The sequence below is a fragment of the Lycium ferocissimum genome, chromosome 8 (assembly GCF_029784015.1).
Source record: "Lycium ferocissimum isolate CSIRO_LF1 chromosome 8, AGI_CSIRO_Lferr_CH_V1, whole genome shotgun sequence".
In the NCBI taxonomy this organism is placed as follows: Eukaryota; Viridiplantae; Streptophyta; class Magnoliopsida; order Solanales; family Solanaceae; genus Lycium; species Lycium ferocissimum.
In genome coordinates, this window is record NC_081349.1 from 22832340 (window position 1) to 22952456 (window position 120117).

At 35.3% G+C, this 120117-nt stretch overlaps 8 protein-coding genes, 2 long non-coding RNA genes and 1 pseudogene across 11 annotated transcripts; 5 read left to right on the plus strand and 6 right to left on the minus strand.

The window, feature by feature from the left end:
- The first annotated feature begins 13758 nt into the window (after positions 1–13758).
- Positions 13759–20903, plus strand: LOC132066141 (meiotic recombination protein DMC1 homolog; annotated as a pseudogene).
- An 11536-nt stretch (positions 20904–32439) lies between these two features.
- LOC132066725 (uncharacterized) lies at positions 32440–33211 on the minus strand. Its single transcript, XM_059459956.1, has one exon. It carries the CDS (start codon positions 33057–33059, stop codon positions 32598–32600), a length of 462 nt encoding a protein of 153 aa, XP_059315939.1. The 5' UTR covers positions 33060–33211; the 3' UTR covers positions 32440–32597.
- A 6603-nt stretch (positions 33212–39814) lies between these two features.
- LOC132067575 (uncharacterized) lies at positions 39815–49301 on the plus strand. Its single transcript, XM_059460846.1, has 13 exons — positions 39815–40080; positions 40945–41054; positions 41148–41258; positions 41374–41431; positions 43612–43701; positions 44195–44289; positions 44486–44539; positions 45760–45897; positions 47082–47139; positions 47235–47349; positions 47478–47547; positions 48358–48429; positions 48963–49301. The coding sequence occupies exons 1-13, from the start codon at positions 39903–39905 to the stop codon at positions 49077–49079; spliced, it is 1266 nt and encodes a 421-aa protein (XP_059316829.1). The 5' UTR covers positions 39815–39902; the 3' UTR covers positions 49080–49301.
- On the plus strand, positions 44546–45012 carry LOC132067576 (uncharacterized). Its single transcript, XR_009417176.1, has 2 exons — positions 44546–44735; positions 44822–45012. It is a non-coding gene; the product is annotated as an uncharacterized LOC132067576 (long non-coding RNA).
- Positions 49302–50205: 904 nt separating the features above from the next.
- Positions 50206–61938, minus strand: LOC132067577 (vacuolar-sorting protein BRO1). The gene is made up of 9 exons (XM_059460847.1): positions 61416–61938; positions 58701–59008; positions 57446–58399; positions 56823–56912; positions 55661–55729; positions 54660–54800; positions 53713–53761; positions 52031–52134; positions 50206–51052 (listed from the first exon to the last, which is right to left on the minus strand). The coding sequence occupies exons 1-9, from the start codon at positions 61780–61782 to the stop codon at positions 50492–50494; spliced, it is 2643 nt and encodes an 880-aa protein (XP_059316830.1). The 5' UTR covers positions 61783–61938; the 3' UTR covers positions 50206–50491.
- A 3065-nt stretch (positions 61939–65003) lies between these two features.
- LOC132067578 (uncharacterized) lies at positions 65004–68412 on the plus strand. Of its 2 annotated transcripts, none has more exons than XM_059460849.1 (3): positions 65004–65106; positions 65992–66072; positions 67020–68412. In XM_059460849.1, exon 3 carries the CDS (start codon positions 67045–67047, stop codon positions 68044–68046), a length of 1002 nt encoding a protein of 333 aa, XP_059316832.1. In that variant the 5' UTR covers positions 65004–65106; positions 65992–66072; positions 67020–67044; the 3' UTR covers positions 68047–68412. The 2 variants fall into 2 exon arrangements, with proteins under 2 accessions (XP_059316832.1, XP_059316831.1); XM_059460848.1 differs by having other exon boundaries at positions 65005–65106; positions 66986–68412.
- Positions 68413–69278: 866 nt separating this feature from the next.
- Positions 69279–76868, minus strand: LOC132067580 (fruit protein pKIWI502). The gene is made up of 5 exons (XM_059460851.1): positions 76241–76868; positions 74522–74621; positions 74277–74372; positions 73474–73554; positions 69279–69715 (listed from the first exon to the last, which is right to left on the minus strand). Exons 1-5 carry the CDS (start codon positions 76786–76788, stop codon positions 69653–69655), a joined length of 888 nt encoding a protein of 295 aa, XP_059316834.1. The 5' UTR covers positions 76789–76868; the 3' UTR covers positions 69279–69652.
- Positions 74653–76228, minus strand: LOC132067581 (uncharacterized). The gene is made up of 2 exons (XR_009417177.1): positions 75683–76228; positions 74653–75035 (listed from the first exon to the last, which is right to left on the minus strand). It is a non-coding gene; the product is annotated as an uncharacterized LOC132067581 (long non-coding RNA).
- A 716-nt stretch (positions 76869–77584) lies between the features above and the next one.
- On the minus strand, positions 77585–82421 carry LOC132067579 (ATP synthase subunit beta, mitochondrial). The gene is made up of 10 exons (XM_059460850.1): positions 81979–82421; positions 81316–81482; positions 79954–80029; positions 79777–79865; positions 79520–79637; positions 79322–79425; positions 79066–79224; positions 78757–78981; positions 78365–78676; positions 77585–78006 (listed from the first exon to the last, which is right to left on the minus strand). Exons 1-10 carry the CDS (start codon positions 82292–82294, stop codon positions 77893–77895), a joined length of 1680 nt encoding a protein of 559 aa, XP_059316833.1. The 5' UTR covers positions 82295–82421; the 3' UTR covers positions 77585–77892.
- A 14863-nt stretch (positions 82422–97284) lies between these two features.
- LOC132067582 (histone chaperone ASF1B-like) lies at positions 97285–100185 on the plus strand. Its single transcript, XM_059460852.1, has 3 exons — positions 97285–97599; positions 99335–99450; positions 99536–100185. Exons 1-3 carry the CDS (start codon positions 97491–97493, stop codon positions 99890–99892), a joined length of 582 nt encoding a protein of 193 aa, XP_059316835.1. The 5' UTR covers positions 97285–97490; the 3' UTR covers positions 99893–100185.
- A 1179-nt stretch (positions 100186–101364) lies between these two features.
- Positions 101365–105980, minus strand: LOC132066142 (uncharacterized). The gene is made up of 4 exons (XM_059459517.1): positions 105891–105980; positions 105082–105186; positions 104062–104139; positions 101365–103894 (listed from the first exon to the last, which is right to left on the minus strand). Exons 1-4 carry the CDS (start codon positions 105978–105980, stop codon positions 101459–101461), a joined length of 2709 nt encoding a protein of 902 aa, XP_059315500.1. The 3' UTR covers positions 101365–101458.
- Positions 105981–120117: the final 14137 nt, after the last annotated feature.

Consider the following 120117-nt stretch of genomic DNA (forward strand, 5'->3'; position numbering starts at 1 on the left):
CACGGTACGAAAAATATAAATCCACATCCACTTCCACGTTACAGAAATATAAATCCACATCCACTTCCACTGTACAAAAATATAAATTCACATCCACTTCCACGGTACAAAAATGTAAATCCACATCCACTTCCACGGTATAAAAATATAAATCCACATCCACTTACACTGTACAAAAAATATAAATCCACATCTACTTCCACAAATTTAAAGAGCGAAGAGATACATCTACATCCACGTCCACAATGTTCATAATGTAAAAAGATAAATCCACTTCCACGTCCACAATATCCACAATGTAGAAAATAAATCCACGTCCACACAATCCACAGTATTAAAATATAAATCCACGTCCTCTCTCACAAGTTGTAATGTGGAAATGTATATCCACATTTATGTCCACATCCACAAAACCATTCGTGAAGAGATATAATTTCACCTCCTAATCCATGTCCCGCTATGACGGAAGTTAAATCCACAATTGTCCCCACGATTTGACACATGATGCAAGATTTCGATCCTGTCATCTCATTAAATACCACATTCTAAAAAGAACTTGTTAGCGACTTAAAATAAATAAATATGTACAAAGTGATGACAAAATTGAGAAATTTAAACCAATAACAGGTGATCATATCCGTATCTACTTTGAAGAAGATTAAATTCGCGATTATGTGCCCTTAATCCATCAAGGAATACCACAAGCTAAAACAATTGTTAGTGGTAAGAATATGAAAATAGCTGGGTTTGAAAGAATTTATGCTCACAGTCCTTGGCTGAGAAGATAGATTCGTGTCCACTGTTGTGATCAAAATTCCATGAAGAGTAGAACAACATCCACCGTTTAGCGCAAGCCAAATTTACATCCACATTGAAGAATATTTGCCTTTTGTAGAAAGCTAACTCTTTGTCCACGTCCATAATTAAAATTTGAAGGGAATTCAAATATGCCCCACATTCATGTTAATTGAAACTCGTCTCATCAAAGAAAAATTGTGAGTTTTAAAAAGAAAATTGGTTGACTTGTGCATATCGGGGAACTTGGTCCTTGAATTGATTCTTGTCTCGATCGCGTCCACTTTCTTCGAGGCCCCACCAGATATTTTGCTTGGCCAAGGAGTTTCAGTAATAAGTAATAAAGGATATTAAGAGTAATGAGCTTTGGAAGATTTCGAAAGGGGATACTTAGTGGCTTTAATAGACAAAATGATTATGAAGACTGAAATTCAAACTAAGCGACATTTTAAAAAAGACATGGACAAAACTTTATTTAAAATTTCTGAACATTTAAGACCACTTTTGTGCTACTTCTAAAAATTGTCCCAGTTTCTAGTCCTGGAGGCGCTTGGTTCTAAACAATCGAAAAGTGAGAAGTTATAACGAAAAATTTTGAAAGCGATTTGATCGATTTCGAAAATTTGTCCCAGTTTCAAGATACTACGACACATAAATTTAAACAATGGGAAGACCAAAACTTTACACAAAATCCTCATGTATCTCATAGGGACGAAAATTGTCGGATAAAACCAAGACTTTTAAATTTTAAAATAGAAGGGCCGAACCCGCCTTGGGTTGCCTACGTATCCCAAAGGAATCAGGCCAGACGTAGTTCGTGAGTAAAATAAGAACTTTTGAGATTTTTAATAAAAGGAGGGCCGAACCCGATGTGGGTTGCCTACGTATCCACAAGGAAATCGTGCCACACGTAGTTCAAACCTACAAAACAAAGACGCGAAAATTTCGAAAAGAGTGACCGAACCCGATACGGTGCCTACGTATCCAAAAGGAAGTCGTGTCAAACGTAGTTCATTACAACAAATGACAAAATCTTAATTTAGAAAGGCACGTTACAAAACATAGAGGCGACGCGACAAAAACAAAAAGGTTCCAAATTATGCCTCCGGCCTATTACAAAAGAAAATTTAAACTTAAACTACCGAAACTCCTGACCGAACCGGGCCGAGATGCAAATCCAATTCTTGACTCAGTCCGGTTCGGCGGCCCGTAAGGTCGGTGTTTCAAAGAATGTCTTTAATTACCACGGTATGATCATCTTCATCTTCCACAAACAAATTCTTGATCCCTTCCACAATATCATCATAGGCAACTTCAATGACCAAATCTGAAGTTTTGGAGATGGCAAGTTTTGAGAAAGTTTGATCAATATCAGGAATGGGTTTCGACAAGAAAATCTCCTTGCCCTTATTCTTTCGTGCTTTTTTCACCTCTTCCTCAGTTGGTTCATATCCCAAACCAAATGTAACCGTTGTGCAGGGAGGACTACGGGGCTCAACCCGCCCATTTAATGTCTTCCCTAACCCAAATCCAGGTTGGTACCCATTTTTCAGCATTTCCTTTGCAACCATGATTGCGGCGCATGACATTTTCGATTCTTGAATTTGACTCCCGTCACCCACTCTAGTAACATTCACAACTTCCCAAGCATGGTAAGTTGTTCCATCAAACCCTCTGTTGCCTCAATGAATGGGATAGATTGCTCGATAGATGGACGTGTCACATTCTCCTTGTATGCATATTTGTTGTTGATTCCACTCAAATTTGACAGTCTGATGCAAAGTAGATGGCACAGCTCCAGCCAAATGGATCCACGGTCTTCCTAGCAACATGTTGTATGTCGTGGAGATATCAAGTACTTGAAAATCCATAATGAACTCAACAGGTCCAATCAGCACGTTTAACTCTATTTCTCCAATAGGATGCCTTTGAGCCCCATCAAATGCTCGAATATTCATATCACTTGTCTTAAGCTCGCTAGTATTATATCCGATCTTCTTCAGACTCGCTAGCGGGCAAATGTTAAGTCCAGAGCCTCCATCAATCAACACTTTAGACACAAACATGTTACGACACTTAACAGTTATATGGAGTGCTTTGTTGTGACTACATCCCTCTGGTGGCAGTTCTTCATTATCGAAGCTGATTCGATGGCGCATCGTCAAGCACGCGCTTGATCATTCCAGCTAATGTCTCACTAGTTGTTTCAGTCGGAACGCATGCTTCACTCAAAATCTTCAAGAGTGCATTTCTGTGTACATCCGAACTCAAAAGCAAAGAAAGGATAGGAATGCGGGCATTGGTCTTTTTCAACCGATCCACAACCGAGTATTCACCGGCCTTAATCTTCCTCAAAAATTCTTCGACCTCGGCTTCGTCACGACCCTTTTTGGAGGCACCTCACTTTCTTTGGTTTGCCTCAACCTAGCTAGCTCTTCCGGGTATAACACCTTCCGGACCTTGTCATTCCCGACGTCTTAATCTTGTACGTGATCGTTTCTTTCCCTCGACATTCCATCACGCCTTGTTGATAATTCCATGGTACGGCTTTGTTATCGAGCATCGGCAGCGCGATTTGGCGCTTGAGCTATCTCCACAGGTGTTGATGAAGCTCCTAATATCTCGACAGGCGCAAAACCTCTTATCACTATAGCCGGAGAAGCAACGGCTATAAGACCATGATCTTCCACGCTATTCACAGGCACTATAAATTTGGCCGGATCATCATCATTTTCACCTATACCAATCATATTTATCGAGGCCTCATCATGTGTCGGGAGTGGGTTGTTATCCACGTTTGGTGTCGGCTGTTTGACCATGATCTGTTTTGCTTCTATAAGATCTTCAACCTTATGTTTCAATGCGTAATAACGATCGGTAGCATGGCCTTTTACCCCGAATGATATGCACACGTTTTAGTAGGATCAAAACTTGGGTAACGGATGCGGAATTCTACCTTCCACGGGATATAATAAGCCTGAAGCTTGCAGTCTTTCAAAAACAACGCTTAACGGCTCTCCTAGCGGTGTAAAATTACGAAAAGGTCTATTTGGGCGAGGTGCGGATGCATTGTTTGGATGATGAGATTGTGATGGTGGAGCTTGGTATGTTGGTGGTCGTGGAGGTCGGTATGTTGGTTGTGTGTGGTAGACGGGGTAGGAAATTTGTGGTGATTGAGGTTGGTAAGATGACAAAACTTGGTTGTATGGATGCGATGAATATTGAAAATATTGTGGGTGGGGAGCGTTAGATCGTGGTATCGTGGAGGTTGTTGATGGTGGTATGAGGTGTTTCCCAGAGCCATTACCGCTGTCGCTTCTTTTTCTTTTTTCTTTCCATTTCCGAGAGCGCCAGTTTGTATGGCCTTACTAGTAGACTGCAATGCCGCTAGACTTGTTATTCTCCCTGTCTTAATGCCATCTTCGATCATGTCCCCAGCTTTGATCACTTCTGCAAAAGTTTTTCCACCCATTGTCACCAAACGTTCATAATACTCTGGCTCTAGCGCCTGAATGAAGAAAGTGACCATTTCTGCTTCCTCCATCGGAGGTGTACCTGGATGCTTCTTCCCTCCACCGTATAGCGTATTCTCGGAATGATTCAACCGACTTCTTCTTTAATTTTGTAATTGAAATTACGTCGGGAGCGATCTCGACATGAAACTTGTAATGATCCACAAAAGCATTTGCCAAGTCATCCCAAGTACGCCATTTGGTTGTATCTTGCTTGGAATACCATTCCAAAGCTTTCCCACTTAAACTTTGATTAAATAGTTTGACTCTTATCCCTTCATTTTTCCCTACGCCAATCAACTTTTCGCAATAAACTTTCAAATGGAAGAAAGGATTTCCCGACCCATCAAACTTCTCAAATTTTGGAATCTTGTAACCTGGTGGCAATTCCACCTCAGGAAATGCACACAATTCTTCATATCTCACGCTTTGGTTACTACCGAGTCCACGCAAACTTCTCATAGCCTCCTCCAAACTTTTGAGCTTTCTATTTATCATTTCATCATTAAGCTTGCCCTTGTCTCCTTTTCGACTTCGACATAATGATCAACATCTGCGTGACATAGCCCTTGGGTTTGTGTCAATGGCGGGGCCGTGGCATAAGTATATACCGGCGGAACTTGATGAGGTGCGGCGGTATATCTTGAGTCTTTGAAGAAGTAGGCGTAAACACAAAGAGGAGCATTTTGAGTGACTAGGTGGGTGAGAGGTTCGAAGTAATGGTTGAGAAGTGGTAAAATAGTTCGCTTGGTTAAGTTCGTCTAAGTTTGGGAATGGAGGTGGCATGGGCAAAGTCTGACGAACCCCCTGAGATGGAGTCATATGTGGCGGAGTTTGAGAAAATGACCGGTTTTGTAATACCATGTGACTTAGTTCAGCCACTCGTTGCTCCAGACGAGCAATGGTCTCCAAATGTGTTTCTGGTTCATTAGATGATGTGGGATCACTCGTGATCGGTAAACTAAGAGATGGCTCAGATGAAGTGGTTGCATTGATCAAACTTTGCTCCATTTTAGAACGAGTCTTTTTAGTTAACCAGGTGATTAGTGATGAGCCAGAATCTGATTTCTTCGCTTTAGACCGTGTGAAATATGGATGCTCCGCCAGTTCCCCTTTAGCACAAGTCAACCTTCTTGTTTTGAAAATAAGTTTAAAAGAAAAAGATAAAAATAAGAAAAGAAAAAGAAAACGAGTCAGTAAACGGTAAGGACCTATTATTGCACATAAACACATTATTGCACATAATACATCGCGTTCTATAATGCAAGGGACCTCTTTATGCCAGAGGTAGGCCTAACGAATATTTGAAGGACAAATATGTCTTTATGTATCATTCCATAACTCTTCCTAAAACTAATTTACAAGAATAATAAAAAATATTACATGCCGATTTAATAATACAATTCGAGTTAATCTAAGATATCTAATACTTCGTCTCCATTAATTTGCTTTGGTTGTCTTCAAACCTCGGCGTTAATTGGGTGCTCCACGACAACCTGCAGCAAATGTTAGTTTTCCTAAAATATTTATCTATAGAGTAATAAGTCCACATGTTCGACACATTTGTCCTTCAAATAATGCACATAAATCGTGAATAGTGTCACTTAGAGTCATAGACTCATTTGGACATTCGGTAAGGTTGACTAATGAACTCAATACACCAAGGGTATTAAGCTTCCTAGGCTTAAAGTGATGCATGACCTTACAAGGTTTTGGTTTTTCGCTCTACCCTAGGTAGACTAAGAGTTGGTTCACTAGACACAAGGTTCCCGAGCGGACTACTCGAGTGAGAAAGCTACGCGGTCACCGTTATTCGGACACCCCGCGCATACGCCAACTCTCCTAAAATTTTGGATTTTTTGAAGAAATTTGCGGGTGCGCAAAACACACCTCGCGTGTACGTGTGATTGTGTGAATTTTCCAGAAATGGAGGAAACATGAACGGAATGCCAATTTAAGTAAAGCAATAGCATATAGAAAATTTCACATAAGGAATGAAAATATAAATAAACACTTAAAGGCACATAAGGGCAAAAGCAATAATAAAGAAACAAGCAAAACATCCAACAAATTATTTATTAACCTAAGTCTGTTATGGTTAGAACCTAATATCCCCAGCGGAGTCGCCAAGCTGTTACACCCCATTTTAACCGGAGTCAGAATTAGAGTATAACATATTGGTGATTCCTATTGATTGATTTTAAGGAGTCGCCACCTAATTAATTTTAAGGTGAATTAGGGCACCTAATTATTAACTTAAGGTAAAACCAACCTCCGTTAATAGTCTGCTTAACCAGTGATTCTAGGTAAGGGTTCTATATTATCCTAAAGGGAAGGGGTTAGGCATCCTTTAGGATCCGTTAACTTACGGTTATCCGGCCAAACTTAGGTTAATTGGTTAAAGTTAAAGACGCAAATATAATATTTAAAATTTAAGAAAATGATTTGTAAATATTGATAAGATTTTGAAGGAAAATGTAATAATATTGTTTAAAACAGGACTTAAAGAAAATAATAGTTCGCATAAAAATGTCTTTAAATACTATTTAAGATAAGATCTATGAAGATAGTTAAGACTTTAAGTGAGAATATATAATAAGGCTATATAAAATGAAATTCGCGGAAATATAATAATTTGTATATAAACAGAAGAAAAATGTGAGTTTAAGCAATATTTTGATAAATATTTAAAACAACTCAAATGATGAGATATTAATTGATTTTTGCAATTTTGGCGTATAAATAAAATACTAAAATAGCTAATGAGTTTTGTTTATCTCTTTTATTAGCTATACTTTGAAATATGCATAATTGACTCAAAACTTGAAAAAGTTATTCATAAGATATGCTTGAATTTATATTTGCATGTTAGTGATATTTTGAGATGTGTATAACAATAAGGATAAAATATGATTCTCTTTTCTTAACATATAAAGTTATACCATTTTGGCAAATCAATTTATTCTTAAAACAAATATTAGACAATTTTAGCATGAAAACAAGAGAGTAAAAATTTATGGAATTAATGTTAGTGTTTCTTAAACTATCTACCCATTACTAAAACTAAACTTACTAATTCATTAGGATCCATCTAAGTTAAGGGAATAAAATAAGAATAAGGTTAATCATACGAAGCACATCAAAATATACAACAATAAAAAAGGGTAAAGGGAAGAGAATTGAATGGATCGGCCCATTGTCTAGGCCCGAGCTAACTGCGGATTGATCATGCTATTGGGATTTGGCCCAAAACTCATTTTTTCTTTTGAAAAAGGCCGCGGATGGAACCGGACAGAGAGAGAATTTCGTTGGGCTTTTAGCCCAACACCGGATGTGGGAGACGAACGAGTCCCTCGGACTCGTATGCGGCGGTCATGCAAAATAAAAGGAAAAGGATTAGTATTCACTCAATGAATAAGGTAAATATAAACTCAAAATAGATCAGTAAATGATACATACTATGTATATTTTAAGTATACTTCATATATACACAGGTATATATGACTTCACTGCTTCAACAACATTAGAAACGTTTATATCGTAATAATGCACGCAATTTGCCCAGCAATGCAGTGGGCATCGCAAGAACAACTATATAATACACCAAGGCAAATAGCATACACAGCAATAGCAATTAACTTCACAAAACTACCTAACACAACATACGCTAACGTAAAGAAATCTGCCCAGCAGTGGCAGTGAACAAAAAAAAGGCATGCTTGGACAGATGAGATAGCGTCTAATATTCAGTATACCTGGTATACTTGAAAGGTATACAAGAATATACGACCCTTTACATATTCAGAAGGATGATGGCAACCAATAAGGGACACGACAAGTCAAGATCAGCTTCTTCTTTCAACTAATACAGATTATAACAAAAGCAAATTCCCTTATCTTTTAGCATACTCCTTACTTTTACTGATTCAAATATAAGAAGATGGGGACATCTATTCATATCTTGAATAGTTTAGAGAAAAGGACAGAACCAAAGGGGTTTGAAGACACCGAATAGACACGAGAACCATTTAGCACCAAACTATCAACTAAACTAATCCGGCATGATAAGTTACGAAGTAACGTGCGTTGCCTAAAGCAAATAATGACTGGAATGCTAGACTAAACAGCGACAAGCGAGGTATTGGGCAAGTAAATCAAGTTGAATTAAGTTAATCAAAATGAAAACCTCATGAGATATTGTGTGAGAACTAGCTTTAAATGATCCTACGAACATTTGAATCACCGTTATGGTTTAGTCTCGGCCGTGCAAAGAAGAACAATGAGTATTTGATTTTTACGACATTCAAATGAACAAACCAATGAACGACTAAAATGATGACGGGGAACTTTGAAGCATCGAAAATCAACAAAATGTATGCGAGTAACGATATCCTCGCGATATACATGGAACGAAACGTATTTGGGCGACCACCTAATAATCACATTGCGACACTATGTAACTCGAAATGAACTCATCGCGACACATTATTCTTTAAAGGGAACAGGACAGGGGTTACCAATACGTCGATACATGATTTTTTATTTTTTATTTTTTTTAAAAAAACAATGAAATAAATCCAAACGACACGGGTATCGTCAAGAGGGGTGTTCGATGTCTATACTCATGACACATCGATATAATAGATGTTAAAAATATCAGCCCAAGCATCAAATATACGACATTAACCTATTCTGAAAGTATGGCTTTACACTAGAGGACTCTAATTCATGTTTTCAATCCAAACGAGCAGGTTCATTACATGCTACAAGTGAAAGAAAACGGGAAAAGATTAAAGTTTAGGATTCACCGACCTTTTGTGGGTGCGGTGAACGAGGGGATGAGGTCTCGAATCTAGGCTCGAACCCGACGAACCGAAACTCGAAAAGTCTTTCGAAATCGAAAATTCCGACGTCGTGAAACGGTATCCCTTTTTAAAAGAAGTTTTGTTTGCTTTTCCGAATAATTTCGAAACACAAATAATGACTAAACTCGAAACCGGACGGAATTTGGACGAATCCAAGATTGAAGTAGTAGTAGAAAAATAAAAGTATTGAATGTGGTCAAAATCCCTTAAAAAAATCCCCCCCTCGGCTCAAGACTTAAGAGCTGTATATATAGTGGAAGAAACTAGGGTTTTCACTCCTTTTGGGCGGGATGTTGAGACCTCAAATTTGAAATTGAGTCAAAACCCTGCTGACCCGAACGTTGAAGCCATTCACGTGTTGATTCAGGCCTGTTGTCCGAATTGGACCGATTCTTTCTGTTTTCTTTTGAATCTATTGTGTTTGGAACGAGAAAATGGAGCGCCTTTCCTGTCAACAACAGAAGGCTCAGGCGTCGCGACAATTTTGGTGTGAAAATGGCATAGACAAAGACTGCCATGGCTGAAAGGGAGGTGGGGTTTTGGTTGAAAGAGGAAAGAAATGAGGGTAGAGAGAGAGAGAGAAGGAAAGGGAAAGAGGAAGGGGTGCGGCTGGCATGGCTGAAGGGTTTTGGGGATTTAATTGTAGTGGGCCGGACGGGTCGGGTAAATGTTGGGCTGGTCGGTTTTGGATAGTAAAGTGATTGTTGGGCTGGATCGTTAGTCCGAAAGTGTGAGGGCTGGTGGGGATCCGAAAATATTTGTTTGATTGGGCTTGGGATTTGGCTGAATTTCATGGATCCTTCCTCCTTTACTTAAATTATCCCCGGGCTTCTAATTTAATGACTAGTAACTAGTACGATATATTATGCGAAGATAAATATTAATTAGTGTATATAAAGTAAAAATTAATTTAACGAGTGCGAAATCCTAAACTAAAGCGATGGCGAACTGTTTAAAATTCGCGATAAAGTAATACTAGTAGAAAATATTGAAAACGAAGGTAACGGTATTAATAGTAGTAAAAAATAAAAAAAATAAAAAAAAATAATAGTGAAAATAAGATATTTAGCTCGTTAATAAATTTAAAAGCCCAATAAAATAAATTGGAATAAAGGAGGGACGAAATTGGGTGTCAACAACCATCATGACTTTGTATTCTATAAGGGCCCCATACATCAACATGCAACATTTCAAATGGAGTATTACATCTAGTAGTACTACTGGGAAATGGTACTTTTGTTTGTCTAGCCAAAGGACAAACAATACAATCTTTTATTCTATCATGTTCTCTTCTAAACTTCATGTTTGAAATCAACTGCAGAACTTTATTAGGAGCATGTCCAAGCCTCTTGTGCCATACTTCAAGGTCTTCCAACTGGTTAGCTAAATGAATTGAGGTTGCAGAAACAACTTTATTTCTATCTATTGTGTTTATAGGTAGCTGAATATGGCTTAAGCCCTGAATTTCCTTACCAATCCCCTTCACCATTCCACTGTGAAGGTCCTGCATAATAGAGAGATCAGGGAAGAAAGTGACAACAGACTTCAAATCTCTGGTTAGTTTTGAGACAAATAACAAATTATATGTAAATCCTGGTACACATAGGACATTATTAATACTGCCATTATTGTTCAACTTACACCTCCCAACACAAGCAATCTCTAAAGCATGTCCATCAGGTAAATGCACTCTTCTGATACTTTCCTTAGTGATCTGTCTAATGATATCAAGTAATTCTTTACTGCAAACCATGTGGTTGGTTGCTCCAGAATAAATTATCCATTTCTTAAAAGCCTCACTTTTTGTAGCCAAGAAAATCTGGGGCATACCTGGTACTTCTTTGGCATACCTTGTCCTTCTTTGTCTTAGTCCTGTGGAATCTCCTTGTCGATCATCATGGGGATTTGATCATATCGTTCTAGGGTAAACATCATGTCTGCTCCTTGCACTGGTCCATAATACTGCTGAGGAGCTAGCTTAGTCATTTGCTGGTGATTCACATTCTGCTCCATCTACTTATGCTCATCTAGAACCATATTAGCACCAGCTTATTGATGGTTATGTGCTAGTTTCTTGAACTTGTTATCCACATGATTTCCAACTTAATTTCCAGCTTGATTCCCATGTAACCTGCAACATTTTTCTCTAGTATGTCCTCTCCAATGGCAAAAATCATAGTACAAATGACTATTCTTCCCTTTGTAAAAATTCCTCTCAGAACTGTAATTAATCCTCATATTTTGGCCACCCTTGTTGCTGAATAGAGCAACTCCATCTACTCCTTCTCTTAAGTACTTGACTGACCAACTTTGTTTAAACCTCTTTGGCTTTCTTCTGGAATTATCATGGCATAGGCTTTGTTTATGTTTGGAACTGGAACCATCAATATGATTTGACTCCTTTGATTTGAGTATGTTTCATTTAGTCCTGTTAGAAATTGGAACAATATTTGTTTCTCAAAGTGTTCTCCATATCTTTTTTATTTTGGACAAGCACAACTAGGACATGACATGAGTGAATCAAATTTCACCCACATTTCTTTCAACTTAGTGAAATAACTAGAAACTGAACTAGTTCCTTGTGTTAGGGTTGCAATTTCTCTATGAAGATGGAAAACTCTAGAACAATTTTCCTTATCAAATCTTTCCTTCAAATCTGCTCAGATCTTACTAGCATCATATGCATATGCAACACAACTAATCAAAATCCTTAGTAACTACACTCATAATCCATGAAAGGACTATGGCATTCACTTTCCCCCAAAGTTCATGTAAAGATGGATCAAATTTGCCTTTGGCGTGCCTACCATCAACAAATCCCATTTAACACTTTCCTACTAGTGCAATTCTCATTGATCTACTCCACAATGCATAGTTCTCAGTTCTAGTTAGCTGCAAAGAAATTAAGGAGCTACCTGGTGTATCACACGATTGTAATTACAAAGGATGATGGAGATCGATTGTTGTTGTTGTTGTTGTTGTGTTTGCATTATTCATTGCACTAGTTTCATTCGTGATTCAAATTTCACTGCTTTCTTCTTCGTTCGCCATTGAAGCAAAATGAAGAAACCGAAACCCTAGAAATTTATAACGAACTCTCAATTGAGCAATTCAAAGCAGTGATGAATCGCAAAAGATCGAAAAACACTGCTCCAGGATGTCACAAACTCTCCCGCTCTGATACCATGATGAAATTGCTTTAGCTAATCTACTATAATGGAGATTAAGCTATGAAGGAAGCAATGAAAGCAGTATATTGCAGAGCTCACATTTGTAGAACTGAAAATGATATATTCGGATATGTCTATTACAACTATATGAAGTGTATTTATACAAGTTCAATGATAGGCTGTCAACAGCTGTAATTAAATAACTAACTTTCTCCACTAACTACCTCTTGATCCTAATCACTAACCGACTAACTAACTAAGTCCTTCTAATTACAGAAATGCCACTACAGCTAATAACTAATTGTCGCTCATGCTTTATCTCTCAACAGTTAGTTTACCGTAGATATCGCATGCAGTGATACATTATGTTTTTCTTCAAATTTCAACTGTAGCATTAGCTAAATTCAAAAACTCAGCATCCTTTAATGCGTGATTTATATTTGTTAGTTCATAAAACTTTATTGCGCTTCGAAATTCAATAGCAACTTTGTTTAGCTTCGAAATTCATGTTAGTTTACCGTAGATCTTGCTGATTTTGTTTGTATACAGTGATACATTATGTTTTTCTTCAAATTTCAACTGTAGCATTGTTTAAATTCAAAATTTCGGTATTCTTTACTACGTGATTTATATTTGTTAGTTCATGAAACTTTGTTGAGCTTCGAAATTCATGTTAGTTCACCGTAGATCTTGCCGATTTTGTTCGTATGCAATGATACATTATGTTTTTCTTCAAATTTCAACTGTAGCATTGTTTAAATTCAAAATTTCAGTATCCTTTTACTATGTGATTTATATTTGTTAGTTCATGAAACTTTGTTGAGCTTCGAAATTCAACAGCAACTTTGTTTTGCTTTGTAATTCATATTAGTTTACTGTAGATCTGGCTAATTTTGTTCGCTTGCAGTGATACATTATGTTTTTCTTCAAAATTCAACCATACCATTGTTTAAATTCAAATTTTCATTATCCTTTACTGTGTGATTTGTATTTATTAGTTTAGGAAAGCTATGGCTCTGAATTAGTTATTAGTGCTCCTAAAATTCAACAGCAACTTTGTTTAGCTTTGAAATTCATGTTAGTTTACTGTAGATCTGGCTCTGATTTTGTTCGTTGCGAAATACATTATGTTTTTTCTCTGAAGTAGTTTGGTACAGATCGTTGATATATATAGCTGTTGTTTGTTCCTGTATCTACTTTTAAGGTATTTTCATGGAGCAGTCTTTACTAGATGGCTATCTCTTCAAACTTATACAATTGAATGTTTAATAATACAAAGCAGATCTTAAGCTGGAAAGATGAAGACATTAAGCTATACTCTTATGTTTTAATTTCAAATATAAATTCATGTAAACTTCTGACGAACTTCCTCTAAGGATTACAAGTTGAATCAGCGAAGTTTTTTTAACATGATGGGTCATTGATGCAGTGATGTCTCATGGAATCAATGTTGGGGATGTAAAGAAGCTACAAGACGTGGGTATCTACACCTGTAATGGCTTGATGATGTGAAGGAAAAAAAAAAGATACTCGTGTTATTAGCCACAAAGTGCTACTTATACTTCCGTTCTTCACTTTTCTTCTTATAAGTATTAAAATTGTCTTGTTTCCAGAAATTGACTCGGATCAAAGGCTTATCTGAGGCAAAAGTTAACAAGATATGTGAAGCAGCTGACAAGATAGTGGTTAGAGATTTATATTCTGATAGTCATATTCCTGTCGATGATACCATCATCTGTTTTTGCTACTACTCACTTTCTCTTTTCGTAATCATTGCAGAACTTCGGCTATATTACTGGGATTGATGTTCTCCTCAAAGTATAAATTTTCTTTTCTCTTACCATTTTATGCATGAACTTACTGATGTTTGTTGGACTGGTTTTATTATACATTACTAATCTATTGAAGTCACCTCAATAATCAAATAGGATCAGGCTCGCATGAAATAGAATCATTGTTTTTGTTTTCCTTGCCACCCACTATCATTCTTCTTCTGCTTGTGTGGCATTTTAGAAAGTGTAGAGTTTCTATTTGTGCCTTATTTAATAAGATACCTAAATAGCGAATACTACATGTTTGTTACAGAGGAAGCAAGTAGTTTGTATCATAACTGGAAATACTGGATGAGCTCTTAGGAGGTAAACTTTTTGGTCCTATATGATTGAATCCTAAATGCTTTTTTTTTTTAATACAGAAACTGCTCATGATTCTTTTTTTAGGTAACTAACTTTCTTTCATTAATCACCATTGAACTTTACAAAACAAGCTAACAACCACTGCTAGCTGACTCCATCAAACCTAAAACCTACGCCCCAAAAAACCTATATAAACACACATCCTATACATATCTAACTACCATGGGACTATTACATCATCCAAGACTGTATTAAATTTCGAACCCCAGGAGGTGCTCTCACATTGCATGCAAAAGCAATGTTTCTTGCAATCCTATAAATGTCCCTAATATTCTGTTCAAACACTCGCGCATTCATTTCCTTCCATATGGCATGGATTGTTTCAGCATATATCATTCTGAATATCTAGGCTCTTTGTATCTCCCCTTTTTCCTGTTTGATAACCCACTAGAAATGCATAGTCCAAGTTGCTCCTATGTCTGTTTGAGTCTGCATCTAAGTCAACACTTTAACCTATAATTGCTTAGTAAACTGACGAGTAAATACTCAAAATACCCCCAACGTTTGACCAAAATCCCAACTACACACCTAACCATAGTTGGTTATTACCCCCCCCCCCCCGGGATAATTTTTTTTTAGTATTAAAATGCCCCTTTTTTTTGCGATGTGGACAAGAGCGTGACTACACCGCTCGGTGACGCGTTATATTTTTTTTTAAAAAATAAAGATCTCGACGTGTTTTAAAATGCCAACTGCACTACCACATAGATAAATTTAAATTCCCTCAATTTTTACACCCAACTTCTCATTTTTTTTCTCAATCACAGCCAAACAAGCCCTAAACACAAAACCCATTTTCCCTACTCTTCCTTTCACACCACCACCAGAACAGGACCACAATAATCATGTGGTTTCTTACTAATTGCAGAGGGAATTTTAGGGGCTAGAGTTTTGAGACATTGTTTATATCTATGAATAGAACAATATCTTATGTTCCATCATTTAATCTATTCAAATTAGAGTTTTTTTTGTTGGTAACACAATGATGAAAGGTTCTATCTGGTTCTTGGTTCGAGAACTCCATCCGAGGTCATCGGCGAAAGCTCCCCTTGAAGGCTCCATGTCGATTTACAATTGCGGCTTAAGTTTTTTTTTTTTTTTTTTTTTTACCTGAATTAGTATCTTTTTGTTATTATTCACTGTATATTGAGATGGAGAAGGTGTTTTGGGGTGATTTTGATTATTTCTAAGAGAGGGTGGATAAGTGGTTGGACAGTGGCGATGATGAATCTCTCTGGCATTGGCTATGGAGTTTGGATAGTTGGTGGTGTGAAAGTGGTCAGCCATGGCTGTGGAGAAGGTCACCAGTGACAAGTGATCTTCTCGTTTAGTAGAGGAAGATAGAGGACAAAAATTTATTTTCTCTTGGGGTGAGAGTCAGTGGTGGACTGTAGAGAAGAAACAGAAAGTAAAAAAAAAAAAAAAATAAGGATGTAGGGGGAAAATGGGGGGAAATTAAAGATGTGGCACGTGGGCCAGGCGCGTGTGGACAAGTTACGTTAATAATTGGGGGTTGGCGATATTAGATCGCTACATCAAGAAAAAAGGGACATTTTAATACTGAAAAAAAATTGTCCAGGGGGGTAATAGGACCAACGCAAAGGTTAGGTGTGTAGTTGGGATTTTGGTCAAACGTTGGGGGGTATTTTGAGTATTTTCTCGTAAACTGACATTGCATAAACATATGATCTCTACTTTCATCCTCTATCTGGCACAATACACATTTACGGTCTACATTGATTCCCCATTTCAGCAGCCTGTTTTTAGCCAGCAACTTAGCTTGTACCTGCAACCACATGATAAAAACAACCTTTGGTCTAGAAGCATTACTAAACATTAGACATTTGCAAGTAGAGGCGGACCAGGATTTTGACGCAGAGGGGGCACCAATGATCACTGCCTTAATATAAATATGTCACTTATTATGTGAAAGTTTAGCGTGCAACTCTTTAAAAACTTAATAATTATGCTAAATTATTGGTAAAGTAATAGTATAAAGTATAAACTTCAAAATTGGGAGAAACGAAATTAGGTTTAGAATGGAAACAAAACAAACTCAACAAAAATAGAAATAAAGGTGCTGCAAGCTAGACTCTAACCTAGTTGTCATATTAGGACCTAAGGGGCACAACAACCAAATGCACCAAAGCAATGGATATCTCTCAGGAGTCCTTTTAAATGCATATACATTCTTTAAGGCTTATACACCATAGATCTTGCTAGGGTATTCCCGAGGTTGGGAGGGACACGTGACCCCCCTCGTAATAGGGTGGGTCCGCCCCTGTTTCCAAGGCACCCGAGGTTCATCCCCAAGCATTCTCAAATAAATTTGCTTAATCATCATCTGTTGCTTCATCATTATTTGCTGATTCTGATTCCAAAATTCCCTGGCTTCCAAAATTTTTCTAGTCATCCAACATGCTTGTTTAGGTATGAGCATAAGTTGGATAGGTTGGTTCTTTATATAGAAAGAGTGGATCCATTAGACCCACATTTTGTCTTTTTTATGAGTAAGATCCCAAAAGGTTTTGGCAATAGCAGCATGATTCCAAATGAGCACATTAGTAACATTTAGCCCCCCAGCTGATTTAGGTGTACAGACCCTTTCCCAAGCAACCAGAGCCCTTTTAGTGTTAGTGTTTGTACCAGACCATACATAACTTCTGCAATAAGCTTTAATTACCTTCACCACCTTGCTTGGCAATAGGAACATCTGAGACCAATAGGACAGTTTGAACAAGTTGAATCCTCCCTGTATAGGATAACTTTTTTGCAGTCCAGGAAGAGATCCTTTTAATGATTTTATCTAGCAAAGGTCACCACTGTGCTAGCGTAAGCTTCTTAGTTGACAATATTACCCCTAAATACTTGAAAGGTAGATCTCCAGTGACATAACGCAAGTGTTGTAAAATAGAATCCTTATATGTTTATGTAACATCACCAAAGTAAGCACAACTCTTATCTAAGTTAGCCATAAGCCCAGAAGCATGTGAAAACTGATTGAAACAGTCATTACGAGCTTATATGGATTCCATGTCTCCTCTAGCAAACAATAACAAATCATCCGCAAAGCTAAGATGTGTGATATTCAGCTTTGCATAGTTAGGATGAAACTTGAAACTTCTATTCTTTCTCAGTCCATTCAAACACCTGCTAAGACATTCCATAGCCATAGCAAAGAGGAAGGGGGATATGGGGTCCCCTTGCAGCATCAAAAGGGTCAGTATGCTCACCATTAATCACTATGGAATAATTAACAATTTGAACACATTCCATTACCCAGCCAATGAATTTAGTAGGAAACCCTAACTCTTCCATGACTTGCCTTAGATATACCCATTCAACACTATCATAATTATGTTTGAAGATCTATTTTGAGCATGCACCTGGGGCAATGTTTTTCCTGTTATAAGCTTGTACAAGCTCATGTGCAAGTATTATGTTGCCAGCTATCCTCCTACCAGGAATGAAACCTGTCTGGGCTTCACTAATAATACTTGCTATGACTTTCTGAATTCTTGATGCTGGTACTTTAGCTATAAGTTTGTAAAGGATGGAACTGGTCTATATTCCTTTACAGTAACAGGATGAGCAATTTTGGGTACTAGACTAATGGCAGTACAGTTAATTGGCCTGAATATTTTCCCTGTGGCAAAGAATTCCTTCACAGCAGCAATAACATCACTCTGTATGATGGTCCAAGTTGCTTGGAAGAAAGTTGCATTGTAACTATCCACACCCGGGGCCTTGTCAGGCCCTATTGATTGTAAGCCCTCAATAATTTCCCCATCTGAAATTGGTTCACATAATGTAACTTTTTGCTCATGTGTCAACTTTGGCCCATTGTGCATAATTTGTTTGTTAACTGCTGGTAAATATGTGCAGCAGTTCCCATCAGCCCTATATAAAAATGAATGATTTCAGCCTTAATTGCTTCTGGATCCACCAGTTTCACCCTAATCAGTGATGTAAGTTCTAGTATTTGCTTCCTCTGAGTTTTCTCATTTAGTAGAGCAGTAAAATATTTAGTGTTAGCATCCCCAGTTTAATCCAATCAACTCTAGACTTTTGTTTCATGATACTTTCCTCTATAAAGGTCCATCTTTCCAAATCAAGTAAGATGTTTTTCTCCTTTAGCAATAGAGTGTCAGTGTACTGTACTCTCAGTTGTTCCTGCACTGCTTTTAGTTCCCCCCTATGCATATCAATCTTTTGAGTAATATGTTGAAACTCTTTTCTGTTCAGCTTCCTAAACTCTGTTTTTAGTCCTTTTAGGTTGCACCATATGTGCTTCATTCTATCACCTGCTATCCTGCTATTCCAGCCATTAGTCACTATGGATATAAATTTGCTATGAACAGCCCAAATATTGACCCGCTCCTGATTCTGATTGTTATCTTTTTCTATGTGAAACTTTTGAAGGAGGGATAGAAATTTAAGCAATCGCTGAAACTTTTGGTGAATTCAGGTAAGAATAAACTGACTATTGTTTTAGCTTTACGATAGAAGCATTAATAGAATTTTAAAATGCAACTCTCTGCTGAATGAACAATTTATAATTTATTCAGATCTGGAAAGATACAACTTGCTCATACTCGATGTGTCTCTACTCATGTTCACCTCTGTTCTTAATCAGAAGCAATTAAATATCTCTTAACCATCTAAATTACTCCTTATCCTTTATACTTCACGCTTAATAATTGTATCATCCTGAATTTGACAAAATCCTCAATCCATTTGTCTGATTCGTTGCAGCTTCCTACTAGTATGAAGGTTGGGAATGGAAAGGTGGTTTACATTGACACTGAGGGAACATTGTATTCTTGCCAATTTCCTTACTCATATAGCTTGAGAATTCAAACAAGCACCTATTAGTCTCTTCATGGTGTAGCAGCTGTAGAAACTCAAGAGAATGCTTCCCTTCCGTTCTGTCTTTTTTCCTCAACTAAGTGTATTGTAGTCGGCCAGATCATGTTGTGCCCATTGCTGAAAGATTTGGAATGGACGCAGGAGCATTTCTTGACAACGTAAAGCATCATTTGTACCCTCATTTAATGATCTACCGCTCTTTGTTTAGCTTGCTCATTGCTCAGCTGATTTTCTTATCATTCCTGCTTATTTCTCTTATCATGTGACTTCATCAGATCATTTATGCTCGTGCATGCTCATATGAACATCAACACAACCTGCTTCTTGGTCTGGCAGCAAAAATGGCTGAAGAGCCTTTCAGACTTCTGGTGAAAGCCACAACTTTGGTTTATCTGGAATAAGACCACTACTGATGGTAGTTGTCTCATATACTGAAATTTTACTTGCAGATTGTTGACTCTGTGATCGCTTTATTTCGAGTGGATTTCACTGGAAGAGGAGAGCTTGCAGATCAACCGGTATAACTAAATACCAGCATGATGTTTGATTTACTTAGTTCCTTCTGTTAAAAAGGAGCCTGCGATCACCTGTTCTGATCCACTTTCTTTTGAATGCTTATACCTTCTTGCCATTTACAGCAAAAGTTGGCTCAGATGCTGTCCCGACTGATAAAGATAGCTGAGGAATTTAATGTCGCTGTTTACATGACCAATCAAGGTAGGGAACCCAACCTTGTGCAAATCTTCAAAATGTTGATATGTTTTAGAGTTAAAGCAGAAGTCATAAGTGCATAGACACAGTGTTACTTCCTAAGTGTTCATGTAAATGGATTCGACTCCAAAACTTCCTATTTAATACTCTTTGCTGGCACTTTCCAAACAGATAAACAAACTTTGTTTAATTTTTATGTTACTGTATATTGATTGCCTTTCACTACGTTGAAACTCTACGCTTGCTAACACAAGTACTTGGATTGGTGAGTGCAGTTATAGCTGATCCAGGCAGTGGTGTGTTCATATCAGATCCAGAGAAACTAGCAGGAGGTCATGTCCTTGCTCACATACCTACCATACGACTAATGTTCAGGAACGGTGAAGGAGAACAATGAGTCTGCAAGGTGTACGATGCACCAAATCTTCCAACATAGAGGATCAGGTGAAGTATTAGGGCTAAAACTGCATGCTAACCGAAACTGCCACCATAAGCATGTCTATTTTGCTATTGCATGTCAACACTTTGTGAATCGTCTGCGAATAATACAAGACAACTAAGACTCTTCAGATTGTCCCATCTTCTAAGAGCAAGAAAGTAAGCGGAACAGTTATAACACAGCACGCAACCACGATAAATGCAAGAAAACATTGGCTTACGAACTTATTTATGCTAAACTGATATATTTATTGCTAACATTAAAAGGTAAACATCAAAATATAAAAGTGGACAGTAAGCATGAGCAGCTCGATCTCTGCAAGTCCTAGCTGATCTTCAGTCCTTAGCATCCTCCTGGTGTTATTTGGAAAATGTGTTTTCGTCAAGAAAATTAGAATAACTGAACTATCTAGTTTAACACTGCACCAATCTGGACTCGGTGGAAAGAAGAGGCACACCAATATCAGATATATAGAATTTATCTCTGTAAAATATAACCACGCTAAGATGGGATGGAAAAAACTACATAATATAGACATTGCTTACGGACCTCTATCCATCAAAGTCCTGTAAGCCTCAATAACAATGATCACTTCGTTTGTTGTCTTTTACTAATGAGAAATGGGTTGGTTTTTTCATAACAAGTTGTTATTTACAACCAGAAATAACAATGATCACTTCGTTTGTATGACAAATTGAGAAAGAAAGGAAGGCATGATCCACTGACAGTAGTTGCTTATGCATTAGAGATATTGCAAGTTATAAGGTTAAATGAGAAGTCAGCCTACAATTCAAGTGTTACATGTCACCTTTTAGCACAATTTACCAGCATTTCTGTTTCTATGTGTTTCATTCAACTTTCCATCTTTTTTCAGTTTATTATTTTGTAATTTCTTTTTCCATAAATGCAATCATTAAGTTTTCATCTTCTATGTGCAATTACTAAGCTGGAAACGAGGAAAAGAGGAAATGAGGCACTCTTCCAGGGCATTAATGTGATTTTAACCTTTCTATGCATCTTATGCCAAGATAATGGAGGACCTTCCCTAGTGTTGTTTCCTCTGTTTGTTCTTGGGAGAGTCCGGACTATTAGAATTTCTTTTAGCAAAAAATGTCAAAAATAGTACTCCCTAGGTCCCAATTTATACGACGCCCTTGTCTTTTTAGTCAGTCTCAAAAAGAAATGCAACATTTCTATATTTAGTAAAAATTCAACTTTATGAAACGATTTCTAGCCACACAAATTTCTGTGGTTTGTTTTAGATCACAAATTTCAGAAGTCTTACTTTATTTCTTAAATTTCGTGTCAAGTCAAATGCCTTTGTATAAAATGGGATGGAGGGAGTACCGAGATAATGGAGGAGAGTGATGTTGGATGAAAGGTGGTTCAGGGTGGAGAGGGGTGGGGGTGATGGTTGGTTTAAATATGAGGAACAAGAGAGAAATGAGATTTGGGTGTTATTTCATATGGGTTAAATTAGTTTAATGGGTCGGATCGGTTTAAAATAAGAAAATTAGGTAATTTTAAGTGAAATTGGGGAATTGAGGTTGATTTGAGGGAATCTGTAAAATTGAGAGGTACTTTTGTTAACTTTTATAATGGCAGAGGTATAAATAGCCCCAACATGTAAATTAGCTAATAAATGAAAGTAGAGGGGTATTTTTGACCCTTTTCCCTATAAAATATGAACATGCATTCGTTATATATGCAAGCAATACAGATCCCCAACAATTTCTTTCCAACAAATTACCAAATTTTTTACATAATGATGGCTGAAAATATTAAATAAACAAAAATGTGCTCTTTTTAATTGATAGATTAGATGTATGATCACATTCAATACGATACGTATTAGATAGATGAGATATATAATCACAACTAGTCAATACTCTCGCGCTTCGCGCGGTCATAAAAATATATTAGTGAGCTTGTTTAGGTGATCATGCTACATAAATTAATCCATATAGAAAACGCAAGAACATGAAAAATACTCGACATGACTATCATCTACAAAAAACATGTTTAAACTCTAAACTATGTTAAGTAAAATTTGAAGGTATTATACATTAATTACATCAACTAAAAGAACTTCCAAAATTATAGTAAATCACAACGAAATACACTTTTCTATTGTTGCTCACTCGTCAAATTTGTCTCAGAAATAACCTAATAAATAAAAAGATGCAAGAAACCTGAATTGCAAATCTACCAGCATAAACATAATCTTCTTTCCTTTCATGAGAGTGGAAAGTATCTTCAGTATATAAATGTCAAATCTTCTCTATAACATTTATGTCTTCTTTTGACACCATTGTCTTTGCACTGCCATTGATGCACCAAATCTGGAAAATATTATATATTATTAATAAAAGAAAAAATCAGCATGCACATGAAAAATATATTAAAATAGTTGTGCTGCTACGACTTCTTAAATCTCTATCCACTTCAAGCAAAGAGGGATTTCTATGAAAGATGTCGCCATGGAAAAAATAAAAGCTCTAACCAGAAACGACTCAAAATACATCAATTATCGCAAAATAAAATACCTGCTACATTTTCACTTCCTACTTCAAAGACTAATGCAGATCCTAATGTCTAAGAGTCGGGGTTTGTCCTGAATGAATAGATCCCATAACTTGAATGGATTGCATAAACATATGCATCCTTGGGTCCATTTTGGTGACAGAAATAATTATTCAGAGCACAATTAATAGTAAGAACTCTCAACTTGAAAACATACCAATAAATAAATAAATAAATAAATAAATAGAACAACTACAAATCAAACAGATGAAGAAGAATTCACCTTAGCTTGTTCCCATTTTGTGCTGATTGTAATAGTGACAGTAAAGGAGTTTACAACCTGATGATATGACCCTACACCTATAGACAAAATGATGCAAAAACTATTAAAATGAATATCCAATTCTTTCACATCATATAACAAAAGGGGCTTTCGATCTTGATAATCAACTCACAATAGAAGAATGGATAAAAAATTGCATTTCATGTATAATTAAATCTGCATGCTCGGGATAGTTGATGTGCAAGACAAACTTAATGATCTTATATGTCTAGAAATAAACTGCAATAATATGAGATCAAACATCGACTTCATAAAATGTGCTCATGGAAACACAGAAGATGGTAAACCTTCCCATCAAATAGCATATCTAAGCCACAAGTAAAGTAGTTGTAGAAGTAATCACCATAAAGAGTTGTCCTCGGAAGCCGATCTGAAGCAGAATAAATCACCATTCAATCAACCTGTATAGCTGACGGAGTCAATCTCCACAAAAATCTAACATGTAGAGGCATGTCAGAAACACACAAGAAGTTGAGTATGTCTATTGACTTTTGATTTCCTTCCGTATTGGAACATATGCATTTTTTCGTTCGTTACTCACGATGCAGCCTATCTTTTAAATATTTTGCTTTTCAAGTTTCCTGCCATTTGTTTTCTCCACGGATCTTGAATGGACTATGGATGCACTTCTTTTTTCCTTTTCATTCAAATGTTGACTCAATTAACTTACAGTAGAAAGAAAATTGTGAAGGGTGGGGGGAGTGAGACTTCATCTAAATTGTGAAATATGTTACATTATGAAATATCACAGCATGTTATAACTATTTATAAAAGTGTTTCCATGATATACTTAAACGCGTCTACAAAATACAAGGATCAATAAAATACTTATTATTTGCTTGTGAAGAATGAGAACATAGGTAACCTGATTAGCAAAGCAAATTCATGGACATTTCAATGACAATAACTCATATTCATATACCAGTATGAATTTTTCCTAATATCATTATGTCAGTTTTGAAAATGTTGCATTCTTGGAGATATGTACAAACAATTGGTTTACTGAAAGTGTTTATGAGTTCATTAGAAGAAGAGCATATACCAGTTAAATGAAGCTAAGATAAGAAACTGCATAATCCCAATAAGAGTACCGCTAAAAATCGCGGCACATATTCTTCATGTAAGATATTCAAATACACAGATTTCACTTTTTTAAAAAGACGGAGTAGTAAAGTTTGCTAGAAAGGAGGAAAATTTGTACTCAAACTGTTGGCACTTGAGAAAAAACCTACCAGATCTTGCCGGTACGGTAAGAATGATTTCCTTTCGTTTCACTCATTTATCTATTGCCTTTGCCGCTTGGTTCCGTAAATAAACGGGGGCGGACAAGATGCCTTGTGGCTGCTGCTACTACTGCCTTTTGCCTTTAATTTTACGGAAGCCTTCGACCTCCGCTGAATCCTTTGTTTTGTCATTTTTCATTGTTTTTTCCGGCATCATAAATACAATACATAGCAAAAGTACAGAGCAAAAGAATTACAGCAAACCCATAAACAATACATATGGTTCAAGAATCCATTATTTTGTTTTGAGTTGCAAATATCTGTTCATGGGAGGAAGCCTATTTAAGAGAAGTGAGAATGGGTGCAAAGAAAAGGAGCGACTGTTCGATGGGTGAAGTAAATCAATAAATAAATGAATTAAAAGAAGATAAAAATGTCAGAAAAGATAAATAGCATTCCTGCTCAATAAGGCATGCCACCTCACCGAGCTTATGTCCTGCAATTAAATATATATATATATATATATATATATATATATATATATATATATATATATATATATATAGATTTCCTCGTTACCCAATAAAGCAAAATGCAAAATAACTAAAATAAAAAACAGAGACTATATGCGTAAAGTTTAAATGTACAATGGAGCTTCAAGAGTGACCGTTACAGACCCTTGGCCACATCTCTGTAGGCCCTCTCAAATCAAGCTTTATGAAACGACAACAAATTCATGGCACATGTTAGTAATATATCTACTATTTAAATTTTCCCTAATCGCCCAAAACCCAACTATACGCCAACAAAAACAAATTCTAATAGAAGAATATAGTACCTCAAGTATAATATTTCAGGAGTACCTTCTAGGCCCTCATTCTTCCCGCCTCCACATCTCTTCTACAAAGCTATGAATAATTAGAATACAAAACAGAATAGCGAATTATTCAACACGATAATAACAAATAAGTGAAACATTTCACCAAAATAATTTAACAAATCTAAAAAGATCCTATGAAATCAGAAAGCACAAATTTGTGAGATAAGTTTTGCTCATCGTTGAGTAGAGACCTGAGACTTGATCGTAAAGAGCAATTGTTAAGACTTGGAAGAGGATTTTTATGAGAAAATTAGCCAATAAATGATTCTATTAAACAGACAAATTCGAACAAAATAATTGCAATCAGAGAGAATATTGAGTTACCTGTGGGAAAAACATTGTCAATGTCCCCTTTTGACATTGCCCCGGAATATGCGATCACTGACATGTTAAATGAAAGAAGCGATGTGTACAATTTTGGAATTCTTATTATGGAGATCATTACTGGATGGAATACAGTGGGTTGAAATAATGGCTTGAAACCAGAATGCCGAGGGATTCCAAGTTGCCATAGAAACTCCTTCCTCAAGAGCCTAGAAACGTGTAGCATTACGACGTGTCGAGCCCAATGCTCAAAAGAGCACTCCTCCAAATCTCTGGTACAAATATATAATTAGAACACAAAAGGTGATAACGAATTATTCAGCGCGATAACAACAAATAAGTGAAATGTTTCACCAAAAAAAATTAACAATATGTAAGAACTAAGAAGATCAGTTGAAAGCAGAAAGCACAAATATATGAGATTAGCTCACAATTGTTCAGGAGAGAACCGAGATTTGATCGTAGAGATCTATTTTTAAGCCTGGGAAGAGGAGGTGACGAAAATAAAGCAATAAGTGATTGGATTAAGCAAATTACCAACAATCACAGTAAAACAATGAACTTGGAAATAAAGAAATGGCCAAAGCAAAAGCTTACAGAGGAAGCCCAATCACAATCGGAATATGAAAACAGAGAAAAGACAATTAGATGGATCTATCTAATGGAAACGGTAAACGGGAGAAGGTCAAAAAGAAGCCGTACGTTTTGGGGAGGGGACGCTTCACGTGCAGTTAAGGGAAATTTATGAAGGAAGCGACTATTGGAATCTGTAATAAAACAAACAGCCGGATTATTTATTTGTTTATTAGAGGTTTTTTTTGAGGGAAAAATGGCAAAAAAAAAGGAGAAAATAGATAAATACAAATGAAGGCTTTGGCGACGCCACATCACGGACGCCTTTATTTTATATATATATATATATATATATATATATATATATATATGATTTAATATGATACGTATTAGAGACGGCAGATGCTATTGGTTCACAATCATCCCATTTTTTAAAAGAATCTATCAAGTGAATGTGTACCTAAAAAATAGAAATGTGTACAATTCCCTTTAACAAAGTGATCATAAATAATAATAATAATAATAATACTCCCTCCGTTCACTTTTACTTGTCCACTTTTGACTTTTCACGCTATTTAAGAAATAATAAATGAAGTGTGTATTTTACCATGATGCCCATATTAATTGGTATATAATAGTATTGGTTTTAGAAAATGATTTGGAATGAGTAATTAATGTTAAGTGTAAAATAGAAAAAAAATTGTCTTATCTTGATATGTGAAAATGACAAGTAAAAAATGAAAATCTATTTTAGGAATAGTGAACAAGTAAAAGTGAACAGAGGGAGTAATAATAATAATAATAATAATAATAATAATAATAATAAAGAGACGATTATAGTCCATCTAAAGAACTTGATATATAAATTACGCCCTTCGAAAAATAATAAGATGCTCATCTAAAAACTTTTCAGGAATCGCGTTGTTCTACATTGACAGAATATTATTAAACTTAATTATTACCATGTGTTCATCCCGAGCGAGAACCTCACGACCCAACATAGGCTCTTGGTTATGGACCTGGAGATAAAAAGGAAGAGGAGAAAAAGGGTTGTATCAGGTCAGCCGAAGATTAGGTGGGACGCTTTGAACAAGGACAACGCACAGGAGTTGGGGGAGCGGTTGAAGCGATGGGAGCTGGAGGAGTAACGGGGATGCGAGTAAGTATGTGGACTACGACGGCGCTAACATCGAGGGAAGTGGCAGAGAGAGGTGCTAGGGGTGCGAAAGGGTTCTCACGGCAAAGGACCTGGGGGCGGGTGGTGGAACGGAGAGGTACAAGGTAAAGTGGAAGCTAAGAAAACAGCGTATCTAAAGCTAGTAGAGAGCATAGACGAGGAAAAGAAGAAGACTAACAGGGAGCTGTATAAGAAAGCGAGGAAGGAGGCGAAGTTAGCGGTTACGGTGGCTAAGACGGCTGCTTTTGGACGCTTGTATGAAGATTTGGGGGAAAAGGGGGGGAGGGGGGGAACAAGAAGTTGTACAGGCTAGCCAGAGTGAGGGAGAGGAAGGCTCGGGACCTAGATCAAGTGAAGTGTATCAAAGACGAGGGAGGAAAAGTTTTGGTAGAGGATGCCCTTATTAGACGAAGATGGCGGTCCCTACTTTCATAAACTCCGAACGAAGAGGGGACCGGAACATAGTTTTAAGCGAATTGGAGCTCTGCGAGAGCGCCCCGCGATTTTGGATCTTGCGGGCGGGTCAAGGTTGAAGAGGTCGAGGGGGTTATACGGAAGATGAGGGGGGGGGGGGGGGGAGGGCGGCGGGGCCGGATGAAATACCGGCGAATTTTTTGGAAGAATGCGGGTAGGGGAGGCTTGGAGTAGCTTACGCGGTTGTTGAATGTTATTTTTAGGACGGCGGAGATGCCTAAAGAGTGGAGATGGAGCACTATGATCCCGTTGTATAAAAACAAGGGGGATATACTATAGGGGTATCAAGCTGTTGAGCCATACGATGAAAGTTTGGGAGAGAGTGGTGGAAGCGAGGATGAGGAAGTTAGTTTCTATTTTGGAGAACCAGTTCGGATTCATGCCGGGGCGTTCGACTACAGAAGCCATTCACCTGGTGAGGAGGTTGGTGGAGCAGTATAGGGATAAGAAGACTGACTTGCACATGGTGTTTGTCGATCTTGAGAAGGCTTACGACAAAGTCCCAAGAGAGGTGCTGTGGAGATGTCTGGAAGCTAGAGGTGTTCCTGTAGCATACATTAAAGCGATTAAGGACATGTATGATGGAGCCAAAACCCGAGTAAGGACGGTTGGAGGTGACTCGGAACAATTTCCAGTCACGATGGGCCTGCACCAGGGGTCCGCGCTTAGCCCGTTTCTGTTTGTTGTGGCTATGGACGCTCTAACAAGCCACATTCAAGGAGAGGTACCGTGGTGCATGTTGTTTGCAGATGACATTGTGCTTATTGACGAGTCGCGGAGTGGTATTGACGAGTCGCGAAGTGGTGTTAACGCGAGACTGGAGGTTTGGCGACAGACTCTGGAGTCGAAGGGTTTCAAGTTGAGCAGGACTAAGACAGAGTACTTAGAGTGCAAGTTTAGTAATGAGAGTCAAGTAGAGGACGAGGACGTGTAGATGGATACTCGGAGTCATCCCGAAGAAAAGAAAGTTTCAAGTACACAGGGTCGATCATCCAAGGGACTGGCGAGATTGATGACGATGTCACACATCGTATTGGAGCGGGATGGATGAAATGGAAGCTTGCATCGGGGGTGTTGTGTGATAAGAAGGTGCCGCCTATTCTAAAGGGAAAGTTCTACAAAGCGGTGGTTAGACCGTCTATGTTGTATGGGAGGGAATGCTGGCCAATTAAGAAAGCGCATGTCCAGAAGATGAAGGTAGCTGAGATGCGGATGCTGAGATGGATGTGCGGGCATACAAGGAGAGATAGGATTCGGAATGAAGTGATTCGGGATAAGGTGGGTGTGGCCCCTGTGGTGGATAAGATGCGGGAAGGGAGGTTGAGGTGGTTCGGCCACGTGCAGCGGAGATGCGCTGATGCGCCAGTGAGGAGGTGTGAGAGGATGGGCGTGGTGGGCACCGAAGAGAGGGAGGGTAGGCCAAAAAAGGGGCGGGGAGAGGTGATTCGGCGGGACATGGCATTACTCCCCGACTACCGAGGACATGACCAGGTGATAGGAGGGGGTGGAGGTCGAGTATCAGGGTAGAGGGCTAGTGGGGGGCTGCGAGGTTTCCTTTCTCGTATTAGGAGTATTTTTATCCTGCTTCTATGTGTTGGTCTTGTCTATCTTTGTTATTTTATCATGACTTCGTTGCTCTTGCTATTTTTCTCATTTTCACATGGTTTTGATTTGCTTGTCCGTATCTGACTCTTTTCCATTGTTTCCCTTGTTTTCCTTGTTTTCTTTTGAGCCGAGGGTCTTTCGGAAACAGCCTCCCCTACCTTCAAGAGTGGGGGGTAAGGTCACAGACACTTTACCCTCCCCAGACCTCACGTTGTGGGATCCAACTGGGTATGTTGTTGTTGTTGTTGTAATTATTACCATGTGATTGTGTCACTCCGTACCGTGTATGTGTGTGTCGCGCGCGCTTGTGTGACTGTACATCTATAAAGTATAAACGGAAAAGGGTCATATATGCCATCGAACTATCGTAATTGACCCATTTATGTCACTCATCAATAGTTTGGCTCATTTATGCCATCAAACTATCGGAAATGGCTCATTTATGCTACTCATCAATAGTTGGGCTCATTTATGTTATCGCCGTTATCAAAATAACTCATCCATGCCATTTTCATTGATGCCGATTTTATAATGGTAGATATGACACGTGGCCTCCAATTAGAGGTCTACGTGATTTAATTAAATCAGCCCAATTTTAAATTTCAAATTAATAAAAAAATCCGACCCATACACCCGACCTACTCACAACCATCTAGTTGGAGGTAACGTATCATATCTGGTATTGTAAAATCGATGTTAATGAAAAATGGCATAGATGAGTTATTTTGGTAACGGCGAGGGCATAAATGAGCCAAACTATTGATGAGTGGCATAAATGAGTCATCTCCGATGGTTCGATGACATAAATAAGCCAAATTATTAACGAGTGGCATAATTGAGCCATTTCCGATAGTTTGATAACATATTTGAGCCTTTTCCGTAATATAAACAGATACACATACGTTGTGTCTTTGCTTGAGTATGAATTTTTATGGCCAAATGCATGGGCAGCCCCCTAAAATTGTCAGAAAATTTCATTTTAACACCTCAACTATGACTTATTCCTATTAGACACTCCAACATCCGTTAAATGTGTCAATTGGACACAAAAGATGACATGATAGAAAAAGTGAGTGTCACTCATTTTGAGTGCGTGAATGCAAAAAAAAATGCTGAAATGCCTAAAGAAAATACCGAACATCTTTTCTTTCTACACACCTATCTTCTTCCTCCTTTAATCCCCTCTTAGTTCCACCATTATTGCCCAACTTTTCTTTTATTTTCAAATTTAAAAACAGAGTTAACCATCATTTTTTATTCACAACTCACGTTTGAAAGCCCTTCACAACTTATTCACTTCAAAAATTAACACCAGGACCTCCCTTTCCAGTTTTCATCATTAAAGCATTGTTACAGTCGAGTACCATGTAAAAACAAAGACACACAAAAATCAGTATCCTCGCCGGAAATTAATTCTCCTCACCGCGAAACACCATCTACTATTTTATGTAGGTGTCTTACGTTGTTAGACGACGAACTTGGGGGTGGGGCAGGATGGAGAAGACAGTGGAAGGGTTGGGGAAATTATACGAAAACTGATTCTATTACTTTAGGTATTAGCTTTCTTTTTCTTCTTACGTGTACAATTTTTTTTTTTTTTGGTTGACATGTAAAATTTTTATTGGTCTTGTTTTGAGCTTCAGAGTAGCATCCACGCACCAAGACTAGTTTAAAAGTATGAAATACTCCCTCTATTTCAATTTGTTTGAACCTATTTCTTTTTTAATCTGTGAGAAAATGAATGACATCTTTCCTAATTTGAAAACAAATTCACTTTATGAATGATTTATAACCACACAAATTTTTTGGGGAAATAATTAAAGACCACCCCAAAGAAGGACAATCCGCGCAAATAAATGTATAACAATTAGATCCAAACAGAAAGAAAAGCCCATTATTTTCTTTTTTATCTTTTTTTTTCTGTTGTTGTAAATTTATGGGGAAAAAAAACGTAACTGCACAAATTATTAAAATATTTACATTTTCTTAGCAAAGTTACTTTATTTACATTTCTATCTTAAGAATTGATGTACTTTAAGAATTGTATTAATTATGTTTATAAATCTATAAGCCTGACCCACGGTGTAAATTCTCAAAATTCTATTAGGAAGCGTTTCTCTTTAAATGAGTCTTACGCAATCCGAGTCCAAAGTAATCAAAGTTACAATACGTGAATCGAGTCCTGATTAATCAGGGTCAGAATACGAGAAAACACTAAATGACAAATCAAAAGAAAAAAAATCTGAAAATAGTAAGTGCACGTAGTGCTTGTAGTCATCATCTTTTGGATAATGGATAATTGTGTTATATTATCAATTATTCCATGAAAGTTGCCACGATGCTGATACCTTGCCAAATTCTTACTAGAAGCAAGGAGTCGCTTTCAACTATAAATTACTCTTTTAAATCCATTTGAGTGTAACTACTTTTCCAAACTGCAATTCTGCATGGTTATGTACTAATAATGTAAATTATATTTATACAATTGAATTATTTTAAAAATAATTGCAATTAACTGGACGTAATAAACATTGTTAACCTAAAATAAAGAATAAAAAACATGCTAGAACTTCTTACATATCATCATTCAACTCCTCCTTCAATACAAATTAATGAGGTGCATGCATATATGAAACTAAAATACTAATTACTTTTTCCTTCTACCATCTAACAACAAATAAAAACAAAACATCTTTTTTCTTTTAAAAAAGAGAGTATGAGCCAATTTAAAGATGAATAAGATCTATGATTAATACCCCACTAACAGATAGGGATTTGGAATTAAAGCTTTGAAAATAAAGAAATTCTTAGTAGAGAAAATTTCCTCCTCGCATGAAGCAAATCTGAATTAATTGAGTCAGTACGTTCCGAACCCGAGACGATCATAAGAAAATAAAAGACAACTATAATAAAATTCCTCTACCTTGAACAAACTTGTTCTTCCATAATTGTTTCCAACAAAGGCTTCCTTGATTTGCATGACACCTTCACCCTATACCTAAACTCTTGTCCCACTGGAAACCCTAACGGTCCAACCCTGTTATTCTCCGTCGAGTTATTGACCATTTTTTCACTTTCCGGTGCCGGTTTTCCGACGGAAATAATATCTTTTGCAGTGATCATAGAATTCACTTTCTTCATAGGAAACATTATGTAAATATTTCCAAACTCCAGCTCTTCGTCGGCCGATAGTGCAGAAAATCTCCGGCCGACGAGCAACGAGCTGGAGTTCACTAAAAAGGAGTTGGGAGATTCTAACATAAGCTCTGCTGCTTTTATTGGCTCATTAAACTTTCGAATTTCTCCGGTTTGAAAAATAACCCTTGTTGCTCTTGAACTCATTACCCTTGGAGAAGTACTGCATGCAATTAAATTCCCCATGAGGAAAAAAAAAAGAATAAGAAGAATTATAAAAGGTGGGAATAGTTTTAAATTATGAAATCTTAGTTTGGGACGTTTGTCATAATATGAAGAGTTAAGAATTTAGGAAGGATGTATAATATGCAGAGAACCACAACCTATTTATAGCTCATAATTTTACTCTCTCTATTTCAATTTATAATGAGGGTCAACACTTAAAGTTTGACTATGAATTCTTGATATTGATTCTTTAATTTAATTTTTCTTTGACATATTTTAAAACTGCATGAAAAGTAGTATAAGTCAGCATCAGTGGCGGAGCGTGATTTTCGTCCAAGGGGTTCAAAAATTTCAAAAGGTAAATATACGAAGAAGACAGGGGGTTCAACATCTGCTATATGTACATAATAAAATAATTTTAACTTTGAAAATACACTGTAATTTTTCACCGAGGGGGTGAACCCCCTCGACATAAGCTGGCTCCGCCCCTAGTCAGCATAGCTAATGATCCAAAAAAATTTAAAAAAATATTTGAAAAATTATAGTCATAAAAAAATCATTTGACTCCTCAAACATTAACACATAAAACTTCACATAAAATGAGATGGAGGGAGTACTATTTTAGGAAAACATTTCGCATTTCAAAAGAAATAATTTTGAAGAATAGCAGTCTATATTTGATTAATAAATTTTAAAGGTTATATTTGTGCTAGGTCAATATTTCAAAATAATACTTCAGGTAGAAGTTATCTCTTTTAGCTACTAATAAAAAAATAACTTCATGAAAAAGGAAGTTAAGGACGTTTCTTTTATCTTGTTATTTTTCTGTTCTTCGAATTTGTCATTCCCTTCACCTGTGTTTGATTGAATGCGAGAATTTAAGAAAAGAAAGAGTTTTCTAAAACTTATAGTCATTGATATACATGGTTGTAAATCATTTCAGGAAGAATAAAATGAATATTTAAAATAACTTTTTTTTTTAAAAATAATATACTATCACTTTTTGTGCAACCGATTGAAAGAAATAATATGACACACAAATTGAGGCAAAAAGAATATAAATTAAGCATAACATTTACAATGTAAGACGCATTAATGTACGTGGGGAATGACCTGTCAAGTCCATGGGAATGTTTTGGCGAAAATTGAGGTGGGAATATTGGTCAAGTAGTGTGGAAGGTTTATAACTTCCCCACTTTTTTTTCATTTTTTCAACGCTTTGTTTCATTTTCATGGTGGGGTTGGGGAAAAATCTTGGTCAAATGTGTTTTATTAACAATTTGTCTAGTGTTTGTGAAGTGATATAGATAAAGAATGTACAAAAACAATTATATTCCAATTATAAATTTGTTGGGTCAGTTTGGGAGCAGAGCTCGCATGGAAAGTAAAATTCTATAGAATTACATAATTTTGGTCTAACATATGTATATTAATTTATTGAGAATTTACTGAATATGTACATAAAATAAACTTTAGCCTCCATAAACTTAAAATCTTTAATTTACTTTTGGATAAGTTATATGAATCCTCACTATCTTGTTTTGTTTGGGTTCATAATATTTCAATACTCTATACTATGTAAACTAGGGTTCTCTAATGTATTCTAATAGTTATATCTTTAATATATCAAGATTCTTTTAGCAAACACCAACTTTCTAGATGGCTGTATCACCTATACCAATTTTCAGCATCCATTATGTTTTATCTTTTGATACTTCTGCTTATACTTATGTATTTTATTGTTCGGCAAAAAATATAACAACTTGATTGGATCAAATAAAGTAAATGTCTTTTGTGACAAAATTAGAATGATACAGATAAAATTAGCATACACAAGTCTATCTGGCCTTTTAGCTATTGTTCTTGAAAAATGACCCGGTTTGACCCATTCCTTGAAAGAAGTCGAGATTGCTCCAAATATTAAAAAATCAAAGAAATTGAAGGTTTCTTATGGGTAGCATTGTTGTTAGTTGATATAGACTTGAGGTTTACACTTTTTAATTGTGCAATTGATATTTAGCCACCTAGTAGGCTACTCAACACTTCACTGATCAATCAAGTCTAGAGAATGACCTTAATCTATACACGCAATACTTCTTCTGAATAATTTCGTGACATTTTGCAATATTTAATTGGAGAAATTAAATGATGATGACAAATTGATAAGATTATATAGTTTCATGGGATAATAGTTTTGTGTTGAAATGAAAACAGTACAAACCTAATTGATTAGACTCTTAGCCACTCCAATTGGTTAGATTGGACTTTAAAGATTAGTGATCAAATTCCAGCCAAAACAAAAAGTAAGTGATTTCTTCTGATCTATTTGAGCTTGGGCAGTGTATCGGTAGGAGATAACAAATACTCGATAAAAAAGTTAAGATACACGCAAACTAATTCAAGCGCTATTATTATCAAAATAAAATTAAAAAAGACAAAAGAAAACCAACGGTATGGAACAACTCATTGAAAAATGTTTGTGAAAAATTCGTTTGGCTACGTTTTTCTTCTTCTTTTTTCCCTTTTTCTCAAAAAGTTTTTTGAGAGTTTTTTCAATAAAGAATTGCACTGAAACTTTTTCATTGAAAATTTGATCTTTTACTCACAAACGCACAAAATATTTTAAAATCCTAGAAATACCTAAACACTTTATTATTTTATACAAACTTTTTGAGGGTCTGAAATTTAAGAGTTCAATTTACAGAACTTGTGATTTACAATTTAAAGACAGATACATGATTTGAAATTTATGAGTTTTTAAAGTGACCTCAAATTTACAAAAATGATTTGGTTTACAGTTGAATTTTTACATACATGTACAAGTCTAGGCAAAACTTACTAAGCATGTGAACTCATAAATTACGAACACTATGGATCTGCCTCTGATCCAAAATTACAATCAAAAGGAAATAGCAACACTAATTGTGCATTCACTTCGCCATGAACCCTATTGATTAGGGGTGCCTCTAGAGCCTAGAAGGTTACCTATGGGTTTTGGTCGGATTCAATAGTTTTTCCAAATCTTAGCTTTATATCAAAAAAATTACTAAAAATATATTAATGATAATTAGAATCCAATTATTGACACCTTATTATCACTATTCTGAAATTTAGAATTCATAAAATTTAAATCATAACTCCGCTATGATGAAGTCTAGGAATGAAGAAGGGGGTGGGGAAAGACCGGAAAGGCACGTGACGGCTATGCACCTTTAACATAATATCAAATTAAAATTAAGTTAACAAAGTTAGTGCATTAACCATCACTCAAATAATTTAAAAAAAAAGTCAACTAAAATGAGGGGATAAACAGAACATACAGAGACTTCAGATAAACAAACATAGAACTATAGACCACAAAATAGCATATCCAACCTACAACTATGGACCACAAACTCTAAATAAATAGCAAATCCATCATAACATTTTAATCCCACAACTCACAACAGTGGCATTTATCTCTGCTTTAATCTTAGATTTTTGTTATGTTTGATTAAAAAAAATAGTGCATTTACTATAGTTTACTTCAATTTTATAGGTTTATATGATTGAGAAGTAATCATGAAGAAATCAAGTGAAAAACAAGTCAAAAAGAGGTCAAAGTGGCCAAAAACACAGATCTGGAAATCTGAAATTTGAAGGTTATTTTCATCACTTTTTATTGGGAAAAATTAGGAAGCTACAAAAGCAAGACATAGGGCAAATATCTCTCATTTTTGGCCATTTTCAAGCTTGGAGAACTAGGGTTTCATCACCAGCACTTTGAAAGATAGATTGGAACACTTTAATGAGAAAATTCTTAACCCTTTCTTCAATTCCATGTTATGTATTGAATATCTAAGTGTGTAGTAATCCATTCCATTACTTGAATCTTGTTTATGAAATATTCATTGTCCATGTTTTGGATTAAAACTCTTGTTATGCTTATGTATTGAATGAGTTTTATTTCTAATTAAGTGGGTCTCTGTTTCTTTAATTAATCTTATTTTTTTATTGTTTCTTAAGGGCTTAGCTAACCCTAGGACTCGCCCATTTACTTCGATTTGAGCTCGGAAGAGGAAAATTGAGGTTGGAAAAGATTAATTAACAAGGAATTGGGGATTTAAACCCCATCTAATAACTTGAGCCAGGAATAGGATAGTTAACTTGAGGTTAAATTGATTATGCCTGATACCACACTCTAAGGCTTGGAAAAGCTTAGAGTGAAATTCATTAATTTGGTTGGAAGACTTTCAATAAGATTTTAGAAATCATTATCTTTTAATATAGACTCGCTCTTAGTTATAAAATTGTAAAATACATTGGATCGTACTGTAATTGCCCCAATTTTTTTATGCCTAACGTTGCACTCACAGAACTTTGGTATTGCATACAAGAAACGCAGCTATGTAGCAACACGAATACTCACAACATTCTTGTATACCTTCAGTGAATTTTTAAGCTTATTGATGTCATATTGTCCATTCTCAGAAAAATGAGCAAATAAGGCATGCTCTCACGACATTTACAAAGAGAATGCAGAGCTCATTGGATAATTAGATTTTGGATTTATCATGATGTTAACATATATAAGGGCCAGAGAAGTACACTTAGAATGTCCATCCTTGACATCTACATTAACAGCTTCATGCGCTTTTTGGATGCTTTCATCAATAAGCTCCGTTTTTTCATGATCTGGTAGATGAAAAAAATAGAACAGAATAACAAGAAGAATCAGAATATGTGAAAATGATAGAACTAAAAAGTTTCTAAAGTTTGATATAGTGAATTTACTTAGAGCAAAATGAAGTAAAATGTTTGATCGTTAACAAAGAGCCTGCTTGTAAATTTGCTTGTCATCCCAGAAATGGAAGATTAGAATAGAAGTTAAGAGATGTAAATACATTAAATTTTAGATATAAAAGCTTAATAATAACCTTTGCCTCTGTGTGGAGGAGAGTATTGGTGCATTTTTCGGCACTATCTAAATCTCTTCTAGTCATAAGGCATTTTGCCTCAAATTATTTATCGTTTTTTTGTATTACACACCTTTAAGAAATATTAATTAGGAGAGGGATTTGATCTACTTTACCCTTATTTATGTCTAAGTTATAATCCCTCTCCATTAAATGTTTACTCTATTTATGTGTCATTCTCGTTAATGAGAAAATTCTACTAAGGGTAAAATGGAGAAAAAATCATTAATTATGCCTTGAACTTCTAAAACGACAAATAATTTGAGACAACTATTTTTCGTAACCACGACAGATAATTTGAGATGGAGGGAGTATAATTAAGTCTTTTTAATTTAAATAAATAAGGCACTTATTCTTACATTAATTAAGTTATGTCTTAAATGCTTTTCCCTTTTAATTCAGCAATAAATATGGAGAATTGTGGACTTATTAATAGAATGATTTTAATTTTTAGCAAACATTTTGAGGAAAATATAAGAGAAAAGGATCAAAATTTTAACAAAAAAGATAAATACAAGATAATAGGTGCATATTTAATAAGCATGAATGTCCTAAAATTTGATGATTTTATTCGGATATGTCCCTAAAAGATTTAAAATTAGTAATTGTTATTTTATTAAAGTAGTAGTATTTATTTTGATTATTATATCATCATGGGAGTATTATTTTAAATTATCGGATTAAAATGATTTACATAAATTATTATAAGTCTAATTAAGTGTAAAACTATATGAGTTAAATCTATTTCGGAAATTTGTCCCCGAAAATAATATGCTTAGGCATCTAGCTTATAGGAGTACAACATCCAGTATTTTCCCTCTTAAACACTCATATGTTGCACGTTGAAGTGGCAATTTTCTCTTAGAAAATACATCATTATTTATTTAAAGGGATGATAGCATTTTTGGCCCCTAAATTATAGTTATATTTTAATTTTGATCTGTGTGATATTTAACGCAACGTTATTTAACCTTCAATTAATTGAAATGTGCCCTTTTGATCCTTTTTGTTAAGAATTATACTCATGTATTTGAACTACTTTTAGAACTATATTGTCAAATATAGAGTTATAATACAAGCTTAACATAACACATGAATAATTAAGTAATGGAACAGCTGATAATTATAGTAAATTTGTGAATATTCACAAGCATAATGATTAAGCACGCACATTTTAATTAATTGGAGGTTAAGCATACTTGGTCAAATATCATAAGGATCAAAATTAAAATTTACCAATACAACTGTAGTATATATCATCATAGGAGTATTGTTTTAGATTATCGGATTAAAATAATATGCATTAACTATTTATTAGTATACCTCTAATTTGGTGCTCCTTCCATCCAGTTTTACTTGTTTTATATAGTAAAAATAGATCTCCACTTTTATTTATTCAGTTTAAAAAAATCAAAAAATAATTTATCATTTCATATCTATTTTACTCTTATTATTAATTATTAAATTGACAAATTCAAAAAATTCTTAGTGACTGCATAATATATTTTATTAATTTCAATCATTATGTTACTTAATAATAATTTGGAATGATACAGTAAAATTATCATTATATTACTCCCTCTGTTTCAATTTGTTTGAACGTATTTCCCTTTTAATCCGTACCAAAATGAATGACCTCTTTCCTAATTTGGAAACAAATTCACTTTATGAATGATTTACGGCCACACAAATTTTCAAGGCTTATTTTGAATCATAAGTTTTAAAAGTCTTCCCTTTTTCTTAAATATCGTGCCCAGTCAAATGGGTTCATATAAATTGAAACGGACGGAGTAGTAATTAACCATAAAACTAATACGGTTTCGGATATTTGTCCCCAAAAATAATAATAATAATACTCCGTATAGTACAATCTTGGCTTGGTTTTCTTGGAGCAAAAATCTGGCCGGAGATGAGCATTCCGACTGGAGAACTCGCCGGAGATGATTTGTTTGGACCGGCAACTATTGCCGCCGGTGAACTTTACAGTTTTCGCGATAACTATTTCCCTATAAGTACAGAGGAAAGAGTTTCCAAATTGCAAAGCCAATCTGATCTGGCTCTTCAAATCCTCGATACAATCCCTATAGGTAACTAACGCGATGTACTAATTTTTACTATTTTTAGGAAATGCGGTGTGTTTGGATGTGATTTGTGGTAAATTTGTGCAGAAAAGAGGAAATTGTTACTTCAACGTGCAATGTATTTAAGAGGAAAAGTACTTGATGTAGTTCATGTGTATAAGCATTGAAGGATATTACATCTATTTAATTTGAAGTTAGTTAATTTTAATTATGCTAAAAAAATATTCATATTTGATTAGCATGAATGTCCTAAAATTTGACAAAGTTATTCAGAAAACATAGCTAAAAACTTTTAAAATTAGTAATTTCTCTGCTCAATTTTTGAAGGCAGCGTGTTTAGATTGTGATTTGTGATAAATTTGTGCAGAAAAGAGGAAATTGTCACTTCAACGTGCAACGTATGAGTATTTTAAGAGGAAAAATACCTGATGTAGTTCATGTATATAAGCATTGAGAGTGATATTATATCTATTTAATTTGAAGTTAGCTAATTTTAATTATGCTACATTTTTCAATACGACAATCGCTATAGGTAACTCTCTATATTATTCGAGCTAATTTCTGCTGAATTATTAGGAAATGCGTTCAAGGAAAATATTTTAATCATAAACTCTATGAATCTCTGAATGTTCTCTACAATTTCCATACTATATGAAAATAACTAGAAGCAGTCCTATTTATAATAGTATGAAACCTACTTTGACTATAAACTGAAAAGCTTATATTCCTATACAAATTTGACTATAAATCCTAACTAGACATGAATTAAAATAACAAAACCCTAACCAGTTTGGTTTTCTACAACTTTGAATCATTATTTCCAACAAAATGTGTTGAGTTCGGATTGTGGTTTGTGGTATATTTGTGCAGAAAAGAGGAAATTACCGCTTCAACGTGCAACGTATGAGTATTTAAGAGGGAAAATACTGGATGTAGTTCCTGTATATAAGAAGGAAGCAGAGGATCATCTGTCCAAAGCTGTGAGTGAAGGAGAAACACTGAATGCTCTAATATGCTTTGCCATATAGTCAGTGTCATTCTTATTTGAAGTGTTGTTATTTGTTTGCTTTTAGGTTAAGTTGAATCCATCTCTTGTGGATGCTTGGCTATGTCTAGGTAACTGCATTTGGAAGAAAGGAGATTTAAATGCAGCTAAAAACTGCTTTACGTTTGCCCTTAGCAAGGTGGTTCGTGTCGCTGTTTCTTTGCTTATGAGATTTCAATAGTGAAGTGTTTTATTAAAGGTCTACACATGTAATGTTTCTGTTTGTTGATAGATTCATTTTTGATGTTTTTCAGGGTCCAAATAAGAATATTCTATGTCAGCTATCAATGCTTGAAAGGAAACTGGCTCAAGGTGAATATTGCTGTTTCTATGAGTTTCTTTTGTTTCTAACGAGCATCACAAGTACATATGTACTAGTTTCAAAACAAACAAAAAAACAGTACATGTATACTAGTAACTTTTTTTTTTTTTTTTTTTTTTTGAGAAGGTACATATGTATACTAGTACTGAATTGATAAGGATATATGTACAATTCAATACCTAATGAAGTTGGGGTACAACCACAAAGAACTTCAAACTGAATTATCTACAGTGTTTTATTTAGCCTAAAATAAATGGTAGACTAGAATCTCCCTTGGAGGGTTTACTTGATTGTCTGATCTTTTGGTTTGTTTGTTGAGTCCTGTATGATCCTGTACCATCTCGGTACTTTATCAATAAGATTTCGACTTTATCTAAAAAGAAAGACTAGACTTTCCCCTTTTTAAAGATGGAGACATGATACCATTTAAGGAGCTTTAAATTCTAAATAGAAATTCAAGCCAATGTGGTCAGACTTGTGCGATTTGCCAGGAACCCAAAAGTATCACCAATGCGATGACTAGAGAACTTGAGGCATACATAATGATGATATCTTCCAAGCGCTAATTTTAAGGGCTGTGTTTGCACTTTATGGGGTTGTTTTGAGGAGGCCAATTTAACCTTATGAAATCAGTTCATTCACGAAATCAAATTGAATGTAGGTGTCGTAAAAATATCAAATTGTGGCTTGATAAGAACACCAAAACAAAAATATCCAGATTTATTCAAATCTAGTGGTCAGCAAAGATATTACTTTGCATAATGCTATAATGGAGCTGTTTGATATGTATAATCTAGAAGAAACTTTAATGATTCGGAGATTGTCAAAGTTAAATTACGACTGAGTCACTAGTAGAGCTGACACCGGATGAAAACCAAAAGGATTCAATATTGTGGGGAACAAAAGAGGACGTAATTATATGTTACCTTCTCAAAAAAAAAAAAAAAAAAAAAAGAGGACGTAATTATTCTATATAGTTGTGCTATGAGAGCCCTACTGAGGAATGAAGTCAGTGATAATGTTCAAGGACCATTGAAAATGCTAGAGATAGCAAAATACCCAATTAAAGTGGTTTTTCTTTTTGATGGTTAGATTTACTAGAGGCATGTTTAACACATGACAACGTGCAAAGAAGATTATTCAATCTCTGTAGTGGGTGTTGCTTTTGTGAAGACTATCGAATCTGTGAGACATCCTACTACATAGAAGGTGTAGTTGGCGAATACTTATCTGAAAAAAGTATACTTGGCAAATCTGGTGTATGTTCGGGAACCTTTATGGGATTCAGTGGGTGTGGCTAGCAGTTGAATCAAACAATGACCAGTTGGCAGGGGACGAAGTTGGCAGGGGACGAAACTAAGGAAAGATCAGAGTCAGATAAACAACAACAACACACTTAGTGAAATCCCAAAAAGTGGGTCTGGGGAGGGTAGAGTGTATGCAGACCTTACCCCTACCTTGGGAGGTAGAGAGGCTGTTTCCGGTAGACCCTCGGCACAAGGACAAGGAAACGAGAGTCAGCTACGATGAACAATTCCTTTATGTCAATCATGGACATTTTTTTTTTTTTTTTTTTTTTTGAAACTTGTCAATCATGGACATTTTGACGAGAAAGAAACCAGAGTTTTGCAGGGAAAACAGAATATATTGCTCTTGTCTTGCTGAAGAAGATCAATCTTGAAAGCCTTTTCACCTGCTTTGTAACATTAAAAAAGTGTGCTGCTGCAATGTGGCAATACCTTGAAAGCCGTTTAGCTTTCATCCTTTGAGTTTTTTCCTACCGATTCTTCCTTAGAAGATCTCTTAACTTCAGTTTGATCATAGAATTTCATATTCCATCAATAAAAGAACTTGAAATGTCATTTACATAGAGGTTAATGTAATTTCTGCCTGAGATTTCTATTCTACTTGTTGTTCTTTTGAGTTCTGAGACAGAATGGACACCACTTCTACCCCTCCATTCTACTCTCCAAACTGATCGACCACTATACTTCGGGATTTCTACCTTTTAGAGTATTAAATTTTTCTTGAAGTATTAAAGTAAATAATGTATATTTAAGTATCCCTGTCTGTATTTTGCTTATGGTGAAAAGTTAACATCGTTGTTGACATTTCTTTTCCTAAGAGGCTGGCCCTAATTTGCTCATCTGATTTTATGTTTACTTTGTAGATGCTGAAAATCCAGAAGAAACTGTTGATGAAAGCATCAAACATGCCAGGGAAGCGATCACTTTGGATGTCAAGGATGGATATTCTTGGTGTAAGACTGCAGATTGAATCTAGTTTAGAGACATTCCTTAATTACTGGGCTGTAACATCACTTAGATATGTTGTTATTAACATTCTTTGTTTAGCCACTATCTGCTTCTTTATTCACCTTTGACCTAGTGCTTGTCAATGATATTAAGTCCATGTTAGCCTTGCTTTAAAACATGTTATAGTTTAGAAGTAAAATATAGTTTCTGTATACACTCAGTGATTAGGGCATAGTAACTAAATAGATTTAGTACTTATACATTTAGAGCGCATGCTACGCTTCACTTTTCGCCTTAGGTTACTTCAGTATGATGCACTGCTAGAGTTCTGCTAGACTCAAGTTCTGCTAGACTCATACTCTTTAACTGATTTCAAATGGATTTCTCCAGATATATGAACCATGATCCATATTTAACGCATCCAAATTCTAGTTTCTTCAATGAGCTTATATCTTCCTCTTTTTAATTGACTAGTATTGCTTCCATCATTTTTGACAGATAACCTAGGAAATGGATTTCTCACTTCTTTTTTTGTGACTGGAGCATGGGACCACAGTAAGCTTCTACAGTCATTAAAAGCGTACCAGAATGCTGTAAGTATGCATTTGCCAATTGGAATTCTAAATAAAGCTTATGTTAAACATGTGTCTCTTAGAGTCTGCACCTGCCGTCTTATCTTCTTTCTCATGAACTTGAGATTTATCAGCAGTATGTTGAGCCTTCTAAGCCTGTAATGCTCTTTGTTCTTTAGAAACTTGGAACCTCTTCTAATTCTGGGATCCTTTTCAGGAGAGAGATGAAAAAATGAAGTCAAATCCTGATCTGTACTACAATTGTGCCACTGTAAGGACTATTTCTCTATTCTGATTTATTCTATCATATAATAACTTAGTATGAGATTCTTTGAGAACATCTCAGACACATTATAGCAAAAAAGGCCTTGCTCGACTTATTTGCTATCCATTAGAAGTTAGGTTGTGGTTGCCACTTATTACCTCGGTTTTATAATTATATTTTTGTTATATTATTGCTATAACTGGTTAACCAACAACAATAACAGCTACTCCTCAGTTTCAAACAAGTTGGGGTCGGCTATATGAAGACAGAAAAAAAATGAACAATAAGAAAATTAGATGGGGTAAGTGTCCCTTAATGAGAGTCTACAAGTTGGAAAACTAGATTATTTTGTAGGTTTGCTTTCTGTCTATCAGAAGTACCCCCTTCGTTCATTTTAATTGTGGCATCAATGCCTCTCTTTGCATTTGAGAAATATGAGTAGAATGCCAATTGAACTGATCCAGAGAAAAAAAGAAAAAGGAAAGGGTGTATATTGATCTCTCGAAATCCAAGGAATGAATTGTCGATTTGGGAGAAGTGTACCTGAAACGTTATAATAAAGGCAAAAGTTGGTTGAGGCAGGGAACTTCATTAGCAAAGAGACCTGTCAATTCAGGGAACATGATGGAACTTCGGGATGAGGAAAACAGAATATGATTTAATCATGTCAGCCTCTTAAGGAGAGAACATTTCTTCAAAGAACCCCCTTCAAATGATATTTCAATAGATGCAGATTCAATGGGGGTGATAGTTGATGTAGTTTCAAGATAATCCATCAAAAAGCCTATATCTGCACTTCAAATGCTTACGTTGGAACTAAAAAAAACGTTTTGTCAATCATTAGCTAGTCAACTTCATTTTCCTCACTAAATTGGTGGCTCTTCATGAGTGGGTTTCATAATTGATTTCTTTTCAATATATACAGATATTAACGCTTTCTTCATCTTTTTTTTCTCTTCTCGTTAATGTTATGATTAGAAACGGATTTATTAAGAGCTACCATCTATACAAAGTTTTTCCTGTGCCTATTATGATCCTACTTTTTTAGTGGCTTGAGCATTATATGCGTAGTTAAACAAGATTAGGAGCCTATCTAAAGAATCTACTTTTTGTTCCTTTTTAAATCTAATGTCTGCATGCACATTGATGTCTAAAATGTTGTCTTCACTTTCATCACCAAGTCGTTTACAATAAATTCGTGGGTGAATCTGATTTGATTCTGAAAGGTGAACAAATATCTGGAGAATTATGAGAGGGCCCTTACTGGATTTGAAGCTGCTGCGTTAATGGATCCTGGTCTTAATGCTATGGAGGATGCACGAATGATGGTTCTGCTTCTTGAGAAATTAGACTATTTGCTTCGGGTGAGCTTATTTTTGTTGTGGCTAGATTACATAAGTAGTTGCGTTGATCCTTCATTTTATTTTGGCAAGCATTTAGGAAATCATGGCTGACAGCATTAGTCATAAGGAAATATCTGGAGATTTATGGGACAGCCCTTACTGTTCATCTGATTTTTGTCGTCTGACTTGTAAAGTGTGTGAGTTGGAACCATCCAAATAGTCCTTTCCAGAACAAAAAGAGGAATTTGATAAAATTTCAATGCATTTAAATGCAGTCTGTCCCCGATATGGAACACAAGGGTGATATTTTTGCAGCTTATGACATCCAACTTGCCTATTTTAAAAGATGCCTCTTTTTTTGATGCAATAAAGTGTTAGATATGGCCATCTTTTAGATGCTTCTGACTATCACTCAATGTCTAATAAACATTATCTGGTTCGTGGTAGTGAGAATTTGTCATGTTAAATTTGTATGACAAGACAGTTCCAAAATATTGCCCTTCTTCTCAAACATTATTGTGGATCCATTAAATGCTTGGGAGAACTGAGAAACTAGTTGATGCTAGCACACTATTTATACTTTATAGGTAGATGAGGTTATGCAGAAGCAAGAGTTGTTTTGAGTCCGCAGTGGGCATCTTAATCTGGTGTCAATGTTGGTCTCATTATGCTACAGAGGTCAAGTTAGAAACCTTAATATGGTTGCACCAAATTCAATGAAAAAATTTTCCAATTTGAATGTCTGAGCTAGATGATTAGGTGAAATCAGTTCAGGAAAAAAGGGAAACTTACTAACAAAATAATCAATTAGTTAGAGAAGGCATAAAGCTTGATGATATACCAGTGCCAGAGAAGGGATTTTAGCATTCAGGATACGACAAGTCTTTAAGACAAATCAATCCGGAATTGACCTTTTCTTACATTTGACCTGCTGATCAGTCTAGTTTATCCACTTAATGGGTCGAGTGAATCTCCGAATTCATGTACTGGTTGTACAGGCAGGTATTCTTCCAAAATTAGTTTGTTTCTTCTTTATCTCTTCCATGTTTTCAAGCAATGTAGAAGAGTTAGGGTATTACTTACAAAAGGAAAAAAGAATTGTATAGTTCTGAATTTGTTCGTGTCAATCACTTCTGTTGGGTGTATAGAACATCTGTTGTGCATGACATTTGAAGAATGTTGAATGATTTGGTCGTATCTCTCAGGGTCAGATTAAGGCTAAGCGGCTTTCTTCCCTATCATCATCTCTTGCGACAGTTGATTGTAAGGATTTATATTCATCTACTTGGTTAAGAAAAGAGTTCGATATTTGATCAACCTCATTATGTATGAAGGTCTTAACAAGAAACTTCATGCAGTAAGCCATTCATACAAAAGAGCAACCATGGATCTCTTATCTGAAGGTCTTAATAAAGGAATTGCAATCGCAGGAAAAGTTTTGTTCTTTGCTAAGAATGAGAGTTTAGCTCCATTGTAAGTTACCCGGATTTCTATGAACCTAAAGCAGTTCATCGTTTTATCACTTTGCTCATTCTTTTATTCCCTTTGTAAATGAAATGGCAGTATAAACTAATTTTCAAACTTCAACTTGTGTTCTGCAGATACTATGTGCTATCTGATTCCAATCACACATCTTATGTAATTACGGTGTATGGTATTCGGAATGATGCTGTAAGTCGGCCTTCTAGAGCTGTTTAATGTCTCTTAGCGCTGTTCTTTGTTCATGTTACTCAATTCATGAGAAAAGGAGATCTAGTTACGAAATTGAAGAAGCTGATTAGGCAACCAACACTTTTTTGTGCTTAACAGCAGCAGTAGCAATATCCTTGATAATTATTAGGAAATTTTTTCTCATTTCATTTTCCTTTTTGGAAGAAGAATTGGGTAGGTACCATACTCAAAAATACCATAGCCTCTCGTAACATAGAAGAAAATTATGTTACATCGTCGGATTAACCATGGGCACAAATAGTCTCTGTCAATGACTGCCTCCAGTAGTAGTATCATTAATATTAGAGTGCCCCCTTTTAAGCTTTTCATTTTCTGCATCACACATCCTCAATAAGAAATATTTCTTTTACTAATAAGGCTTGTTCTTCGCATTGATGTGAAATAGTGTACGTATCATTCACGATCTGATTTTGGCCCACATTTCAATCTGAACCCAGATTTGATACAGTGAATACATTAGCTAGTTCATTGGAAGTGTTTCTTACTTCGAGATTGTGAACACACCACCTCCTCTGTCCTACATTAACAAAGATCAAACAGATGAGACTAATCTGAATTGAACTTTATCTTGAGAGCTATAATGTATTAATTTTTGAGAGTGAGAGTTGGTGAATGTAGAACTATCTATGACTATTCTGTTTTACCTGAACTTATCGAAGTAACTGGCCTTTTTTGGGTTGCTTTGATCCTTTTGGCCAAGCTCCAATTAAACTATCACCTCATTCAAGTGCAATTTACTCCTATTGACAGATTAAAGAAGGAGATCAAGTCACCTTATTGGAGCCTTTCTACCGTTTTGTTGATTTTACTTGGAAAGGAAAGGTAATCTTCTATTATTATGTGATTTATGTTTATGCCTAGTTGCGACTTACTCCATTTACTTTGGGATATTTCAAAAGTTCTTTTCTATCAATTCCCTGGGCTTTGTCTGTTAACAGCTTAATGTTTCAATCTGGCTCAATTCATAATCACATCTGCAAGCCTCGTGAGTTTAGCGGACATTTCTCAATCTTCACCTGCCCACTGAAATGAGTGAAGAAAGTCCCTTTAAGAAAAGCTATCTTTGCAGCCAAAAAAAAAAAAAAGAGTTCAGAGGTTTAGAGTAATTTGGCTAGGCTCAATCCTCTTATGAGAAAGCTAGCATCATGGGATTGGCATTTTATCAAGCACTTCTTGGACTGTAACGACAATGAACTAGTTTTTGTTGCATCGCGGAATGAAGATTGCCACTTTAGCATGCTAGTGGTATTGCATGAGATGGTTAAGGCTGGATTAATTTTATGTAGTCTGTCCTTACAATTTGTCTTTTGCATGTTCAAACTTCATCCTCATGAAGTTACTTGTTAATTTGACAGCATTACCAGTTCAAATCAGTGCGAGTGGATTTTGTGGAACAAGTTCTTGTAAATGGAAAATGTTTGTCTCCTCATCAGGCAGCTCGTACGTCAATCTATGCGCAACTCAAGGCATGAGGAGTATATAATCTCCTCTTGTAAATGTAAGCTACCAAGAAAAATTGGCAATTTCTTCTTTGTGAATTGATTATCTTGTAAATACTGATCTGTGCTAAAGAACTGATCAGAATCCTTGAGTGATTGTTAAACTGCCTACCCGAGCATATATACTTTTTTTTTTTTTTTTTTGGTCTGCCATATTCTGTCTTCGTTATCTCAAGACTTCCATACTTTCTTGGATGCTTGTCTAATGGCTCTATCTCATGAAGAAGACATTACTTTTTATTATCTTCTCGTTTTTGAAATTGATGGTCGTAGAAGCTCTTCTGCTTTCTCATTTATCTGTATTGTCACTAATCATTGTGTTTTCTTCAGCAGGATTTTGGATGACATGGTTTTTTCACGGAGAAGGGACTTCGCGCGTGTGATAACTTCACTTTCAAACACTAACTTTTGAAGAAGAAAAAGGCCAAAAAAAAAAAAAAAGCTACTTTTTATAGCTAACCAGGTGTGAGGTCTAGTGATCTAGTTGCACATATTCCAAATGGAGGAAGTAACTAATGGCACTTGAAGAAAGAAGAACACTATATTGGTATGTAGCAAGCCGTATAGGCTATCAATTAGTTTTGGGATCTCATATGGCAAGTCAATTTTAACAAGGTGGAGAGTTGATTAGATTCATTTTCTTATCCCTCACATTTTGTCTTATTAGTTGTTTGTATTACTCGTTAAAGAATGTACACTATTTTGAACCTTTATTCGGGCAGCCATTGAGTAGAAAAAAAAACCTCTTATCTTGATACATTTGTTCATTTCTTCTTGCTTGATATACAAGGGCTTCTATTCACCGGCACAGGAGGTACTACGGAAGAAAATAACTCTTCTACAAAAAGCAATACAAACGTGGTACGATAAAAATATAATTCATGAAGTAGCTTACTGCATTTCAAGTAACTGCTCAACTTGAAACAAGAATAAAGTATTCTTAAATTTATACAGCTAATCCGTTGGTAAAAGCATGCCATATTTCCATTTGTGGACCTGGAAATAAGGTCTACGCGTTAGGTGGACTGGATTTGTGGTAAGATTCACCAGTATAGTTGTCCTTGTAGTCAATTGTATATGCCCATGTTCTTGCTACCTCTTAAACAATGGAAAGGAGGTGCAATATACACCTAAATACCATTTTAGTAAAATCCAAAATGCATTTAAGTATCGCACGGAATAAAAAAAATCATACAAAGAGACCCAACTCTATACATACAGGTAAACCTAGATGTGGTTCATTAACTTGCATAATGCATACAAATTCATAATGTGACCCAATAGAGAGCTACTAATAACAGAGAAGACTAGCGGATCGAAACCCCTTTCGAGAATGACTCAAAATATACTGCAGAAAAAAATGTCAAAGACAAATAGGAAAACTATCATTGCTGGTAATAGCCACCCTGATGGGGAGGAGGATGATATGGAGAACGGACGGTATAAGGAGGTCGAGGCATAGAACCTTGTTGCTGCAGAGGTGCAGGTTGCTGCGGAGGTGCATTGTAGTAGGGACCCCGCCACCCCGGATATGCAGGTTGGCCGTACTCGTGGCTCGGTGGGGGCTGTTGTTGATGTTGAGGTGGTGGATATGGTGGACCTGAAGCTTGCAAATTGTAAGGCGGTGGAGGCTGCTGAGGAGCACCATAAGGTGGTGGATTTTGAGTATAACCAGGCATTGCGGGTTGCTGAGGGGGTTGGTAAGTAGGAGTCGGGGGTCGAACAGCATTGGGAATATTCGTGGGGTCTGCTGGCGGTTGGGGATTAGATCTTGGAACCTGATGGGATTGAGCAGCAGAAGGATAATTATAGCCATTTGAACCTTTATTCTCCTGGAAACTGAGACCTGAAATTTGTCTTTGCACGTCATCCATCATTTCTCGGCACTGCATGTTTCTTGTCATCACAAAATCACTGCCCTGTTGCTTTACATTTGTGATAGCGTCCTGTTTAATCCATGAAAAAGAGAATGTCAGTTCTTCATTCTTCAGTTAAAGGGAAAATCGATATATCATATATGAACTTTGGGATCAGCTCAGGGACAATTGGGAAAATAAGATATTGAGCAAGACTCGTCTGAGTACGCAGTCATAGTGAGTATCCAAAGCAATTATAAACGATTATGTAAAATAAATTCTAAGCAAACGCACATTCTCCTTTCGTCCTCATTACTAAATAACTTACTTCTTGCGTTTGATGTTTGTGTTTTAGCTTTCAAAACTCAGTATTATTATCCTTACCCTTTATCAGTTGGTTCTTAGCATGTAATACCCCTATTTATTTGGAAAGTAGTTTTTTTTCCTAACAATTTTGATTTGCTGCCTATGTTCCTTACAGACGTGCTAGCGTAAATATTAGTGTTTTTATAGAGAGAAGCAACTACCGCTCAGTCCCAAACAAGTTGAGGTCAGCTATATAAATCATCACTTCCAGTTTCTATAGAGAGAGCGATGAAATTATTCAGGAAGAATAAAAGACCTAGACTTCGTACAATAAAAAATCAATCACAAAAACTTATACAATCAAAAAAGACGTTCATAGATGAACCATGGCACATTGTAAATTAGTATTTGGTTATTAAATTTGAATTCTTAAAACGCAAGAAAGTTTTTAACTGAAAGATTACGATAAAATAAGCACTTCTATTTTCATTAAAAAATCTTATGTAAACCAATAAAAAGTTGCAATTGAACTTGATGCTCTATTGTATCGCAGATGACATGAATCTTTGACCATTTAAACGAGGTTATCCATTGAAAGGCCTTTAGCAGTACTGGAATACCATCAAGGATTTGAACACAGAGGAATGTGAAGGCCAAGGGTTTAACCATGAATAAAATCCATCGAAGTAGGCTAGCCAATACCTAATCCACACCCCCCCCCCAACCCCCGCAAACTTCTCAAACAGATGAAAAATTCCATACCTGAAGTGTAACATAGAACTTCAGTCCCTCGTTGATATTCTCCTTTATTTCTTGATATTTCGAAATGGCAGCTTCGATTTGCTTATAGGTTCGCTCACGGGATGCTGCAACATTGAGAAGTACACATTGAGCCAATAAAAATTTACTACTACTGCAGGAATTAGATATCACCAGTGGACAAACATTAATAGCAATAACATTTCAGAGTAAACAAATGAGATATCTACAATTATGTTTGGGTTGAACATGGTCATTGTTCATTTGGTGTTGGTGGCTGCAAATGGAAGTAGCAAGCTTCTACACTGCTCAACTAATTGACAATATTATTCATGCCTTTTGTCTTTAATTCCACAGCCTCCTTATGGCGTCCCTGTCTTCTGAAATGTGTAGGGTGCACAAGGAATTCCTCATCCACACAACATCCCTTTGGTTCATTACATTTCTGCACTTCTCATCTTGCTAAATAAGAATACTAAACTGGTCCTTTTGCTAATTGACATTTTATTGGCCAGTAGTGGAAAATATCGCTTGTTAGTATCTTTCAATGTTGTATAAGAATACTAAATTAGTCTTTCAGTTGTCCTTCATAATCCTTTTGCACAAACGTTTTCTCTAAGTTGAAGTCACCTTGTTTGAAAACCATCCACATTGATGATTGATCACAGTCATGCTCACACTGATCACCCTCCTCCATATTGCATTATCTTCACACGTAAATCTTCATAGCCATTTAATCAAACCTCCCACCTTGATTGTGGTTGTTGAATTTTATGAGTCGTCTAATTTAAGAGAGTCAAATGTTAGAGATAGGACACTTCTATTTATTTAATTAGGTCGAAACGCGACCTCTCAACATGTAGACTTAATCCCTTTTCAAGGGGCGAGCATGTGATTATACTTTTTTGATAACTGCGATAGTGAGACTTAAATTTAGTACCTATACGGCTATACCTAGTCTAGAAAATAAGATAGAATTTCTTCACCAAAAAAAAAAAGATAGGAACTTGTTCTGAATTGGTTGTAGACAATATAAGATAGATCTCCTTGTATAAGAGTTTATGCTACTAGGAATAAGGTAAGCTTAGAATACATGAAAGGAAGGAAAGTTATTAAACAGGAAAAGATTACATAAATACTGAGATTCCTAATTATGACAGAATTAGGAGAAACATCTACCATTAACCAATAAACATCCAATGGATCTAGAACATTCTAACATACAATTAAATTAATTATTAATTCTCTTGATATTCTTTTTTTTTTTTTAATGAATAAAAACTGAAGTTAATTCTCTCGATTCAACACTCCAAATATTTTTTTTTCTTCATCTCGCAATGACCAACACATCTCCTGAGCTGAAACTTTTAAAGTGGTAAAGATTCACTCGCAAATGAAAAAACAGACACCCTAGTGCACCAACCCTGAGCCTTGCACATACTGTCCAGCAAATGCGATCACAAAACATGGAAACATATCTTTATATGAGTGAGACACCAGTTCACCATGTTCCTCAAGGAACAAGACTTGCAAAAACAAGAGACTGCAACCTACTTCTATTATCTTTTCCAGTTAGGTAAAGCATAACATAGAAACATTAAAATGTGCCACAAGGCACCATAAAAATCAAAGCTTCAACATGCTTCAGAAAATATCCCTGAAAGATAGAGCACATTAAAATGTACCTTTATAATCCTCAAGATTGAAGATAGAAGCGAAGTCCTCATTTTGAGCCTGCAAATGAAAAGTATTGTTAGAGAGCATTCAAAGATATACATTGAAATCTGCACCAAGGGTGTGGCCTAGAGGTCAATGAAGAGGGTTGAGCACCATGAGGTCTCAGGTTCAAATCCCAGCAGAGACAAAACACTAGGTGATTTCTTCCTATCAGTTCTAGCCTTGGTGGACAGAGTTACATAGTACATGTTGCTAGTGGGAGGTGACAGGTATCCCGTGTAATTAGTCGAGGTGCACGGCTGCGTGCAAGCTGGCCCGTACACCACGGTTATCAGAAGAAAAAAAAGATATACATTGAAATAATAAAATCATTGCAATAACAGGCAATGGCAAAAGGTACTACAACATAGAAGCAAACATGTCCTGCTTCCCACTTAGTTTCAACTAAATATTATCCCACTCATACAACTAAATATTATCCCACTTATCAATATAAGAAGAAGAAAATATAAAAGATGAAAAGGAAAATCCTAACTTCATTTTACCTAGATACTGCTCCAAGTATCAATCCAGATACATAAAATATATAGACATGGAAAAGGAAGAGATGCAAAAGGTGCATTGACTAGAATGTGCGATCATAAATTTACCAGATTAATAATCCTTTACCTTATCAAAAAAAAATAAAAATTACCAGATTAATATCTCCCTATAATATTCATGATATTTAAAGCCAAGGCAGATGCTTCAGCATCAGAAAGAAAGGAGCAGTAAAAAGGGAAATCCCAGAATCGCTTTGTTGTTTGTAGCCATGGGTGATTGATTAACTTAAAAGGCATTATTCTATTTTTTCACTCCTTACAATTTTTTATAAGGAGTTCTTCACTCCTTACAGCTTATTCTTGTGTATTAAGAAGTTGAACTGTTGAACTGTATTTTTTACATTATATCAGACCTGAATCTGCAGCAACAATTGTTCTTGCACCTCAAGGTTCTTGGAAATTTCTTCACAAATATGATCATATTTTGCAATCTCCTTTCTGAAAAGATCCTCGTGGGAACCAGTGGATGTCATCAGCTTAGGAAGTATATCATCCTGTGCAATACCCCACAATATAAATGGTAAAGCTGGATCCCGCAAATCCTGAATCAGTGAGCAAAGAAGCAGAACAAATACCAAGAAACAAGCACCTTTCCTATGAAACAAAAATGTTTGAATAAGACAAAGTGCAATTCATTTCACGTGACCAGTTGCCGATGGATGATGGTTGAAGAGCAACCACTAAACCCAGTTGGGAAGTAGTGTTAACCTTATGTGTTTGCTTTTTTCTAAACCTAATGCTATTTTTAATGTGCTACGGAGAATCTGTTTGACTTTCTATGCTCCAAAAGAGCTGAAACCATATCTGGTAGACTTAACAAGAAGTAGTTAAAATACATTACTAAAGTACGGTCATGATACACTATGATTACCCAGAAGGACCATGCACATAAGAATTTTAACGGCATAAGGAGCAATTTTACTAATAGACAATGAATAGGCAATCACTGCCAGGACAACCAAATGCAACGTTTTGCTTTTTCTTTTTTCTTTTTTTTTTTTTTTTTTTTGGGGGGGGGGTGAGGGGGGGAATGTAATGATTAATTTACCAGTCATAATACTTTAAGCAAACATATTATTTTGGTGCAAGCTTATGTGACTTGTACCATAAGTATTGTCAACTAGCAGACAAAATAAGACCTCTTAACATGTGAACTAGCAAATGACCTTTCTTTCTGCTTCTTTCGAGGAATTCGAAAGATCATACTGTTCAACAATCCTATGAGCAAACGCAGTACATACTTGATGACTATATACATAAGCTAAAAGTTCCAGACTTAAAAATATGTCCACCTCTTTAAAATTAGAAGTCAAAAGTTACACTGCATAAGGTACAAGTAGCTATGTTATCATACCTTCCTCTTCATCTCTTTCAGCATATCTTCAAGCCCTGCCCGCTGAGCACCAAGACCTTCTAATTGTCTCTGCAAATATAAGCATCAATAACTTAAAAATTCTGTGGGGGCAGTTATTTCTTTATTTCTTGAGAAATAAGGCTGTGAAAACAATTATTATGGCTGCAACTCAAAGATTGTTCATCCAGTAAACAGAATATCCCCCAAATGGATCCAACAGAAGTGACGAACTTTGTCTTCCACAGTCCATAAATTCAACCTTTTTTTACTTTTTTTATCGGTAAAGGATAAGTATATTGATTACCAGCATCAAGTGAGTGCTGGAAGTGCTCAAAAATTCTACCATGGCTTTTACCAAAAGAGTGTGTAAAGACACATTTGTTCACTATACTAACAGTTCTTTCTGCTCTCAAAATGTCTTGCATTCCTTTCCTTCCAGGTGGACCACCAAATAAATTCAACCTTTTTCTATAACAGAGATATCTGGGCCAGCTTGTGCGAACCTCGACTATAAATCCGGGTTGTTGCTATCTCCCACCTGTACAAGTACTGGATAACGCTGCCCACCAAGGCTTTGGCGATCGGAAAGAAATTCAACTATTTCTGGATCTATCAGTATTTTCTAAATTACTTTTGCAACATGTAAAGCTTACACTTACTACACCCCAAACTTGTCCACTGATTTGTTGGCCATGGAAGGATTTTAAACTAGATCATCAGGCTACAGTTGCTTAAAATTATTAAACCTAGGCATTAATCAGGCTAGTTAATAAGCTTTCTTTTCTACTGTTGGTACTTATGGTGAATCTTCATGTTTCATTTTTGTGTATTCACTAATAGAGTATTCTTTTAATACACCAAACTTGCAACATATATTTTTACACGGTGTCTCTGAAGAAAAAAATTACTTGATTCTGTCTTATAAGTAATTAGACAATTTTCAAAGTGAAGTAGCTACGCCTTCGAAACAAAACATGTGGGTGCTGTATAATTTCTTTTAAATAAATAGGTTACATTAACCAGTAACATTTTTTAGTAAACATCACTAGTGATTTCGAGAGAATTTTCTATAGCTACTCTACAAACACGGTTGCAACATAACCCATGATAAAGGATACAGCAAGAAGAGCAATACACATGTAGCATTGTTAACCCATCTTACCAAGCTCTGCTTCAGAGCTCCCGCAATGGCGTCTTCATTGGCATCCAACGACATGATTGGTCTTGCTAAGGTCGGAAGAGCAGATTCAATCTATCACAGAGAGGAGTGCCAGGTTAGGTTATGCTTCTGCTAGCTACTTGGGGAGATATAAAAGTAATACTATCACATTGTAAGCAATGACTTTAACTTTGAACTTCTTCTCCAACTGTACCATGGTCTATACATACAACAAACTAAAGAGCGAGCACTTCAAAGTTGTGTAGCTGAATATCTAAGAATCCAAATCTAGTCATTGTAACCTTTTAATATAAGAATAAAAGCATATATTTTTTTGAAAATGAGAGAACGGTGCCATTTATTAAATACATATCAAACTAATCACCATGCTCTACCAACGACATAAGTTGTCGGAGAGATTTTATCTCTGATAGCTCATTAACTCAATTTCCACAATGTGACAACTATCCTAAGAATACCCACTAATACTAATATGTAGAACATCAGAATTCTTTTCTACATGTTCTGATGAGTGAAGTTTCGTGACATAGCTAAATACGCATCACATGACTAGTTATCTAAAATAAGGTTTCAGAAAGAATCTAACTCTCAATAAATACACATACTGGACGGCGGTCAAGGATTGACATGAGTGCTGCATGATCCCTCACTGATCGTTCAATCCTTGCATCACTCTCCGCAGCTTGCTTCAAGTTAGCTGCAAACCTGTTTAACCTGTCCTGTAGGTTCTTTGTTAGAGTACTAGATTGAGGCCTTGTCCATCGTGTTCCAAATTGACTTCTAAATTGAGCATCTTCTGCTGCTTCTTTTTGCAGAAGCTCCTCAGTTTGGACCAGTAATTCCTGGTTCACCCTCTTCAGATCATTGAGCTGCTGTAGCTCAGCTTCTAAACCAGCTGGACCACCACAAATTTGAACTGCCTCTACATCTTCTTTTAAGGCCATGGGTAGAGTTAAGTTTCCCTCCAGAGCAAGAATAGAATCAGGCAAGTCCATTTCCCTTAGCTTAACTCGAGCTAGCTCACTTCCCTGTTGCAATCTCTCAGCTTGAGTCCTAATGACATCATCAACCATTTCGGTGTACCTGGATAAAGCTTTAGCGCTGTTATCAGGAACAAGACTGGCAAACATCTTCTCCTTGCTTGCGTCCAGAACATCATTCATTGGCATAGGCTTGACCATTGAAAATGCTGGAAGAGGAGGCAGAGAACTGGCTTGTGGAACTCTCATGAGGTACACTCTATCATTCTCCTTCACAGCTCTCGCCAAGTTTTGATTTAAATTAGCCTCTAGCTTATTAATTGCATCCAAGAGCTGCTGCGCTGCTCCCTTTGGTGATGTTTTTTTGGCCTCAGACAACGCACTAATCCCACTTTTCAACCTTGCAATTTCCTCTGCAATTTCTTCTTTCTCGTGGAGCTCCATACCATACCTATAGCAAGCCTCAGCATAAAACAACGCAGCTTTGAGTTGAACATGAGCCACCCAGCCCTTGTCAAAGTGGTAGTTCAGAGGTGCAACATTTAATGCTGCCAAAGCTTCCTCGTAATAAATCCCAACCTGTAATCATACGTGAAAACTTATTTAAAAACTAATTGTTGCATTTATTAGTGCAAAGAGAAATTTCATCATCTTACATCACAATAGCAGACCAACCAGAAAATGTCATTGCCAACATAATATATCCAAAATGGCCTTCTAATATATTACCAAATATCAATAATGCATTTGTTGCATCCTATGCAAGTGGGGTGTTTGTTATCTTCCATACAGTAGAATAAAAAGTTAAACTTGACTAGACTACAGAAAGTATGAAGTGGCAAAGGCTGAAACAAAAAAGGTACTATAACCAATAGAAAACCTGTCTTGAAATCTTTGCACAGACTCCAGGAGTGCTTCCCTTGGCAATAGTATTCTCGAAAACACACTCCTGAGCCTGCGCTAGCATGAGTCTTTCCAACATCCCAGCACATTCCACTGACATGTCAACCGTGGTGGAGTTACCCATTGATGCCTTCATCGCCACATTGTCTCTTAGGAAGGCGAATGCCCCAGCTGCAGCAATAAAGGAATGTGATGCCTGCCTTCGCCCCTCCACTGCTGATCGATCCAAACTCAATCCCATCTGACTGTGCACTGCCCCCAGATTGAACAAAACTGCAGCTTTCTCTGCGGGGGAAAAAAAAAAGATGCTAAATAACTCATGTAACGGGATGACAATAACTAAGTTCAAATTTGACTTCCGAAAATTCATAAGTTCGCCATATTATATAGAGAAGGTACAAGTTAGAACTTAGTGACCATTTAGATATTGGCACAAAACTAATCTTTAAATACCTTTGCATGTTTGGGTTTTTTGGATTTTCTACTTATTTAATCATATTTTCTATTAAACAAGATTTTATAATCAAATTCAATGGTTAGTTACTCCTCGAAAAGATAAACTTTAGCAATTAACCAAACAGGACCAGCATCCAAATGATGCATGTCTTTCTTATCTATTACCTTCTGCATCAGGCAATTAAAATTTTAATCTTGTTAAAGTTTTTAAATCTCTGGAGCAAATTCGGATGTTATCCCAAAATCCTAATTCCAGGATACTTGATGCATTTGGAAAGGAAAATAAGACCAATGTATGTTAGCAGCTCAAAATCAAGTGCAAAGCAATTTTGAGTTATACTTCATGCATTATAAGTTATACGATAAACAAGAAGCAAAGGAGAGGCGATTTAAAGGAAAAATATGATCAATGTAGAAGCTCAAAGAAGCAATTCTAAACTGTACTTCACGCATCACCTATTGCGCATCAAAATTTCAAGTCCAATCAATGTAAAAGCTAAAAGAAGCAATTCTAAATTGAACTTCATGTATCACCTATTGTACGTATAATTTCAAGTCCAACCAAATAATAGTTAATTCAATACTTATATGAGCTCAAAATCAAGTGCAAAGCAATTTTAAGTTATACTTCATGCATTATAAGTTGTACAATAAAGGAGCAGGGAAGAAAATGAAAAACATGATTAATGTAGAAGCTCAAAGAAGCTGTACTTCACGCATCATCTATTGTACGCATAATTTCAAGTACAATCAAATAAAAGTTAATTCAATACCTAGATTAATGTAGAAGCTTAAAGAAGCAATTTGTACTTCACGCATCACCTATAGTACACATGATTTGAAGTCCAATCAAATAAAAGTTAATTCAATACTAGATGAATGTCGAAACACGCATAATTTCAAGTACAATTAATAAAAGTTAAATTCAATACCTAGATGAATCAATTCTAAACTGTACTTCAGGCATGACCTATTGTACATCATAATTTCAAGCCCAATCAAATAAATGTTACTAATTCAATACCTAGATGAATGTAGAAGCTCAAAGAAGCAATTCTACAATTGTACTTCACGCATCAGCTATTGTACGCATAATTTCACTTCAATACCTAGATGAATGTAGAAGCTCAAAGAAGCAATTCTAGAATTGTACTTAACGCATCACCTATTGTACGCATAATTTCACTTCAATACCTAGATGAATGTAGAAGCTCAAAGAGGCAATTCTAGAATTGTACTTAACGCATCACCTATTGTACGCATAATTTCACTTCAATACCTAGATGAATGTAGATGCTCAAAGAAGCAATTCTAGAATTGTACTTAACGCATCACCTATTGTACGCATAATTTCACTTCAATACCTAGATGAATGTAGATGCTCAAAGAAGCAATTCTAGAATTGTACTTAACGCATCACCTATTGTACGCATAATTTCAAGTACAATCAAATAAAGTTAATTCAATATGGTCAATGTAGAAGCTCAAAGAAGCAATTCTACAATTGTACTTCACGCATCATCTATAGTACATCATAATTTCAAGTCCACTCAAGTAAATGTTAGTACTAATTCAATACCTAGATGAATGCTATACCTCGTGCATCATAAGTTGTACGATAAACGAATAGGGAAGAAAATCAAAAACATGATCAATGTAGAAGCTCAAAGAAGCTGTACTTCATGCATAATCTATTGTACATTATAATTTCAAGTCCAATCAAGTAAATGTTAGTACTAATTCAATACCTAGATGAATGTTATACCTCGTGCATTATAAGTTGTACGATAAAGAAGCATGGAAGAAAATGAAAAACATGATCCATATAGAAGCTCATAGAAACTGTACTTCATGCATAATCTATTGTACATCATATTTTCAACTCAAAACAAATCAAATTTAATTCAAATACCTAGATGAACGTTATACCTCGTGCATTATAAGTTGTGCGATAAAGAAGAATGGAAGAAAATTAAAAAAAAAAAAATCAATGTAGAAGCTCAAAGGAGCTGTACTTCATGCATAATGTATTGTACATCATAATTTCAACTCAAAACAAATCAAATTTAATTCAAATACCTAGATGAATGTTATACCTCGTGCATTATAAGTTGTACGATAAAGAAGCATGGAAGAAAATGAAAAAAAAATCAATGTAGAAGCTCAAAGAAGCTGTACTTCATGCATAATGTATTGTACATCATAATTTCAACTCAAAACAAATCAAATTCAATACCTAGATGAATATTCTGCTGGACAGCTTTCTGTTTATTTTTGAAAGTATCATACCAAGTAAAAAAAACAGAATTAATATGATCCTTATCATTTGATATAGGAAATCTCGATTCAACAGCACAAAGGGCTTTATAGTAATTTTGCAGTACATCACGACGAGCAGGTAACGAATCTGCTGGTACACGTTCAATTTCGATACGGTATTGTTTAATTGTTTGGAGATCATCTTCCAGATTTTGAGCTTCACGTTCAGAGTAATTGAAAACGATGTAGTTTCGTAATGGACGGTAGAGATCGAACGATACGGTTTTTTTCTCGAAGATTGCTAACATCACGTTTGTCGCCGCCGTTGATGACGGTGACGTCATGGTTAACGGTGACCTTTACAGTGATGATGATGATTCAATAGATACAAAATGTTTTTTTTTTTCAATTTATTTGTAAGAAGGAAGAAGAAAATGAGAGGTTAGGCGAAGAATTCAAGGGTGTAATTTGGTGCTACTACTATTATTTTTCCAAGTTTTCCTTCTTTTTTCTTCCTTGTAGTCCACGCTGATTTATTTTTGTGTCTTTAAATATTATAAATTGTTATTTATAGTAATTTCTAAATGTGTTGATTATATTTTAAAAAACATAAAAATTATATGTTCGAATTTACGATGAAATTAATTTCTTGAAATCTGTATTGTATCACATTTATTGGGACGAACTGAGTAGTAAATGTTGACATCGATATTAATGTTGTTTGCTTAGCATAAAAGGAAGACATTTTCTTTCTTTTTTTTATAGGAAAATGAAGAGATAAACACCAAAGAAAAATATAAAGTTTTTTATATTGTCATTATTATTGGCTACTGTTACGTAAAATTGAAATCTCTAATTAGCGACAAAGGTATTATATTCATTTTAATAATTACCGCAATGAGTACCAATGCAAAACCAAGACTAATGAGTTGTTAGGAGCTGTTATAGATGAATGAGGAGATAAACTTTGTATAAAAATAAAAGTTCTAATATTCATTTTAATAATTACAGCAACAAGTGCCAATGCAAAACTAAGACTAATGAGCTGTTAGAAACTTTGTATAAAAATAAAAGTTCTAATAGTCATTAGCAATATATTTTAAATTTCTCTTTCGAGAGTTCTCATATTATTAAATTTTATTATTCAAATACGCTATGTCTGAAAAAACTCAGCTCATTATTTTGTTGCTTGAAAAACTCAGCTCAAATAACGTAACTCATTATGTTTTAGATGAACTTTATTTAAACATAAACTTCATAAAGATTGACTATTTGATCATCGAGTTAACTATATTAATGATATTATGTCGTGAAATATAATCACATTACTTTAGCGAACAAGTATGCGAAGAAAAATTAAAATTAGAAATCTCGCTTGAACTGACCCACTTATGTTGAGGCATAGCTCCAGACCAAATCAAAAGTCAACTAGACTCTACTTAAATTCTTACCAAGTCTTGCGACTAGTTGTCTAGTATAAATAAAATGAAAAATATTGCAAATCAGGTGTTAGAACTATGAATTAAGTGAAAGAATAAGATGGGGAGATAATTATTTACTATTTATATTGGTGTGAGATAATAAATACTATCAAATAAGTAGAGTAGAAGACATGAATTCATTTGAATCAAGCATCTCGATATACATGGCAAAATACAGCTTGACACGTGTCGAAACAGTATCGAGAAACGTGACGGAGGAAGATGAAACGTTTCCAATTACGGCATTTAATACAAGTAAACCCCTGGTTGTATCCAGAGTCAAATTACAAGGTAAAGCCACACAGGGTAATTAATAGCAGAATAAAGTTACAAGACTGGACCGGATCTGAAGCAGACAGTACAATTTAGAATTAAAGGCAATATTCATTGCTCATTATTAGTCATTATTAGAATTTAATTACTGGTTAAAAGGTCCATGTATTTGTACAATAAAAGCAGCTTAACAACCCAAAAGAAAGATCATAGAATAACACCGATTGCACACTATTCTTACAAGCTTTACTGTTCACATTTATTCTTTTAAATTGCTCTTTTGCTCCGAATTTGTATGCTTGTTCTTAGAAAGCTTGAGGGCTTTACAGTTCCACCGGTGCAAACCTATCAAAGGATTTGCTTTCAGAATCATTTAAGCCCAGGCTCAATTGCTTTATATTTAATTTCTTTTAGTCAATTAATTCATCTATTATCATTTTAATTAGCTTATTTTCACTGCTTATAACAAAATCAAATCACGTATCCTTTAAACCACTAAACAAATTTAACTGTTCTCTTTTTAGGGTAAACAATCTTAGCTCAAACTCATCTATTAGAAAATTTATTAAACAAGTACAAATAATAACTCAAACCCAATAAATCAAATAAGTTATATTAAAAGCTTGAATCTAAATTATAAATCTTATTTCGAGTATTCTATATAATAAAATAATCAAGGTACGTCCAAAAATTATTCTGAGACACTACTAGGGGTGGACGGTCCGTATTCGGTTCGGTATTTATAAATTTCGGGTTTGGTAATTCGGTAATCGATTATTCAAAGTAGATATCAAATACCAAACCAAAATAGTTTGGTTCGGTAATCGGTAAATCAAACTTTTGTTTGGTATAATATTCGGTAATACCATATTAAAGTTGGACAACATAACTTGTAAACACAAATCCCAAATCTTTCGATCAATATATAATCTTAAAAAAGAATAGACAAATTCGTCCCGGTTTGAGTAAGAAAATGCACATCACCAAATTCTTAACCCAAACAATTTGTTTTTGTATACGCTTGAATTGTTTGTGTGGGAATTGTTGATCTTCATGATGTGCAAAATAGATGATTCATCAAATTATAGTTATTTTTAAGCTGGCCGGACATCAAAAACAACTTACGTACAATTATTGTAATGATACATGGGCCGTAATTAGGGTTAAGGGGTAGGCCTTCAAATAATTAAAACCACCGAATACCAAACAATATTAATATTTAGTACTAAATCCGAACTCAAATCTCGCAATTTTGAAATTTTACTACCGAACATCGTACCGAATTACCAACTCCTACTAATTACCAAAATTACTAATTCGGTTTGATAATTCGGGTTTCCCTTATTTATGCTTAGCCCTAGCTAGACACTAGTGGTCGTTTGGTAGTTAGTCAAAATTATCCCGGGATTATAATCCCGGGACTAATTTATCTACTTCTTGAAATTATTTTATCCCATCTGGAAGATGAGATAAAATAATTCCAACCTTAGTGGGATAAGGTGGGATATCCCACCTGTAGGACTAGGCTTCATTTTATACAATGTTTGATACCTACCAAACACGATACAAAATATTAGTCTTTGGGACAGCCAATACCATGCACCAAACGGCCCCGTCCCATCATTGAACCAATTTCTTAGCAAGCCGCTTTGCTCATCTACCTATTAAACAAAGGATAAAAACACCGCGTTGGAGCACGCAACACGGATCATCCCAATCTACTTTCGAATTCATCCATTTGAGCCCTTATATTGTTTTTCCTTTTTCTATAAATACCCCCCAATTTCTCAACTTTTCGAACTCTCTAGGACAATTTGGGCAACTTTTCTTTCTATCAACAACGAGTCAAAGCCCCTTCTTCTTTTTCTTCAAATCTTCCCAATTCTTCTCTTTTCCGTTTCATCAGGTTTTAAGGTATGTTGATCTAATAACTCAGTTACTTCATAATTTCTTGCCATTTTATTTGGTGATGTTACTAACATTCTAGGGTTTTATTCTGTTGCTTCAATTTACGTTGCAAAGGTTGTTACTTTTAGTCTAAAAAGTTTGTTTATCGTCAAATCGAGTTAAATCTCCAGCTACTTCAAAATTCCTTGCCTTTTTTGTTTTTTTTTAATATATCCTGTAAACTTCAAAGCTGATTGTTATCTAAAGATTGTTTGGGTTTTTGAACTGGGTTTTGTGTTTGAAATTGCTTGGTCCTTGTTCCGCCTGTTTAGTATTCTAAAAAAATTGAATCTTTAGTTTCTACTCCCTCCGTCCCATAATAAGTGTCACCTTAACAAAAAACACGCATATTAAGAAATTAATAATGCAATGTGAAGTTTACTAAATCACTCCTATATAATAAAACTAGATTACTTTTACCTTTTGATTAGAGCATGCACAAGAAATAAACCTTTTGACATTGGGAATCCAACAATACTAAGTTATTATGTGGCTTTTCCAATCTAGACGTTACTTTATTGTCTAAGGGTAGAATTGGAAAGAACTAGTCAATTTATGTCTTGGTTTTCTAAGGTGACACTTATTATGGGACAAAAAAAATTGGCTAAGGTGACACTTATTATGGAACGGAGGGAGTAATTCTTTTTCATTCGGCCTATTATTGTTACATTTATGAGTTTCTGTATTTGTTGTTCAGAAAATTAACTTGAAATCTGATTGTTATCTAAAGATTGTCTGGGTTGATATGTATTCTCTATTGAATATAGGAAGCTGTTTTGATTTAGAGATGAGAATTATTTAGCTGTGAAAAGTTGTATAACCTCTTTTTTGTTTTTTGTTTTTGGAATGCAGATTCTTCCGGGAAGTTGGTGGAAGGGGTGATTTGAGCTTGAGATAGGAGATTTGGCTAGCTATTTGGTTGTTATATATAAGGTAAGAAACCTGTTCCAGTTTGCAATTCTATTTCTTTTTCAGTTGGTGTCATTGCACCCGTCAATTGTAACTTCATTTGAACAGTCTTGAAGAGTTTGTTAAATACAATTTTCCAGCTGACAAAGAACTGAAAACTTGTTTATACTGTACTGATAATTGCTTGATCTTTGTTATCTTAGTATAAGATTCATGGTCCAATGAAGTTTCTTTTTCTCTTTCTCGAAAGCAGTGTTATTTGAGCTTTTCACCTATCTGTTTCACTTACGGCCTCTGTCTCTAAGTCAGTTTATCATAGGATTTGTTGTGCTTGTTGGTTCTAGATAGAGATGCCAATAAGTGTAAACCAATGATAGTGGTGAATGTTGAAATATTTGTTGTGATGCGTTGTTATTAGTGCTTGGTTTGGTGATTGGTATCGTTTGCAATTGCTTGCCATATCAGTGAGGCCCAACACTGAATCTGGTTTATAGCAGTTTATTCAGCGTATATAACAGATCTAGGCTCAAATTATATGTTACTCAGAGGATATAACTAGTCTAATTGCTACTAAATATGTGATCTATCTAGTTTGACAAAATATCACAGTAAATTATGCTTCCCGTATCATTAATGAATGTGGATTTATGGTTTGATACTATATTGCAATTATGTTTTATTTACAACCTGAATTCTGAAGTCTCTCTTTGTGCATTTCCTAAATCGTCCTCTTTCCTTACTGTTCTCTAGGTAGGTTTCTTTGGTTAATGCGTCATATTATGCATACTTCCACTCCCTGTATGGGCTTTTCCCTTTAAATTGGTTGTCTTTTGTTCAGTCTGAAGCAAATTTTACTTTTTTATATGAAATAAGCTCTACTTCAATGATGGATATTATGGGCAGAAGAACTAACATTGTTTCCTTTCTCTTCTTTGAGATGCACTTCTGGTCTTCATCATTCCAAAATGCAGAAATTTGTTTGTCTTTTACATCTGAATGGATGCCAAGAAGTTCATGCAGTTGGTCGAGGAGAAAAAGAAGAGAGCTCTTGAGAAGAAAGAAGCCCGCTTGAAATGGGAGCAAAAACTTGAAGCTGCAGCAGAAGCAAAGTCTGATGCTGAAGCTAGAGAGAAAGCCAAGGTAGCTAAGCATAAAAGGAAATTAAACTCGGGGTCTGATATTGCCAGTGACAATGACAGTGGATATGAAGGGAAAAAGGCCACCAAAAAGCACCACAAGAAGCATAGGAAGCACCATAGCTCTGAGTCGGGTGATTCGGATAGGAAGGATAAGAAATCCAAGCGAAGGCCTAAGAGAAGATCCTCTCATTCCAGTGACGATAGCAGTGAGGAATATGATGGTGATTCAGAAGAAGAGAGAAGAAGAAAGAAGCGGAGCCACAAGAAGCGTAGGCAACATGATAGACACTCAGATAATAGTTCCTCAGACTCTTCAGATGTAAGAAGAAGACGCCATTCAAAGCATCACAAACGTCATCGACGATCACACTCAGATGGTTCAGAGTCTTCCAGTGATGATGACCATGCTGCAGCTAGGAAACGAAGCCACACGAAGCATCATAAACGGCACGGAAGGTTGGACTCAGATGCTTCTGTCTCTTCTAGTGATGAAGCAAAACTGAACAGCAGTAATCACGGAAAACATAGGAAGCGTCATCATAGATCCCATAGTCATGATTCAAGTTCTTCGGATTCTGAAGATTTTAGGCGTGATAGAAGTAGATCCCTAGGTAGATCTTCTGTTGAGAATGAGGAATTAGATAGAAAAGAAAAGCACAGGAAGAATCATCATCGACATGGTCATCACCGTCCTCACCATTCCAACCATAAGCATCGCTGCTCTGATGAAGTGTCAAAGGACAATCATCATCAACCTCATGAAGAAAAAGAAAGAAATGGTGAGCCAGTGGAACACGCTTCTGAGGTGCGCAAGGAAAGTGATACCAATGGTGATGCTCATGGGATTCAAAATGCTTAGAATGTTAGGACTGTCCCAATTCATGTTTTTGTTTTAACTTTGGCATTCTGTGGAACCATTAACTGCCATTGCTCATTACTGTTGTGCTGTAATTTGTTTTGGTTGGAGGTCTAAAACCCTAACTTTCTTAATACCGTTCAATCTTTCTTCAGGCTAGCACATAATGATTCTGTGGTTAGTTAACAGAGTGACATTGTGTGGCGAAATATTTTCGTTACGTTCGGTGGCACTTGCACGGAATTATCAGTTTTGCTGTGATTATGCTGTGTTGATTAGTGATGTTTTGAACAGTACGCTAAATTTTATACATGTTATGAAGTGTTATAACTAAAGTAATTGCTATCCTAAAAGCAGCTTGTTAGTATATTTATTAGTGCATCTCTTTGGTCTATCATAAGTTATTGAGAGAAGCAGGTTTCTGTCTGTTTATTTAATATGCAAATTTGCTCAGTTGCCGAAAGGTTCTGTTAAAAGAGATGTCCATGGGACTCGTGCAAGCCGTTAAGTTTGTGTGTACCCATGCTAATCTTTAAATCCGTTCATCAGGTTTGTGTGCACATATGCTAATCTCAGGAGCTATTTGTTGTCATTCTTCGCTTCTTTCTAACGCCTTCAAGGAGGAGCGGAATTTGAGTTGTCCTTCCTCTTCACTTTGCCCTTAGGTTTGTTAATCCAACCGGCATATTTATATGATTTTTGTCATTCTTCATTTCGTTTGAGAGTCAATTGCACATGAATAGGCTCTTCCTTACGCCTTCAAGGAGGAAGCGGTTTTCAATTGTCCTTCCTCTTTGCTTTGCCCTTGGGTTTGTTAATCCAACCGGCATATTCAGATAAGAGGTCTCGACAATGTGATTGTAGTAATCTGCTGATGGGAAATCTTTTAAAACTCGCCCATAATTATGGAACTATTCCTTTGCGCACCATAGCTTGCTATTGTTTAGGGATGTCAAGTTGGGCTCGACCAATTGACCTTACTTTCTACCGATGACTTCCTCTTGTACTGTTTTATTCCCTTTCTAACCACACGCACAGGCACAGTAAACCACGTATCTTTTTCTTCTCGCTTTCATTATATATGATTCCTCTTTTGTGATAGATATATAGTGATAATCCATCAGGAAAACAATTTACCATTCAACCAAATCCATTAAAAATAAATACAATTTCAATATGTTTTATATGTGATTGCATCCTTTCGGTTGGTCATTCACAGTTTTACCATATTGCCATAGAAACGATCAGAACAATTATTTTTCACAGTATCAATAACTCAATACAGTAAACTTGATGCCTTGTGTATTTGTATATGAAAAAAAGGGGGACTGATTACAGCCTTACAGGTCTAGAGTGGCGCTAATTACTGGCCAATTCAAATAAACAGCAACTATAGAAAGAGCATTACAGTTTTTGCCTTCTTCATTGCCGTCAATGAATTTTAATACATTAAGATGCTTCACATTGGACTTTGTATAGCCTGATGGCTAAGATTGTTACATTATGCTATTTTCCATGCTGGATTTCCTTGTAGCCAGCAGGTGAAATTCAATGAATTGGTTTTATACTAGACGCTAATACAACACGATGAACCAAAATTGGTTTTTGTTTAGAAGTTCTTCAATATCTTCTCGGTTGAGACTCCATCTGCTACAAGAAGAGATGTCACCTCCTGCGAGAAGAGTCAGGGAATAGAAATTGTAAATTTGGGAAAATGATCCATAAGTAGTTAATTGACCATCAATAAAGCAGTTAACCATAAGTAGGCTAGGAGTTATAACAATCACCGGCTTATCGATTCTCTCACTCTGATTTTACAAGTTTAGACATCCCATTAAACAGTGGAAGATGCAAAAATTCTACTCCAACCTAAATGTTGTTTTGATACTTACGGTCTCGTGGACTGATGTCTAGAAACTTCATCAACTTTCAGTTAGAGGAAAGCGAGTCGCTAAGTTATACTCCTACCACCTCAGCAAACATTTTCAGATATCAAATAACAGTTTTGAGTATTAGTAAGAATATCACTAGGACATGTTGATTTAATTCATCAAAATTACTTCTGTTCGCAAAGGAGAAGAGAATAACAAATTTTCCTAGTTTCCTGCTGCACATTTGGGAAAAAATAAGCAAGTTTTCCCCTGCATAAGCCAGTATCACCTAATTTTCTCCTCCTCCAAAAGTATAATTTTTTTTTTAGGGAAAACCAAAAGGAGGAGTGCAATTCTGTAGATCTATCTACCAGGGCATGCTAATCCAAAGCTGTATACACACCTAACGAAATGCAGTTGCTAACGCCAGTTACCAAGTAGACCTTTCTAATGAAATTTAAAATCCTATGGGCCTAATCCCATACAAACACCAATGTTCCAAACATAATCGCCTTAATCAATGGACAAATGGAAAGAGATCTGTCTGTTGGGGATCAGTACCCAACAACTTTTAATTAGGCAGTCCTTGGTTTCTGAGTGCCACCTTGACGGTAATCACCTGGCAGGCAAACTCAGTTCCCTCCCATTCAGCTCCCACTCAACTACATCGGGGAACTACTCAGTCTTTAAGTAGGCACCAAATCACCTGGCAGTTCACTCCCGTTCAACTGCATCAGGGAACTACTCAGTCTCTAGTAGGCACCAAATCACCTGGCAGGTATAATCAGTTCCTTCCCATTCAGTTCCCACCTCAACTGCATTGGGGAACTTCTGTCCTTTTTTTTTTTTGGGTTGAAACTGGAACTTCTCAATCTTTTACTAGGCACCAAATCACCTGTTGAGCATACTCAGTTCCTTCCCGTTCAGCTCCCACCTCAACTGCATCGCGGAACTTCTCAGTCTTTTAGTAGGCACTAAATCATCTTTTTACTCAGTAGTTTCTTTGCTTTAACATAAAATGCCCAAGTCAATATCAGAAAACGATATTGGCAACCAAATTCTTTTTTTTCCCCGATCAAATGACACCCCCAAAATACGAAAGGAATCAGATTCAGGCGACCAGTATCAGTATATAACCAAGTCTTGACGAAACAATTACAGCTGTTCACGCACTAATTGATCCATCTCATAATAGCAACATGCATAAGAGAGTGTAACCAACCCAAGGAAGCACTCAAGGTGATTAAAAGAAACTATACGCTTACAGAAGCATTAATTTGCCCAACATGGAAAACAGGGACAACGAAGTACTTCAGTCTCGTTTATACAAAAAATCCCTAAATGGAAATCGAGGAAATATGGTCACACTTCAATGATTTCAGACTAAAATATTCTAATTACCTTCTGTTGAATTGTGGGTACTACTAAAAATTTAAACTGTTAAGAGGTTGGACGCCTTTGTTTATAAATTATGTGCTTAACATGCTCCAAAAGTACGGTTGAATCCTTTTTTTCATCTTTTGCTGGACAAACACATTGAAATTCTTTGATGATGGCTGAAGGTGAGACTTAAGACTACAACCAGTAGGTTTTGTATGTACCATGTTGCATTGTGGGTACCTCTTCTCAATACAGTCGCAGGCCCTACAAATTAAGATTTGCAGCACCTATTCAAGAGCTGGGGAATCGACTTCACAAGCCCTTTCTCACTCTTTATAATGTCTAAGGCAAAGGCAGGGCAGGTGAAAGCCTAATAGAACCCTATATTTTTAATCGCTCAACATAGCTCATGACCCGGCACGACAAAATCTCCTAGATGAGTGGATGCAAATCTTGATCTATCAATAGAGTAATTTCATTCCAATCGCAGTCTCAATCCCATATTCAATGAAAGTTGTAGTCGCGTTTGACCCCTTCTATTTTCTTTCAATAGTGAGTCAGGCGGCAAAGACCTCATCTAAGAGTTAAAACTTTCGAAGAGGAGATACTTGTAGTTATTAACTTATCCTTCCCTAGGTTATATCGAGTGCTTTGAAAGGGAATATGGGTTGTTAGAAAGCAAGAAAGAGTTCCTATCTTCTCAAAGCTTGCTGAAACTCAATAGTCTTACATTCCTAGTACACCAACCACACGAGTTCATCTCCTCATATTACCCTAGACATAAAATAGTATGGACTACCCATCATGAATTCCAGTGCTATCCACCAAATCAATTGCTAAATGACCACTCGTCTCCGAAACAAAATGTATATTTTTATCACAAGACGAAGTACATCCAAACAAGTTTGTAATCAAGTGAGTCCTAAACACCAAGTTCTACATTCCTATTTTACAGAAACATATCCAAGCAAGCCTCTTGTCTCATGAAAAAAAGATATTTCTTATCAAATTTTATTATCCTAAAAATCTTACAACTCATAAATTTTTTATAGCCGCATCCAATTCATATTAGAGTTCTTATTCAATCAAAATTAAAGTTCTTTTCTACTTTTTCTTCTTAAGTTTTTTACTACTACTCGTTTCATTAATCATCCGAATATGAGGTAAAATACAATGAGAATCACAAAACAAAGAACACTAAATTAAGGAAGGCAATAGAATACGAGAAAAGCAGTAGCGTTTACAGAAACTATCAAAAAGCATCTCATGGATTGTAAACCCACAGTGTTTATGGGAGTTAACAGTTAAATGAAAAATAGACCACCGCGTATTGGTGTCATTACTTCCTTGCAAGAGACAACATTGGCAGTACACCAAATAGGATTTATGACTAGCTAATGTTTTTTTTTAAAAAAACTGGTAAATTGTATTCCTCAGCATTAAGGATATGCTGGAGACCTTCGAAAGTGTTAAGTCTAAAAACAGAAAGAGAAAAGAGATACTTACAGGGATTTTAATAAGTTTACAAAATGATCTATATCCCCTAATCCTATTTCTTTACACCAAAAGTAGAAAGATACTATACAATTCCATTTTACATTCTGAATGGAATTGGATCTATCTTTAAAACACCTCCCATTACTTTCTTAATGACTAGCCAATGTTATAAGTCAAGAATGCATATCATCTGGCAAAGCCATCGTTAAATATCAAGTACCTCTACCACACAAAATTGTCACATTCAACTGATGCGAATCACTTCTTTTGCTTCTTCTTAATCATCTTTTAATGCAACATGTAATTTACCCATCCATTTGGATATAAGTTATAAGACTAATGTCATTACAGTTGTGAATCCTAGGTCAAAGTTACTGTTGGGCACAACTTTTTAGCAATAGTAGAATACATTAATGCACCATAAATGTCAAAATTATCAGTTTTCCTAATGCTTGTCTACTGTTGACCGGCTTAAAGCAAACATTTGTTCTTGTTCTAGAATTCTTGGGATTGAATCTCAGCTCTCTTGCTTCTTAGATGAATAGTAAACGGTGAGGGGTCAAGTAGCATGAGACAAAAACAAAGTGCAAAACAAGAAGACTAATTGGCATCTCCAGAATGCAGAAAGAGCAAGGACAAAACATAGGAACAACAAATCTTTTAAAGTAAACAAACTACAAACCTCAGCCATTTGCTTTTGACCAGAGAGGACTGCTCCAGTGGATTGAGGACTAAAAATGTTTTTAGCTCGCGCAAATGCAGCCTGCAAAAGCAGATAGTAAAACAAATATTACTGTTAACAGATAAAACTAGGGGTGTCAAATTTGGCCCAAAAGGTGATGACCCGCCCAAACTTTTATGGGTTGGGCTCAAGATAATTTTATATTGGGCTGATTTCAGCCCAACCCAACATAGCCCATTTTAAAGTGATCTCCAACTTAGCCCAATACTAGCCCAATTCTAGCCCATTTTTAAGATTTACTTAAATTTGGGTTTATTGCTTGAGATTTAGTTTATTTGTTTAATATATGCACTTTTCTTGTATCATGTATCTTATAAGTTTGTGGTGTGTTCAATATGAAGGGAAATATTTTTCACTTAAAAATGTTTTTCTCGAAAAATATTTACCACAAAAATTGTTTTCTTAAAAAATATTTTCCACGAAAAATCCGTAAAAATAATTTTCAGGAAAATATTTTTCGCGAAAAATGTATTTCTAGAAAATATTTTCCAAAAAAATATTTTTCTAGAAAATAGACCCTTCAAAAAAACTGGGTCAAGTTGGGCGGGTCATGACCCAGCCCATTTTTAGTCCATTTCAGCCCAACCCAATTCAGCCCAAATAACTTTTGGGCCAATGTTAGCCCAACCCATTTATTACCTCAGCCCATTTTTATTGGGTCAATTTCAGCCCAACCCGCCCAGTTGACACCCCTAGATAAAACCAAAAGATGATCAGAATACAAATGTAAACATAATCATTACCTGAACATAGCCATGTTCGCCTGTCCAACCATCATCAGGCTGAGACAACACTGGAACAACCTTAACCCCAGAGGATGCCCAGTTCTTAAACCTATCCTATAAAAGTTAAAGGACAATGAAATCAGACAACAGATACAAAGTTTATCTTGTATTTCTGTCACAATGAAGACAGAAATTGTTTACATTTTTTTTTTTTTTTTTTGAAACTAGAAATTGTCTACATTTTGCAAGCACACAAACAAAACCTGGTATGCCATTCTCTTCAAATTCCGTGCGCCATAATATAGCCGAACATCAGATCTCTTGTCTGCACCAAATCCTGCCTCAATCAGGGACCTAATAGGGCTGCCAAAACCAAGTTCGAGATAAAGGAGTGAGTTAGAGCCTGATTGGATTGGCTTATTTTAGGTGCTTTTAAGCATTTTTGTAGTGTATGGGTAAAATAAAAAAGTGCTTTTAAGCACTTGTTTTTAAGCCAAAATGACAAAAATAAGCCACAAGCTAGCATTTCTAACTTATGGCTTTTGGCTTATAAGTCGAAAGTCATAAGCCCATCCAAACAGGCTCTTACAAGGGAAAGAGAAAAAAAAAACAAAGCGAAACATATTTTTCATCCTTCCATCACAAAAATATTGAATGGTAGCCCAGGTATTATAAGTGGGATTTGAAACTGCATGATACAAACTTCAACCGCTTTACATTAGGAGAAGTAGGCTTGCAGCTATGCATCAGATCACCTCTAGCACTCAACACTTCCATCTATTAAAGATCGCGACTTTTAGTCTTGGTGAACTTCAACTTTATATAATCAACTAAGTACTCACAAGATCAGTTCCAAATGACGATAATCATCTGTTGCTAAAAGATTAAAGAACCCATCTAACCAGCTTACTGAAGCTTAACTACAAAAAGAACTTTGGAAAAAAACTACACAAGAACACCCAAAGCCGATCTCAAGTCAACAGGCATCTCACACCTCTAAACTCAAACATAACGCAAAATCATCTAACAACTACAGTACAAGTTGAGTTTGCAAAACATATAAACCATAAGCTTAGCTAGTAGATTTTTGACGGGATTCTCCAACAACACAAGCTCTTTTACTGCTTACTGAATCAGCAATTAACTTAAAAAAACTTAACCATATATCTCAACAAACCATACAAAAACAGAAGGTTCTTCAGAAATAAACTATTGGATAAATCATTCCTCTCAATTTTAACTCACTCTGGAATATATTAGCTTTATCCCTGAATTAAATCTATCAAACAATCTCATAGACTGAACACTAAGCTAAAACACTCCTCCTTTACACTCTAGCACAAACGGGACTACAGAATAGCACATTAAATGGGAAAAAATGCAGAATAAAGCTTAAATATTAAAGATAATGGTCAAAAACACACCTCAACTATCACTTTTTTGCAAGTTTCACAGCCCAACTATAAGTTGTTCCCTTTTCCTTCCTGAACTATCACCATTGTCCCTTCTCCTATCTGAATTATCACCATCTTTGTATTAAAACGCACCTAGTTGATTAGATGGTGATAGTCCAGTAGGAAAACGGAACTAACTGATAGTTGGCCTAGTCAGCTTCAAAGTGTGTTTAATTACATAGACGGTGATGGTTCAGGTAAAAAAAGGGAACAACTAATAATTGGCATAATTCAGGTGATTTTGACCATTAACTCTACATATTACGTTTTTTGGGAAACTTACACTCTCTGTCTACTGGGAGAAATATTTACACTACGTAGTCATACTTTGAGTTTGTTACCCGATTATGCTCATAATTGTGTATAAGCACCTTTTATACACTTTATACAAGGTTGTTACGTTATGTATAATGCTTTCTCCCCAGTTATAATGGACTACCTCGCGTAATAATTTTCAAAAGCTGTATAGAATAAGCTAAATTATTGGTTTGCAAGTTATTATCAACAAAATTCAAGGCGGAAGCATACCTAATTCCAGATCCGGTAGCGAAAATCAGGACCGTCTGATACTTGTCAACCGGTGAGATTTGTTCCAAATCAAATCCTTTCCCCATAACCTGACTCAACTCCACTACATCTCCTTTCTTCAGCTCACACAACATCTCCGCCGTAGATCCTGATATACTCTTCACTAAAAACTCAAACACACCTTTCGATGCAGCAACCGACGGCGGCGATGCGATCGCGAGAAACGAGGGTTTCTCAACGTCAGGGATACGGAGTTGGAGATACTGACCTGGTTTTGTGTGTGACGTGGCTAGGTCAGGATAATCGGACACGTCGATAGTGACGTGGAACAGAGATTCAGTAGCGGCAGGTGAGACTGTGAGGAGAGGTGCGGTTGTCCAGAGGTTTGTGTCTTGACGGACGGCGGCGGCGGTGACGGCGAGACGGCGGCGGAGATGGTGGTGGAGAGGTTTAAGGAAGGTCATGGATGATTGGATGTGGAAGGGTGCATGGGAACTAAGATGGGGAAGAGTGGGATTAGGAAATGGAGAAAGGGAAAGGATTGACATTTTCAATTTTTCTTTTTTTTTTATGTTGAGAAGAAATGTAGAAAGCGCCGCCGAGAAGGGTGGAGAAGTAATAAGAATACGGCGGTGTGCGTGGATTTTTAGCCATTAAATTGTTGTTTTCCACGTGTTACTTCATGATAGGTTTTGGGACCCCACTGTATGTTCTATGATCCTCGATTTCCATTTTTAAGTAGAGGAAAATATCCAGAAAGGTGTCTTCATTGTTTGGTGTAGCAAAACTTTTGGAAATTACTTCAAACATACTTTGTCACCTTTTTTGTTCATTCATGCATCCCATATCCAGAATTAAGGAGTTCAAATGTTTAAATTTTCGCCACATAAGATTCTCCAAATTATATGAATAACAATGTAAGAGTCTTGTTCATTCTATCACATAATTTGGGGCTACAAACTATACTAATTCAAGTTCATGTAGCATAGGGCTGATACGATAAAAGGAGAAAAGATGTCATTCATTTTAACACACTGGTGGACTTTCAACAAAGCTCACAATCCAATTATATGGTCCTCAATACGAAGGCATCTTGAGCACCGTCAAAATTAAGCACTAGAAAAATGAAATACCATAAGAGGGACCGCATGTGTACAGAACAAAACACTTCAATAGCTCCCAAGAGTCCAACAACGGTGCATTTTGCGACCAAACTCTTTACTGTTCGACAAGTTGCAGATGCTGGTGCGTGTATATCAGACCATGACAATTAAAATTAGAGAAAAGAAAATAATTAAGACACGCAAGACTGGAAACCAAAAGGCATTCAAAAAGAAAGTGATGTAAAGACAACCCCTCGTAATTTGGGCAACCACCATTCTCAAGATGAATTCAAAGTGAAATATACAAGTTTGCCGTTTTACCCCCTTTATTATGAGACATAACAGAGCGTCAAGGGTGGGTGTTTGGCAAGTAAAGCCTTAGCTCCATGTCTTCCCTATCACAATTCCGGATTGCATATAAAAAACAAAAACCAGAAAATCCTGGACCCCTTGGTCCTCCCAGAAAAAAATCCAAAGTGTCACAGAAACTTAAATTATTTCTGTAGTTATCGACGAAGATAATGAAAGAAAGTCACAGGAGTTCATAATCTAAGCTGCAGATTCCTTGGCAATCTTCTCTGCCTTGGCAATGACTTCATCGATTCCACCAACCATATAGAATGACTGTTCTGAAAGGTCATCGTATTTTCCATCCAAGACTCCCTGGAAAAATCAATTACAAAAAGAAATAATCAGCAAATTGAATCACTCGCTGAATATGCACAAGATAGCAGAAGTTATCATCTCAGATAAACTTCACCAAACGTGGGGGGAGAATTAGTAGGGAGGAAGAGACTTAATTGATAAAGCATCACCTCTTAAACTTGCTGACGAGGTGGACGAAGCAATAGGAGGAATAACGTGTAACAAAAGGTTTAGCAAAAGAAAAATTCTTTGCATGGTAGACTACCCCAGGTATAGGAAGGCTTTAAGATCAAAATGACAATTTCTTTTTTGATGATTTCTAACTTCTAACCAACCATAATATCTTACAACAAGATTCTAAATTGAGATTCATTACCTGGAAACTGTTGATGCTCTCCTTCAAGTCAACATATTTTCCAGGAGCACCCGTGAAGACTTCGGCAACATGGAAAGGCTGACTAAGGAATCTTTGGATCTTACGTGCACGGGCAACAGTCATCTTATCATCTTCACTAAGCTCATCCATACCCAAAATGGCAATAATATCTTGAAGATTCTTGTAGTTCTGAAGAACTTTCTGTACCCCACGAGCAGTATTGTAATGATCTTCTCCCAAAATGTGAGGTGACAGCATACGGGATGTAGAATCAAGTGGATCGACAGCAGGATAAATACCAAGCTCAGAAATCTGGTATCCAAAATATATGAAGTCAGAAAATTTAGCATAACTTTACAAGGGATGAAAAATAGAATTGGATGGCATCATACTTGACGGGACAAGACAGTTGTGGCATCCAAGTGAGCAAAGGTAGTTGCAGGGGCGGGATCTGTCAAATCATCAGCAGGCACATAGATAGCCTGGACAGAAGTAATAGAACCTTTCTTGGTTGTAGTGATACGCTCTTGAAGACCTCCAAGATCGGTAGCTAAAGTTGGTTGATAACCGACAGCAGATGGGATACGACCAAGCAAAGCAGAGACCTCTGAGTTAGCCTGTTTTGATACAAAAACATCTAGTTTAGCAAGGGTAGAATTGTATAAAAATAAGAAAACTTCAGCAATCATAGGCAAGCCAACCTGGGTAAATCTGAAAATGTTGTCAATAAAGAGAAGCACATCCTGCCCCTCAGCATCTCTAAAGTGCTCAGCCACAGTCAATCCTGTCAGACCAACACGGGCACGAGCACCAGGGGGCTCATTCATTTGACCATATACAAGAGCGCACTTGCTTTCACTCTAATCAAGCCAATAAGACAAAATGTCAATAACAATGGGATAACGCTGTGGACAAAAGGGGTTATATCAACTAATTCTGATTAAATAGGACACTTACTTGCTTTTCGCCTAGCTTAATAACACCACTTTCCATCATTTCCCTGTACAAATCGTTACCCTCACGAGTGCGTTCACCCACACCAGCAAAGACAGAGAAACCACCTGAAAAAGAGTTGAACACATTCAGACATTCAGATAAGTTTCACTCTGATTTATATTTGAACTAATAGTAAGGAATCTCAGAGGCAGCACTAACCATGTGCTTTTGCAACATTGTTAATCAATTCCATAATAAGCACAGTCTTCCCCACACCAGCACCACCAAAAAGCCCAATCTTTCCTCCCCTTTGGTAAGGGGCAAGAAGATCAACAACCTGGTCATACGTCAAGCAGCCATAATGCAATTGGTATTGTCATAACGCCCAATAAAAGTTGCACTTCAGGAACCAATATATGCTCAGAAAATGAAGATACAAACGAGAACACTGAATAAAATTCTCTTGATTAGCATACCTTGATGCCAGTAACAAGAATTTGTTGTTCAGTTGCCTGCTCAACAAAGGCAGGAGCTTCACGATGAATTGGCAAAAAGTGATCGGTTTCTGCAGCAATTTTTAGAGATAGAGATGCCACTTTGAGAACTGTTCACAGAGAGCAAATAAAACAAGGGATAAAGCATTTAGGACTTACTAATTTCGCCTCTCTCATCAATAGGCTCTCCAATGACATTCATAATACGGCCAAGGGTGGACCTACCAACAGGTACCTGCCATGACAAGGAAACCATCATTCCAGCGCAAAATAGTAGTAAGTGAATGGCAAATCGATATACAACCAACATCCCACTGAAAGCAGAACAACAACTGAGACGAAAGAACTACTATTGCACTTCAACCTAAATTAGTTGGGTCGGCTATAAAAAATTTCAAATATCCATTCCTCTCCCTTTTGACTTGTTTCAGTCCCACTACTCAATAATTTTTCATTTAGAGGAGCAAACAGAAGAAAGACAACAAAAATGTTAAAACTGAACTCACTCATAAAAGGCAATGACAAATAAGTAAGAAAAGACTATGATCCCTGGAGGAGGAGGACAAACAAAACATTTTTAGAGAACATCCATGTTGGGAGGAAAAACGAATTGTAGAGCAGGAGTTCTTTTATAATTCGAATTGGAGAAAATAAGTGGAATAATTTTATTTTTCACATCTTCAAAGTGAATTTCTTTCCGTAATACAGTGGCAAATTCGTGCATCAATTGAAGCAATGAACAGCATCCCATTTGATTGCGAATAAACACGAGTAACTCCATAAAACGATAGAGGTCCATTTAGTGCAGGTTACTCCTTACAATATACAGTTTTTACAAGGAAACCAGTATCTTTCCACAAATTAGGATCCAATCAAACACATACTACTACATTCCGGAGCAAACAAATGTCCTTGACAGTTGCATAATCCTAAGAAAACCTATATGCCATAGACCCTGCTCCATTTACAGATTTACAGCTTCCAAAGACTCCAATTTATATGGAAATAATAGCGCTATGATTAATCAACCAAACCACATATCTAGATCAATAACATATTTCAACCAATTTCATTAAAACATCATAATAAAACCACAGATCTTTTAGAATCATCAAATAAAATCGCTTTCTAGCCACTACAGAAAATAGATCACTCTCACATTGCCAAACTCCTGAATTCCAAAATGAGACTTTTCGTCGTTACATAAGGATGTATTTTAAGGATACGATACAATAAAATTTAAGAAACAATCTACTAACAACACAATACAATACAAAAATCCAAAACAAGCTGTAAAACAAAGATCTTTTCAGATTTACTCACAGTGATAGGAGTGATCGCATAGTTACCTTATTTTTCCTCATTTTGTGTTTACTTATTATCTAATAAATCGTATTTTATCCGTTAGCCTACATTTTTCTAGTAGATCTACGACGTACCATTATATGACGACTGGAATATGTAATAACCATCCAAACAGAGTGTAATTGAGTGAAAGGAAACAAGTTGAAGATTACTCACAGTGATAGGAGATCCAGTGTTAAGTACGCGTTGACCACGTACAAGACCTTCAGTACCATCCATAGCAATAGTCCTAACCATATTCTCACCCAAATGTTGAGCAACCTCAAGCACAAGCCGGATCTGGTTATCCAGTACCTCAAGAGCCGTAAGGATCGGAGGTAAACCTTCATCAAATTCAAATATACAGTAACATAACACATTAGTAGTTGCGCGATGAAATGGTTAATAATTACGGTAAATTTGAAATATTCACAAGCAAAAGGATCAAAAGCAGTAAGGATTGGAGGTAAACCTGAGTAACATCACAAACTTAGCATACATGTTAGTAATTAAGCGATGAAATGGTTAATAATTACAGTAAATTTTTGAATATTCACAGCAAAAGGATCAAAAGCTGTAAGGATCTGAGGTAAACCTTCATCAAATATAGCGTACCATCATATATTAGTAATTAAGCGATGAAATGGTTAATAATTACGGTAAATTTTTCAATATTCACAGCAAAAGGATCAAAATCAGTAAGGATCTGAGGTAAACCTTCATCCAATATAGTGTACCATCATAGATTAGTAATTAAGCGATGAAATGGTTAATAATTACGGTAAATTTTTTAACATTCACAAACAAAAGGATCAAAAGCAGTAAGGATCGGAGTTAAACCTTCATCAAATCTCACATCAACAACAGCACCAATAACTTGACACACTTTTCCGATCGAACCAGCACCAGTGAACTCATCGGTGATCTTTCCGGTAGGTTCATTACCGGATGTTTTAGGAGGAGTCGCCGACTTATCGGATGGAGCAGCGGCGTTGGTAGCGTATTTAGCCACACGGTTTAAGAGGAAACCTTTAGGGGAGGCGCGTGAGGTGGCGCGTGGGATGGAATTTGCTAATGGAGATCTGGAAATGGCGGCGCCGCCGTTGCGACGGGCGGTTGATCGGAGAAGAGAGGCTAGAAGCCTCCGAGAAGACATGGTTGTGGTTAGGGTTTGTTTGGTCTGTAGAGAGAGAAAGGTGAGTGTAGAGAGAGAAAGAGAGAGTGCTAGGGTTAGTGAAAATGAATAGAGAGACTTTTATCTGTAGAGTGATAGGCTGTAGTGTGAGAGTGAATCTGACCTCTTCTTTGCGTTTTGATTTTTTACTGTGTTGGGAAAACAAACGAGGGGCCTTTGAATTTTCCTTTTTTCACTTACTTTTTAAAAAGTAATGCTTACTATTTGGAGTTGAAAAGAAAAATTCCCCAACTTTTGGGCCAATCGGATGGTATACTGTTCACTTGTTTGGTTAGGATTAAATTAGGGAGAAGTATTAAAACTTCTCCTACTTTCCCAAAATTCTTATAACACTCCAACTGCGCGGGAGTCCATGACCCCCTGGACTATTTTTTTGTGTATTATTGAGGGTATTATTGGGTGCGTGGACAAAAAGTGAGTCCTCAATATTGGGTATTATTGAGTCCACGTCACCAATAATACCCTCAATAATACACAAAAAAATAGTCGAGGGGGGTAGGACTCATGAAAGTTGGAGTGTGTTATAGCAATTTCGGCCAAAGTTAGAGTGTGTTTTGAACACTTTTTCCATTAAATTAAATGAGATTTAATTTATTCTCTGTTAAAAAAATTAAAAAAAAAAAACAAAGATTTATCATACTTTTTGGTTAAGCTTAGTGTGTTAGTTTAAGCAGTTATTTAATCTGAATATGTTTTAAGATATTGAACAAAGTGTTAATATCATTAAAAAGTATTTTTTGTGTAGATAATTTTTATTGGTACTCTACCCACAATCACCAGCCGCCGTCGCTAACCAGATTTGCCCTCACAACCATTACCATCATTGTCAACCACCGCTGCCATCGCAAATCACTAGCCATCACCACTAACCATCTCTGCCATCACAACCACGATTGGTAGTCGCTATCACACCTGCCACTTCTATCATTATAATTATATCCACTGCACTACCATCGTTGTCACCGTCATCGCCACCTCCGCTACAACTATCGGTCACTATGACTACAACGATCAACTCCTACTCCCAACCACCTCCATCATCACAATTAGCATTGTCGCCAACTGCTGCAAACATCATTGTCAGCCACCACACATTCTTCAACCACCACCACCAACATTGCCAGCTACTTACATCAACCAACTCCACCATCACAATCACCATCACGACTACCAACCACTACAATCGCACCAGTCACGACAATACCAACCACCTCCACCATCACAACTATTACCTCCAGCACCACTGCAAACCATCTACATTATCACTATCGAACATAAATGCTTCATTTTTTTAATCAAATTATATTATTAAATTTATATTTTTCTAATGTTTAATATATTTTTTTATTTAAATCTTATACTATTATGTTTAAAATAAATAAATAATGCACATTCAAATATTTAAAACATAAACAATCTTAATCATTCAATACATATCTAGAGATAACATCTTAATCATTCAGATTTAGATGTCTTAATCTTAATGCAAACAAATAAGGCACGTATTCAGATGTCTTAATGCAAACAAATAAGGCACTTGATTCAGATATCTTAATCTTAATGCAAACAAATAAGGCCTAAGATTGTATATATAATGTAAATTTGTTGATCACTTCTTTATTTAACTAACCATCTGGACTCATTTTACATTTATCTCAAGAAAAAGTAAGCAAGCAAGGCCAAATTGTTTAAAAATAGGAGGGGCTTTGTTTGAATTTTAAAGTCCTAAGGGGAGTTAAGTTAATTAAAGGAAAAACAAAGAAAAAGAGAATGTCAAAAAAAGAGAAAAAGAATTAAATAAACAAAAAAATTCCCGGGAAGCGGTTAATAGAGCAAAGAGGAAACCATTTTTAACAATATACAAACAATCTGTCAAAATTTTGTAGAAGAATTTTTCAATTTGTGTATAATCATGGAGAATAAGGTGTTTTTTTTCTCCTTTTAAATTTGACGCCAAAATTCCATTTTTTAAAACAACTTGGAAATAGAAAATGAACTGAAAAAATTAGGTGGGGTTTGGGTGTGTTCGGCATGGAGGAAAATGTTTTCCTAGAAAATAAGTAAATTTCCACTTATTTTCTCATGTTCGTTTGGATAATGGAAAATAAGGAAATTTTTTATTTATTTTCTCATGTTCATTTGGTTGATAGAAAATATTTTTCGGAAAATACTCATCCAAGCCTCACCAACTCCAACCCAACTTCATACCCCCACCCACACCCCACTCCCACCCACCCACCTACGCTCCACCCCCCTCCAAAATAAAAAATCTTTTGATTTTTTTTTTTTTTGTGTGTTTTTGCACACCCAACCCCAACCCTCACCAACTCCAACCCAACCCCATACCCCAACCCCCACGCCACTCCCACCCACCCCTACGCCCCCAGCCCCCTTCATTTTTTTTATTTTTTTTTGCACCCCAACCCCAACCACTCCCGTAACCCATACATCACCCCTCCCTCCCACCCTACACCCCCCCCCCCCCCCCCCCTCCCAACAACATTTTTTTTTGAAGTTTTTTAATTTTTTTCTGAATTTTCTACACGACCACATCCCCCATCACCCCGCTCCCCTCTTGCGTGGAACCCATACCACACCAACAACCCCCATCCCCCCTAACCCCAATATTTTTTTTTTGAAGTTTTTTATTGTCTTTTGCAGGTTTCTATACCCCTAGAAACCCCCTACCACAAAAAAAAAAAAAAAAAAAAAAAAAAAACTTTTCACCACCCACCCCCACCCCCCACCCCCAATACCTCATCACCCCCTCCAAAAGTTTTAATTTTTAACCATGCAAACATTCAATTTTTATAATTGTCAACCTTTTTTTCAATTTTTTTTTAGGGGGGGTGGGGTGGGGTGCAAAAAACCAAAGCAAATGTCAAAACTTTTTTTTCAAAAAAAATATTTTTTTTGGGGGAGGGGGTAGGGTGCGGGGGGGTGGGGGTTGGGGTGCAAAAAACCAAAAAGAATGTCAAAATTTTTTTTCCAAAAATATTACAGTAATTTTTTTTGCCAGGGGGGTAGGGGTGCAAAAAAAAAAAAGTTAAAACTTTTTTCTTCAAAAAAAATAATTTTTTTTGTGAGGGGGGGGGGGGGAGGGTACGGTAAGGGGTGGGTGGGGTTGGAGGTGCAAAAAATCAAAAATAATGTCAAAACTTTTTTTTCGAAAAATTTTTATTTTTGAGGGGGGGGGATGGGGTGGTGCGTGGGGGTGGGTGGGAGTGGGGCTGGTGGGGTGGGTGAGGGGTTGGGAGTGGTTGGGGTTGGGTTGAGTGGTGGTAGGGTGGTTGGTGGAATGAACTTGTGAATTTGTTTTCGCTACTTTTATTAGGGAAGTCATTTTCCCCAATTTTGTGGAAAATGTTGTCCAAAAGAAAATATTTTCTAAATTTTTTGACCAAACGAACATGAGAAAATTGGAAAATATTTTCCTTCATACCGAACACACCCTTTGTTCAAACATGATGAAGTTACATTCTGTCGAGTTTCCAATTTTCTAAAACGTGTTTTATTGGGTATTTGTTGTCGAAATTCAGAATAGAATGCCTCCGATTTTTTTTTTCTTTTTTTTCTTCTCTTGCTCTTTTTTCTCCCAACAATTCCTTTTTGCTAGGCTATTTTTTATTTTTGTTTTGTATGGTGTTGGCCTGAGATGAATTTAAGCGGCGGAATATGGTTGTTGAGCATATGTATATAACCGAACCCAACTTATTTGAGACTGAGACATAGCAATTGTTGTTATTGATGGGTTAAGAGCCCGTTTGAATTGTCTTATTTTAAGTGTTTTTAAGCCATTTTATAGTGTTTGAATAAAGTAAAAAAAGTGTTATTAAGTACTTATTTTTAAGCTAAAGTGACAAAAATAAGCCAGAAGTCAAAAGCTAAAATTTCTAACTTATGGCTTATGCTTAAAAGTCACTTAAAATAAGCTCATCCAAACGGACTCTGAGGCTATTTTTATTTTTGTTTTGTATAGTGTTGGGCTAGAATTTAAGTGGAGAAATATGGTCCGTGAGCATATGCGTGTAACCGACCTCAACTTGTTTAAGAATGAGATATAGCAATTGTTGTTGATAATGATTTCAAGAAAGGGTCGATGGGTAAAAATATATGTTGGATAGGAAATTCGTCGTTGGGAAAATATTCTAATTTGGCACCTAAAAATATGAATACAAGGGCGTTTTGTATCTGTAGCACTATGTTCAACCACGAGTCTTACAACATTGCGTGTAGCATCCCCTTTGGGAGGATACCACTTATGAAACAAAAGCTAATTTCACACTTACAATGTTTAGAAGAAATTTATGCCAAAAGATATTCACAAAAATATTTAATAGCGGAAGTAGGCCCATGCGAAAAAGGGTTGAAAGTGCGACATTTTTTTTCCCATTATACCCTCCGAAAAATTTCTTAGATGAAATATAGTGTCAGAGTATCAATTTAAAATGGTAATGCCCTTCTCAAATAGTCAATACATTTAAAAAACTTTATTTTGAAATTATATTTTCAAATCAACACCACTACAGGTCCATAAGATACACGAAACCTAAACTTGCGATTATCACAGAGAACTAGTATCTTCCTTTGTACATAATTACAAGGCAAAATGTAAACCAAGACATCGGCATGACTGGGTTGAAAGCACACCCTAAAATAGCAAAATAAGTCACCAAGTTCAAGCTACAAGCATATGGTCTTGTGTCTAACAAGCGTCCAAAATTTCATACATAAGTGTTACATATGGATCATGTACAAGTCCCTAAAATTTTGTAAGACCCAGATGCATATGCAAATTTGATCTTCACTAAGGCTCCCAAAAAGTCTACTCCAAATGGTCATCTTTAAATCTCTTCCCGTACAATACCTACGATAGAAAACAACTATCGCTAAGCATAAAGCTTAGTAGTGTATAAACTTTGGGCTTTGAGCCATTAGATTCTCCAATTCCCTTATCCGTCGTAGGTAGCTCAATGAGATAAAAATAAATCAAGTAACCAAGTATATCGAAAGTATCAAATACCAAAACTTGAAGAGTTTCAAAATATCGATATCAATATTCGAAGGCTCAAGTGTCAAGAAAGCTTATAATTCAATTCAAGAGAGTTTGTCAAATAACCAATTTCGCCCAATATGTACGTCATGCCATCACACCAAGCACGATCAATATCAAGATGGACCGAAGCCCCAAATCAAGAAGGGTCGTCACCCAATAATCAAGAGCCATGTTGAAAATGGCTTTCCACTAGTACTCGAAATTGACGAAATCCATCATCAAGACGAAAGGTAAATCCAAAGCCAAGATGGGCAAGATCCGAATCAAGAGGCATGCCGATATCGGTGACAAAGTCACCGTAACAAAAAGGACAAAGTCCCAACAAGAATGCAAAATGATCAAGCAATTCCTACAAGTGGGCGATTTAATGAATGTTTTGCAATACTCGAGATAATAACCATACAATGATATAAGATGAAGAGTAAGGAAACAACCCGTCAAGATACTTCAAAACTTCCCGAAAATAAAGATATTCCAAGTTCAAGTTTATACACAAACTTTGGTGTTTTACCACACAACAAGTTCTACACAACTAGAGGAGTTCAAATCGTCTACGCCATAGACCAACCAAAGTCCACTTCGTCAAACAGTTCTTCTTCGCTTGTACAAGAGCACATATACCTTAAATACACAATCAAATATCTACTTAAGTTCAATGGTTTCACCACGTCGAAACTAAACATGAAATCAGTGAAAATCACCCTAAACTATCAAAATAGAATTCGGAGACAGTGATCTTCTTACCGTCTTGTATTGGCTCGATTTCAAAGGGATAAAAAGGCAAAAATAGACTTTGAGCGTTTGGATGGGCTTATGCTATAAGTTGTTTGCGGCTTATAAGCTAAAAAAAAAATAAGTTGGGGTAGTCTAACTTATTTTTTTTGGCTTATAATTCGTTTTCATCTTATAAGTCGCTTTAGATAAGCTAAGTTAAATGGGCCCAATTATTTTTTTGAGCTTATTTTAAACACAAAATGAATTTAATTTAGCCGACCAAACACTAAAAAAAAAACGGCTTATAAGCAACTTATAAGCCAATCATCCAGACTCTTTGTGACCTTAATGAAAGTTGTAGATATATGTCTTGGGGTTTCAGAGAAATTTAAATCACTCCTATAGCAGTTTTGTACAAAAGATATGCTCAAAATACTAATAGTAGTACATGTAGGGTTTGCAAAACATAAATCTGGGCAGCACCTACCTTGTACTTCATCACCCCCTTTCGAGTAAATACAAGCAAAACTAGGTTTTGGAGCCTGAACAAAAGTTGTAGGGCTAAATAGCTTTCTAGAACATCTTGAATCACTTAAAACTAAACTTTATATAAGGAATTATCTTTGAAAACACTTACAGCAGTCCATTTCAAAAACGGATTTGTAACTTACCTCAATCGTGTGGAGTTGTTTGGGGCTCAACTAAAGCAAGTCTTGATGATTAATTTAGAGGATGAATATTATGAGAGGAGAGAAGTTTTGGTGTTTTATTTCCTTGGAGAAAAACGAAATTGGGGGGTGGAGAGGATAAGAGCCCCAAAAAGATATTATATACTCCCTAGGATAAGGATGTAAGGAAAATTAATAAAATAAAATTAAAAGGTGGCTGCCCACTTTTATAAATATCTAGCCCATTTAATAATTTACTAAGATAATCATAGTAGGAGTAGTTTATATAACTACACCATAACACTTCAAACAAGTTTCAAATATCGTCAAGTTCACATTCAGGAAGTGCGAAGTAAAATATACCCTTACTATCAAGATATGGTCAATCAAAAATTCAAGAGTTAGCTCAAAAAAAATCGGGGTGTTACATTGCGTGTCTACCAATTTTATTACAGTACTATACTTAAGTATCAGAAATAGAAAGAATGGAATCAAGTTGATCCAGCCCTATATGATACAAGAAGTCTCAGCATAGGCAATTCTATAATTTTATTGGGTTCTTGATAAATTATTTATACATATTAATGGGATTGTTAAACACAAATACAAGATTTGACCCAAAACTATTGGGTCTGCCGAACCCATAGGCAAAACTCTAGCTCTGACCCCGTGTCTCAACATGTTTGCAATTGGGAATTTGGGATGCTACTGTTTTATATAGAAATACACTTTGAAAAGAACGGTACCAGTTAATTTTAAGGTGGAAAAGACTGGATTTTGATGCTATTACTTCACACTTTTGGAGCCGCAGTCAGTTATCATTATACCCATCACAAAGTAGGGGTAAGGTGTGCGTACACTCTACCATCCCCAGATCCCACCTGATGGGATTATACTGGGTACGTTGTTTGTAATCAGTTATCATTATATGGTTTTCAAACATGCAAGCTATTATGTTTTGATATAAGTTAATCTTTTAGCTCTCGAAGTTGAGTTTTTGTGGTCTTTCGGTCTTTCCGAAGTATTTTCATGTAATTATGACTTGAAGTGTTTAAAAGTAATGTTACACTTGATTTTTTTGTTGGGTTATTGCCTTTTGTTTATTACTTGATAGTCTACTTAAGGAAGGAACTGGTGAAGAAACTTAACGTGCACTGTGAACTGACATACCTTGATTAGAGCCTCTATCTTATGTTAAGCTTCATTTTCTTTAATATGCTTTACCGATCCAGGAAAATAGGCTTGATGACATAAAGTCAAACCTTCTGGATTTAAGGCTTGTATGGTCTTTTGTGAAACGACAGAATTGATCTTTCAAACTTGAATGCTGATGGTGTAAGCTTCTCTTTGTACTTATATGGTCATCCTCGTAACAGGCTTTATTTTAGCGCAAAGCCGCTAATGGTGGGAAGTGACAGTCAGACGGAGATTCGTGAATTTAAATCTCTACCGTTGCTTTGTGGATTTCAATTTAGTGGTTTTAGGGGAGGAGGGGCTTAAAGGGGTTGATGTTTCTAAAAAATAAAACATCACTTGCTTTCCAACAAACTAATCAACCAATATCTACTGATTTAGTGGTTGACATTACTTCAAAAATAAATTCCTATTCTTGGAGTCAGTAATTGATGCTTGTGTCGGGATAGGCTGTCTATATCACACTCTTAGGGTGCGGCCTTTCCTCTGACCTTGTTTAGTTATTGAGGAAGATGAAACCCTACTTTTACTGATGCAATTTCAATCTAAAGGTGGATACCAATTGGAACTTACATGCAAAACCAAGTTTTTGGAAAGGTGCAGTTTCTTCAATTTGCTTAATTTTTCAAAGTGGATTTCAAAAACTGCACCGGTGAGATATCTAGCTCTTCAAGATTTGATAACAGTCCAATTGTCGAAAGAATGCTCCCATTCAACTTCTTGTGTGCCATCTTTAAAAGCTTCAAATTTGACAACCTGCCAATTGAAGGTGGACTTTCACCACATACTAAGCTATTATTAATGTCAATAACTTCAAGATTTCTGTGCATTGACGTTCTTTCATGAAAGAAGTCACTGAATCCTGTATTTCCTATGTATAACTCCTTCAAACGATTCGCGGGGCAACTCGATGGATCTCTTATAAAAGCTGGCATTAGTCCATTAATTTTATCGTCTGACAAATCAAGCACACTTAATCGACAAAAAATGCTCGTTAAGGCCTCGAATTGGTCCTCGTAACTCATTGTATCTCAATTTGATCACAGAAAGTGAAGTCAAATTTCTAAAGAAATGGAGATTAGAAAGGTGGAGGTCATTCCCTAACAAATCAAAATAAACCAAGTTGTTCAACTTACTCAATGAACTTAACAGCGAATCACCAAATCGGGTACTAGAAACATCTAATACTCTTTTAGGGGTTGTTTGGTTTGAAGAGAAATTACGATGGGATAAGTTATGTTAGGATTAATTATATTGGATAAGTTATCCTGTTATTATTTCTTATTGAATGTTTGGTTTGTTGTATTAAAAGTAACATGCATTGCATAATATCTAAGAAAAAATTGTTTGTTTACAAAAACACCCTCCACCTTATGTAGCAGAAAAAGCGATTGAGGAATCTCAGGGCTATTATTGTCATTTTTATTGTTTTATCATGGGATAACTAAATAACTTATCCCATCACTATTTTTAATCATAGGATAACTTATTCCAGGATTAGTAACCAAACAAGGGATATAGTGGTACTAAATTTTTATCCCAGAATTATTTTTCTTTATCCATCGTCCCAAACACCCCTTAGTGAACTAAGCTCCTCAAACATATTAGTTGGACCATCAAAGTTTTTTTGACCAAGATCAAGATTCATGAGGCTTGTAAGATTAGAAAACCATGGAGGAATAATCGAGGAATTCTCGAAGTTCATTCCAATCCCGTAATATTGAATGTTGGGTGAATCAAGAGATGTGAAATTAACGTGTGAAAAAGAAGGCAAAGTGTGAAGGTTACAACCTTCTAAGTTCAATGAAAGCAATGAAGGAAGCATGTTAATTGAATTCCAAAGATCTTTAGTATCTTCAATAACCAATTGAGAAAGATCAATGCTTTTTTCCCCAAAAAGAATAAACTCAATAAAGCTTAGATATCCAACTAAAACTATCAACTTTGAAATCATTTCATGATCCTAACACAGAACCGTAACATCCACCAAGATAGAGATGTTCTAGTCTTTTGACAAATTTCCAAGATTTTGTGGAAATCCACCAAATCCAGCACATGAAAGATTAAGAAATCTCAAATTCTTTAACAATCCAAAAAAAAGATGGAATTTGGATACTTGAAAAGTAGTTGTAACTGAAGTCTAAGTAACTCAAATGCTTTCAATATAACCAAAGAAGGACTTAACTCACCTCCCAAGACATGTGATTATCTAACACCATTTGTGAAAATTCACCATCTAGAAGATAATTCTTGTAATGCAAATCAAGTTTCACAACACTTCCAGTATTCTCCATCCCATTTGCAACAATTGTGTCCTGTTCCACGATGACAAACGAATTGAGTCATTAATTAGGCCATTCTTGAATTCAATGAGAGTTTTTTGGTCATTTTTCGGAACAAGTTGCATCAGAATGATTAGTTTTGCTGAAACCACCTTCACGATTGCTGACAAACGCTAGAGAAAAAAACAGACCACAAATATAGAGATGGGAGTTCATATTTTTTAGACTATTGTTATGTTTTTCTTTTCTATTTTATTGAGAGCACTTTAATAGAGTCCGGAGCCAAAAGGGTATAAAAATACACGGTATAAACCAAAAGGGGGCGGCCAAAAATTTACATACCAAAAGGGGTATAACGTGGATCAGCCCACGTTATACCCCAATTTTTTTTTTAATTGTCAGACCATTGAAGCCATAAAAAAAAAAAACAATTTTTTAATAAAACGTGAATCCCTCCACGTTTTACAAACATAACTTTTTTCCCCACGGTTTAGGGTTTAATTTGTAAGACGTTGCCTCTATTTAAATCATATTCGGCTATGTTTTTAATAAAAAAAATTTATTGATTTTTTTAATTTTTAAAGCATATAGTTAATTTTAGTGAATAACTCAAATAAATATTTTAATACATGCAACAATTAAATATGTGTTATATATGCTAATTAAAATAAAAAATAAAATATAAGTTAAATAAACGTCACACATTAACTTATTAATAAATGTTAAATTACATGATAACTATTAAACGACACAACACATGTTTTATTTTTTAAGATTTTGATTTAAACGTGTTATTTTTTAATCAAGACATAACTTTATTTTGAATATAAATCTAAGTCTAAAAAATATAAGGTGAAAAACTAGTTGTAAAGTGGTCAAACTTTAGATAGGTATAACTTTGCGCTTCGGACATCCGTTTTACGCGTTTTTTTTTTTTTTTTGAACTTGCGTATTTTTTCGAGATCTATGCGGACAACCGCCGCAAGGCGGTTTGGCCGAGCCGATTTTTAAAAACACCTTTTATCCCATTCAATTTCAATTTTCCCCCAAATTGGCCTGAAATTTTCAGTTTTAGTTACTTATAAGATGATGATATGCAATAGATTTCAATGTAAAAATCTCGGGGTAATGTAGCTGTGAATGTCAATTTTACTTCTGTGATTTTAATTTTTGAAAATAAAGCTGACTAATTTTCTCGACATATAAAGTTGACTAAAATAACCTTACAGTCAAACACTAAGTTTTTTCAAACAAATTTAATTATTGAAATTAACTATATGCTTTAAAAAATGGAAAATCAATAATTTTTTTTTATTAAAAAAAAAAAACGCGTAAAACGGATGTCCGAGCGCAAAGTTATGACCATCTAAAGTTTGACCACTTTACAACTAGTTTTTCACCTTATATTTTTTAGACTTAGATTTATATTCAAAATAAAGTTATGTCTTGATTAAAAAATAACACGTTTAAATCAAAATCTTAAAAAATAAAACATGTCTTGTGCCGTTTAATAGTTATCATGTAATTTAACATTTATTAATAAGTTAATGTGTGACGTTTATTTAACTTATATTTTATTTTTTATTTCTCGTATATATATATAATATACATATTTAATTGTTGCATGTATTAAAATATTTATTTGAGTTATTCACTAAAATTAACTATATGTTTTAAAAATTAAAAAAATCAATAAATTTTTTTATTAAAAACATAGCCGAATATGATTTAAATAGAGGCAACTTCTTACAAATTAAACCCTAAACCGTGGGAAAAAAGTTATGTTTGTAAAACGTGAGGGATCCACGTTTTACAAATTATGTTTGTAAAACGTGGATCCTCCACGTTTTACAAATTATGTTTGCAAAACGTGGATCCCTCCACGTTTTACAATATATAATTTGTAAAACGTGGAGGGATTCACGTTTTATTAAAAAAATTGTTTTTTTTTTTTTTACGCTTCAATGGTCCGACAATTAAAAAATTGGGGTATAACGTGGGCTGATCCACGTTATACCCTTTGGTATGTAAATTTTTGGCCGCCCTTTGGTTTATACCGTGTATTTTTATACCCTTTTGGCTCCGGACTCCACTTTAATAGGTGTTCAAGATTTTTTGAGAGTTTGAAGGAAAAAAAAAAAAGTTTGTTGAGAGAATTCAATAGAATTCTAGATTATATCACTTTTGATGTTGTGGTGAGAACTGAGAAGTGATAACACATTAACAAAATCTTAGTTTTATTGCTATTTAGGCGTTTGGACATGAAAGTTGAAAAAGTGTATTTGAAAATTAGAGATGTGTTTGGACATGTATTTCACTTAAAAAAAAAAATTGAATTTTTGTGATGAATTTCTTTTTTATTTGAAAAAAGTGATTGAGTTAGGAGCGAAAAATTGAATACAATGAATAACCAAACTGTTTTTTGAAAAGAAAAGTTTACATTGAATATTCATATTCTTAACTTGTCATATTAAACCTGACATTTATGTTATTTTTATATAACTCTTGTCCTGTAATGGAGTGATTTGGCTATAACTTATATTGAGTATTTAAAGGCAATCCAATCTCTACTGAGTTTTTTTATCATCTCTGCGATTCCCCGTACGACACCAACCCCGAATGGCACTTAAATGTTTTTAAGTTTTTGACACTAGAATTTTGCTATTATTTTAGAACCTTTGAATTAAATTACCTAAGATTTTATGTTAATCAAAAAGATTTTTGGCAGCAACTACCGAGGTATTGTGTCGCAACAAATGGCTAATATTTCATTCACCTGAAAGATCAATATAAACAAATATTATGAAGAGATGTCTGATGTAAAGCTAAATTTTTTATCTCTTGTGAGAATACTAGTGCTATAAATTATGATCAAGAAAATAAGACCGGATTTACCTATTTTTTGCCTAATAAGATATAAACTATAAATATGTACCAATAACGATAGCAAAATTTTTGGAGGCCTTGACTCTTGGGGGCCTAAAGGAGATTCTCCAAATCCAATGCATGAATAAGAGTTTTACCTTTATGAGTGATTTCGGTGATTCGACTCATGAACTCAAACTAACTAGAGAAACCAAAACTAAGAGCGAGCGTAAAATTAAAATTATTTAGAGAAAAGGAAAAAAAAAAAAAAAATAGCAACTAAGTATCAAATTAGCCTTTAGTCTCCTGATGAGACTAAAGCGTTGCTACATCTTGAAATAATTGTTGCAAACTGAGCAACAGTGCTTTTCTCCTCAATGTACGGCTTGTTAGCTCAATAAGTCTATTGGTAAAGGGAAATTATCATAGCACTTGTAGCGTAAAAGCTTCACGTTGTTAGAGGAAAAATAATGAAGGCATATATTAAGATTCACAAGAAATTCTTTGATTTCTTTCGAAAACAGATGACTAATAGACGTTTGGTTGATGTCTTTGAGGAATTAGGTTCTTTTAGGCAATCGATGTTATATGTGTTTGTCTTTATTTCCCTATTCTTTTCTTTTATTTATTACTATTACTTTGTACCTTTATTTGCTAATTTAATAAAATATCGACCACTAAAGGTGTGTTTGGTATGATGGAAAATGTTTCTCAGAAAATGTTTTCCTATTTTTTCGTATTTGGCTGCACTTAACATCTTGGAAATGTTTCCTATAAATGTTTTCCCATGTAAAATATTTTCCGAAAAAAGTTATGGGAAAACATTTTCCGAATTAATAAAAGCACACCACCACATTTCCCCAACCCAGCCTCTACACCCCCTCACACCACAAATCCAATCCCACTCCCACGCCCCTCCCCCCACCCCCACTCCACCCACCACCCCTCACTACCAACCCACCCCCCACAACCCTCCATTTTTTTTTTTCAAAAAAAAGTTTTAAAAAGTTCTTTTTTTGGGTTTTTACACCACACTAACCCCCCCCCAGCATGCCTACCCACCTCCCAACACGTAGTCCCCACCATTAAAAGTTGCACTCCGAATTAAAGAACTTCATAGTGATTTTGCTTTGAGTTTATTCAAATGCTCTTTAAATTCTATTTTCCAACTTGCGTACTAAACACAAGAAAATGAGTAGGAAAATCACTTATTTTTCGAGAAAATATTTCCTTGAAAACATTTTTCATCATACCAAACTCACCCTAAGTACAACTTAGTGGCATTTAGTTTTAAAAAAAAATAGCTAGGACATGAAGGAATATGCCAAAAGACATTTTCGGGAATCAGTTTGATTTTATCTTTTTTCGTTCCATTTGAAGAAATGAAGGATCCTAAAGAATTGATCTTTCTTTTCATTAAATCCAAATTAATAATGGAAATTAAAATGATATCTGGATCGATCATAGTTAGATGATAGTTTCAGTTGGCTAAAATTGTTAAACTAAGTAGGCGTTTGGCCATAAGAATTATTCACTTTATTCCGGAATTTTTTTTTCACTTTTTTCACTTTTCGCCGTTACTACTATAGTTAATTCCGAACACAACTTGAAGTTGTATTCCGGAATACCAAAAACTCCAATTCCAAAGTAGGCGTTTGGCCATAATTGTTAAACTAAGTAGGCGTTGGCCATAAGAATTTCACTTTTTTCACTTTTTTACAACTACATTTTACCAAAAACTACAATTTCAAAAACTATAGCCAAACACAACTCCAACTCTAACTCTAAAATTTCAAAAAAAGTGAATTTTTCTTTGGTATCTACGGACAAACGGGGCCTAAACATTTCTTATAGAATCATAATGAATATGTTTAGAATTAAAAAGTAGAACATTATCTTCTTTTTTAATCTTTTCATTGTTTTTAATATTTTTTGTTTTGTTTTTCTATTGACATGTAGACCTAATATAATTCAAAGAAATTAAGTAACACGATGGATTAAATAAATGCATTCAATTATTAAGAAAACATCAAAACAAAAGAAGCTAGTATTTGTCATACGAAATAAAAGAAAAATAAAACTAACAAATACGAAGCTTATAATATAGTTTTGTTACACAAAATATATATATATATATATATATATAGGAAGATATGTGTAATATTTGAAATCACAGGATACATGTCACAAGTCTTCAAACGAGAAGGGTGGTTTATGTAATTGGGCCTAAATTTTTAGTATTTAATTTTCGCGGGCTATTATCAAAATACAAAAAATTTCCCGCTAATTTTGAAATTGCTATTTATTTATTTGGCGGGTTCGTTTTAGAAGCATTTTCATCAATCTAGGGTTTCTAATTTGGGAAACTTTCTACAACAATGAGTGCCGTCAACATTACAAACGTCGCCGTATTGGATAATCCGTCACCGTTTCTCAATCCTTTTCAGTTCGAGATCTCTTATGAATGCCTCGCTGCTCTTAAAGATGGTAATTTTTTCATTCTTTTATTGTTTTTTTTTTCTTTTTCATTTTTGATGTTAAATGGGTTTATTGTTGGGTAAATTTAAGCAAAATTGTGAATATTTGCAGTAGTAACAGTGATATAGTCTTAAAATGGATTTTTTGTGGTTTCACCTTTATATATTTGTAATATGTTTTTTTTTTTTTAAAAAAAAAATTAACAAGGAAATAATATTTAGTTGAGAGCTTTCGAAATGAGATCTCTTATTAATGCCTTGATGCCCTAAAAGATGGTAATTTTTTCATTGGATGTTTTTTAATTTTTGATGTTAAATCGGTTTGTTTTTGGGTAAATTTAAGAAAAAAATGTATATTTTTGTAGTGGTAACGTTAGTCATAGCCTTAAATGGAGTTTTTTGTGGTTTCACCTTTATATATTGGTAATATTTTTTTTTTAAAAAAATTTAATTTAACAAGGAAATAATATTTAGTTAAGAGCTTTCGAAATGAGATCTCTTATAAGATGGTAAGTTTTTCATTATTTCATTGTTTTTTTTTTCTTTTCATTTTTGATGTTAAATTGGTTTATTTTGGGTAAATTTAAGCGTGAGTTGTAAATATTTTTAGTAAGAACAAATATAGTCATAGCCTTAAATGGATTTTTTTTGTATTAAATTACAACAACATACCCAGTGTAATTCCAAAATATTTGTTTTATGCTGTTTTAAAAAAAAAATTAATTTAACAAGGAAATAATCTTTAGTTGAGCTTTCTAAATAAGATCTCTTATTAGTACCTTGCTGCCCTTAAAAATGTATATATTTGCAGTAATAACGGTGATAGAGTCATAGCATTAAATGGGGGTTTTCATGGTTTCACCTTATATGTTTGTAATATGTTTTTTTTTTTTTTTTCCCTTAAAATTATCTTAACAAGGAAATAATTGTTAGTTGAGCTTTCGAAAGTAGAGCCTTGATGTGTGTTTGGTATGATGGAAAATGTTTTTCAAGGAAATATTTTGGCATGCAAGTTGGTAAATGTCATGTTAAGAGCATTTACATATATTCAAAGTAAATCAATATGATGTTTTTGAATTTGGAGTGCAACTTCTGGTGGTGAGGGTAGGCGAGGTAGGAGGTGGGAGGTGGGGTAGGCAGGGTGGATAGTGCGTCATACCAAAATACACCCTACGTGTCGTAAGTTTGACTTCTTGTTGTGGATGTAGTGTGAGGTAGAATACAATTTTAAGTAGGTGAAAAAATTATTTAATTTGATGATTTCCCATTGCCAAAGAGATTTAAATTTGTCAATTGAGAGGAGGAAATGAGACTGTCGAGATGTCAACTCTAATTTATCCTTTAATTTTAGGAACTTGATTGGTTATTTTCAGCGGGTTAAAGTTTCATGAAAAGAATGTTAAGATATAAATGTTTATTATACTGCTTTACCTTTCCATATCTCTACAGACATGTTCAATACATGTGCTATAGTAGAAAAAAGAGTTAATAGTCAAAAACACACCTGAACTATCACTTTTTCGTGAGCTTCACACTCCAACTATCAACTTGTTTGAACGACTGTAATTCGTAAAGGCTAAATTAGTTGTTTGAACGATTGAAAATTTCTCTCAAGTTTTCCTGCTTCAACTTGTTTGAACGACTGAAATTCCTACAGGCTAAATTCATTGAGTACATGAATTTTGGAAAAGGATTTCCCTTCAGAAGTAACAACTCCACCTTCTGACCATTTCAGTTTGTTTCAGATTTAGAGTGGAAGTTAACATATGTGGGATCTGCTGAGGATGACACTTATGACCAACTCTTAGAAAGTGTATTTGTTGGACCAGTAAATGTTGGGAAATATCGTTTTGTGCTTCAGGTAACTAATACTTGCTTTAACCTTGCCATCTCACTTGACTGTTATGGTGGAAGGATTGAGAACTTATGCTGAAACCAATTTGCAGGCTGACCCCCCTGAACCATCCAAAATTCGTGAAGAAGATATTATTGGTGTCACGGTATTGCTATTAACATGCTCTTACGCGGGGCAAGAATTTATTCGGGTAGGATATTATGTGAACAATGATTATGATGATGAACAATTAAAAGAGGAACCACCTCAGAAGGTTTTGGTTGATAGGGTCCAGAGGAATATTTTGGTTGACAAACCCCGAGTCACGAAATTCCCCATTAATTTCCATCCAGAAAATGACGAAAGTGGAGAACAGGCTCCTCCTGACAATGCCACAGAAGAAAATGTGCTTGGAGAAGAACCAATTTCTTCACCCAATAAATGTAATGTGCACAGTCCTCAAACTTGAGAAACAAGAAGCAAGACAGTTGCTTTAGCTATCAAAATGTTTCCTTCAGAGTTTGATATTTTAATGATGTATTTTACCATTTTGTTATGGTCTACAGATTTAGACTTCGTGGGTGGTCTATTTAATTTCTGCCTCAAAATGTACACATCATTTGTTGTATCTGCTGTAGTCAAAGCTAGCTGAAACAAGTGATTCTCAAACCAAATGCTGATTCGTAATCCAGAATTGAAATACAAATGATTTCTACAAATGTTTTATCTTTGATTAATATACTAGCCACTTTTCCAGTCTTATTTGGTGCTCGAATTCTCATTTTCCGCATTGTTCTTGTTTATCTTCATTTATTCCAGCCACTATGCAATCCTAGATGTGTGAAAGGAGACTAGCAGTCAATAACTTGTAGTAATGGAACACTTCCGCAGATAAGGTTTTGACAGAGAAGTTTTATGTAAATTACTGATGTAAAATGACTTAGGAAAACGAAGCGTAAACTCTACTAATCATTTTCCAGTTCTGCCACACTGATTAGATATGATCAAGGTCTTTTGTACCAGAGGCATTATAGAGTTCACATAACAGCAACATGGGAAAATTAAGTGTACCTCTAGTTCCATTAAGAGTTTTGCTCTAAGTGTTGTTCAATTACTAAGGTACACCAACAAATAAGTCAAACTTGACAACCCTTGCGAATTCTATGAGAAAGAATGTTGTATGTCTCCCTTTTTCTGCTAAGAAGTTCATGGATCTCCCCACTTACCATGGGTTGTGTCACTAATAAAAACTATCCAAGTCTATCTCCCTATAGGAAGAACTATGAAAAGAAGAAAAACAAAATATTCGCAATTGCAAGCGCATTTCAAAGATTAGACAAAAGAAAGCTATGAAGGAAAAAAAACTTACGGTAGCAAAACTACAAGGAGAATACATTTTTATCCATGATTATGGGAAATTTTCATCTCGTGTGAATTTCCAGAACACATGATTGTTTAGGTTCAGACTCGAAACAAATCAAAACTCACCTTCAACAGACATCAGAAAGAGAAGCTGTGTATAATCCCATGAAAGAAACCATTTAGGCCCTTAGTCATATGTACATAACCATCTCAGACATCTCAGAATTAGAAATAACAATTATAAGGGAAACAAAAGCTTGTAACCTTCAAAAACCAAAACAAATTATTCCTTTACTCCTAGATCTTGAGACATTGAGAAGTAGGAATGAGGGGTTCAGGTAGAACTACATGACCAGAAAACTAATTAGGAATGTGGAACGTCTTATTATCTATAACGAATTCACAAATGTAAAAGTTGGGCAGGAAAAAGATATGTAGGTGCTAAGATAAGTACCAATGTGAAACAGCTTCAACAACTTATTTAGATTTCATAGAATACTATGTTGAAACAATCCTTACTCTTATTAACATAACAACTCTAAATGTGCCCCTTGAAATGAGTAATAAATGGTGATATTAGTAATCAGCACTTTTATCTCCAGCATATCCTGTTGGTGGGTCAATAACTTATGCTCTAATTCACAAGTAAACAAAGTGGCAATTTCGGGGTGCCTCACTTCATCTTGGAAGCTTTTGAATGGCCTCTCGTATTGCCAGATCCTAGCATGGCAGGCGATTTATTCATACCTCTGTGATGCCTTAGTAGTTCCCACCAATGAAATTTGTTAATCACCTTCTTATTGCTATGTTGTCCTTTGTCTACTGGTATACTGCTGCTATGTTTCGACTTCTTTGAATGCTGGATATGTTGCATCAGCCCCCGCGCAAGGGTATGAAATTGGTCCCCCTTCTGCTTTTTACCAGCTTGCTTGTCGATCGCTGACTTCCCGAACTTTTCCAAAGCCTTTTCTCCAAATTTTTCATCCTTGCTTGAAGAATAGTGCCCATGAAACCTCTTTCCTCGCTGCCTCGACAATGTTGTTTTTCTCTCCTTACCTTTATCATCCCTACCTTGATGGTGATGGTGGTGGTGGTGATGATGGTGAAAAACTATTGCTAGCTTGTCTTTCAACTTCTTCCACCTTCCGTTATGTTTCTTTGATTGTTTTGAGTTAGCAGACTTGTAGATGCGTGCGGGACTTGACCTCCTTGATGAAGAATCTGCTGAGTAGTAAGATGGTTCTTCAAGATTGTCATACCCTGAATGATTTAGTGACGAGGATATCTCTCCCTCGGTTTTACTTGTAGAAATCATTTCATGAGCGCTTTCATTACCAATGGGGGATGTATAACCCTCACTGCCGCTGAAGCTTGAGCTGATCGTGTAATCAGTTTGACTACTATCTCTCTGAGGATATAATTCATCTCCACTTGTTTCATCTGAATACTGCGACTCGGTTCGAATCTTCCTTCGCAAGGAATCATCTTTATCACTACTGTAAGTTCTCGTCTGCTGCAAATCTGTCGAGCTGGAAGAGTATGGTGAGCTTGAGTCTGATTCATGTCCATTTAAATGCCTTCTCCTCAGTTGTTTCATGTGATTATTATTCTTCGGATACTTATTAGGCTTCTTCTCCAAGTTTGCGTACGAGCTCCGGGATGGTGTGTATTGAGCTAGCTTGTGATTCAATGTTGATCGCCTCATTATTGCCTGCTGTGAATAAGGTGAGTCCATTCTGCTCTCACATGTCCCTGACCAAGTTAACTTGCGGCCGTAATCAATCAATCCTGGGGTATCTATGTTGTTTCTCGAAAGATCTGCTGCAGGCATCTGCCTGGCTGCATTCAGTTTTCCTAGCCGCCATATTTTCTCGTTTGAAGTCATCATTTGGTTTTGGTTCTGGTTGACTGACATTGCAGGCAAAGCAGTGACTCCAGTTTCCATGTTGTGCTGGTCTTGTTGGAAAAAATAATTTTGATTCTTTAATTGACTCAAAGACTCAAGTTGGTCAACGATGGAGTGGATGTTCTGACCATTATTTGCGTTTCCACTCTGTATCTGCCACGGACGCTCATCAACTAAGTCTAGCTTTGTAGAAGTATCACGTTCCTCAGCAGGGAAGATGTTTGCTACTATCTTCTGTTGTCTCAACTGATTTGACTGGCAACTACTTGACTCGGGAGGATTTGGCGATTGATCTGATGAAAATTTTGATATTCTGGTTGATGGAACAGTATACCCCGGATAACGTGAACTTGATGGGTCTTTAGGTTCTTGACTGTATTGAGTATTCACTAGCTGTAGTGAGTCATCTAGAACTGCAACAGTCTGACTAAGTTCATCATTCACGACAGCTCCCTCTATCATCTTGATGGGAGTGGTTGACTCTGCTTGTGGCATGAAGTTAGTTATCGGTTTGAAGGTATGTTCAGCTGCATGTTTATTAGCAATAACAAGGTTCTCGGCATCCATCTGCAAAGCTGAAATGTGCAATTCGAGTTGTTTAACGATTTCATCAGTTGAGAAGTGATCAGTGTTCTGTTCAGGTACCGATCTTATCACACCAGAAGAGTCATGCACGGATTGTGTAAGATCACTAGCTGGTCTGTCTGATAAGGGAGCCACAGTTTCTGCACCACTTGATATGCAATGGAGATCAAGAACTTCTTTCGGCTTTGTACTTTCAGTGCTTCCTGATTGCAATGCTTCCTGTTGAATATCCCAAGAAAAATTGGCGAATTGACTATTCTGCTGTTCTTGCAACGCCACAAACTTTGTAGAATGTGGAGCTTCTTTTGCAGAAGTTTCAGTCTTCACACAAGGAACAAACGGCTTTTCAAATTTTGGGCGCTGGCAAATTCTGCAAAACTTTCTTTTATTTCCAGATTCACTTGCACTGAAGCTGAACTTTGGAGGCCTAGTTGTCATGATCAGTTGCTGCTTCTCTTTCGATAAAGTGGAATCCATGACAACCGGCTCTCTTCCACAACTTTGAATAACAGCTGAGGATTTTGATACGTCTGACAAAGCAAGAGGTCGTTGCTTCACTGTGTCAATCAGCTGCTGAGGGTGAGGTAAGCTGTGCACACGGGGCTGACGTGCTATGATCTGTGGGCAGTAGGAACCATGATAAGTCTAAAAAACCCAGATGTTACATTAAATGTTCCCTCAGTAAGCAGAGAAATTTTCGACCACTAATATTACTCTGGAAAAGCCAATTCTTTTGCACAAGAGGTGAATGGATATTGTAAGTGTAGAAATAACAAGTCGGGTACCTCAGAATGAGCCTTGAGAACATCGTTGGTTGTATTATCGAGTAAATTCTTTAACATGACTCGTGCTTCATAGTCCAACTGCTTGAAGAATGAAAAATACATATTGTCAGAAATAGGCCTTAAGAGTCTAGACAGGCAAATACAAGATGAAATAAAGCAGATATATTAATATGAAGTAATAGAGGACTCAGGACTATATAAGATGAATAAAAGGAGATATCTTAATGACTGATTCCACGACTACGTACATCCTACCCTCTACCTCACAAAAGTAGGGGTAAGGTCTGCATACATTCTCTCCTCCCCAGACCCAACTTATGAGATTACACTAGGTATATTGTTGTTGTATAATAATGACTGATTCCACGGCTTGAACCCGTGACCTATAGGCCACACGAAGACAACTTTACTATTGCTCCAAGGCTCCCCTTCGATAGTGTCTTCTATAATAAAATAAAAATCGCAAGTTTTATCTATACACAACATTGAAGACTTCAAATAACTTAAATACAACAAGAAAGTGTCAGAATTTATTGTTGAAGTAATATCTACCACTAAGTCAGTAGATATTAGAATTAGTTTGTTGGCCAGCAAGTGATGTTTTATTTTTAACAAACAGCTAGTGAAGCCAGAAAGATGTTAAAAGTAATAATAAGTACCTAATTACTTTGTCACAGAATTAAAAGCTTAAGGCCACATGAAGTTCATAAACATCAAACTTTTTGCATCAAAACTAAAGAACATCAACCCCTTTAAGCCCCAATCCACACACCATAATCGTAGCCCGAGGTTAAATCATCAGAATGTAGACAAAGCAACGCATTTACCTTAATCCGCACAGACAAATCACGAGCCAAATCACCTTCTGAACAGGAAACTAGGAAATTGAAATCCACAAAGCAGTGGTAGAAATTTAAATTCTTGAATCTCCATCCGATCTTACCTCCCAACATTAGCATTGTGCCAAGTAAATCCTATTACGAGTATGACCATATAAGTAAGCACAAAAAAGAAACTTACACCATCAGAGTTCAAGTTTGAAAGACCATCTCTGTCATTTCGCAAAAGACCATACAATTGCCTTAAAGCAAGAAGGTTCGATTTTATGTCGTCAAGTTCCATCTCCTGGTTGACAAACAAAAAAGGTCAGTAGAAATCAGGCTGAGGGAACAAAAGAGTATAGAATTACACTATTGCGCGCAGCTCCCTATAGAGACTGAAAAATACTTAAGTAGAAAGTTTTAAGAATGTTGATCTAGAAAAATCAATTGAAGCTTAGTCTAAAATAGAGGCTCTAGTCAAAGTGTGCCATTTGCACAACACATTCAGGTATTTACCAACTTCAATTATTGAGACTATGTATCAAGTGATGAGAAAGCGCAAAGCCAAGATAACACTCGAAGTAACCTCACTTTCAAACTCTTCATTATCAGTGACAACGCTACGATTGTAAACAAGGGGTGTCAAAATAGTAAACATATGAAAAAAAAAGAAGCAAGGGGATTCTACACATAGTATATATTTCCTTTTTACATATTTACACAATGTAATTTTTCAACAATATACATGTGGCTCCGCCAATGTTTGTCATAGCAACGGGAAATACACTGTCGAAAATGTTAGTATTAGTTAGTGATTGATGGGGAAGTATTGAGAAGAGGTTTTGTGATGAAAAGGTACCTAGTCCTGAAAGGTTTAAGTTAAAAAGATACCTATTCCTAAGAGAATGTATCTATTAGTTTGAACAGACACTTAGGTATTATAAATACCTAATTATTCGCAAATATGAATTAGATTTCACTCTCACTTTCACTTTCACTACAACTCACAACACTATGTTTTTGTGGGAAATTTGAATTAATTGCTGGTATTCGAATTTCGGAGGCTTTGTAAAATCCTGGAGGAAATTCTTTCACCATCCCTTTAGCAACAAAGTGGGAGACTTAAATTTCTTAAGGACAGAGATTACTCTATCAAAGCCGGATCATTTCTTCCCCACTTGTAAAACCTATTTTTCTAACAATCTTAAGGAGTTTAATTTATATGATTATGCACCGGAAGAAGTGGTGGAATTGGTGAGTTCGAGCAGATAGATGCTGTTGCCAAATACTTGTATCTTTAAAGAGCATCGCACCTGACAACAAGATTTGACGGACAATATATGAATATTTAAGATGCATTTTAATGACTTTTACGCTCTGAAATGAGGAGTACCTTTATTGTCTGATTTAGTGAGCAGTACTACATATGTTGACTTTGTACATCCAAGGGAAAAAAGAAGAAGAAGTAATTGCACTCAACATCACCACAAGTCTTCTGTTATTCGTGCGAGTAACAATTAACAGAGGATAGTGAAAAACAACAGCAAGACCAAGAGACCATTTCGGTTCAGTAAAGCAATTTTAAGTCGTGTTGATGGAGGCACATTGTTCTCTGAGATGAGACATACAAAGGGGTCTGTTAACGCAATGATTTTTGTTGGAAACGATATTAAAATCAGTTTCTGACTGATGACTGTTTACCTAAGACAAGGAAAAAGTTTTTGTGGTAATTGGAATCAGCACGGTTTTTAGCAGTACGAAGAGGCGGGATCGGTTAGATAAACTTGGAATTATGAAATTCGACGGTATTACCGCGTTCTATTACTTTTACCCTACTCTCCAATTTATTTGTTTCTACCTTTGCTTTGGTTTAGTGAAGTTCAATTTCTACTAGTATTACCATCTGTTTGGATGGTTGTTTCCCGTGGTTCATTAATGTACAGTATGGTATGGTACAGTATGGTGTTGTATTGTATTGTATTGTATTGTCGCATTAATGAACACAATGCTGGATAGATTGTATCATTTGTTGTGGTGTAATAACATTTGTATTGTTTGGTTGGACTGTATGGTACTGTATAATAACTTGTAAGTTTACTAAAATACCCTTAACTCTTAATTAGAAATTAACTTATATATGTATTATTAAAACTCAGGTAAAGAACAAAATAGGAACTTTAAAAAATAAGTAGATAGTGGGTGGGATAGTGGAGGGGTGGGTGGTGTGACGTGGGTGGTTGTGGGATAAGAGTGGGGATAGTGGGTGGGGCCGGGGGGTGAGTGGTTGTGGGGGTGGGGTTGGGTGGTGGTGAGGGGTAGTGGGTGGGGGTGGTGAAGGGGTGGGTGGTGTGTGACGAGGGTGGGGGTGAGTTGTTGTGGGGTGGGGTTGGGCGGGGTGGGGGCGGGTAGCGAGAGAGGGGGTAGTTAGGCGTGGGGGCGCGTGGTAGGGCGGGGGTGAGGTGGGGTGGGGGTGAGTGGCAGGGGGTGGGTATGAGTGGCGGGGCGTAGGGTGGGGGTGAGTGGTAGGGTGGGGGTGGGGTGGCGTGGATGGTGGAGGGTGGGGTATAATGGAGAAATGAAATATGTAATCACGAAAAAACCACCAAATCCGTGGTTTAAAAAATTGGGACTTTTTATGGTTATATAACCATGAAATGAACCACGGGTTTACAACACCATATCGCATAATTTTAAGAACAATGGAAACAAACATGGTTTCATAAAAAACCATACATTAATGAACCACGGGAAACCATCATCCAAACAGGGGGTTAGGGAAGATGTTTATTACGTGGTGATCTCAAAATACATTCGATGTGCATACCATGAAATTGGTTAGTTGTCATACAATTTGGTAGAATGCATGAAATATGCGATTGATTATTTTCAAGGTAGTAAGGCATGAATTATGCTTGAAAAGTTTATTCTTGACATCATGAAATAATACGTATCAATGAATATATATATCTCTTAGTTGATAAGGACAAAGGATAAAACTGTTGAAATGTTTAAGGGTTACAAAGAATTAGTTAAAAATCATTGGAAAGGAAAATTAAAATACTATGAAGTGATCGAGGAAGTGAAATATTTTCCAATGAAGGATAATAATTTATTTATAATTATAGAAATTTTTAATCGGAAAGTAACCCGAGATAATATTACAACGACCATTGATAATGTAGTAAGTCAGAATGATACTATGGTAATTGTGAATAAAAGTGTATTAAACTCTGGACAATATGTAGTATGAAAGATGTTTCTTCTTTAGATAAAGAAAAGAGATTAAATCTCCTATTGAACTTAGGAGGAGTGAACGTCTTACTGAGAATAAGAATTTAAAATCTGATTTATTTCTTTTCAAGCAAATTATGTTATAGTTGAAGGAAGTACATATAAAATATTAAATAAACCACTATTGTATTGAATATGGACGAGGATCAAAGACGTGCAGCAATTGCTTCAGGTTGTGCTTCCTGAAAATGAGAAGAAATTTGTATTGGTTATAAGGTCGTTGTATGGATTAAACAAGCTCAAAAAAAAAAAAAGGGGTATGAAAATTTGATAAGGTAATATTATCAAAGGTTTGAAACATTATGGAGCGGATAAATGGATTTCAGGTTCACAAAGGATTATAGAGTGGTATATCTTTATGTTAGCGTGTGTTATAAGAACTAATATGCAAGGCATGAATGAAACTAAGAAGTTTTGAACTCTCAAGTTAAGATGAAAGATTTGAGAGAAGTTGATATTAAAATAAAAAATGTAGTGGGGTTTCATTTTATATGAATATTACTACGTTGAAAAGGTTCTTTCCAAGGTGTTTAATCATTTGAGTATTAGAAAATTTATACTCAATTAGATGTTTTTATAAATTGATTGAGAAATGGGAAAGATTTATTAGTCAATAAGACTATGCTAGTGCAATGGTAATTTAATTGCTCTAGATTTTGCCTTAGCTATATTGAAATATGATCATAATCTTAGAAGTGAAAATTAGAGAAGTATCATAAGGATACATGGTTATCTCAAAAGTACATTTTCCTTATTTTAAAATATATTTCTTCAACATTGATGGATAATGTGATGCTAATTGGAAAACTAGTGTAGATGATAATAGGTTAGCGTCTGACTGGATCCTAATTTGGATGGAAAAACAGTTTCCTGAGCTTCTAAGGAACATACGTGGGTTACTCATTTCTTCATGAAATTTGAATTTATAGATTCCGAAAGAGAGACAAATGGCTGGAAAAGTTATTATAAAGTTGTGGCCACACGGGAGTCAATTGTTGTCTTTGCATTATGATAGTGAAGCAATTATGTCTAAGGCATTTAGAGAAAATCGAAAATCTAGACATATTGCTTGAATAAGACAACTCGAATGTTGGTGCCTGGAATTATCACCAGTTGTTTATGTCATGCTTAAACGACTACGACGACCCATTGGCGTCTAAAATGCTCTCGAGAAGTATAATTATAGCACTATGAGTGCTGTGGGTCTATGGCAAATTAAATTGTCACGGGTAATGGGAACCTTACCTCTACTATTGCTTTACAACAATACTAAAGGTTCAAAAGGCAACAAGAAGTTATCTCGTGACTGTTAGCAAGTATTGAAATTTAGTACTTAGAAAAAAGAGGGTGAGTAGAAAAGTGCTCTTAATGAATAAACCATAGTTCGGATTAAGAACTAAGTAAAGTCCAGGGTAAGGACTTCGTAAGTCCAAGATAAAGACTTGGTTTAAACCTTCACCTATATAAACACTTGAAGTGGTGCCGCTTCGTCCAAAGTTGAGAGACAAACTTGGTAAAGTGTTTATGAATTCAGGAGGTAGCACAAGGCCATAATCGGGTGCTAAAACTCACGGTGAATAAGTTGTGAAGTTGGTATGATTTGTGTGTATAAAGCTTTTCCGTCTTTGTCATTAAGGAATTTTAGTTCAATAGAATTAATCTAACTATCAATTTTGACAAGGATTTGAATCGTTTATATAAGTAGAAGGTTCAACTCGAAAGAGACCTACTATATGCATAAATCTCATAGACATCATCAATCACTAACTAAGTGGGAGATTGTTAGTATTAGTTAGTGATTGATGGGGAAGTATTGAGAAGAGGTTTTGGTGAATATGTTTTCAGTCATTAAAATGACTGGTTGTGATGAAAAGACACTTATTCCTAAAAGGTTTAAGTTAAAAGGTACCTATTCCTAAGAGATGTATCTATTAGTTTGAACAGACACTTAGGTACTATAAATACCTAATTATTCCCAAATATGAATTAGATTTCACTCTCACTTTCACTTTCACTACAAATCACAACACTATGTTTTTGTGGGAAATTTGAGTTAATTGCTGGTATTTGAATTTCGGAGGCTTTGTAAAATCCTGGAGGAACTCTGCCACCATCCCTGCAGCAACGAAGTGGGAAGCTTAAATTTCTTAAGGACAGAGATTATTGTATCAAAGCCGAATCATTTCTTCCCCACTTCTAAAACCTATTTTTCTAACAGAAAAATAACTAAAACTCAACTTTGAGAATCAAAAGACTTGTATCTGAACAAAGTAGCATGTAAAGAAAAACATAATAGTGATAACTCAGCAGGACCCAAATAGCGTGAAGTAATAGCGAGAAGATCCCGTCTTTCACAAATTAAAAGTTGTTTAAATGTTAGGTCCATTCTTTCAAAGTGTTATAGGCTCTATTTCTATCTAAAAACACCGGGATATCCAATTGCAAAGAAGAGACCTTTCATAGTATATGAAGGCTAGATCAACTTAAAAGTGCACACTTCTATTTCTGGTGCTAACCCTATTAAAAAAGATCGAGTTTAAGTTCTATACTCTGATGAGTTAGGTCATTTAAAAGGTAATTGCAGGCATTTCTATTCAATAGCAAATGATTGATAACCTCGAATAAATGGTAAGTAACCTGCTATAACAAGTTAAATTACACTGATGATATTGTTAGTATATAACTTAAATCCAAAATTTAATCTATCCAGGTAATAAAAATGGTAGCATGCAAGAATCAAAATGCACAATTTTCCCATCTATAGATTTGCTTCCGCATAAGATCGACCGTAAAAGAATAAATATTCAAAAATAAAATAAAAATATAGGCTCAAAGTAGCCAAGCAAACAGGACTTTCAGGAAATTTACAACCAAACAATAAAAATCAGAAAAACAGAATTGCCAAAAGCATACAAGTTTAATTGTCGAATATAATCACTAAGATCACTTTTTGGAACAGAAACGTGAAAATAATCTGGAATAGACATAGTACCATGTAAGTTTTGACACATTTGAATAGGTTTCAACGTGCTTTTTCACTTCATTTTCTGCTTTCTAAGTTATTTAAAAAAAATGGAATTTTGGCATTAAAAAAATGTACCTTATTCTTCATGGTTTCAAACAGATTAAAAATTTCCTCTAAAGATTGGTCAGATTGTTTGTAAACAAAGATTAGTTCGGAATAGTTGACAAAGGCGGTTTCCTCTTTGTTCTTAACCGTTTTTTAAATCTTTTTAAGTTTCATCTAACTCCCTCAGGACTTTGAAATTCAAACAAGATCCCTTCGATTTTTTCTTTTTACAAAACAAGGTTAATAGAACTTTTGTTCCTCAGTTATTGATAAATTGAGGTATTAGTCCTTATGATATTTGACTAGGTATATGTGATCGTTAATCAGTTGAAACGTGCACTTTTGATTTCTTTGTTTGTGAATATTCACAAATTTATCATGATTACAAAATTGTTCCACCATTTACTATGCGCAGCGAATAAAGAAAAATCAATAATAGCAACTCTGTATCTTGCTTTCATAAAAATTAAATTATTTTAACTATATTTTATATTTTTCAAATTAAGAAAGTATATTAATTGATAACCAAGAGGAACCGACTTATCTACATGCCTCATCATAATATTATAAAATATTTCAATTCACAATCTAACTTGGTTTTAGGAATTAAAATTTGTCTTTCAATATATAAAGTTCTTAAATAGCCTGTTGCTAGCCATCATGCATTGAATGCACAGCATGTGAAATGTTTAACGATAGAAACTCTACTTTATAATTCATTTCTTGAACTTTTTGATGGATATAAAACCTTTTCATCAGATTTATGAGAAAGATTTTGCTATGTCCTGCAAAAAGGAAAAAAGGAGAAAGTAAGTACATAGAAAATTAGATCCTCACCAGCACATTAATAAAGTACAAAAAATAAAAATAAAAAATCAACAATTATATATGCGGCCAACACGTTTAATAAACAGAAAATCATGTTGTTTATTTTCTCTAGGTTCATGACTTCACACCAAGGGTTGCTTGCAGATTCACATGTCTCCTATTTTGAGTCAAATATTGAGAAGGGTACTTAATTATGATTAACGTTTAAGATTTGTTCTTATCAATCTAAAGGCAATGGAAGATATTGACAAGAAATAAAAGAGATGCAATCCCGTTAAATTTATATCACACCTTTAGTCATTCTCTACCCAATTGCAGTATTATTTTTTCTCTGTTATTTACTACATTTCTTTGTTAATAAAAAACCAACAATTTCCTCTTCTGATAGTGATTTGTCTTAAATTGTACAAGACCAATTACTGTGATACGTCCGTGGAAAGTACACATCTATGTTTCAATTTCTAAAGATGTAATCCGTAAAAATGTTTTTTTTTTTTTCTTTCTAATATACTTACGATCTTCAAGAGGAGGAAGTTTCACATTAATGTTGAAGCAAAAAGAAATAGGCGATTAATAAAATTGTAAACCCATGAAAGAAGTTGTGATCAATTTCAAATTCAAAATCCTCAACCGTTTAAACAAATTAAACGTTATTATTACATAGCTTTATCTTTTGTTCTTAAATTTAAAAACAGTAATATGTATAAGCCAATTCACATTGATAAAGTTTCAGTTTCAACTCAAATATTCTTATCTTTCAGTTCAAATTTAACATAGTTGTATAATAGTGATAAATATATATCTATATACGGTTATCTTAAAATATAAATTTAAATTTTTTAAAATAGTTATAAATTCATATCTATATACGGTTAACTTTCTTCTAAAATTTGAATGCAAAAGTTCAATTAAAATTACACAATAGCAATCTGTATTTGAAAAAAAAAAAAAAAAGAGCAATAGCAATATGCAGAACGTGCTCACCCCACTATATGATTGTGGGTTTGCTTGGCTCTAATATTTTGAAGCATTTCGTTTTTACCTCTGTCTCTGTATAAATTGTTCAAACCCCTTTAAGCTAATTTTGTATTTTTTTTAATTGTAAATCAGTATATTTAAATTAGATATATATTTTTCTTTAAAATAGATATAAATATGTATCTATATACGGTTATCTTAAAATATACGGTTAACTTTCTTCTAAAATCTGAATGCAAAAGTTCAATTAATACTCCCTCCGTTTCAATTTATTTGAACCATTTCAGAGTACGAGGGTCAAACTTTATAATTTTGATCATAAAATTTGACATAGATTTTTCAAGTTTGTAAAAATAAAATTTATATATTTAGAAACTACATGAAAAGTACTATAAGTCATGATAAATTATAATTCAAATAATTTAGAAAAATGTAAGGAAAACTTGGTCAAAGAGTGACCTCGTAGACTCCCCAAATAGTAATAGGTTCACGTAAATTAAAACAGAGGGAGTATTTGTTTTTGATGTTTCAAACTTAATTTAAAAAATCTGCTATTCCTAGTTTTAAAACATACGGTTTACTTCATCTCAAACTTGAATTCAAGAGTATATGCCACATGGCTAAATTAATTAAATGAGGTATGGGACGTGCTAGTTTTTTTTTTTTTTTTTTTTTAAAGTAGAAATTTTTTGATGATGACACTTGTCATCCAATCATGCTTTTGCCTCTCCCATTCTATATAAATAGATTTGATAGTAAGGTAATGTATTTAAAACACATGACTAACATCTTATTAACTTGAATTAATCCTCACTATTATAAATATTAATATTAATGTTACTATGTGAAGTAAATGCAACAATTATTAAAAAACCAAAAAGGCAAGACTTGATTTTTTTAATGTATGTGTATATATTTAAGGTCTTAGATTAAAATTTAGCTTTAGGCAATTAATTTAATTGAGACGCCCTTGGTTGTTATACATTAGCTTAAGGTCATTGATTAGTGTGCTTGTCCGCGCTTCGCGCAGTCTAAAAAATAATTTTCTTACAAATATAAAAGTCATAGATTTAATGGAAGAGAATGGAAATTACAAAAAAAAAAAAAAAAAAACCATTAGCTAAAATACTCCCCCTTTTCATTGTGTGGAGATATTATTGTTTGGGAAGTCAAATGGCTTTTTTACTATAATTTTCTCAATTATTTTTAAATATTATAAATCATTAGTTATGTTGACTTGTAATACATTTTTTTTTTTGTATTATTTAAACATGTAAATTTTATTTTAAATTATTTTAAGGATATATGCATAGTCAAAATTAAATGTTTTATCCCCTATCCCCTTCACATGTATTGAGAAAGATGGAGTAATATTTCTTCCAAGAAAATGAACTTTTACGATATATATAAATGGACAAAAATATAAAACTAACGTGCTATAAAGCATAAAAATTATTGAAAAGTAAGAGATAAATACCGAGAGAAAGAGAAAAAAATGGTGGGTGGGTGGGGGGGGGGGGAATAAGAACATAACATATATTCGCCTCAAACTTTCTCCGAAAACATCGCGGGTACAAAAATAAAGAAAATCTATATCCCACAAGAATTACAATGGCAAAATGAAACTAACTTGTATCGGCGGAAAGGTATGTTTCTCCTAAAACATATTGGAGAAATATTGGAGATCTATTAGAATAAAAATGTATCAAGGCAGATGCTATTTTTTCATAAGACGATTAATTTCACACACATCCCCTCAAGGGACATGATATAAGGACCACCAACAACAGTTCCACTGTCCATTTTCTCCAACCACACGGAACTCAACCAATTATATGAGAAGTATAAACGTCAAGCCCTTAAAATATTGGCATTCCTTTCAATCAATTTGATGCGCAATAACTTGCAGGGAGCAATGATGAGATCTTAGAGTTTGCTTGTACTCGTTGCAAGTCAGAGTTCCTTATTTTTGGCTTGATTTTATTTTAGGAGTTTGTCCGTTATTTTCAGTTAGTAATCTGAGAGGAACATATATCATGTAAGAGGTCCTCTTATCACGTAGAATCTCTATAATAAAACATTGCGGAACATAAATTGGATGCTCTTTTGGAGAAGTTGAAACTTGATTTACTGTTTATCAATTCCTAAAAGGTAACAATTGTAACTTTTGATAATGACTTTTGGATTCTGTAACCGATTATCTCTTTATTAATAATGGATTTTTTTTTAAAAATAAATAAATGAAAGAATGAGTGAAAAATTGCAAAAGAAAAATAAATAATAATGCTGACCATAAAGAGGTGTCACATCATTTTGTCTAGAAATTTACAAAATAACTGAGACAAAATTTATAGATATCTAGACAAAATATTCATATATGTGCATACAAATATTAATTATATAAATTAATTAAACCATAAATTTAATTATTTCTTTCAGTTACCTATAATTGAGGCTAGAATTCTGGCTGTTTCACTTTCTCAAAGCTTGTTGATTCCTTCAACTTGGAACTGGATTAAAATAAAAACATGTGTTGAGCCAAGATTTCAATCCTGTAGGAATAAATAACGACACTATAGGATTGATCCAAAGCATGCATAAATTCTTGTTTGAGCTCTCACGAAATATCACTGCAAATATTAGAGTACCGCATACGTGCTAGAGACTTTGGAGTACTGCATATATATATACATGCATGTTAGGCTACTTTGGCTGGATGCAAGGAACAAAAAACCTTGTAATTGGTCAATTTACTAACTCTACACAATAAGATAATCTATGTTCCCTTTTCTTTTCCATAGGATACCCAATATGTCTGGCTTAAGAGTTAAGTAATTCATAGGACAATTTTGTACATACTTTTGTAGGCACAAATTTATCTTGATGATCATAAATTTGAACAAATAAGATGGATGGAGAAAATAATACCTCACACCTTTAATTTTGCTTTGTTGACCAATATTCTCTCTTCATATATGTGATCCACATTGTAACATTACTTTCCACACCATTCAGCAGTAATAAATTTTAATTGTGCAAGTAAATGGACAATTACAGGGAATTTTTTTTTATCCATTCTCAAAGAATTAATTATAAGAATAATTGCATTTCATAAACCCTAGCTATCAGCATTCGACAAACAAATGCAATGAAAAATCAAATACAGTAGTAAATTTGTCTGCAAAAATTGGAAACCAACCAGAAGCAGCGGAAGTCAATTACTCGCTTCTGTTCCAAGTCCTTTGAGGAGCCAGCCAATAGACGGACAAAGTTCTGTTCAAACAGTTCTGCAAGTAATATTTATATTTAATCATGTTGTTGCTTTCATAAGGTACAAAAATTAAAATCTACTATTTAAAATAAATAAAATGAAACAATGATAAAAGAGAGATGCAATGGTCATTATGCTAAATAGATTTCAGAGACTATTATGAGGAAAAGTTAAAAAGGGTGAGAACATAGAAGACAAATGATAATAGTAATACTTTGAGAGGGGAAGGGGGAGAGGATTCCACTGACGGGAAACCTAAAGCAAAATAAGGAAAAAAGTGTCACTTTTGAAAAAGAGGTCAATAGAGTTTGCTACTTATTAAACAGCAAAAAAAGAAATTTGTAACGTAGAAAGGAAATAGAGGGTTGCTAGGCTACTTTTGATTAATGTCATGTTAAATTCTATAGAAGAATAAATATGCACTGTTATAGAGGTGGAGGAAAAGATGTAATTAATATAATTAAGAGGTGCAATTAAGAGAATTAAGAGAGTGGCTTTTGCATTATTTAATAGATAGCATATTAATTTTGTTAATTTTAAAATGAGAGAAAATCCAAAAAAAGGAGAAAAAAGATAAATGATTTTCTAGGCCATAGAGAGATCTTTCACATCACCTTGTCTAGGCCTAGCTTTATATTATATATAGATATATAGATAGATATAGATTTGACAGTAATATAAATATACTACACCGAATATAACTAGGACTAAAATAAGGATTTAACAATAATTGAGAGACTGTAGCAGCGATTATTGATTAAAACAATTTTGGCCTTGCTCACACAAGATATTATTTTTCTTGAAGGTTTTGTCAAAAATTGTTTCAGAAATTCTTCGGAAAGAAATCTAGAAGAAAAAAAAGTACTCCTACAATTATTCAAACACATTTTATTGCACGATTTTTTTTTTAAAATTGTCCAACCATAATATTAACATCTTTTTAATGCTTTGTGACGAAGTTGTGGCTCTAATGCATAATTCTTGTCTAAATGAACTCGGACTAATCACCTATGGGCTACGATCACTACATTTTTTCCATTATAATAACAAGTTGTAAAACTATTATTCATCACATTCAAGTGTTTGAACTTTATTCATTATATCAGTAAAATTTACGCAGTACGGTCACAAGATTTTATCCGCTCTAACAATAAAGTAACAAAATTTTACCTACCATAAGAAAATTTGCACAAATAATTAAGATCATCTCGCACTGTTTTTTTATCTTAAATCCCGTAAAAAATTGTGTGAAAACAACTGTCAGTCAGAAGTTGAAGTCCAATTTCTCGCTGATTACTAAAAGACTTGTCCCGTGTTCAATTGATTAAAAATTAAATACACTTATAGTCAAATATCATAAAGCCTAAAATTAAAATTTATTAATAACACAAATATTAAAAGTAATAGCACCCCTTTAATGAAAAAAATACCCCATGTTCATCGTGGGAAGCAAGGAAGATTAGATTAAAGATGGATTAATTTAACACTTTAGTTAGCCAAACTACAATCCAATAAACAGTCAGCAGAGACAAACAAACACCTCTTCAAACAAACCACTAGCATCATTACATAACAAAAACTTTCTTGTTTTTCTCTGCCACACCTCCACAATCAAATTTGTCTTTTTAATTTGTTTTCCTCTCTCATAAGAATTAAAAATTCAATCTTTTCCCAAAAGGGATCTTTTTTACAAGTTCAAGACTCTTTTATTTCCCCCCTCTAACTAAGACAGCTCAACGAAATTGGTGGCCTAAAGCCTATTTTAAAAGAAAGGCCCTATTTTTAATAATATTTATATATGTTTATTTGATTTCTTTTCATTTTTGTTTTGTTATGATCGTGTACGGACTAGCTTTCACATATCTTCACTCGTGCCGGATGCAACATGTAAATATCGGGTTTATCTGAATCAATACTTTTAGCATGGAGCATAAATGTATGTATAAAAAATCACTAAAATGCAAGAAATAGTCACTCTAACTCACAGTTTTACAAATAAAATGAGTTTAATACAAAAACATTAAAGATTGAACTAGTAAAATTTAACTTCTGGATCCACCTCTAATCTTGATCATATTCAACCATTTGCTAGCTCCCGACATTGAAGCTATTTAGTAACTCTATTCACCAAAATTTTGAGATTATTTTTGCAACAAACATCATAGTATATATAATATTTTTCAAAAACAAGCATAAACTAGTATTATATTAATAATAATTATTCTATAATATAAAAAATTGGGGCCCTTATTTTGGGTTGGGTTTGGGTTTTTTTGGGGGGGGGGGGGGGCGCTAAAGCACATTCTTTTGCGTAGATTGCCCTTCTTTTGGGGGTGGTCTTTAAATTTTGCCCCTCATATTTGTGGTCTTTAAGTTTTGCCCTTCGCTTGAAAAGGTGGGCGAATACCTGAGGTTCTGGGTTCGAACCCCCGCTCAGGCATAAAATAAAAAAATAATTTTGCAAGGCAAAGCTGGGGGGCGTGTATCTTTGGATCCGGCATATACCGCTTAAGGAAAAACTAAAGTTATGCCGGATGTGGCATAGCTAAAAGTCTGCCCCATAAGGCAGAACTTTTCCTTAAGGCATAGTTTAGTTATTCCTTATGGGGCAGACTTTTAGGTAAGACATAACCAAAAGTATGCCCCATAAGGCGGAACTTTTCCTTAAGGCATAGACTTTGCCTTATAAGACAAACTTTTAGTTATGCCTTAAGGAAAAGTTCCGCCTTATGGGGCATACTTTTAGTTATGTCTTATGGGGCACACTTTTAGTTAAGGCATAACTAAAAGTATGCCCCATAAGGCGGAACTTTTCCTTAAGGCATAACTAAAAGTTTGCCTTGAAAAGTAAAAATAAAATAAAATATATATATATATATATATGTCTCAAGGCAAAGTCTGCTGGAGGGGGCAGAGCGAAATTCAAACTCTGCCTTGCAATTATTTTTAAATTTTTGACTGAGCGGGAGTTTGAACCCGAAATTCACGGATTTTAGGCGAAGGCAAAACTTAAAGACTAGCAATTTGAGCGGAAAAATTTAAAGACCACACCAAAAGAAGGACAATTCTGCGAATTGCCCCCCTAAAGCAAGCCCATTAAAGTAGTTTCCTTCTTTTGGGGTGGTCTTTAAATTTTGCCCCTCAAATTGCTAGTCTTTAAGTTTTGCCCTTCCCCTAAAATCCATGGGGTTTCGGGTTCGAACCCCCGCTCAGTCAAAAATTTAAAAAAAATTCACAAGGCAGAGTTTGAATTTCGCTCTTCCCCTTCCGGCAGACTTCGCCTTGAGGCATATATATATATATATATATTTTTTTTTTTTTACTTTTCAAGGCAAACTTTTAGTTATGCCTTAAGGAAAAGTTCCTCCTTATTGGGCATACTTTTAGTTATGCCTTAACTAAAACTGAGCCTCATAAGACATAACTAAAAGTATGTCCCATAAGACATAACTAAATGCCCCCCAGTCGGATCCGGCATAACTTAAGTTTTTCTTTAAGGAGTGTATGCCGGATCCAACATACACGCCTCCCAGCCTTGCCTTGTGAAATCATTTTTTTTATTTTATGCCTAAGCGGGGGTTCGAACCCAGAACCTCAGGTATTTACCCACCTTTTCAAGCGAAGGGCAAAACTTAAAGACCACAAATATGAGGGGCAAAATTTAAAAACCACCCCAAAAGAAGGGTAATCTGCGCAAAAAAAATGTGCTTTAATTGCTTCCCCCATGAGCCGGGCTTGCCTCTAAGAGCCCGTTTGGATTGGCTTATAAGTTGCTTATAAGCTGTTTTCAGCTTTTT

Coding starts and splice junctions, on each gene's coding strand:
- LOC132067580 (XM_059460851.1), bottom strand. CDS start 76,788: ATGTCAATCCTTTCCCTTTCTCCATTTCCTAATCCCACTCTTCCCCAT. Junction 74,622..76,240: donor GCTACCGGATCTGGAATTAG/GTATGCTTCCGC, acceptor TGGTTTTGGCAG/CCCTATTAGGTCCCTGATTG. Junction 73,555..74,276: donor GCGAACATGGCTATGTTCAG/GTAATGATTATG, acceptor CTGCTTTTGCAG/GCTGCATTTGCGCGAGCTAA.
- LOC132067575 (XM_059460846.1), top strand. CDS start 39,903: ATGAGCATTCCGACTGGAGAACTCGCCGGAGATGATTTGTTTGGACCG. Junction 41,432..43,611: donor TGAAAGGAAACTGGCTCAAG/GTGAATATTGCT, acceptor TTTACTTTGTAG/ATGCTGAAAATCCAGAAGAA. Junction 47,350..47,477: donor AATGAGAGTTTAGCTCCATT/GTAAGTTACCCG, acceptor TGTGTTCTGCAG/ATACTATGTGCTATCTGATT.
- LOC132067579 (XM_059460850.1), bottom strand. CDS start 82,294: ATGTCTTCTCGGAGGCTTCTAGCCTCTCTTCTCCGATCAACCGCCCGT. Junction 81,483..81,978: donor TGATGTGAGATTTGATGAAG/GTTTAACTCCGA, acceptor AATTTGATGAAG/GTTTACCTCCGATCCTTACG. Junction 78,677..78,756: donor CAACTGTCTTGTCCCGTCAA/GTATGATGCCAT, acceptor TTTGGATACCAG/ATTTCTGAGCTTGGTATTTA.
- LOC132066142 (XM_059459517.1), bottom strand. CDS start 105,980: ATGGTGAAAGAATTTCCTCCAGGATTTTACAAAGCCTCCGAAATTCGA. Junction 104,140..105,081: donor CAAACTTGAACTCTGATGGT/GTAAGTTTCTTT, acceptor TTCTTCAAGCAG/TTGGACTATGAAGCACGAGT. Junction 103,895..104,061: donor TTCTCAAGGCTCATTCTGAG/GTACCCGACTTG, acceptor TACTGCCCACAG/ATCATAGCACGTCAGCCCCG.
- LOC132066725 (XM_059459956.1), bottom strand. CDS start 33,059: ATGGGGAATTTAATTGCATGCAGTACTTCTCCAAGGGTAATGAGTTCA.
- LOC132067577 (XM_059460847.1), bottom strand. CDS start 61,782: ATGACGTCACCGTCATCAACGGCGGCGACAAACGTGATGTTAGCAATC. Junction 59,009..61,415: donor CCAGCAGAATATTCATCTAG/GTATTGAATTTG, acceptor TTTCCCCCGCAG/AGAAAGCTGCAGTTTTGTTC. Junction 52,135..53,712: donor CAATCTTGAGGATTATAAAG/GTACATTTTAAT, acceptor TCAATGTTGCAG/CATCCCGTGAGCGAACCTAT.
- LOC132067582 (XM_059460852.1), top strand. CDS start 97,491: ATGAGTGCCGTCAACATTACAAACGTCGCCGTATTGGATAATCCGTCA. Junction 97,600..99,334: donor CCTCGCTGCTCTTAAAGATG/GTAATTTTTTCA, acceptor AGTTTGTTTCAG/ATTTAGAGTGGAAGTTAACA. Junction 99,451..99,535: donor AATATCGTTTTGTGCTTCAG/GTAACTAATACT, acceptor ACCAATTTGCAG/GCTGACCCCCCTGAACCATC.
- LOC132067578 (XM_059460849.1), top strand. CDS start 67,045: ATGGATGCCAAGAAGTTCATGCAGTTGGTCGAGGAGAAAAAGAAGAGA.